Below are 144,179 nucleotides of genomic sequence, written 5' to 3'. Positions count from 1 at the left end.
ACTGCTCTTTGCACACAACAAAATCATTCCCACTGCTTGGAACTTTGCATTTCCTGCTCCCTTTGCTTGGAATGCCCTTCCCTCAGATCTTTGCAGTCCTCTTAAGCATCACCTCCCTGAGAGACATCCCTCATCGGAAGGCCTCCGAGAGGCCTGGGTCCTGGGCCTGCTCCTGAAACAGTCAATCACAAGAGGCTGGAATGATTAGGAGTGGCTACGTCTCACTATCTGAGCTAAACCTACGTTGTATCCCCTTGTTTCCTTTTCTCTTTTGCACCTATCAGTAGCTGAGGTTATGATATATACTTACATGTTCACTTGCTTATTACTTGTCTGCCCTGTGGAGAATGTAAGTGTCACAAGAGCAGGAACTGTATCCGTTTTCTTCACCCCTGTAGCTCCAACATCCAGAACAGGGCCTGACGTACAGCATGTGCTCAATAAACACTTGTTGAACGAACCACTGAGAAATAGAGATAACACCACCCTTTGGACTTACCTCTGTTATTTCATTTATTATATAACACTAGAGGCCTGGTGCATGAGATTCGTGCACTCGAGGGGGAGGGTCTCTCAGCCCGGCCTGCATCCTCTCGCAGTCCAGGAGCCCTTGGGGGATGTCCCACTGACTGTAAGCTGGCAGTTGAACATCCTTAGTGCTGCCGCGGAGGCGGGAGCTGCGCTTGCCAGCCCTGAGCCGGGCTTCTGGCTGAGCAGCGCTCCACCTGTGGGAGCACACTGACCACCAGGGGGCAGCTCCTGCGTTGAGCGCATGCCCCCTGGTGGCCAGTGCACATTATAGCGAACGGTCATTCTGCTGTTCAGTTGATTTGCATATTAACCTTTTATTATATAGGATTGTAATCACTCCCCCACAAACCCCCTTCTTGATTCAAGGCCAAGACCACACCCTTTTTTAAATTTTAATTTTTTTTAAATATATTTTTATTGATTTCAGAAAGAAAGGGAGAGGGAGAGAGGAACATCAATGATGAGAGAGAATCATTGATTGGCTGCCTCCTACATGCCTCCTACTGGGGATTGAACCCACAACCCAGGCACATGCCCTGACCAGGAATCGAACTGTGACCTCCTGGTTCATAGGTTGATGCTCAACTGCTGACCCGCGCCAGCCAGGCCACATCCTGTTTTTATTTTTGCCTCACTTATTAGCATACTAATCAGCAAATAGTTGACAAACCACACATTTTGATAAATATAGGAAAGAAGGCATGAATGCACGTGTTTAGGAAGCATAGGTGTGTTTCGGGATTTCAGAGGAGGGAAAGGAAGATGATTATTGTACAAACACAATCAAATGCTAAATAAAATCATCTCAATCTGGCCAGAAAATGCAAGGTCCTTGGCTGGGGGGTGGGCCGGCGGGTGGGCCGAGGTCAGGTGCTGGCGCAGGCTCAGCCTGAGCAGAGGAAGGCGCAGAAGCTGGGAACTCTGAGAAGGAGCTGCCAAGTGTCTGTCTGCAGAACTGATAGGGTCTCTAGTTGACTGGGCACTTTTTTTAAAAAAAAAATTGATTTCAGAGAGGAAGGGAGAGGAAGAGAGAGATAGAAACATCAATGATGAGAGAGAATCAACGATCAGCTGCCTCGTGCACACCCCCCACTGGGAACCAACCCACTACCTGGGCATTTGCCCTTGACAGGAATCGAACCCAGGACCTTTCAGTCTGCAGGCCGATGTTCTATCCGCTGAGCCAAACCAGGTAGGGTGCCTGGGCACTTCTTACAAGTACTTCCTCCCAATCCCTCTGAAAGGCAGCCTCTATCCCTCTAATATCTGTTTGGAAAGGAAGAGGGCCTCAAGTCCCATTCTCCAGTTCATTCATAAACTACATCTTGTCAGTGTCACGCTGCTGGGCCCAGAGAAGCACCAAACACCCCCTTTTATAAGACGCACTCTAGTGCTGCCCCTCAGGGAACCTATTTCTGAAGGGAAAGGCAGCCCTGGTAGGAGGCAAAAGGAGATTTGATAAAAATGTTGACCTTTTAATATCTTTAATATATGTTATTTCTGATAATCATCAAATAATCGCTTAACTCAGCCTTTTACATGTACACAGACATGCAAGCACACACACACACAAGAACACACAAACACAATGTACGCAAATAGAAACATCAATATACACAAATAAACACGCACCGCCATGTGCACACACACTCACACATGAAGCCCTTGTTTAGGAAACAAAATGGGTAGTCAGAGGGCATTTGCAAAGCCTATTCCCCAGGGAAGACGAGCATAACCCACTGATGGAAAAGACACTTACGCATTTAAACAAGTTTCTGTTTACTGGCAGCTGGTGAGGAAGAGGCAGGAGGAAGGAAGCCGGGAGGTTGCACAAGCAGCTGCCACGGGAAGGCCGTCTGGCCGGCCACAGGCTCTCGGGGGCCTCGGGCAACCGCTTGCTGGGTGGGCACAGTGGGAAAAAGGAGCCAGGCCGCAGTCCATAGGTACAGACCAATAGTCAGACCAGACCAAAGCAAGGAAAAAGAGGGCTTCGAAGGCCAAGAATAGTAGCAATCGACGGATGGGGAGTTCTGGGGAAAGGAAGAGGGAACATGGAATAAAACGGACAAACATTTGTTTTGAAACCAGTGGGAGAGAGAGGTCCACACGGAATGAAGTGTCCCCTGAGGGACACGCTGCCAGGAGGCCGGGAGCCCCAGGGGGTAGCAGTGAGGTGCCTCCTGCCGCAGCCGTGGGAAAGGGGGACCCGCTTCTTGACACCGCCCCCCCTGAACTGGGCCCCTCCCTTCACCCTGAGGTGGCGATGACAGCTAAGAGCTCACAGCAGCGTGGCTATCCCAGGGGCTCCCACCTCTCCATTTCCTCCCTTCCCTCCCGGGCTAACTCACTCTCTCTCCTAGGACCCAGCCTACAGGTGTTCTCCTCCAGGAGACTTCCCTGACTGCTCACCGCCAAGGGCGGAGACTTGTCTGCGGCCCCAGCACCCCGCACACTGGGTGGAAATGGCCCGAGTGACCCAGCGCCGCAGTCAGCTGGGCGCCCTGGGTATGTGGCTGTGTCCTGCTCTGCAGGGGATTCCACCTTCCTAGCTCAGGGCCTGCAAACCTAGCGAGGCGAGGGGGGCTGAGAGCTGGGGCTGCACAGCACGGTGACTGCCCTCCGAGATGCCCTCCCAGGGGCACCTGCGCTCTCCTACAGGCTTGTCTTAGGCGTGGGTAGGTGGGGCTGGGCGGTGAGGTGTTCCTGTGTCGGCAGCTGATGCCAGGGAAAGGGACTGGGAAGGAGTGCAGGGACAAGAACGCTGAAGTCAGGCCCCGGGGCATTTTCCCAGGGAGGCTCCAGAAATGAGTGAGAGGAAAAGGGAGCAGGAAGGGGGGCGGGGCTAAAGAGCAGCAGGAATTTGCCTCCCACTGTAACCACTATTTGGAAAACAAGGCACAACAGGCCGTTCGATTCTGCTGAGGGTCTGTGTCCATTCGTTCCACGAGTATTTGTTGAGCACCTGTTACGTGCTGGGTGTTGTTCCAGGTGCTGGGGAAGCGGCAATGAAGAGTTATGGTGCCCCCTGGCCGGGGAGCGCAGTGGGTTAGAGCGTTGTCCCGCTACGCCAGGGTTGTGGGTTCCATCCCTGGCCCGGGCACATACAAGAAGCAACCAGTGAATGCATCAATAAGTGGAACAACTAATCAATGTTTTCCTCTCCCTTCCTCCCCTCTCTCTAACATCAATATATAAAAACTAAAAAGAGAAATATGGTGCTTATATTGGGGTTGGGGGGTGGGGAATAAGTCAGGTGACAGTCCCTGTTATGAAAAAGTAAAGCAGAATCGGTGGCCTAGAGAAGGGTGAGGTGGGAAGGGCTGCTTCATATAGGTTGGTGGGAAGGCCTCTCTGATGACTTTTTTTTTTTTTTTTACAGAGAGGAAGCGAGAGAGATAGTTAGAAACATCGATGAGAGAGAAACATCGACCAGCTGCCTCCTGCACATCTCCCACTGGGGATGTGCCCGCAACCCAGGTACATGCCCTTGACCGGAATCAAACCTGGGACCCTTCAGTCCGCAGGCCGACGCTCTATCCACTGAGCCAAACCGGTTTCGGCTCTGATGACTTTTGAGCAGGCGTCTGAAAGGAGCAACAGAGGGAGCCAGTGGTCACCCAGAGTAAGTACATTCCAGGCTAAAGGAACAGCATGTGCAAAGGCCCTGAGGCTGGGGTGTGCTGGGTGTGTAAGAGGAACTGCAAGGAGGTCAGTGTGGCTGGAGCAGAGGGCGGGAGGACAGAGTGGCTAGAAAGGAGAGTGGAGGGATGACAGGGAACTGGATCACGTAGCACGCCATGGCCCACACTCAGGGTTGTTACTGCCAGGGCGGTGGAGAGCCCTGGGTGGACATGGCAGCACAGTAGAGGAGACGTGATCTGACAGGGTTTTCAGCGGGACCCCTGCGGCCGTTGGGTGGAGAACTGACGTAGAGGGAACAAGGGTGCGCTGGGAGACCAGCAGGCACGCTGCTGCTGCCAGAGCCTGGGTGGAAGGTGGTGTTGGCCTGGGCTTGGGTGGCGGCAGCGAGGCTGTGGGAGGTGGTGGATCTGGATCTGCACTGAAGATGAAGCTGATAGGTTTGTTGGGGTCCAGCCACATCCCGGGGGAGGTGACGAGTGTGCAGGGACCGTTGGAAATCGTGTTAGAGGGGCCGCTTCAGCAAGGAAGCAATTGGATCAAGTGCACAGTTCAGGGGAGAGGTCCAGCTGCAGACGCCAGCTGGGGCTTCTCACAGGGGCCTGGGCAAGGGCTGGAAGTGGCCGAGACAGAGGAGAGAAGGGACCCGGGACTGAGTGGGGCACTACCATGTTTGGAGGTCAGGGAGATGCGGAGGAGCCTGCGAAGGGGAGGGAGCACAAAGGCAGCCCTGATCTCCGCAGGCCAAGAGGGGAAAGTGTTTGCAAAACAGGGCGGGATCCGCGGGCAGCAGCCACGGAGAGGTCCCGCGGGAGAAGGGGAGCACGGAACCTGGGATTGGCAGGTGGGGATCACCTTACAAGAGCAGTGTGAGCGGAGGGAAGGGGGTTCTAGACCGAACGGGAGGCCAGGAAGTGGAGGCAGAGGCAAACAACTTCGGAGAAGAACGGTGTGCAGGGGCACCAGCCTTGTTTCTGAGTCGTCAGCTGTTCTGCGTCAGGCAGCTCGTAGTTCTGCTCCCCCTCTGCCTGGTCTCTGCACAGGTCTCCCGTCTCCCGATCTCCCACCGCTTCCCCGGTGGGACCAGCAAGTTACAATCAGTCAAGGGCACAGCTTGTGAAACTGGGGACGAACCCATACTATTAGCCCTCAGCTCTCAGCTGGAGGCTCCCTAAATCCCAGGATCTGGCCACCCCACAAATAGCAAAAGCTTACTGCTGACTGCCATCTGGTGGTCATGTTGGGAACTGGCCAGCTCTCACAGGCGATGGGAGGAACTGAGTGAGTGTTAGAATGGCACCCAGCGCTCGGTGAAAGTGGGCTACTACCATTTGGCCCATGGTTCGGGGGCGTGTGGTTAAAACAGTGTCCCTTGGCTTCACTCCCAATATTTGTTGAAGGAAAAGGAAATATCCTAAAAGGAGGTAGCCCCTTTTAAATCTTGGTAAAAGTAAGAGTGCTTCAGGGAACCAAATAGGACACTCGTGTATGAAGTCAGAGGATCTATATTCAAATCCTGCTTTTGCTGCTGTGTGACCTTGGTCACATCATTGAAGCGTCTTGGGTCTGTTTCATCAACCATAACCTGGAAACATTAGGGTTAAAACTACGCAAGGTGGTGAATGGAAGGAGAGCTCTCAGTAAAAGATGCTCTTCGTTAGTTCATAGAAGTGACACCCCAGTTTCCAACGCTTTAAAAAAACGGTTCTCAACTGGGGGGTATCTGGCAATGAGATATTTTTGTTGTCACAAAGGTGGGGGGATCTAGTGGCATCTCGTGGGCAGAACGTCCTACAATGCATAGGACAGCCCTTTGCCAGACAGAAGTCAGTAGTGCTTCACCTGAGAAATTCTGGAGCTTTCTAAAAGGGGGGGGCGGGGTTCCTGCTAGGCTGCAAGCCAACATGAGGAGCTGTTTTCTGAAAAGTCCGAGGGAAGCAGATGCTGACGCTGAAAGGGGCTCTCTCCATGGCCACTGGCAACAGTAAGGCGAAGCCCCGTGTTACTGTGCTCGCCAACGCGGGAGCTACGAGCCAGCCACATGCGGCCACTGAAACCAAAATGAAATGAAATGCTGAAAACCCTGGTTGTAACAGCCACAGCCCCAGGGCTCAGCAGCCACATGTAGCTAGTGGACAGACAGAGACAGACATGTCTAGCAGCACAGCAAGCTCTAGCAGACAGCGCTGCTCTCAGAGGCCTCGGCAGCACCAGGCCTGGGGGCCATCCACAGAGAAAAACTGGAGACGGAGGACACGCAGAGAGGATAAGCGAGCACACGGGCAGGATATAATTTAATGTTAAAACAAGTCACAAACACCTACACTATCATTGACCTATGCCACCCCCCCCCCCCCGCCCCCAAGAATCACTCTTAAATGAGTAAAACTCAAGAACCCCCCAAAGGCAAACAGAATCAACAGGAAGCAGGCAGGGATGGGGACTCCATTGGTGGGGAGCATGGGCCCTCTCTCCCTGGCACCGTTCAGTTTAACTTGCGGTACATCATCCCCGGCCCGACGGGGGACCACGAGTCGAGGGTAGTGATGGAGGAGAGCCTGCGGCGGCTTATCTTGCTGAAACTCTTGGGGTCCCTATAAAGGACGTAGGTGTGCTTGAGAATAAAGGGCAGGCAGAAGAAGTGCAGGAGCATGCGGGAGATCTGGAAGACCAAGTGCACGTAGCCCAGCTCCTTGAACTGCTCTTTGATGATTCCGTTGAGGAGCAGGACCGTGGAGAAGTTGGTGATCTCGTAGGTGACGATCCAGAGGGCATAGCAGAGCAGCCCCTGGTAGACGTTCAGGTGGATGCAGTAGATGAGGAAGGCGCTGACCAGGACGGTGATGGTGGATAGGCTGATGCAGATGTTCTTTTTGTTGGTCAAGACCCAAGTGGCTACCACAGACCCGTTCGTGTAGACGCTAAACTTGTCCTCGAAGCCGATAAACATACGCTCGTTCAAGTCAAAGATGAGGAACTGAATGGTGCTGAGGATAGAGAAGATGCCCACCAAAACGGAGAACGTCTTGTCATTCATTTTATGCTTGTCTTGCCAGAGGCTCTCCTGCAGGGGAAAAAGTAAAATCATGGGGATACACAACAATGTGGCAGAGCCAGCCCTAAACCAATTCCCCAAACCACTAGGGGTAAATGCGGGTGCTCAGAGCAGTGATGGTATGTGGACAGGCCGTGGGCTGGAGGGGCACAGGGGTGTGGTCCTTGCTCTGACCTACAGCCGTAGGCAACCACATCACCGGGCAAGGGGGCATCCCTGGCCTGGGATACTCCCCAGGGAGCTCCCAGCCCTGCTCCCAGCTCCTGTGTCTGCAACAATGGTCAAGTCCTCTCTGGCCTCCTCTCTGGGATGTTTGCTTCTCTGAGGTCAGAGACGCATGGCTCCTCGAGGGCCCGAGGTCATCCCTGACCCTCCCCCAGACGCCTGTCTCTCCTCCCAGCCCTCGGAATGGAATGCCCCTGCTTTGCTGTCGGTGTCTGACCCAGATTTGTCCCAAGGCAGGGCTGAGCCAGCAGTGAGTGGAGGGGGGAAGGCTTATGGGTCTGACTTACTATCTTCTCTGCCCAGGGTGAAGGTGTCTCATCATAGAGGTAAAGGCCAGCAGGCAGACCCCCAGCTGCAACCTAGGCTGGACCTGAACCCTAGAGGCCGCTCCAGCCTTTGGGAGAGGCCCAGAGCCCCAGCGGACCGCTGAGGGCACACTGATTAGGGAGGACCCCAAGCAGGGCAGGCCGGCCAGTGCCACTCCCTCCCAACCCAGATCACCTTCAGAGAATTCCAGAGCGCAGCTCCCTCCTCTTCTCTCCCCACTGGTGAGCCGCCACTGTGGGGGGGAGGGAAGGGGACCGGTCACACGTGAGGGGGCCGCGTGCAGTCCCTGGGCTGAGCGTGTCCGATGGCTTGGCCTCTTTCTGAGGCGAGTGGGACAGGCCGCCTGCTCAGTCCTGTCGAGCAAAGACAGGCCACCGTAAACCTCCCTCCAGCCTTCTCACTCTATCAATTTCAAATTTTCTCTTTTTCGTCAGTAGCAATTTTTTTGGTATGCTAAAATATATATAACAAATTTTACCATCTCACCCTTTCTGTGTGTGCAATCCGATGGCATTCAGTACATTCACACTGTTGTGCAACCATTGCCACCGCCATGTCCAGACCCTTTCATGTTTCCCGAGAAAAACCTTGTCCTCATCAAACACAGACTCCCACTGCCCCTCCCCTCCCCTCCCCACTCCCCTCCCCCCCCCCCGCCTGTTAACCCCCTTTTCCCTGTCTCCATGAATATACTATGCCAAGTACCTCACAGTGGACTCACACAGTCTTTGTCCTTTTGTGTTTGGCTTATTTCACTTCACATAATGTTTTCAAGGCTCATCCCAAATATGCTCACACTGTGTCCCCACTATCCTCCCGCTCTGCGTGACTCCAGAGTGTAGTCCAGGATGCACGAGCCGCTTGCTGCACCGCAGGCCCTGAGGGGTCCCCGTGGGGTGGGAGAGACCATGCCCCACCCCACCCCCAGCCCATAGCTGCACTGATTCTTCCCTGTCCCCAACAGTTAAACCGCACCCCATCCCTGCCCCCAGAGCCGCTTCCAGAGCAGCCGCTACCTGCAGGGTGTCTCCTGCACCAACCCAGATAGGGCCCCAAACCACACAGGCGCATTCCTGTGGTTTCAGCCTGGGTTGCAGAGTTCAAGGCAGCGTCTCTATCAATCCCATTGTTTTCTCATCGCTGCTGCTCTAGCCTCGGTTTTGACCCTGTCACCTCCCTCCTGAGTCACCACTCTAATAACCACCGCACTTCTCTTCTGTCCTGTTGGGCTCCTCTACATCCACTCATCAAGCAGCTCCGAGCATCTGCTCTGTGCCGGGCACTGAGCTTGGTACTGGAGATACGCAGGCAAACATTCCAGTGAGAAGCAAGACAGAGAAGTGAAATGTTAAAAAGCAAACTTACAATGCAGTGTGGGAAGTGCTGTGGAGGAGGTGGTCCATGCCTGAGATGTACCAAGATCTAACCCGGAGTGAGAACCAGGAGGCTTTTCTGGAGGAGGCAGTCAGTGAGCTTAAAGGATGTGGGTAGAACTGGGCAGAAAGGCAGGAACTGCACCCCCAGCAACATGGACTACACCCAGGTGGGCCCAGACACAGGAGAAAGCCATTTTGGAAAGAGCAAGTTTGGTGTGGCTTGAGCAGAGGGGGTAGGCCGCTTGCGTGGGCAGAGGACAGAGAAAGGGGCCTTACCTGCCACCTGCCCTGTGGAGGTTTCTCTGGAAGGCACTGGGGAGGCCTGGAAGGGTCTTAAGGGGGTGTGTGTATGAGAGACAGGATCTGATTTGCATTTTAGAAAAGCATTTCTTGCTGGGACCATGGGTCAGAAAAGGGGCAAGAGTGGAGGCAGGCAGAACAGGTGAGAGCAGTTAGCAGAGGGATGCCGGGGGAGTGACTTTGCATTTGGGGCTGGAGCTGTGGGAAAGGGAGTCTGGAATGAACACCTGGGTGGAGGGGGGCCCCTTCCCTGAGGTGGGGAGCCTGGTGGCAGGAGCACACTGAGGATGCAGGTGGGGAAGAGGAGGAGGAGCACAGCTTTGGAAATGCTGGGTCTGGGTTCCTCAGGGACATCTAAATAGGCACGTCTACTGTGAAGTCACCTCCGCCAACTCAGACAGAATCTGAGCATTTGCTGGATGTAGGATTCTTGGTTAACAATGTGGGTGTTTTACATGACCCACACATCTGCTGTCTACAAGAGACCCACCTCATTAGAAGGGACTCACACAGACTGAAAGTGAAAGGATGGAAAAATATCTTTCAAGCAAATGGAAAGGAAAAGAAAGCTGGGGTAGCAATACTTATATCGGACAAAATAGACCTCAAAGTGAAGGCCATAACAAGAGATAAGGAAGGCCACTTCATAATACTAAAGGGTTCAATACAACAAGAAGATATAACCCTGGTAAACATATATGCACCCAATGCAGGAGCACCCAAATTCATAAAAAAACTCCTGGAAGATATCAAAGGAGAGATCGACAACAATACAATCATAGTAGGGGACTTTAATACACCATTGACAGCACTGGATAAGTCCTATAGACAAACAATCAGCAAAGATACAGCAATCCTAAATGACTCACTAGATCAGATGGACTTAGTCGACATCTTCAGAACACTTCACCCCAAAGCCAGGGAATATACGTTCTTCTCAGGTGCTCATGGGACATCTTCAAAAATAGACCACATATTGGGTCACAAGCAAAGTATCCCCAAATTCAAGAAGATTGAAATCATAAAAAGCATCTTCGCAGACCACGATGGCATAATACTAGAAATAAACTACAATAAAAACAACCCAAAATACTCAAACACCTGGAAGCTGAATAGCATGCTATTAAATATTGACTGGATTACCAATGAGATCAAAGAAGAAATTAAAAACATCCTGGAAACTAATGACAATGAAAACACAATAATCCAAAACCTATGGGACACAACGAAAGCAGTCCTGAGAGGGAAGTTTATAGCGCTACAGGCCTATCTCAAAAAACAAGAAAAAATGGCAGTAAATCACCTAACTCAACAACTCAAAGAATTAGAAAGAGAGCAACAAGAAAACCCCAGAGTGAGCAGAAGGAAGGAGATAATAAAGCTTAGAGCAGAAATAAATGACATAGAGACCAAAAAAACAATACAGAAAATCAATGAAACCAAGAGCTGGTTCTTTGAAAGGATAAACAAGATTGACAAACCTCTAACCAGACTCACCAAGAAGCAGAGAGAGAGGACCCAAATAAACAAAATCAGAAACGATAGAGGCGAAATAACAACAGACCCCACAGAAATACAAATGATTGTTAAAAAATACTATCGACAGCTCTACTCCAACAAACTAGACAACCTGGAGGAAATGGACAAATTCCTAGAAAAATACAACATTCCAAAACTCAATCAGGAAGAATCTAAAAATCTCAACAGGCCAATAACCATGGAAGAAATTGAAGCAGTCATCAAAAAGCTTCCATCAAACAAAAGCCCAGGACCAGACGGCTTCACAGGGGAGTTTTACCAAACATTCAAGGAAGAACTAAAACCTATCCTCCTCAGACTACTACAGAAAATTCAAGAGGAAGGAACACTTCCAAGCTCATTCTATGAAGCCAGCATCACCCTAATACCAAAACCTGGTAAAGACAACACAATGAAAGAGAATTACAGGCCAATATCCCTCATGAACATAGATGCCAAAATCCTCAACAAAATCCTAGCAAATCGGATCCAGCAGTACATCAGAAAGATCATACACCATGACCAAGTAGGATTTATCCCAGGGATGCAAGGATGGTACAATATCCGAAAATCAATAAACGTGATACATCACATAAACAAATTGAAAGAAAAAAACCACATGGTCTTATCAATTGATGCAGAAAAAGCATTTGACAAAATTCAACACCCATTTTTGATAAAAACTCTCAGCAAGGTGGGAGTAGAAGGATCATACCTCAACATAATAAAAGCCATATATGACAGGCCCACAGCCAACATCATACTCAATGGACAAAAACTAACACCATTTCCCCTAAGAACAGGAACAAGACAGGGATGCCCCCTCTCACCACTCCTGTTCAACATAGTACTGGAAGTGTTAGCCATTGCAATTCGGCAAGAAGAAGAAATAAAAGGCATCCAAATTGGAAAAGAGGAAGTAAAACTGTCCTTATTTGCAGACGACATGATATTATACATACAAAACCCTAGAGATTCCATCAAAAAGCTACTAGACTTAATACATGAATTTGGCAATGTAGCAGGATACAAAATTAACCCCAAGAAATCTGAGGCATTTCTATACACCAATAGTGAACTTTCAGAAAGAGAGATTATAAAAACAATCCCGTTTACCATTGCACCAAAAAAATTAAGCTACCTAGGAATAAACTTAACTAAAGAGGTAAAAGACCTCTACTCAGAAAACTACAGGACGTTGAAAAAAGATATAGAGGAAGACATAAACAGATGGAAGAACATACCGTGTTCATGGATTGGTAGAATCAACATCATTAAAATGTCCATACTACCCAAAGCAATCTATAAATTCAATGCACTTCCCATTAAAATACCAACAGCATACTTCAGAGATCTAGAACGAACTTTCCAAAAATTCATCTGGAATAAAAAAAGACCCCGAATAGCTGCAGCAATCCTGAAAAAGAACAAAGTAGGTGGGATCTCAATACCAAATATCAAGTTGTATTACAAAGCCACTGTTCTCAAAACTGCCTGGTACTGGCACAAGAATAGGCATATAGATCAATGGAATAGAATAGAGAGCCCAGAAATCGGCCCGAACCAATATGCTCAATTAATATTTGACAAAGGAGGCAAGAACATACAATGGAGCCAAGATAGTCTCTTCAACAAATGGTGTTGGGAAAATTGGACAGATATATGCAAGAAAATGAAACTAGACCACCAACTTACACCATACACAAAAATAAACTCAAAATGGATAAAGGACTTAAATGTACGACAGGAAACCATAAAAATTCTAGAAGAATCGAAAGGCAACAAAATCTCAGACATATGCCGAAGCAATTTCTTCACTGATACAGCTCCTAGGGCACTTGAAACTAAAGGAAAAATGAACAAATGGGATTACATCAAAATAAAAAGCTTCTGCACAGCAAAAGAAACCATCAACAAAACAACGAGAAAACCCACTGTGTGGGAAAACATATTTGCCAATGTCATATCTGATAAGGGCCTAATCTCCAAAATTTATAGGGAACTCATACAACTTAACAAAAGGAAGATAAACAATCCAATCAAAAAATGGGCAAAGGACCTAAATAGACACCTTTCAAAAGAGGACATTCAGAAAGCCAAGAAACATATGAAAACATGCTCAAAGTCACTAATCATCCGAGAGATGCAAATCAAAACAACAATGAGGTACCATCTCACACCTGTCAGACTGGCTATCATCAACAAATCAACAAACGACAAGTGCTGGAGAGGATGTGGAGAAAAAGGAACACTCGTGCACTGCTGGTGGGAATGCAGACTGGTGCAGCCACTATGGAAGACAGTATGGAGTTTCCTCAAAAAACTACAAATGGAACTCCCATTTGACCCTGTGATCCCACTTCTAGGAAAATATCCCAAGAAACCGGAAACACCAATCAGAAAGGATATATGCACCCCTATGTTCATAGCAGCACAATTCACCATAGCTAAGATCTGGAAACAGCCTAAGTGCCCATCAGTAGATGAATGGATTAGAAAACTGTGGTACATCTACACGATGGAATACTATGCTGCTGTAAAAAGGAAGGAACTCATACCATTTGCAACGTCATGGTTGGAACTGGAGAGCATTATGCTAAGTGAAATAAGCCAGTCAATAAAGGAAAAATACCACATGATCTCACTCATTCATGGACAATAGAGACCATTATAAACTTTTGAACAATAATAGATACAGAGGCAGAGCTGCCTCAAACAGATTGTCAAACTGCAGCGGGAAGGCCGGGGAGGGTTGGGGGGCAGGAGGTAGGGGGGTAAGAGATCAACTAAAGGACTTGTATGCATGCATATAAGCATAACCAATGGACATAAGACACTGGGGAATAAGGGAGGCTAGGGGACTGTCTAGGGCGGGGGGATAAAATGGACACATATGTAATATCCTTTGTAATACTTTAAGCAATAATAATAAAAAAAAGACATATGAAAAAAAAACAAACAATGTGGGTGTTTTAGTTTGTTAATCCTCACTGGAGGATATTTTTTCCATTGATTTTTAGGAAGGAAGAGAGAGATGATATAGAGATAGAGATAGAGATAGAGATAGAGATAGAGATAGAGATAGAGAGATAGAGAGATAGAGATAGAGAGATAGAGAGATTGGTTGCTTCCCACAGGTGCCCTGACCAGGGCTGGGGATCAAACCTGCAACCCAGATACATGCCCTTGACAGGGAATCATACTGGTGACCCTTTGGTGCATGGGCTGATACTCTAACTATTGAGCAACACCAGCCAGGACAATAATGGGTTTTTGAAAGAACTTTATTTTTTTTAAATATATATTTTGAATTTTATTTACTGATTTGAGAGAGAGAGAGAGAGAGAGAGAGAGAGAGAGAGAGAGATCAGTTTGTTGTTCCACTTATTTATGCATTCATTGGTTGATTCTTTTTTTTTAAATTTATTTTATTGATTTTTTACAGAGAGGAAGGGAGAGAGATAGAGAGTCAGAAACATCGATGAGAGAGAAACATCGATCAGCTGCCTCCTGCACATCTCCCACTGGGGATATGCCTGCAACCCAGGTACACGCCCTTGACCGGAATCGAACCTGGGACCTTTCAGTCCGCAGGCCGACGCTCTATCCACTGAGCCAAACCGGTCTCGGCCATTGGTTGATTCTTTATGTGCTCTGACTGGGTATCAAACCTACAACCTTGGCTATCAGAATGGCCATCGGCATTCTAGCCAAATGAGCCACCCGGCCAGAGCTGAAACACCTAATATAGGTTATCCTGCCATCTGGCTTGCATTGTTTTTGCTGAGAAATCAGTTGTTAATCTTACTGGGATTCCCTGGTAAGTGACTAGTCATTTTTCTCTTGCTGCTTTCAACATTCATTTTTCTTCCTCTTTGACTTGAGCGCCTTTACTGTGTAGGGTTGTTTGTGGAGCCGTTGCATTTATTCTACTTGGAGTTTGTTAAGCTTACTGGATGTAGGTTAGAGTTTTTCAATAAATTTGGGAAGTTTTAAGCCATTATTTCTTCAAATATTTTTTTCTGTTCCTTTCTTTCTTCTCCTTCCAATACTAACATATTTTGGGTGGTACTTAATAATGTCCCACATTTCTCTGAGGCTCTACTTATTTTGCTTCATCTTCATTCTCTGTTCTTTAGATGCATAATCTCTGTCATCTACCTTCAAGTTTACTAATGCTTTCTTCTGCCAGTTTAAATCTACTGTTGAGCCTCTCTAGTGCATTCTTCATTTCAGTTATTTTACTTTTCAACTAAAGAATTTCCACTTGGTTCTTTTTATATAATTTGTACCCCTTAATTGATATTCTCTACTTGATGTGGCATTGCCATTATATTTGTCTTTACTTTTTAAAATCATGGTTTCCTTTAACTGCTTACTTTTATATATTTTTAAAAAATATTTTTATTGATTTCGGAGAGAGACAGACAGACAGAAACATCAATGATGAGAGAGGATCATTAATTGGCTGCCTTCTGTATGCCCCCCACTGGGGACCAACCCCACAGCCTGGGCATGTGCCCTGACCTGGAATTGAACCGTAATATCCTGGTTTCATAGGTTGACACTCAACCAATGATTGATCTCCTTTAGTTCTTTAAACATATTTGTAATGGCTATTTTATTATTATTTTTTTTAACCCTCATCTGAGGATATTTTTTCCATTGCTTTCCAGAGAGAGTGGAAGGGAGAGAGAAAGAGAAAAAAATCAATATGAGAGACATTGATTGGTTGTGTCTCAACTGGGGTTAGGGAACCTGCAACAAAGGTACATGCTCTTGACCAGGAATCCAATCCACCACTGTTTTGTCCATGGGCTGACATTCTAAGCAGTGAGCCAAACTGGCCAGGGCTGTAATGGTTATTTTATTTTATTTAATTTATTTATTTATTTATTTATTTATTTATTTATTTATTTATTTTAATTAAATCTTTATTGTTCAGATTATTACATTTGTTCCTCTTTTTTCCCCCCCATAACTCCCCTCCTCCCAGTTCCCGCCCCACCCTCCGCCCTCACTCCCCACCCACTGTCCTCATCCATAGGTGCACGATTTTTGTCCAGTCTCTTCCCACATCTCCCACACCCCTTTCCCCCCCAAGAATAGTCAGTCCATTCCCTTTCTAGGTCCCTGATTCTATTATAATCAACAGTTCATTCTGTTCATCAGATTATTTATTCACTTGATTCTTAGATTCACTTGTTGATAGATGCATATTTGTTGTTCATAATTTGTATCTTTACCTTTTTCTTCCTCTTCCTCTTCTTAAAGGATACCTTTCAGCATTTCATATAATCCTGGTTTGGTGGTGATGAACTCCTTTAGTTTTTCCTTATCTGTGAAGCTCTTTATCTGACCTTCAATTTTGAATGATAGCTTTGCTGGATAAAGTAATCTTGGTTGTAGGTTCTTGGTATTCATCACTTTGAATATTTCTTGCCACTCCCTTCTGGCCTGCAAAGTTTCTGTTGAGAAATCAGCTGACAGTCGTATGGGTATTCCCTTATAGGTAACTGAGTTTCTTTCTCTTGCTGTTTTTAAGATTCTCTCTTTATCTTTTGCTCTTGGCATTTTAATTATGATGTGTCTTGGTGTGGTCCTCTTTGGATTCCTTTTGTTTGGGGTTCTCCGCGCTTCTTGGACCTGTAAGTCCATTTCTTTCACCAGGTGGGGGAAGTTTTCTGTCATTATTTCTTCAAATAGGTTTTCAATATCTTGCTCTCTCTCATCTTCTGGCACCCCTATAATTCTGATGTTGGTACGCTTGAAGCTGTCCCAGAGGCTCCTTACACTATCCTCGCATTTTTGGATTCTTTTTTCATTTTGCTTTTCCGGTTGGATGTTTTTTGCTTCCTCGCATTTCAAATCATTGACTTGATTCTTGCGCTCCTCTGGTCTGCTGTCGGGCGTCTGTATAATATTCGTTATTTCAGTCCGTGTGTGCTTAATTTCTAGTTGGTTCCCCAATATAAGATCGAGGGTCTTATTAGTTTTCGTGTAGATCTCATTAAGTTTATCGGCAGCTTCTAAACAGTTCTTGAGAGACCTTAAAAGTGTGGTTCTGAACTCTATATCTTCCATTGACAATTTTGTCCTGTTTCTTTGTCTCCGCATTTTGTTATGCTTCCTTGGTGCACCCCCTAGTGGTCGGTTATTTTATTTTTAATTTTTTAAATATTTTAAATCTTTATTGTTGCTGTCCCCCTTCTCCAGTTCCTGCTCCACTCCAAGCATTCACCACCTTATTGTCTGTGTCCATAAGTAATGCATATAAGTTCTTTGCTTAATCTCTTCTTCCCCTCCCCCCTTCCCTCTGAGATTTGTCAGTCTGTTCCATGTTTCCATGCCTCTGGTTCTATTGTATTCATCAGTTTATTTTGTTTATTAGAATCCTTATTTGTTTAATTTTTAGATTCAATTGTTAATAGATATGTATTTATTGTCATTTTATTGTTCTTTTTTTATTTCTTCTTCTTCTTCTTCTTCTTCTTCTTCTTCTTCTTCTTCTTCTTCTTCTTCTTCTCCTTCAACTGATTTTAAGATTCTCTTTGTCTTTAGCCCTTGGCATTTTAATTATGATGTGTCTTGGTGCGGGCCTCTTTGGGTTCCTCTTGTTTGGGACTCTTTGTGCTTCCTGGGCTTGTAAGTCTATTTCTTTCACAAGTAATGGAAGTTTTCTGTCATTATTTCTTCAAATATATTTTCAATATCTTGCTCTCTCTCTCTTCTCCTTCTGGCATCACCATCATGCAAATGTTGTACATTTGAAGTTGTCCCAGAGGCTCCTTATACTATCTTCATATTTTTTTATTCTTTTTCCTTTTGCTCTTCTGATTAGGTATTTTTTGCTTCCTCATATTCCAAATTGTTGATTTGATTCTCAGAACACTCTACTCTACTATTGAGTCCCTGTAAATTATTCTTTATTTCAGTTAGTGCATACTTAATCTCTGACTGGTCCTTTTTCATGTCTTTGAAATTCTCACTAAGATCTTTGAAAGTCTCACTAAGTCCCTTGATGCTCTCATTAAGATCCTTGAGCAACCTTATAACCATTGTTTTGAACTCTGTATCTAGTAGTTTGCTTACTTCTATTTCAGTTAGTTCTTTTTTTGGAGATCTCTTCTGTTCTTTCATTTGTGACATGTTTCTTTGTCTCTGCATTTTGGCTGCTTCCCTGTGTCTGTTTCTATGTGTTAGGTAGAGTTGCTATGTCTCCTGGAATTGGTAGAGCGGCCTTGAGCAGTAGGTGTCCTGTGGGGCCCTGTGGGGCCTCCCCAGTCACCTGGGCTGGGCCCTCTAGGTGTGCCCTTGTGTGGGCTGTATGCACAGTCTTGTTGTAGTTGAGCCTTGATTGCTGTTGGTGTCACTGAGAGGAATATACCTCTAGGCCAATTGGCTGTTAGGACCAGCTGTGACTACAGTGGAAGAGTTGCTGTGCAGGAGACACCCTATGGAGCAGGACTTGCTTTAGTGGGGCTTTAGTGCTCACTGAGTCTGCCCCTTGGGTGTGTTGCTTGTAGATATTTAGATTGTAATCTCGTATGGCCTGAAGCTGCCGCCAGGTGCACTGGCTCTGGGGCCTCCTTGGGGGTGCAAAGTCAGTCACTCCCTGGGGCCACCCACAGGAGCTACAGAATTATCTGCAGGTGGTTGCTACTGTGTTGGGCTTGGAAGTTCCCTGGATGAGGCCAAGCTATCTTGGGCCTCTTTTTGATAGGTATGGGGCACGCTGGCACCAGCTGCTGCTTATTTGAGAGATTTTATGAAAGTCTGAAACCTGAGCTAGGATAGGCCATTCATATGGAAAAGCTGCTGCAAACAGCTTGTGTGGGGCTGCAAATTGGATTGAGTGGGGTCTCAGGGAATCACCAGGGTGGAATGAACAGTGTGAGCCAGGCTGATGGAGGCACAGATATGGCTTCCAGTAAGCTCTGCAACAGGGGCGGTCTCAGCATAGAAATAATGAACCCTGTGAGCACCCCTTTCTGGGAGAAAGCCACCCCCAAGTTCTTGTTCCAATGCCAGACAATCCAATCCCTCCTCCTTCCCCCACCCTCCCATATGTCCCTGGATCCCCCTGAGCCAGTGGTTCTCAAACTTCAGGCCCTTTAAATACAGTTCCTCATGTTGTGATCCAACCATAAAATTATTTTCATTGCTACTTCATAACTGTAATGTTGCTACTGTTATGAATTGTAATGTAAATATCTGATATGCAGGATGGTCTTTGGCGACCCCTGTGAAAGGGTCGTTCGACCGCCAAAGGGATCGCGACCCACAGGTTGAGAACCGATGCCCTGAGCCATTGCCCCAGTGCTGGAGCTCAGAGGGAGTGAGTCTGTGTAAGTTCCTGCAAGGGCCCTTTAAGCGGGACACCTGGGATTCCAGCAGCCTTCAAGTCACTCAGCCACATCCTGCTGGTTTTTACAGCCCGAAGTTATGGGGACTTCTCTTCCAAGCTCTGGAACCCTGGGCTGGGGGGCTGGTGTGGGGCTAGGACTCCTTGCTCCTCACAGGAGGCCTCCACAACCAAGATATCCCTCCTGCTTAGAAAGTGCCACACGTGGGTGTTGGACCAGCCCGTCCTGCACCTTCGCCCCTCCTATCGGTCTCGATGTGTTTTCTTCTTTACTTCTCTCATTGAGGACTTCTATTCAGCTAGCTTTCAGGAGGTTCTGAACGATGGTTGTTCTGTATGTTAGTTGTAATTCTGATGTGGATGTGGGAAGCAGCGAGTACTGCTGTTTATCTACGCTGCCATTTTGGTTCTCCTCCTGTAATGGCTACTTTAAGCCTTTTTCTGTCAAAGCTGCTATCTTGTCACTCCCACAGGCAGTTTCTGTTACCTGCTTTTTTTCTGGTGTATGGGTCATACTTACTTCGCTGTTCTTTGCATGTCTTTTAATATTTTATTGTTGTTGTTGGAAACTGGGCATTTTAGATGACATATTGTAGCAGCTCTGGGTACTGAGACATCCCAAACATCCACCAGGTTTATTATTGCTACTTGCTTATTTACTTGTTTAGTAAATGGCTGGATTATTTTAGTAAATTAAACCTCTCCATGCCTGGCTAGTGTGGCTCAGCGGTTGAGCATTGACCTATGAATCAGAAGGTAATGGTTCGATTCCCGGTCAGGGCACATTCTTGAGTTGTGGGCTCGGTCCCCAGTAGGGGGCATGCAGGAAGCAGCTGATCAATAATTCTCTCTCATCATTGATGTTTCTATCTCTCTCTTCCTCTCCCTTACCCTCTGAAATCAATAAAAATATATTTAAATCTCTCCCCTCTCCGACCTCACACCACAGGGTGTGAAACCTCTGATAGTGCTTCTCAGGAAGGTGCAGCTTGGGTATGCCCACGCCCTAGGCCAGTGATGGCGAACCTATGACACGCGTGTCAGAGGTGACACGCGAACTCATTTTTTTGGTTGATTTTTCTTTGTTAAATGGCATTTAAATATATAAAATAAATATCAAAAATATAAATCTTTGTTTTACTATGGTTGCAAAGATCAAAACATTTCTATATGTGACACGGCACCAGAGTTAAGTTAGGGATTTTCAAAATGCTGACACGCCAAGCTCAAAAGGTTCGCCATCACTGGCATATAGGGACAATACTCTAACCAATTGAGCTACCTGGCCAGGGCAATGAGGATCTTTTGATACTTCTAAACTTTTGTGTGCACAATTAGAAGAAGCCAGCTATAGAATTAGGCAGATTGCATGGAAAACATATTTGTCTTTTGAAGATTCAAAAAGAGGATTTAGATACATGGATCAACCTATAATGTCATTTAGGTGTCAACTCAATTCTTTTTTAAAAAATATATTTTTATTGATTTTTAGAGAGAGAGGAAGGGAGAGGGATAGAGAGAAAGCAACATCAATAATAAGAGGGGAAATCATCCATCAGCTGCTTCCTGCACGGCCTCCACTGGGGTAGAGCCTGCCACCTGGACATGTGCCTGATTGGGAATCAAACCATGACCTCCTGGTTTATAGGTTGATGTTTAACCACTGAGCAATACTGGCTGACTACTTCTTAGTTTTCATTAGACATTGTGGGGTTGTTTTGGTTTGTTTGTTTTAATATATTTTATTGGTTTCAGAGAGGAAGGAAAAGGGAGAGAGAGAGAGAGAGAGAAACATCAATGATGAGAGAAAATCACTGATGAACTGCCTCCTGCATGTCCCTCACTGGGGATTGAGCCCACAATCTGGGCATGTGTCCCTGACCGGAATTGAACCCAGGACCCTTCAGTCCACAGGCTGATGCTCTATCCACTGAGCCAAACCACTTAGGCTGTGGTTTTAAGCCTTAAAATCTCAGTTTATATGTACAAAAACTTCTAGTGTACATTGTATAGGTAAACAATGGTCGTAAATTAAACAAATAGGGCTATGGAAACCTAAGAGTCCGCTTGGTTCTTCCCTGCTCCCTGACTCCCTATCTTTTGGTTTTTCCTTTTTTTTTTTCTTCTTTCTTTCTTGGTTTATTCATCACAGTGCATTTAAGTTGGACTTAGGTGAAGGAACTTATGAGCTGACACTATTGAAAGAAGACATCTTACACCATTGCCAAGGTTTAATGGAATGACTTCAAGACAATGCCAAGTTGGTAACTATTTCCCTTAACAGAGAGCTCCCAGAAGACAAAGACTTTAAAGATCATTGACTGCCACCTGGAGATTATGTTTATTGGAAAGAACATAAATAAAAGATATTTTCCACCCTCATTGGAAGGGACCTTCTTGTGTGCCTAACAATGAGTGGACATCTACCCTTGTCTATGAAGATAAAACGCTTGAGGATGAGACACCAGAGGTAGACAGCTATCCTAAGCCATTGACAAGTCCATAACCTATGTACTCACATTGAACTCAGAATTCATGTTGTTTGTCTTTACCTTTCTGTTAATGATATTAGTCATAGTAATAGTTATACTTGTTCTTTGAACTTTACTATGTGGTCCAACTGTTTATGATTTCTAAAACTTTCTAAGATAACTGTTAATACTCTTTTCATGGTTTATGTAAATGTAATACTAGATGCCAAATACAGAAAATTGAGACAGAAGGCAAACACCCAAATCGTGATAGTTCACAGGATAGAAATCATCAAGAGTGTTTTTTCACAATGAAGATTCTAAGACCTGACTGCCTTCCATTTACCTGCCCTTCCCTTTTTGGGGAAAAAATCCGGCCTCATCTCAGATCCCATGGTTACAGTATTGTCCCATCCCTAGTGGTCAAGAAGACAATGTTGATATTGAGACTTCCTAGGAATGAGCCTTCCTAGCACTGAGACAACACTACCTGTTAGTCATCAATGTATCCCTCAGATTGGTATATGGCAAGGGAGAACTGTGGAACTGTGGACATAAAAAGAGATTCTATGGAAAGTAACCTCACAGTGTAATTTGATCATAAATTCCTAACTGGGCATGTCATGGCTGGTAGTCACGCCCCAGGCATATAACTTTTTAGTAAAACATTTATCTTTGCCCTAAGCAAGCCCTGTCCATTGTTTTGCTGTTAGGTTAACAAACCTTTGAAACAAGCACCTGAAAGAGTACATAATCTTGTTAAATACACTGTAATCCAATCCCACCTTGCTTTCTCTCATCCTCATGTAACCTTCTTCTTCTTCTTTTTTTTTTTTTTAAATCTTCACCTGAATGTTTTATTGATTTTTAAAGAAAGGAGGAAAGGTGGAGTGGGGGGAGAGAGAGAGAGAGAGAGAGAGAGAGAGAGAGAGAGAGAGAGATCAGTTGGCTGCCTCCCTTACTTGCCCCTACTGGGGATTGAACCCAAAACCTAGGTATGTGCCCTGACTGAAAATCAAACCCTAAACCTTTTGGGGTACGGGATGATACTCAACCAAATGAACCACACAGCCAGGTTTCCATGTAATCTTTATGATCCCTTCTTAATTTCAAATACATAAAAGAGCTGTAAAACTGTTATGGTTGGGAATATTTGAGACCTTGCTTGTCAGCATATGTTATCAGCTTGGCTCAAATAAACTCATAAAATGTTACTTACTTATTTTTTATGTTTCTGTGAATCCTCACCTGAGGATATGTTTCCATTGACGTTTAGAGAGAGCGGAAGGGTGGGGGAGAGACAGAGAAACATCGATGTGATAGAGACACATTGATTGGTTGCCTCCCCCATGTTCCCCGACAAGGGCCAGGGATGGAGCCTACAACTGAGTTGCATGCCCTTGACTGGAATCAAACCTGGGACCTATCAGTCCATGGGCTGAAGCTCTATCCATTGAGTCAATAAATTTTTTAAAAAAATAATAAAATACTTAGGAATAAATTTAACCCAAGTTGTTGAAAGACTTGTACACTGCAAAATAGAAAATGTTGCTGAAAGCAATTTTAAGAGACACAAATAAATCTGTACATGGACTGGAAGACATCTTGTTAAGATAGCAATACTACCTAAAGTGACCTTTAAATTCAATGTAATCCCTATAAAAACCCAACAGCATTTTTTTTTTAAGAAATAGAAAAATTAACCCTAAAATTTACATAGGCTCTCAAGGGACCTCATATAGCCAAAACAATCTCAAAAAAAGATGACCAAGTTGAAGGCCTCAGAGTTCTTGGTTTCAAACTTATAACAAAACTATAGTAATCAAACAATATAAATGGCATAAAGGCAGGCATATAGAAGAACCATGGAATAGAACAGAGAGCTCAGATATAAATTCTTACATATATGGTATCAAGGATGAAATTGTATCCCAAAAATGCATATGCTGATGTCTTAATCCCCAATGTGACTATTTGGAGATAGGGCCTGTAGGGAGGCCATAACAGTTAAATGAGGTTATAAGGATGAGATTCTAATACAATGGAATTTATGTCCTCATAAGAAGAGGAAGAGACACCAGGAAAGCTCTTTCTCTCTTCACATGCACACAGGAGAAGAGCCATGCGAGGACACAGAGAGAAGGCGGCCATTTGCAACCTGGGATGAGAGCTCTCACCAGAAACTGAATTTTTCTGGCACCTTGATCCTGGTTCTAGCCTTCAGAACCATGAGAAAATAAATGTCTCTTGTTTAAACCACCCAGCCTGGTATTTTGGTATAGTAGCTTGCATAGACTAAGACATGATCAAACAATTTTCAACAAGGGTGATAAGACCATTCAATGGGGGAAAACGACAGACAGTCTTTTCAACCAACAGTGCTAGGAAAACTGGATATCCACATGCAAAAGAATGAAGTTAGACACTTACTTTACACTACGTACAAAAATAAACTAAAAATGAGTCAAAGACCTTTAGTAAGAGTTAAAACTACAAAACTCTTAGAAGAAAAAATAGAGGAAAAGCTTCATGGCATTGAATTTAGAAATGATATTCTTGGATAAGACACCAAAAACAACAATAACAACAAATATTTAAATTGGACTACATCAAAATTAAAAATTTCTGTGCATCAAAGAGCACAATCAATAGAGCGAAAAGGCAACCCATAGAACAGGAGAAAATATTTCCAAACCAAATATATGATAAGGGTTAATATTCAGAATATATGAAGAACTCCTACAATGCAGCAACAACAAAGCAACCTGATTTAAAAATGGGCAAAGGACTTGAATAGACATTTCTTGAAAGAAGATGTAAGCATTAGGGAAATCAAATAAAAAAACACAATCAGTACCACCTCACACCTACTAGGATGACTACTATAAAAATAATAATGCTAGGGAGGATGTGGAGAAATGGGAAATTTTGAGAATGTAAAATAGTACTGCTGTAGTTGAAAACAGTATGGCAGTTCCTCAAAAACTTAAAAAGAGAATTATCATATGATCCAGCAACTCCACTTCTGGCTATATACCCAAAAGAATTGAAAGCAGAGTCTCCAAGAGGTATTTGTACAACCACATTCATAGCCAAAAGGTGAAAGCAACCCAAGTGTTCATCAACAGGTAAATGGATAAACAAAATGTGTTATATACATAATGGAATCTTACTCAGCCTTAAAAAGGAAAAAAACTCTGAGCCATGCTACAACATGGATGAACCTTTAGGACATTATGCTAAGTGAGAGAAACCAGAAAAAAGACAGATGCTGTTTGATTCCACATTTATGAGGCTCCTAGAGTAGTCAATTCATAGACACAGAAAGTAGAGTGCTGGTTGCCTGCCGAGGTCCAGCCCCGGCGGTCCAGGGGTGCCCAAAGGTGTGGATGGAGTCGGTGAAGAATGAAGGACATGGAGACAGCCTTCAGATGATCAGCATAGCCAGGTTCTCTCTTTATTCTCCTGTTACATCTGTATTTATACCATTTGATCCTATAAGCATGCCTCTATAGTCACATCATGGTATGTTTTGGGTCCTCCCTTGATATTCTACAGTTTCTTGTTTCATGTCCGTAGTTTCTTATCTGACCTTTGCCAAAAATCCCATCTCCATCTAGTTCTGTTGATTTTAATCCTATCCATTCTATTCCAAAGGTTAGGGCTAGTTTGTTATCTCCATTCCAAGGTCACTACTCTACTGTTAAGCTACAAGGAAGTAACTGAAGGAGATTATCCTATTCTATGGCTCAAGTAAAGATTATGTAGCTTAAGCATGATTGTTCATAGTTAAGGTGATTGACTACCTGCTTGGCACTTAGTTAAGGGGTTTTACTGATTTATTCCCTTCCTTAATCCTGTTAATCCCTAACTCCAGGGAAACATCCCCACCTGGGGAAACAACATTTCTCAGGGAGGTGGCCCTGGTTAGAACATATAGCACTAAGAAGGGGAGCAAACATAGTAAGAACAGTATGCCAGGTCCCTTGAAACATATGCTGTGCAGATGTTTCTTCCCTGCAGCGACTGTGTCAAGCAGCAAGGATGGACCGGCTTCCGGAAGTTGCCAAGAACCAGGGAGAGAAGAATATGGGGAGCTGCTGTTTAGTGGGTATAGAGCAGTGGTTCCCAATGTGGGGCACATGCCCCACAGGGGAGCAATTTGATTTTTGAGTGGGGCAATTCGAGAATGAGTTATTAACAGTGAATTTTTTGCTATTTTTTCATGTCACTTCATATTATTGTTTTTTTAATTAAATCTTTATTGTTCAGATTATTACAGTTGTTCCTCTTTTTTCCCCCCATAGCTCTCCTCCACCCAGTTCCCACCCCACCCTCTGTCCTTACCCCTCCAACTGTCCTCATCCATACGTGTACGATTTTTGTCCAGTCTCTTCCTGCACACCCACACCCCCTTCCCCCAAGAATTGTCAGTCCACTCCCTTTCTATGCCCCTGGTTCTATTATATTCACCAGTTTACTCTGTTCATCAGATTTTTTATTCACATGTGTTTTTGGATTCACTTGTAGATAGATATGTATTTGCTGTTCATAATTTTTGTCTTTACCTTTTTCTTCTTCCTCTTCTTAAAGAATACCTTTCAGCATTTCATATAATACTGGTTTGGTGGTGGTGAACTCCTTTAGCTTTTTCTTATCTGTGAAGCTCTTTTCTTTTTTTAAATATATTTTATTGATTTTTTACAGAGAGGAAGGGAAAGAGATAGTCAGAAACATCGATGAGAGAGAAACATCGATCAGCCGCCTCCTGCACATCTCCCACTGGGGATGTGCCCGCAACCCAGGTACATGCCCTTGACCGGAATCGAACCTAGGACCTTTCAGTCCGCAGGCCGATGCTCTATCCACTGAGCCAAACCGGTTTCGGCATCTGTGAAGCTCTCTATCTGACCTTCAATTCTGAATGATAGCTTTGCTGGATAAAGTAATCTTGGTTGCAGGTTCTTGCTATTCATCACTTTGAATATTTCTTGCCACTCCCTTCTGGCCTGCAAAGTTTCTGTTGAGAAATCAGCTGACAGTCGTATTGGTACTCCCTTGTAGGTAACTGATTGTTTTTCTCTTGCTGCTTTTAAGATTCTCTCTTTGTCTTTTGCTCTTGGCATTTTAATTATGTGTCTTGGTGTGGTCCTCTTTGGATTCCTTTTGTTTGGGGTTCTCTGTGCTTCCTGGACTTGTAAGTCTATTTCTTTCACCAGGTAGGGGAAGTTTTCTGTCATTATTTCTTCAAATAGGTTTTCAATATCTTGCTCTCTCTCTCTTCTTCTGGCACCCCTATAATTCGGACGTTGGTCCGCTTGAAGTTGTCCCAGAGGCTCCTTACACTATCTTCATATTTTTGGATTCTTTTTCTTTTTGCTTTTCTGGTTGAGTATTTTTTGCTTCTTCACATTTCAAATCTTTGACTTGATTCTTGTGATCCTCTTGTCTACTGTTGGATCTCTGTATATTATTCTTTATTTCAGTCAGTGTATGCTCAATTTCTAGTTGGTCTTTTTTCATATCCTCCAGGGTCTCACTAAATTTATTGGCGGTTTCTAGAAAATTCTTGAAAAACCTTATAACCATGGCTTTGAACTCTATATTCACTCATTTGCTTTCCTCCATTTTGGTCATTTGTGACCTGTTTCTTTGTCTCCGCATTTTTTATGCTTCCCTGCATTGGTAGAGTGGCTTGGTGTGCTAGGTGTCCTACAGGGCCCAGTGGCTCAGCTTCCCCAGTCACCTGAGGTGGACACTCTTGGTGCACCCCCTTGTGGTGTTTGTGCACAGTCTTGTTGTAGTTAAGCCTTGGTTGTTGTAGGTATCACTGGGAGGAATTGACCTCCGGGGCAATTGGCTGTGAGAATCAGCTGTGTCTACGGTGGGAGAACTTCTGTGCTGAAGACACCCTTCTGGGGCAAGACTTGCTTCAGTGGGGCTTTGGTGCTCACTGAGTCTGCCCCCTGAGTATGTCCCGTATGGATCTGAGGAGTTGTAATCTGGATGGTCCCACTCTGACCACTGGGTACACAGGCTCTTGGATCTCTAAGGAAGTGCTAATCTAGCCTCTGCCTGAGGCTACCCAGCAGGAGCTACGAAGAGATTGCAGATTCCCCTTCCTTGTTTGGGGTTTGGAGGTGCCTAGATGAGGCCCAGCTGTGGAGCAATGCAAGCTGCTTTGGGGCCTTGGGCCTTCCCTTGGAAGTTCTGGGTCTGTCTGGCCCAGCTGCAGTTTGTTAGGTAATCCTCAGACTGCAAAGGGCCAGGACATTCATATGCAAAAGCCTCTGCCGCAGCTGGGTTGGGGCGGGGTCTCAGGGAATCAACAGGGCGGAGCAAGCAGCTATGGCTGATCCTCAGCCCTGCCCTAACGGGTCCTGCGTCTCAGTGTCCCGGTAATCGCTGCAAGCACCTCTGAGAGAAAGCCGCCCTCGAGTTCTGCCCGCTGCCAGACAGTCCAGTGTCTCCCCATATGAGTCTGGGTCCCCAGAGACACACCCAGAACCGGAGTTCAGAGCAGTCTGAGGCTTGTGACTCCCTCCCAATTCAGAAAGACAGCCACGTCCTCAGTTGCCAGCCCTTGCCGAGTCCACCTCCGTACCTCTGCACTTTACTTCTGCAGCTCCTCTGAGTCTCAGTGTGCTTTTCTCTTTCTTTCTAGTTGTAGAATTTCCATTCAGCCAGCCTTCCTGTAGTTCTGGATGATGTCCGTTTTGTCTTTTAGTTGTATTTTTGAATTTGTTGTGGGAGGCAGCAATTTCTGGTGTTTACCTATGCCGCCATCTTGGTTTCTCCCTTATTGTTTTGTAAACAATTTCTTAGTGATTTCTTCCTCAGTACTTCAACTGTCCTTTCAGTCTTTTATTTCTCTCTCTCTCTCTTTTTTTTTTGGTTTCAAATAACTCTTTATATATAATTTTATATTTATATATAGTTATATCAAAACTGATAGTACATAGTATAACTGGAAGAAAGAAATAAACTTAGAAGGATATGCTGAGAGGATGGAGCTTGTGAACACAATAAATAAAAGTTCCCTCCCCCTCCCAACCCACCCCCAACAAAACAAAAACAAAAACCAGTTGTAATGTACATGGAAAATTGTGCACAGCAGATTTTCTTTTCTTTTCTTTTCTTTTTTTTTTTTTTTATAAAAAGTAGATTCAGGAGCACATCCAATTATAAATGATTGTTAGGAAAATCATATAAAACAATGGAATACATAAAAGTGTCAAGAGTAATCATCAGGGTGCGAAATTCCTTGGTGGCCAAATGCCCATGGCAAGCAGAAATGATCCTGGCAGCATCACTCACAGGTCGATGTCCACAGAAGGTTCTCCAGGTGCAGCAGCATGGGCAGGTGGAGATTTGAATTTCAGACCCTGATTCATAGTTTTCACAATTCCATGTGCAATTTCAGAAAGACTCGTTGTTCACTGCAGACGACCCTTTGGAGTGGAGGAGCGGGAAGAGCCCTTGTCTGTGCTCTCCGACCCCGAGCTGCTCTGGTGCTGCTGTTCTGACCCTGCACTGGAGGTCACTGTGGAGGAGGACCTGGAGGAGGAGCGAGTCTTTTCCTTAAAAAATGATAGTGTGATAATGACGGTGACGTTGCCCACAGTCACTGCCAACCGCTGTGCAGTGCTCCTGTCCACATTTTCAGTCGGGGCCTTGAGGTGTGATTCGACTCGCTGGTCTTGGTTGTCGCATTGGCGGACTGTATGCTGTTTGCCTCACTAGGAGGGTCTTTCAGAATATCGGACTTTGGTTTTGTTTTCTTGTTGGTGTTTTTCTTGGTGACACTGGGACTGATTTCCTTATCTTTCTCGGGTTTCTCTTTGTCTTGCTTTTCAACACTCTCCTTCTCCTCCTTCTTTGGGGGTGGTGGGGTGGCATCCTGCTGTGCCACCAGCTGAGAATTGAGTCGAGGTTTTCCGGTGGAGGTGCCTTTCCTCACATCACAGATGCTGCATTTAAAGGCTTCGACGCTGTTTCTAAGGTGCAGACGCTACAATCCCAAAGGCCTTCGTCTGCGGCAGGTTTCGCTCGACTCTTCTGCCTGCAGAGGAGCGGGGAGCGGGGCGAGGGGCGAGCAGGGAAGGGACGGGGCAGGAAGTGGAGACAGCACATCACAGGCGCTGGTGAGCCGTGGTAATTTCGCAGGAATCCCGGGCTGGAAACTTCGCTCTGGCGACCACCCACCCATCCTTTTCCGGAACCATCCTTTTCCGGAACCAGAAGAGGGACCAGGCCCCCACCGTCGCCCTGCCACCTCCAGGCCGCAGGGCTTCCCATGGTGGGCGGCTCCGGAGCTGGGCTCCCAGCCGGCTGCGCAGGAAGCGGGCAGACTCTGCGACCCCGAGCGCAGGCCAGGGCCGGAGGCCAGAAGAAGTGGCGGCTGGCTTGTTTTTCTCTTTCATGGACACCATGTTCTTTGGAAGCTTGTTTAGACCAAGTTAATGGCCTTTTAGGCTTCCTCCACGTGAATAGGAGTTCACTTTTTGAATAATAAGAATTATATGTGGGGGCGGGGGGAGCATCAGGATTTTAGAGATGCTTAAGTGGGGCATGGCCACAAAGGGTTGGGAACCACTGGTATAGAGTTTCAGTTTTGCCAGATGAAAATAGTTCTGGAGAGCTATTGCATAACACTACTAAACTCCACACGTAAAAATGGATATGATGGTAAGTTTTGTTATGTTATGTACACTTTACCATAATTAAAAAGTTAAAAACATTATAATTTTATAAATTAAAATGAAATAATCTTTTCATACATAGGAAAGCCAAAAGAATTCATCATCAGTAGACTCACACTACAAGAAATGTTAAAGGAAGTCCTTCAGGCAAAAGAAAAATGATTAGTTAAAAATCTGCAATTATACAAAGGATTGTACAGCATGGAAATGGTAAAATACAGGCAAATATTTGATATTTTTCTTGTCATTTAAAGCTCTTTAAAAGATAATTTAAGCAAAAACAACAATGTAGGTTAAGGTTTATAACATACTAGAGGCCCGGTGCACAAAAATTTGTGCACTCGGGGGGTGGGGGTGGGAGGGAGGGAGTCCCTAAGCCTGGCCTGTGCCCTTTCGAATTCTGGGACCCCTAGGGGGTGACCACTTGCTGGCTTAGGCCTGCTCCCCAGGGGATTGGGCCCAAGATGGCAATCAGACATCTCTCTGGCAGCACAGCAGCCCTCAGGGGATGTCCACTTGCCAGCGGGGAGCAGACCTAAGCTGCAGTCGGACATCCTTAGCGCTCCTGAGGAGGCAGGAGAGGCTCCCACCACCACTGCTATACTGGCAGCCATCAGCCTGGCTTGTGGCTGAGCAGAGCTCCCCCCTGTGAGAGCACCCTGACCACCAGAGGGCAGCTCCTGCATTGAGCGTCTGCCCCCTGGTGGTCAGTGTGTGTCATAGTGACAAGTCATTCCCAGTTCTTCTGCTGTTAGGGTCAGTTTGCATATTACCCTTTTACTATATAGGATAGAGGCCTGGTGCACGGGTGGAGGCCAGCTGGTTTGCCCTGAAGGGTGTCCCGGATCAGGGTGGGGGTCCCGCTTGGGTGCCTGGCCAGTCTGGGTGAGGGGCTGATGGCTGTTTTCAGCTGGTCACACCCCCTTCAGGGTGGGGGTCCCCACTGGGGTGCCTGGCCAGCCTGGGTGAGGGGCTGAGGGCTGTTTTCAGGCTGGCGGGCGACTGAAGCTCCCAGCCTCTTTTTTTTTCCTTTCTTTTTTTTTTTTTTTATTCTGGGATTTATTTACCTTCTATAGCTGTCACTGGAGCTGAGAGCTGGCTCCAGCTCTGAGGCCGTGGCTGGCTGAAAGCAGGTATCTGGGGTTTGTTTAGCTTCTATAATTGAAACTCTGTTGCCATCACTGGCCCTCTAAGCTCTGAGCCCGCTGTGGCTGACAGCAGGTATCTGGGGTTTGTTTAGCTTCTATAATTGCAACATTGTTGCATCCGGAGCTCAGAGCTGGGCCACGGCAGGCGGGGAACCTTGGCTTCTTCCATCACTGGAGCAAGCAAGCCTCATGTTCACTTTAGCTGCGTGGCTGCTGGCCGCCATCTTTGTTGGCAGTTAATTTGCATATCCTGCTGATTAGCCAGTGGGAAGCGTAGCGGAGGTATGGTTAATTACCATGTTTGTCTATTATTAGATAGGATAAAAGCAAAATATGATAGCAATAGCACAAATATGTGAGGAATATTGGAAGTTTACTATTGTAAGGTTCTTATACTATACTAGAGGCCCGGTGCATGAAATTTGTGCACTCTACGGGGGGAGGGGAAGGTGGTCCCTCAGCCTGGCCTGTGCCCTCTCACAGTCTGGAAGCCCTCAGGGGGTGTCAGATATCCTTAGCACTTCCGCGGAGGTGGGAGAGGCTTCTGCCACCACCAGTGCGCTTGCCAGCCATGAGCCCAGCTTCTGGCTGAACAGCGCTCCCCCCATGGGAGCGCACTGACCACCAGGGGGCAGATCGTGTGTTGAGTGTCTGCTCCCTGGTGATCAGTCCATGTCATAGTGACCAGTCTTTCCGCTGTCGAGCCACAACCGTCTCTCCAACATTCCATGAGGTGTCCCAGATTGTGAGAGGGTGAAGGCCAGGCTGAGGGACCCCACCAGTGCACAACTGGTGCCGGGGAGGGACGTGGGGGTGTTGACCAGCCTGGGAGGGACCACGGGAGGGCTCCAGAGTATGTTCAGCCCGTTTCGCTCAGTCCTGATTGGCAGGACCCCAGCAGCAAGCTAACCTACTAGTCGGAGCATCTTCCCCCTGGTGGTCAGTGCATGACATAGCAAGCAGTTGAATGACCTTAGCATATTATGCTCTGATTGGTTGAATGGCCAACTGGATGACCGGACACTTAGCATATTAGGCTTTTATTTTTAAAAATGCCTCTATTATTCTGTTAGCAACAAACCAAACAGGATATGAAGTGGCATAATATCATCTGAAGGTAGAGTCTGATAAGTTAAAGATGCATACTATCAACTCTAAAACAATCACTAGGAATCCTATATTATAAAAGAGAAACATGTAAATTGATCGTCCACTGCACTCACCAGCCAATCAGGCGTGAGTATGCAAATTAACCCAACAAAGATGGCAGGTTAATTTGCATACACAGGCACCCAGCAGAGAGCAGAGCAGGAGAGATGGCTGCTTGGGGAGATGTGGCTCCTTCAGTTGCTCCCCCAAGCTGCTGGGTGGAGAGCAGAGCAGGAGAGCCGGCGGAGAGTGGAGCAGCTTGAAGAACTTGGCTCCCCAAGCTGCCAGACGGAGAGCAGAGAGGGAGAGATGGCGGCTTGGAAGACTTAGCAGAGTGGGAGGCCGTGGGACAGAGACAGAGCAGGAAGGGAAAACCAAGAGCTTGGGGAGCACCAGGAATTCTGGGAATAGTAGTCCTGGTGGTAGCCCCAGGACCAGAAGCAGAAGCCCAGAGTACGGGGAGCATCAGGAATGCTGGGAATCGTAGTTCTGTGACAGACGGATCTCCTAGACCAGGGGTGGGCAAACTTTTTGACTTGAGGGCCACAATGGGTTCTTAAACTGGACCGGAGGGCCGGAACAAAAGCATGGATGGAGTGTTTGTGTGAACTAATATAAATTCAAAGTAAACATCATTACATAAAAGGGTACGGTCTTTTTTTTTTTTTAGTTTTATTTATTTCAAACGGGCCGGATCCAGCCCGCGGGCCGTAGTTTGCCCACGGCTGTCCTAGACACTAGAGCAAAGTGAGCCTGGAGCAAGTTACTGTTGCAGTGGGGGATGAAGGGAAAGCAAAGTTGAGAGACATAAGTAAAATTAGAGTGTCTAGGAAAAATTAAACGGAAGATATCCTAAAACTTCCAGGAAATCTCCACCAATGAAGCAAAGAAAAAAAACACACCCCTATTATTCTGTGAGCAACAAACCAAACTGAGTTGGGGTCTCAGACAATTCGTTCATATGATTGCAAAGACAAAAACCCCTGGATTGGAGAGGGCTCCCCTGAAGGCTCCCAGATTGGAGAGAGTGCAGGTCGGGCTGAAGGACCCCCACACTCCCCAGTGCATGAATATCGTGCACCAGGTCTCTAGTTATATATAATAAGGTCACAAAGGAGGTAAAATGAAACCATAAGAAATATTAAATTAGAGAAAATGAAGATGGCAGCATAGGTAAACACTGGAGATTGCTGCCTCACACAACCACTTCAAAAATACAACTAAAAGACGTAACGGGCATCATCCAGAACTACAGGAAGGCTGGCTGAGTGGAAGTTCTACAACTAGAAGGAAAGAGAAAAGCATACTGAGACTCAGAGGAGGTGCGGTGCAGAAGTAAAATACAAAAGTGTGGAGGTGCATGCGGAGAGGGCGGCTGAGGACACAATTGTCTTTTTCAATCGGGAGGGAGTCTCAAGCTCTGAGCTCCAGTTCCGGGCGAGTCTCTGGGGACCCAGACTCATACGGGAGAAACGGGACTGTCTGGCATCAGTTGGAACTCGAGGGCAGCTTTTCTCGGAGGCGCTGGCAGCGATTGCTGGGGCCTCTAAGGGCAGGACTGAGAGCAGCCATACTGCTCACTCCGCCTGCCCTGTTGATCCCCTGAGGCCCCGCCCCACCCAAACTGTGCATGGTGGCTTTTGCATATGAAAGGCCTGGCCCTTTGTAATCTGAAAATTACTTAATAAACTGCAGCTGGCCCAAGTCCCCATGGCAACTTGCATTGCTTTACAGCTGGCTTCTGCTGGGTAGCCTCAGGCAGAGGCTAGATTAGCACCTCCTTAGAGATCCAAGAGCCTGTGTACCCAGTGGTCAGAGTGGGACCATCCAATTACAACACCTCAGATCCATAAGGGACACACTCAGGGGTCAGACTCAGTGAGCACCAAAGCCACATTGAAACAAGTCTTGCCCCAGAAGGGTGTCTTCAGCACAGAAGTTCTCCCACCGTAGACACAGCTGATTCTCACAGCCAATTGCCCCGGAGGTCAATTCCTCCCAGTGATACCTACAACAACCAAGGCTTAACTACAACAAGACTGTGCACAAACACCACAAGGGGGTGCACCAAGAGTGTCTACCTCAGGTAATTGGGGAGGCTGAGCCACTGGGCCCTATAGGACACTTAGCACAGAAAGCCACTCTATCAACACAGCGAAGCATAAAAAATGCGGAGACAAAGAAACAGGTCACAAGTGACAGAAATGGAGGAAAGCAAACTACTAGATATAGAGTTCAAAACCACGGTTATAAGGTTTTTCAAGAATTTTCTAGAAACGGCCCATAAACTTAATGAGACCCTCAAGAAATCTAGTGAGACCCTCCATGTTGTGATAAAGGACCAACTAGAAATTAAGCATACACTTGACTGAAATAAAGAATATTATACAGACTCCCAACAGCAGACCAGAGGATCGCAAGAATCAAGTCAAAGATTTGAAATACGAAGAAGCAAAAAACACCCAACCAGAAAAGCAAAATGAAAAAAGAATCCAAAAATACGAAGATAGTGTAAGGAGCCTCTGGGACAACTTCAAGCATACCAACATCCGAATTATAGGGGTGCCAGAAGAAGAGAGAGAGCAAGATATTGAAAACCTATTTGAAGAAATAATGACAGAAAACTTCCCCTACCTGGTGAAAGAAATAGACTTATAAGTCCAAGAAGCGCAGAGAACCCCAAACAAAAGGAATCCAAAGAGGACCACACCAAGACACATCATAATTAAAATGCCAAGAGCAAAAGACAAAGAGAGAATCTTAAAAGCAGCAAGAGAAAGACAGTCAATTACCTACAAGGGAATACCCATACGACTGTCAGCTGATTTCTCAACAGAAACTATGCAGGCCAGAAGGGAGTGGCAAGAAATATTCAAAGTGGTGAATAGCAAGGACCTACAACCAAGATTACTTTATCCAGCAAAGCTATCATTCAGAACTGAAGGTCAGATAAAGAGTTTCACAGATAAGGAAAAGCTAAAGGGGTTCATCACCACCAAACCAGTATTATATGAAATGCTGAAAGGTATCTTTTAAGAAGAGGAAGAAGAAGAAAAAGGTAAAGATACAAATTATGAACAACAAATACACATCCATCAACAAGTGAATCCATAAATCAAGTCAATAAATAATCTGATGATCAGAATAAACTGGTGATTATAATAGAATCAGGGGCATAGAAAGGGAGTGGACTGACTATTCTTGGGGAAAAGGGGTGTGGGGGATGCGGAAAGAGACTGGACAAAAATCATGCACCTATGAATGAGGACACTGGTGTCAGGGGTGAGGGCAGAGGGTTGGAGAGGAACCGGGTGGAGGGGGGCTATGGGGAGGAAATAGAGGAACAACTTTAATAATCTGAACAATAAAGATTTAATTTAAAAAAATATTAAATTAATTCAAAAGAAAGTGGAAAAAGAGAGGGGGGGAAAAAACAAAGAAGAGATGGAACAAATAGAAAACAAATAACAAAAGGACCACTAGCCCTAGCCAGTTTGGTTCAGTGGATAGAGTGTCGGCCTGGGGACTACAAGGTCTGGAGTTTGATTCTGTTTAGGACACATGCCTGGGTTGCAGGCTCAATCTCCAGTAGGAAGTGTGCAGGAGGCAGCCAATCCATAATTCTCTCTCATCATTGATGTTTCTATCTCTCCCTCTCTCTTCCTCTCAGAAATCAATAAAAATGTATCCTATATAATAATAGCTTAATATGCTAAGTGTTCGGTTGTCCAGTCAGCCGTTCAACCAATCAAAACATAATATGCTAATGATATGCTAAGGCCACTCAACTGCTCACTATGACGTGCACTGACCACCAGGGGGCAGACACTTCGACCGGTGGGTTAGCTTGCTGCTGGGGTCTGTCCGATTGGGACTGAGCAGGATGACTGGACATGCCCTGGAGCCCTCCCGCATCCCTCTCCGGCCCAGATAGTGCACCAGTGGGGCCCCTCAGCCTGGCCTGTGCCCTCTCACAATCTGGGACCCCACAGGCGATGTCGGAGAGCCGCTTTCAGCCCGATCCCGCAGGCCAGGCTGAGGGACTCCACTGGTGCACGAACTCATGCACTGGGCCTCTAGTATATATATAAAGGACCACTAAATGTAAATTATCAAAATACTCCAATTAAGAGATTGTTAGATTGAATAAAAAAAGCAAGCCCTAACTTTATACTGCCTAGAAAAAAACATTTTAAATATCAAAATATAAATTGGCTAAAGATAAAAAGATGGGAAAACATATATCATGTCAACACAAATCAAAAGAATTATGGAGTGGCTGCATTGATATCAGACAAAGAAAATTTCAGAGCAAAGAATAATCTCAGAAGCTCATTTCATCAGAAATGGGTTAATTCATCAGAAAGGTGTTACAATCTGAAACATTTAAGCACCCATTATAAAGTTTCAAAATACATGAAGCAAAAAGGGATATAATTACAAAGAGAAGCAGAAAAATCCATAATTATAGTCAGAGATTTCAATACCTCTCTTTCAGTAGTTAATAGAGTAAGTGGAAAGAAAATTAGAAAAGATATTAGATCTGAAGGATCAATTAACTTAATCTAGTTGACATTGATAGAACACTGCACCCAACAATAGCAGAATAAATATTCTTTCTAGATGCATGTGGAAGATTTATCAAGATAGAACATATTCTGAACCATAAAAATATTTTTTAAAATACATTTTTTATTGATTTCAGAGAGAAAGGGAGAGGGAGAGAGAGAGAGAAACATCAATGATGAGATAGAATCAAGGATCAGCTGCCTCCTGCATGCCCCCTACTGGGGATCAAGCCCACAACCTGGGCATGTTCCCTTGACCGGAATTGACCTTGGGACCCTTCAGTTTGCAGGGCTCCGCTCTATCCACTGAGCCAAACCAGCTAGGGCCATAAAACTATTTTTAATAAATTTAAAGTTATTTAAATCATGGAAAGTCTGATCATACTAAAATTAAGTTAGAAATCAATAACAGAAAGATTTTGGGAAAATCTTCAATATTGGAACAAAGTAGCACATTCATAAATGACTCATAGATCAAAGAAGAATTCAAGAGGAAATTAGAAAGTACTTTTAATTGCCTAAGAATTGAAAAACCAACATATCAAAATGTGTGTGATGACATTAAAGCAGCACTTAAGAGGAAATTTTATAGCACTAAGTACCCATATTAGAAATAAGAGGTGATTGTGGTGGGGAGGGGGGTGAGTGGAGGTGGAAGAGGGTATATGGGGAATAAATGATGATGGGAAAAAATAAAATTATAAAAAATCTTAAATCAATGACCTTAGCTTCTACCATAAGAAAGTATTTTAAAAAAGAGCAAATTTAACTCAAAGTAAGAAGAAGAAAATAATAAAGACTAGAGTAGAAATCAATGGAGACATAAAATAGAAAAAGAATAGATAAAATCAATGAAACAAAAAAATTGGTTTCATTAAAGCATCATAAACCTCTAGTCAGGCTTATCAGAAAAAATGAGAGAAACACAAATGAATATCAGGAATGAGAGCAGTGATTTCTCTACATGTTCTATAGATATTAAAAAGATAAGAGAATATTTTGAACAGCTTTATGGCAATAAATTCGACAACTTAGATAAAATGGACGATACAAACTATTAAAGCTTACCAAGAAGAAATAGATAACCTCAATAATCCCATATCTTTTTAAAATTTAATTTGTAGCCCTGGCTGGTGTGTACAGTGGTTAGAGCACTCACCTATGCACCAAAGGGTCCTGGGTTTGATCCCCATCCCCAGTCAGGGGTGCGTTTGGGAGGTAACTTATCAATGTCCCTCTCTCACATTGATGTTCCCTGTTTCCCTTCCTCCCTCCCTTCCACTCTCTAAAAATCAATGGAAAAAATATCCTCAGGTGACGATTAACAAAACAAAAAAATAATTTGTAGTTTAAAACGTCCCACAAAGAAATTCCAGGTCCAGATGGCTTCAGTGCTGAAAATCCTACCAAACATTTATGGAAGAAATAAATACCAATTAAACATAAACTCTTACAAAAATTGAAAAGGAAGAAATACACCTTTCTATGAAGTAAGCATTACTGTGATACCAAAAACAAATGAAGACATTACAAGGGAAGAAAACTACAAATACCCGCTATGAACATAGATGCAAGATTTTTAGCCCTAGCTAGTTTGTCTCAGTGGGTAGGGCATCGGCCTGGGGACTGAAAGGTCCCGGGCTCGATTCTGGTCAAGGGCACATGCTGGGGTGTGGGCTCAATCCCCAGTAGGGGACGTGCAAGAAGCAGCCAATCAATGATTCTCATCATTGATGTTTCTCTTTCTCTCTCCCTCTCCCTTCCTCTCTGAAATCAATAAAAAATATATTTTAAAAAGGATAATCTTTTTTAAGAATTAGTGTTGGAACAATAAGATATCCAGGAGCAAAAAAATAATCTCTGATCTACATCTCTCACTATATATAAAAAAATAACTCAAAAGGGATTATATATCCAAGTTTAAAACTTAAAGCTATGACTTCTGGAGGAAACATAAGAGAAAACCTTCTTGACCCTGGGCAAAGATTTCCTAAATATGATAACCAAAAGTGTGACCCATAAAAGAACAAATTGATAAATTGGACTTCATTGAAATTAAAACTCTCTGTTCCTCAAAAGATACTGTTACATGAATGAAGAGACAAGGCACAACATGAAAAAAAATTTACAAATCATATATCTGATAAAGGACTTGTATTCAGAAAATACAAAAAACTCCCCAGTGGGGTATGGGCTTAGGTGGAGGGGGGCAAAGGGAGGGAAAATGTGAAATACTGTCAGTAATAAAAAATATACATATATATTTAAAACCACTCCCCAAACTTAAGAAAAACAACCTAATTTTTAAAAATGGGCATAAGAAGAAATAAAAAATGGTCAAAAAAATTGAATACTTAAATAAAAAAGACATAAGAATGCCAGAAAAGTACATAAAAAGATGTTCAACATCATTTATCATTAGAGAAATACAAGTTAAAGCCATAATGAAATACCACCATATACTTATTAAAATGGCTAAAATAAAAAACTTATTGTGCAAGGATGTGGAAGAACTGGAATTCTCATATACTGCCATTGGGAATATAAAAATGATACAGCTGCTCTAGAAAAAAATTCCCGTTTTGAGATAAATGAAATCATAAGTCCATACAAAGGCTTGTGTACAAATGTTTATAGGGTTCTTATTCATAATTGCCCCAAACTTCAAACCAATAGATGTCCTTCAATGGGCAAATGGATACGCAGTGATACATCCATGCCATGGCATCTTACTCAGCAATAAAGGATGAACTATTAATACACATGCTATGGATGAACCTTAAAGGCATGAAGCTGAGTGAAGGAAGCCAGACCAAAAAAAAAAAAAAAAAAAAAAAAAGAGCAATACTCTATGAATCTGCTTATGTAAAATTCTAGAAAATGCAAACTGATGTATAGCAGCAAATCAGTGCTGTGTGGTGGGAATGGGGAGTATAGATGGGGGAGGCAGAGATTATGAGGAAACTTCTGGAGGCAATACCTATGTTCATGAACTCAATTGCAGTGACAGTTTCACTGGGATATACTTATGTCAATTATATACTTTAAACATTGTGTTATTATATGTCAACCAGAGTTCCAGCACAAAATTCATGCACGGTACAGTTCCTAGTGACTGCTGGCAGACTGCTGGGACGTCCCTTCCCCTGGCTGCCTGCTGCCGCTGCAGTTCAGGGCCTCCATTCCCTCCAGCTGGCCAGGGCCTCCCTTCCTGCAGTTGGCCAGCCAGCCCCGCCCCCTGGTGGAACTCCCAGTCAAACTTTCAGTCAAACTCCTGGTCCAAGGAATAATTTGCATATTAGGCTTTTATTATATAGGACTAGAGGCCTGGTGCACAAAAATTCGTGCACTGGGGGGTGTCCCTAAGCCCAGCCTGCCCCCTCTCATAGTCTGGGAGCCCTTAGGGGATGCCCTACTGCGGGAGCGGGCCTAAGCTGCAGTTTGGCCTCCCTCTGCGGGAGGCAACCGAGCCCATCAGGGGAAGGTGTCGCCCCATCACCCCGCCGCTGCTGCCACTGCCGGCCACCATGGCTGCCTGCCCTCAGCCCTTGCAGCCACCGTGGCTTTGTCCGGAAGGACGTTCAGCTGTCCAGTCTAATTAGCATATTACATTTTTATTATTGTAGATTCTGCTTCAAGAAAGCTATTAAGTAAAACAAACACAACATAATGTCTAATGTTTGAAGTAGAAGTTTGCTCAATTTGTCTTCTATCCTGGCTTAAGCTGCTTCTGACAGTTTTTGAACTTAAATACAAAGTGAAGTTTGTTCATCCATGATAATGTGTAATCTTGTACTGTCTTATACTGTTGGCTAATTGATTCATAAACAGTAATTTAGTTTCTCTCACTAACCTGCAAAATCCTCAAAGTTAGGCCTCTTATCTTACTTTGCATCCTCCTACAGTATCCAGACACAGTAGGAGGCACAGAAAAGTTTAACAATTACCTTTTAAGTAATTGTCTTTTGTGTTATTTGACCAATTTGACTCAGAAAAGGAAAAGCAATTTTCTATTTTTATTCTTCTACTTATCTAAATAACATAGGGAGAAAAACCATGGCACAAAGCCACCCTAAGACAACAACAGTATCCTTTGTGCTCCAACAATCTGAGGTATAAATACAGATTTGCCTGTCCTGGGGTTAGATTAGAGAGCTATGGGTTGAAGGTTGATGAAGACATACCAAGATGAACGGATTGACAGACTGCAATTCAGCTCTGTTTCATTCCCTTGCCCTCTTCATGTTGCCCAATAAGATGGTAAGAAAAAGGAGGAGCCACTCAAGGATGCTTGATAAATAACAATGGCCTTTAACTAAACATCCTCAATGAACAGGATGTTCCAGGTGTGACCCTAGTCACATTTCTCTGCACATTCCCCAGAAAGAGTGGCAGTAGGGTCTCTACTTTCTGAATAGATGAAAAGTGAAGAGAAGAAAAGAGAACTACCATGAGAACCTGGGAGACCTGCCTCTCAAGAGAGAACAGGGACAAGGGTATTCATTCATTCTAGTGGCGGATATGGCTGATTATCTTTGATTTCCGCCTTGGGGAGTCTCGGCTGCTTGTAGAAATCCGTCTTCTGTGGGAAATGATAGTGCCCTGGCTATTACTTTTGTAGATTATCTGGGCATAAGTCATGACAAAGAAGATCCAGAAACAGTGCATGAATATACGGGACACCAAGCCAAACCAGCGCATGACTCTAACCTCTACAATGCCAGTGTTATTGGTGGTGAGGATTTGTATTACAATGTTCAGGGCTTCATAGAAAAAGATCCAGATGATGTAGATCACCATGCCCTTGTACTTCTGGGCATATACTGAGTATATGAGCAAGCAGCTGATGATGATGGTGATGCAAGACAGGAAGATAATGATATTGAAACCCCAACAGGCGACGAAGTGACTTATTAGGGAATGTATCCTCATGTCCCCTGGGTCAATCTCGGTGCAATTGCTGCTCCTTATGTACTTCTGTTCGAAGATGAGGTACATGTCGGTGGCTATGATGGTAAAGACCCCTGATAACACGGTGCCCATTTTGGCGGTCATCCCACACCAGTGTTTCGGTTTCATGTTGAGACTTCCTGTGAAGACAAACAATATAAGAGAGAATTCTGGTTCTTGCCAGTGTGGCAAGTTATCAGGGTTTCTGCCTCTTTTCCCAAAGGAAAAACAACAAAGAGAAGTATGGAAACCAGGAAGTAACAACTTTGGGAAGACTGGAGATGGTTTAAAATTGACTGGCATCTGAGTGGGGAGGAGGGAGGATGCAGTCTGGCAGCAATGAGCAGGTAAATTTGAGAAGTGCTTCTCAACCTTAGAATCATCAAAAGTACCCAGGACCAGGTGCTACCCCGAACCAATTAGAACATTCTCTGGTGAAACCCAAATACCAGCATTTTTCAAAACTTCCTAGTGATTTTCATATGTAGCCAGGATTGGAAAACACAGAGCCAAAAAGATAGTTTTGACTTGGGCGAACATTGCTGTTCCCTGATGGGGAAAATTGGCTGCACTTGTCCAGACCTTTCCCCTCAGGAGAAAAATCAGGACAGACTAGTATCCTTGCTGGGGTGAGACATTGATGAAAACAGGTGGCTTTGAGCAATTACTCCTCCACTACATAGCAAAACTTAAGGAATACAATGTAAGGTGTACTTTTAGGGAAATTCAGAGCCTTAGGATAGAATAGACCTAGAAAAGAAAGAGCAATAATTAGCTAAGTGTCTAACTCAAGACATTAGGGAGAAAACCAACAATAAGAACAACAAAAAACACGACAACGAAAACAAATAGAACAGAAATCAATGAAAAATTAGAGGGATTTCAGATTGGTTAGATTATTGGGGACAATTTACTGCTAAAAACAACTAAAAATGCTGGATAAAATAGTCTCAGAAGCACAGAAATGCTGTCAGGGCAGGAGGTAAGAGATTGGAGGCCAAAGTCTATCAGATTTTAAGAACTGGGCCCGGCCAGTATGGCTCAATGGTTTATCATTGACCTATGAACCAGGAGGTTACAGTTTGATTCCTGGTCAGGGTTCATGCCCAGATTGTGGGCTCGATCCCTAGTAAGGGGCGTGCAGGAGGCAGCTTATTAATGATGCTCTCTCATCATTGATTTTCTATCTCTCTCTGCCTCTCCCTTCCTCTCTGAAACCAATAAAAATATAAACAACAACAAAAAAAGAGCTGGGATAGGTAAACAAGTATGAAAATTAATTTTGCCAATTGGGCAAAACTTGAATTTCATTTATGAGAAAGTTTTGTAGAGTAAGAAGAAACGAAATCATAGCTCAGGGTCCACACCAAGAAGGGGAGTCAATTAGAAGGCCTTCCCTTTTTAGTCAAAGGCCTATGACTAAAGGTGAATCAGAAGTAAACTTGCCTCCACAACTTTCAATAGATTTCATGGAAAGTTAACTTAGTATACTGAATGTATGGGGGAGGAAAACTCTTCTCAAGACATTGTTACCATAGCTAGTCTTTTGGCAGATTTGCAGCCCAAATTACATAAAAAACAACACTTTTAAGTCATAAATTTAAAGTAGTCCTGAACTAGAAGCATCTCTAAGTGCCTGGTAGAAGCAAACTCAAATCCTTTCTAGAAGAATGCACCTTTGTGTTGGTCCTAAGAATCTTCATCAGTCATTTTTCAGAGACAATGACTAATATGCAGTAAAAAATAACCAAGCACCCAAGGAACAAAGTGCTGTAAGTGAGAACCAGAAGAAATAACAGACAGTAGAAGCAGAACTGCAAGAATAGCAGATTATGAAACAACTAGAGGCCCGATGCACAAAATTCGTGTAAGAGTAGGCTTTCCTTACTCCAGCTGCCGGCACCACCTTCCCTCTGGCAATACTTCCCAGGTTAGAAGTAGCCTTCTAACCTGGCAGTATCAGGCCAATTTAATTTGTTGTTTTTAACTGGTCCCCTGGGAAGCCCAGGACCCGGGCTTCCCTCACAGCCCCGGCTTCATCTGGAAGATCGTCTGGAAAAACATCCAGTCTAATTAGCATATTACACTTTTATTATTATAGACTAGAGGCCCGGTGCACAAAAATTTGTGCACTCAGGGTGGGGGGGAGGGGAGGTCCCTCGGCCCGGCCTGTGCCCTCTTGCAGTCTGGGACCCCTCAGGGGATGACCACCTGCTGGCTTAGGCCCGCTCCCTGGGGGGATTGGGCCTAAGATGGCAATCAGACATCCCTCTGGCAGCCCGGCAGCCCTCGGGGGATGTTCACTTGCCAGCGGGGAGCAGGCCTAAACTGCAGTCGGACATCCTTAGCGCTGCTGAGGAGGCAGGAGAGGCTCCCACCACCACTGCTGTACTGGCAGCCATCAGTCTGGCTTGTGGCTGAGCAGAGCTCCTCCCATGTGAAAGCGCCCTGACCACCGGAGGGCAGCTCCTGCATTGAGCGTCTGCCCCCTGGTGGTCAGTGTGTGTCATAGTGACCAGTCATTCCCAGTCCTTCTGCTATTAGGGTCAGTTTGCATATTACCCTTTTACTATATAGGATAGAGGCCTGGTGCACAGGTGGGGGCCGGCTGGTTTGCCATGAAGGGAGTCCTGGATCAGGGTGGGGGTCCCGCTTGGGTGCCTGGCCAGTCTGGGTGAGGGGCTGATGGCTGTTTTCAGCTGGTCACACCCCTTTCAGGGTGGGGGTCCCCACTGGGGTGCCTAGCCAGTCTGGGTGAGGGGCTGAGGGCCGTTTTCAGGCTGGCGGGTGACTGAAACTCCCAACCTCTCCTTTTTTTCTTTTTCTTTTTTTTATTCTGGGATTTATTTACCTTCTATGGCTGTCACTGGAGCTGAGAGCTGGCTTTAGCTCTGAGGCTCAGCTCCAACTCTGAGACCTCGGTTTGTTTGGCTTCTATAATTGAAACACTGTTGCTACTACAGCTCTGAGGCTCAGCTGGCTGAAAGCAGATTTCTGGGGTTTGTTTAGCTTCTATAATTGCAACATTGTTTCTTAGACTGCAGCTCAAGGGCCAGCAGCGGCAGGCAGGGAACCTTGGCTTCCTTCATCACTGGAGCAAGCAAGCCTCCTGTTCGCTTCAGCTGCCTGGCTGCCGGCCGCCATCTTGGTTGGCAGTTAATTTGTTGCTTATCGCCCTGATTAGCCAATGGGAAGCATGTCAGAGGTATGGTTAATTACCATGTTTGTCTATTATTAGATAGGACTAGAAGCCCGTTGCAGGAACATTCCTGCAAGAATAGGGCTTCCTGCGGCTGGAGCAAAGCAGAGAAGGGAGCAAAACCCGCTGAGGCAATCTTTGCTCCCACCCCCAGCCACTGCGGCTGAGTTTGCCCAATCGGCCCAAGCCACTGTGGCTAGGTTTGCCCAACCTGCCCCCAGCCACTGTGGCTTCGTGGGTTTTCCCAACCCACCCCCAGGCACTCCGGCTGGGTGGGTTTCCCCTCCCGCCTCCTGCCTCCCGCCTCCCACCTCCGCAGCCTTGGCTCCTTTACTGTGTCCGCGCGGCCTCTACTTTGCTCCCTTCGGTAGCGCTTGGCTTCCATGTTGTCTTCAGTCTTCGCTCAAAGCCGGTATATGCAAATTAACTGCCAGCTTTTACCTTCTATAATTGAAACATTGTATCTTTTGGAGATGTTGCTTCAGGAGCTCAGAACCGGGAGGTGGCAGGCGGGAAACCTTGGCTTCCTCCATGGCCGGGGCAACCAAGCCTCCTGTTCACTTCAGCTGCCTGGCTGCCGGCCGCCATCTTGGTTGGCAGTTAATTTGCATATTGCCCTGATTAGCCAATGGGAAGCATGTCGGAGGTATGGTTAATTACCATGTTTGTCTATTATTAGATAGGATTATTATTATAGACTAGATGCCCGGTGCATGAAATTTGTGCACAGGGGGAGAGGTCCCTCAGCCCGGCCTGCACCCTCTCCAATCCGGGACCCCTTAGGGGATGTCTGACTGCCGGTTTAGGCCCGATCCCTATGGGACAGTCAGACATCTCTCTTGCAATCCAGGACTACTGGCTCCTAACCGCTTGCCTGCCTGCCTGATCACCCCTAACTGCCTCTGCTTTCCAGCCTGATTGCCAACTAACTGGTCCCCTGCTGACCTGGTTGCCCCCTAACTGCCACACTGCTGGCCTGATTGCCCGTTAACTGGTCCCCTGCTGGCCTGCCTGATAGCCCCTAACCACTCTACCTGCCTGCCTAATTGCCCTAACTGCCTCTGCTTGCCAGCCTGATCACTCCCTAACTGGTCCCCTGCTGGCCTGGTCACCCCTACCTGGTCCCCTGCCGGCCTGGTCGCCCCTAACTGCCCCCCTGCCCTCTTGGTCACCCCTAATTGCCCCCCTGCTGGCCTGGTCTCCCCATAATTGGTCCTCTGCCAGCCTGGTCACCCCCTAACTGGTCCCCTGCCAGCCTGGTCGACCCCTAACTCATCCCCTGCCGACCTGGTCACCACCTTTACTGCCCCTCTGTCTGCCTGGTTGCCCCCTAACTGCTCCTCTGCTGGCCTGATCGCCCCTAACCACCTCTGCCTTGGCCCCTGCCACCGTGGCTTTGTCCAGAAGGAAGTCAGATGTCCGGTTGACCTGGTCTAATTAGCATATTATCTTTTTATTAGTATAGATGATAACTGATACTGCCCTGGCTGGTATGGCTCAGTTGGTTGAGAATCATCCTGTGCACCAAAAGGTCATGTCTGTCAGCACCCCCATGATGGCCACGAAAGAGTGGCTGGTCCTGTTCCTGACACTAGGTTCTACATCTGGATTCTGAGGCACCCCTGAGAGCCAGAGGAGCCTCAGGAAAAACAGAGGTTGGATCCTTCTAACCTGGCAGTATCAGACCAATTTTAATTAGTTGTTGTTGTTGTTTTTAATGAAAATGGATACTCTGTATATATACAAGCTTGAGTTCTTAGAGACATAACTTCTACATTTTCTTATAAAACATCCATCAACTTAAAAGAAAGCTACTATGCTCGCCCCAGTTTGGCTCAGTGGATAGACCATCAGTCTGCGGTCTCAAGGGTCCCAGGTTAGATTCCGGTCAAGGGCATGTACCTTGGTTGCAGGCACATACCCAGTAGGGAGTGTGCAGGAGGCAGCTGATCAATGTTTCTCTCTCATCAATGTTTCTAACTCTCTATTCCTCTCCCTTCCTCTCTGTAAAAAAAAATCAATAAAAAAATATATGTAAATAAAAAGAATGCTACTAAGATAATTTATGATGTCTTCTCACACCCTTTTCCTTGACATGTTTTTTTTTTTTTTTTTAAAGTAAGACCTGACTCAGTCCGCTTCCTTAAGGAGTTAGAGAGAAATTCTATCCCTTGCTGGAGTCACATAGAACTCCCAAGTTCAGCAAATCTTGGAATCCCAGGGAAGGGTTTGAACTTCGGGTTAGTGTTATCACTGTGAGAAGCTTCATGTCCAAGCCTCAGTTGTCCTACAGCTTAGCTCCAAAGGCAATGGTTCATAGCTCAGTTAACCCATGCAGCTAACCCATTACACACCCTGTCCCTCCAGGGTCTGGGAGGGAGTCAAACACAGGTCCCAACGTGGGCAGAACCAGACACCTCTCCATTCCCTCAAGAGCAGGAAAATCCCACTTGCTGTAGGGGTTGGTATCCATTTCCTTCTCCCTCAACTTTTCAAGTCAATACCCCCCACTCACCCACATAATCTAGACCTTTCTGTCTTTAAGAGCATAAATTGTCCAAAACTCAAAATGGATAAACCACTTAAATGTAATCGGAAAACCATAAAGGGGAAGAGATGGGCAGTCCTATTAAATCTACAAAGAGAAAATGCCTGTCATGCTTTGGTAGTGAATCAAGAAGCAGGGAAACCAGCTCCAATTCTGAATGAGGTCATCGTAACAGTAAATCACATGCGTACAAAGTCCTCATGATCAGACTCCGATCCAGCTCTCCTGGGGCGTCTCTCAGCATTGCTTCTCATGTCTACAATGTTCTCACTTGCTCAAACTTTTTTTCTCCCCTTCTCCAGCTAGCTCACCCCTACTTATCCCTCACTGTCATTTGAATCCTCAAAAAGGTATCCGGACTCTAGGTTGGCATCTGTAATTCTCTTGGCCTCACACCAGTATTCCAAGTGGGAGTGTGCCAGGAAGCTCTCCTCCATGTTAGTCTCTTTCACAGGAAGGAAACCATTTTTCCAGAACCCCCAGCAGTCTTCCCCTCAGGATTCATTGGTTAGAGCTGGGCCATGTGGCTACCCAGAGCAGCAGGGGAGGCTGGGGAAGCAAGTTCCCAGCAAAGCAGAGTAGATTGCCATATGGTTTAGACAAATCATGATTTATGCCCAGACTGGGAACACAGTTGCCTCACCTCTCTAAAAAACGAGGCCCCTTAACAAGGAAGGATGAAGGAAATGGCTACTGAAGTCTACCATAGAGATTGTGTTCCGTTAACTGTCCTTTCTGCTTCATTAACATGGCAGGAACTCCTATTATCTGTTTGCCCTTTCTTCCACAGACGCAGAACTGTGAGATATACACGTGGTTCGCCAGAATGTTTGCCTTTCCCAGACTCCTTGGAACTGAGTGTGGCCATGTGACCAATTTTTTTGTTGTTGTTGTTAATATATTTTATTGATTTTTTACAGAGAGGAAGGGAGAGAGATAGAGAGTCAGAAACATCGATGAGAGAGAAACATCGATCAGCTGCCTCCTGCACATCTCCCACTGGGGATGTGCCCGCAACCCAGGTACATGCCCTTGACCGGAATCGAACCTGGGACGCTTCAGTCCGCAGGCCGACGCTCTATCCACCGAGCCAAACCGGTTTCGGCCATGTGACCAATTTTTAAGGATGAGTTGAAAAGGGAAGAAATAAATATAACCACCAAGGATTATGGAGAAAGTCATACCTTCCCTTGCCCTCATCCCGATGGCTAAACTGTGGATGTGGTGGGGGGCCATGTTGGACCACCTGGGTAAGGACATCATGGGGCAGAGAGACAAGGAGCCCAGGCCCCTGAAAATTTCACAGAGCAGAGCTGCTACTCCAGCTTCAGCTTCTACATGAGAAAAACTGTAAGCTTCTATTATGTTTAAAACACTGTTGTTTTACAGCCACGCTTATATCCTAACAAACAGAACTCCCTCCAGTGCTCTGACTATACGCATGCTAAAGTCTCTCCCACCTCAAACAATCCCTTCCATGACCCTGTTTTCTTCCAATTTCCAGTCCATCTTTCTCTGTTAGAGCAAGCAACAGATACCAACTCCTGCCTGACTTAAGCAGAAAAGGCAGTTCATAGGCTTGTGGAAAGAGCTAGAGACATATTAGTTATTGATTGCCACAATAATGCCACATAAACAACCACAAAAAAACCTCAGTGGCATCTAACATGAACAGTATTTAGTTCACAAGTCTGGGGGTTCAGCTTATGTAGGGCTGCGTTGAGCTGGGCTGATCTCAGCTGGACTTACTCGAGTGTCTGGGGTCAACTCCTGGTTGGCTAGAGAGCTCTGTTGATTTTGGCTGAGCTCATCCATATATCTGAAGCTCATCTGGCGGTTGGCTGACTAGGATGGCCTCTGCTGGGATAACTCTGCCACATGACTCTCATCATTCAACAGGCTAGCCAAGACATGTTCTAAAGGCAATGGCAGAGGACAGCAGTGAGAGTGCTACAGATTGAATTCGTGTTTCGCCAAAATTCAGATGTTGAAAACTTAATACCAAAGGTGATGGTATTAGGGGGTGGGGCCTTTGGGAAGGTCATGAGGGTGGAGCTCTCCTGAATGAAATTAGTGTCGTTATCAAAGAGGTCCCAGAGAGATCTCCTGCTCCCTCCACTATGTGAGAATACAGTGAGAAGTCAGCAGTCTGCAACATGGAAGAAAGCCTTTATCTTATTTATTTTTTAAAATATATTTTTATTGATTTCAGAGAGGAAGGGAGAGGGAGAGATAGAAACATCAATGATGAGAGAAAATCATTGATCAGGTGCCTCCTGCATGCCCTCTACTGGGGATTGAGCCCGAAACCCGGGCATGTGCCCTTGACCAGAATTGAACCCGGATCTTTCAGTCTGCAGGCTGATGCTCTATCCACTGAACCAAACCAGCTAGGGCTGGAAGAGAGGCTTAATGAGAACCTAACCATGCTGACATCCTGATCTTGGGCTTCCAGCCTCCAGAACTATGAGAAATAAATTTCTGTTGTTTATAAGCCACCCAGTCAGTAGTATTTTGCTGTGACAGCCCAAAGGGACTAAGACAAAGAGCAAGTCCAATCACACAAGTGCTTTCCATACCTTCCCTTGTGTAAATAAATGGATATTTGCTAACATCCATTGACTAGAACAAGTCACAGGGTGAGTTCAGAGTCAATATGGGAAGGTCTGACAAGATAACATGGACGTAGGGAGAAGTGAAGAATTGAGGCCATCAATGCACTCAATCCTACCACACCACATTCAGAGGTTTTGCTTATAGGATAGTAGCCAACGTCACACCACAGAGCTAGGCTACTGCAGACATTGTTACTGCCACTGATGGGCATTTGATGCCATGGTTACGGAGAGATCTTTTACTACCAGACCCTGGGTGTTGCTGCCACGACTGGCACTGTCCACCAAAAGAATGGATTTTTTTCTTCTTCTGCTTCTTTGCATTACAAGCTCCTCCTGATTCCGATTTTGGGCAGATTTTATTAGCAGAGCCTATGACACATGCACATGACTTAGTTCACAAGGGAGGGTGGGAAAGTGGGGAAGCAGCTGGTATATTTAACTAGAATACTGGGAGGTGGGCTCTGCTTCCCACAGTTTCATACAGTGGAAACGTGTCCACACATGGGAAAGGGACTTACGTCATGAGCTGCTACAAAAACAAAACAGAACAAGGAGGAAGAGGAAGAGGGGGAGGAGGGAGAGGAATATGCTAGTCTCTCATTCTCTTCACAGCTAAGCTTCTTAAATACTCCTAGCTCATTTTTCTCCTCTGTTTCACTTCTGTAATAATTATTGCCACACCAATGATGTAAAATTCAGTGGTTTACAACCACAAGCATCTGTTTTTCTTGCTCGTGCTTCAGGATGGCTGGGCTTGTTTCTAGGCTTCTATTGGGCATTCGTCTGCTCCACTCTTTCCTTTTCTTTTTTAAAAAAAATATATATATTTATTCATTTCAGATAGGAAGGGAGAGAGAGAGATAGAAACATCCATGATGAGAGAGAATCATGGATCGGCTGCCTCCTTGCACGCCCCCCACCAGGGATGGAGCCCGAAACCCAGACATGTGCCCTTGACCGGAATCGAACCCGGGACCCTTCAGTCCGCAGGCCGATGCTCTATCTGCTGAGCCAAACCGGTTAGGGCTGCTCCCCTCTTTTCTTGTCCTCCTTGGACCAGCAGCCTCCCTTCCTCCTGCCCCCTCCTTCCCGCCAGAGTATGTTCTTCTCATGGTGAATAATAGGAGTACAAGAGAATGAGTGGAAATGTGATACCCCTTAAGGAACATCACTTTTGCTCACATTCCATTGGCCAGACGTCTAACAGGGAAATATAATCCGTCCCCCTTCATGTACTGCAAGGTCATGTGGCGAGAAGGAGTGAAAATGTGAGAATAATCCAGTCTACCGCAACTCTTCATCAGCTTCTGACTCCACCGAGCCATTTGGGTCAACAATAACCCAATTGCCAAATCAAACAGACAGTTTTCTGTTTGGGGTGTCTGTTAAAGCTGAAATTCCATTATATAGTACAGTAGGTGTTAAAAATTTGACAAATTAAGTTTACCTGGTTTTACTTATGTGGACACATTTGTGTAATTCAAATTAAGTATGTATGAAAAGTTTAATTTCACAGAAAAGTTTTCCATATGTATTTACTGTAATATTGAATTTTTGTTGAGTAGGTCTAGTAAGTGGATGCATTCACCAGTCACGGAGAGTAAACAAGTGCACACAGCAGGGGTGGCTTAGCATATATCGCAACATTGAGGACACATATTAAAACTGCTGCAGAGAGTCACTCCACAAGACAACAGAACCAATTACTGTGCGATTCGGTGTTATCACGTGCTAATCATTCACTAAACACTGTTTACAAGCAGTGACTCCTCAATAAAGATGTATACTATAGTTGTAGATATGTAATATTTATGTATGCTGGTGAAATTACTACACTGCTTTTTCCAACATATGGCCTATTCACTAAAGTTTGTTAAAAATAACAGTGAATGAATAACAAGAAAACCCTGTTAATTTAATTGTAAGCAAATCTTGTTAAAAGCATTTAAAAATTAACAGGGTATTAATTTTCACATATGAAATACGGACCAGAAATTTTGTCCATTAAATCCAAAGTTTGTGAAATCAAGGTCTGCAAAATCAAGGGTGTGTACCTGGATTACAAAAATCTCAATAAAAGCTAGTTGGATGGAAGCATTCATTTCTACTGATAGTCTGTCAATGACCTGGAGAAGTGCTTTACTGAACTGAGGCCAACCTGGAGTGAAATCATAACACTTTTTATACCCCTATATCATCTCCAGGTGTTTCCCTTCTTTCATTTGCCCAGTATCCTCCTCTTCTCTTTGCCTATCCTAATATCAAAATCTGCTCCTAGAGACTTCTTTTATCTCAAAGGAGCACATAACAAGAGATGGGAAACCTGTGTTCCTGGTCATCTTTATTGTTGACTCGCCTGACGGTCCTTGGGCAATTTCTTCCTCTCTGAGCTTTAGACTCCTCATTTGTAAAATCACCTGAGTGTCCCTGCCAATTATTAAGGGCTCTGTAAGAATTTCTCTAGAAGGATGACACACAAGGAATTGCAACAGAGCAGGAAACATGGGTGGCTATGGGTCAGGGATGGAGGGAGACCAACTTTCTCTTTATATCTTATATTAGTTTCCTAGAACGGCTACGACAAATTGCCACAAATTTGGTGGCATAAAACAACAGAAATTTGATCTCTCACAGTTCCAGAAGTAGGAATACCAAAATGAAAGTGTTGGCAGGGTTATGGGTCCTGGTGGCGTCAGGCATTCCTTGGCTTGTGGCTTCATCACTCCCTCTGTCCTCACGGTCACATTGCCTCCTCCTCTTCTGTCTGTGTCTGCTCTCTTATAAGGACACTTATTATTGGATTTATGGTCCACTAAGTAAACCAGGATGAACTCTTATCAAAATTCTTAACTACCAGTATATCCGCAAAACCCCTTTTTCCAAATAAGGCAATATTCACATGTTTCAGGGATTTCAATGTGGACATATCTTATTTTGGGTGATCACCATTCAACCTACTATATAGTTATTTGTACGTTTTGAATTAGTATCATGTACAAAGTTATGAAAGAAAGGAAGGAAAGTAGGAAGGAAAAAAGAAAGACTTATATGTGACTGAACAGGTACTAAAGTTTCTACTTTCTTGCCTCATGTTCAACCTGACTTTGAAACAACTCCCCAATTTTTTATTTACTGTTGAAACCACGTTCTAGGAAATGAAAATGGAACTCTCATCCCAAGCAGGTGGAAGAAGGAAGTAATAAAACCATTTTGAAAAACAAGTGGGTTCTATTTTGCAAAGTTTAATATATGTATGCATTCCAGACCAGCAATTCCACTCCTAACACATCAATATCCTAGAGAAACCTTTCTACTTGTCCACTTAGCCAGAGACATGGGTACAAATGTTCATAGCAGCAGAGTTCACAGTAGCACAAAATGTGAAACAACTAAATGCCAATCAATAATAACATGGATAAACTGTGCTATTTGGAAAATGGAGTATTATACAGCAGTGAAAATGAGTGAACTATAGCTACACTCATTGACATGGATAAATCTCAACACCATAATGTTGGCTAAAAGAAACAAGCAACAGAAGAATAGATACAATATAATATCATTAATATAAACAATATATTATGTACGGTTACAAACATAGCTGAAAAAGCATTAAAAAAAAAAAACAAGAGGATGAGGACATCCAAGATATTGGCAAAGTAGGTGGAAGATACACTCACCTCCTCCCAGGACAAATCTGAAATTACAACTAAATTATAGAACAATCATTCTGAATAACCAACTGAAGATTAACTGAAGAGAGGTCTTATAATCAAGGATTTACAGAAGAAGCCACATTGAGACTGGTAAGAAGGGCAAAAAGGGCTGGCCCTGCTCCCACAGGCAGTGGCTGAGGTTCCAAAGTGACTGCATAGCCTGAAAAGCTGCAGGGGGTTCCCCCTGAGAAGTATGGGAGTCTCAAGGTAGGCTCCCCAGCCCAGAGCACCAGAGTTAAGAAGAAGCACCCACTTAACATCTGGCTGTGAAAATCAGCAAGGATTCTATCTGTCAGGGAGACAGAGGTTTGCTAGAGAAATAGGCACCTTTCTAAAGAGCCAACACACAAAATTTTGTTCAAAGCCTCCAGCAGATTGATTAGGGTTAAAACTTGGGGGATTGAGCCTGCAACTGAGGCATGTGCCCTTTGACCAGAATCGAACCCAGGGTCCTTCAGTCCGCAGGCTAATGCTCTATCCACTGAACCAAACCAACCAGGGCACCTTAAAGCAAAACCTCTTATTAAGAAATATACTTTAATTACAACCAAGTACACACAGAAACACATACACACAAATGTATGTGTATATAAAGTTGAAACAAACATTTTACAGAACTATTCCTATTCACATGCATGCAACAACACTCTGATCTTTTCTATTCCTGTCTATTCTATTTCATTGAAGGTACCAGCCTTTAAATTTCATACGATTCTCCAATAGTTGACAAATTGCATTTTGAAAAAGGCTGCATTAGAGGAGATTTTGTGCATGGTAATTGGAAAAGAATGTTAACTGAGCACTGTTTGAAATAAAAATAACTGGGCACAACAATTGAAGAATATCCACATACTGGAAAACTATATTGCATTTAAGTTGAGTAAACTAAAGCTTCATGCATCAACAGAATGCTGAGTGAAGAAAGCCAGTTGCTTGAGCATATGTACAGTGTGATGCTATTTTAAAGTTTCAAAACATGAAAAACATGTTGTTTATGGATATGCACATATGTCGTGAAAGTCTACAACATGCATGAGAATGTTAAGCACACAACTCAGGATCGTGGTTTCCACCAGAGAGAGGAGGGGAAGGGGATCAAGGAGAGGCAAAAAGGGACTTTCATTGTACCATAAGATTTTTTTGTTTCTTAACCTTGTTTTTATATGTTATTTATTCTTTATTCTTTAGGGGTTGGCAAACTGCCACCTATGAGCCAAATCTGTTTTTGTATGGCCTGTCAGCTAAGAGTGGTTTTTACATTTTTTAAAAAATTATTGATTTTAAAGACAGAGGACGGGAGGAGGGAGAGAGAGATTGATTGATTTGTTGTTCCACTTATTTATGCATTCACTAGAGACCTGGTGCATGAATTTGTGCATGAATTCGTGCATGGGTGGGGTCCAGCTGGCCCGCCCCCGATAGATCAGAGCCTATGCAGGAGGTTGGCCTGCCAGCCCCGCCCCCTGGTCGAATTCCAAGCAGAGGAAGACATGGCTAATGCAAAGGTCTTGAGGTAGGAAAATGCTTGGAGTGTTTAAGGAAAAGCAAAAAGACCAATAAGTGCAGTTGGAGCAGACAGATTAAACAAGGAAGAGAGTGGAACCTAATCACATAGGGTCTTTACGGAGCTTGGATTTTATGCTAAGTGTGATTTTATGTCATTTCAAGGTGTTGCACCTAGAGGAGTGATGTGATCTGACTGAGAATTTAAAAGGCTCTCTCTGGCTGCTGTGTGGGGAATAGACTAAGTGGGCAGGAGTGGAAGCAGGGAGGCCTATAGGAGGCTGCTCTCAGGGTATTGGTTGGTTTAGATTTGGGTGGTCATAGTGGTGGTGAGAGAAGTCACAACAATCTCAACTTCCCTGATAAAGTCTATTAACTAAGTTACTGCTAGATGACTGGAGTGATTTTTTAAAATCTTGGATGGGAAACTGGCTTAGATGTCGAAAACAATGAAGAGGAATAATAGGGCTTCTTTGGGTTGAACACTGTTAACAGTATCCCCAGGGAATCTGCGTTATTTAACATTTCATAAAACATTAAGAAAAGGGAATACTGTGAGGCATTTTTTGGTACACAAATTATACTCTGCTTTCCACATGTGAAATAGCAAGTCAACGGGGAGCTCTTCTGGAACATTTGCAAAGCTGTGTGAGGAGGCAGGAAGTGACGGGTGACTTGCCACACGGACAAGTGTAGGACAGCTCACGTGGCGGGAGACAGTTCTGACGACACCTTTGAGATAATGAACTCTGAACTGCCAGGTGCAACGGAAGAAAGGAATCTAGAAGTCGCTATAGATTATTCCTTCAAGACATCATCAGCTTTTGTAAAGCCCAAAATGCCAGGAATAAAGACAAAACACCTGCTTCAACAAAACCTCAGAAAACCCATCTTGGAGTTCAGGGTGTAGTGCTGGTCACTGCATTGCAAGAAAAAGAACAGCTCAAGAAAGACAGCTAAAATGATGAAACGGTAAGATTAAAAGGATAAGAGAGTGTGTGTGTGTGTGTGTGTGTGTGTGTGTGTGTTTTAAAGGATTAAATGCCCATAAAAGGTAACTATCTGAGATGAGATGAGATGAGATGAGATGAGATGAGATGAGATGAGATGAGATGAGATGAGATGAAAGTCTATAAAAACATGTAAGGTCCAGAAGAAGTAAAACTAAAACAAAAAACCCCTTTTCATACAATCCCATGATGGTGAAATTAGGGGGCAAAAGAAGCTGGAAGAGGGGGGTAATGCCTATGTAGAAAGAGGTTATTGGAGGGCATATAAGAGAAGGTCCTTTTTAGACAGGGGTCCTTAAGATCCTCCAACATATGACGGACACGTGGTAGCTGTCAGCAGCTGGAGGACAAGCCCCTCCGCAGTCCTTCGTTGGGACAGAAACTGCGCTGGATGGCCTGCGCTTCCTGCCCCCCATCCCTGGCCTATAACCACAGAAACGGGAAAGAGCAAAAAACACAGTCACGGCATTCAAAGGACCCAAAATGCTAATATTAAATCTCATTCTGAGTCAAAACTGGACTGAAATTCAAGAGTGGAAGATTTATAACAGGTTAATAAGAGAAATTAAGTGTGTTTGGGGGAACACAGCCTTAATCTTTGTGATGCATGACATGGAGACAGACAGATATACGACGTCCTCGCGAGAAACGTCACTTGGTGGCCTGAATCGGCTGAATAAACGAAGAACATTTCCCGAGTATTGATTGTCGGCATCTGGTTCTCACAGTCGGAGAGCGACCGTTACTGGTTGAAACAGGCAGTAGGTCGTTCGAATGCCACTCAGGGCACAAGGCCTTCAAGAGCGTCCAACGAACAGAGACGCTCACGGTCCCACCGTCACTCACGTGAACCGTTGCCAACCTCGGGCTATCGATCCTTATGGGTCTTCCGTCACAGATTTCAAACAAACAAGCAAGCAAGCAAGCAAACAAACAAACACACACCCCATCCAACCAACCAACCAAACAAACAAACAAAAAATCCCGGGTACAAAGGAAAAGGCAAAGCGGAGGCTAATAACCAGAGGTGTCGTTACGTTTTAGGTCAAGACTTATGTCTATAATACATGTGCTCTCTCTTTCCAAACATACTAGATGCAAGGACCCCATTCCCCTCAAAAGAAAGCAGTACCCCATCCTCCTTCCCTGGGTCCTTTACCTGCTTCTTCCCCGCTCCAGGGGTGAGAACTTTCAGCCCCGCCTCCCTGCTGGCCAAGCACCGCCTTCGCGTCCACCTGTGTGCCCAGCCCCTGACGTCACCCCCCGGCTTCAGCGGCCTACAGGATTCTGGCTCCTGATTGGTTCGTCCGACCACGGCCCGGAAGCCCACCAATGGCAGCGGCGCTGGGTCGGGGGGTGCCCACATCCAAGATGGCGCCCCCAGGAGCAGGGAGCCGTTGACCGGCGGCGGGGAAGCGGCCTGGGTTGGCCCTCCGATTGCGGGATCCTGGGGGCATCTCGCTGGGGACCCCCCTGGCCCGCCTCGAAGGCCTTCCCTGGGCCCGAGCAATGGCTGCCGAGAATAGCAAGCAGTTTTGGAAGAGGAGCGCCAAGCTGCCGGGGAGGTGAGCCCAGGACGCTGAGTGGAAGAGGGGGTCGGACAAACCCTTCCAGATCCCAAGCCCTCAATCCCGCGGGCCTGGGGCGCCTCCGACCCCGGGAGGCTGTTTTGGCCACCGGGGCGCGGGGAGCTGGAGCTGCTTGGTGGTGGCAGGGCAGCTGTCAGGCACCGGAGCCGGCCGCGGACTTTGGGGGTGGCTGGGGGCGGGAGCAGACCGGGTCTGGGGGCGGAGGGCGCGGGACGGGCTGCCCTCAGCCCGGAGGGGGCTGATCCGGGCGTGAAGGACGGTGGAGTTGGGTGAGTAGCCAGTGTCCGTCCTGGGTCCGGAGGGCCATCCCCAGAGCCGCTTCTTACTTTAAACACAGCTCCCTCTTGGGGGTCTCCGCACGCACAGGTGGTTGTTAGCAGGAGGATGGCCCCTTCCCGACTCCCCCAATTCAGCTGGACTCCCACAAGGTTCTGCTGGGAGCTTGGGGCCGGCGGGGGGCGCGGGGGGGGGGGGGAGCGGGGGTAGAAAAGTGAGGAAAATGGTCAAGCTTGACCTTATTTCATCTTGAGTTGGCCCTTTCCCATTAGGAATTATTGCAGGGTGACCCAAGAATCGAGGTTATTTCTTTGGCATTTTCTAAGGATTCGTTCAACCCCATGTGAGTCCTTACCCCCATGCATTCACGTGTGATGTTATTTTTGTGCAAAAAAATATTTTTTCATGCACTGAGTTTTTTCATTCTTCAGTTGTTTAGCTACTTCCTCCCCCCCACACCCCCCCCCACACCCCCACACCCCCCCCCCACCTCCCTTTGGTGTGTGTTGAAATGCTTAGCAATTGTACATCCATCAATCTGCAGTTGGTTTACAGTTCCAGTTTGCTTTGGGCAGAGTCCTGAGAAGTGTAAGGACAAGTGTATGTTTCAATTGTGAATGCAAGATTTCTGCCAGCTACAGTCTACTTGGTGATGAAATTCATGTTGTGCCCCACCTGCTACCTTCCCTAATTGATTCTGGGATAATCCTTTGAACTGTGGTCTTTTTTTTTTAATATAGCAAAAGAGTAAAAAAGGTCAGTGGTGCCTATATAGCAGTCTTATTTTATTTAGGATCCTATTAGACATATGGAGAATGGAATGGGAATCAGCTTTTAGTAATACAGTATTAAAATAATACAAAGGAATGAAGAGACAGCTTCAAATTAAAGTGCTGTGGAATTACAGTGTTCATATTACTAGTAATGCTAAAGACTTTTATGTGTTTTTTTAAAATATATTTTATTGATTTTTTACAGAGAGGAAGGGAGAAAGATAGAGAGTTAGAAACATCAATGAGAGAGAAACATCGATCAGCTGCCTCCTGCACATCTCCTACTGGGGATGTGCCCGCAACCCAGGTACATGCCCTTGACCAGAATCGAACCTGGGACCTTTCAGTCCCCAGGCCAAGGCTCTATCCACTGAGCCAAACCGGTTTCTGTGACTTTTATGTTTTTAGATAAACACCACTTCCTGCCAACTGATTCCTTTTCCTTCCTGATCTAGTGAGCTCTCCAGCCTCACTAACTGTTGTTCTCTGGGGTTTTCCATAGTGAGATCATTAAATTGTGACATCCTAAGGCTATCAGCAGAATCAATGGGAAAACTGTTAAATCAGGAAGTAGTATATGAGATGTGGGACATGGCATGCTATTTTGTGCCGATTGACTGCTAGTTGTTATTAACAGTCTTTTGTTTTCTATATTTCCTCCTTTGGACTATACCAACAGTCACCTTTTTCAAAGCACTACTTTTATAAGCTAGAAGGGGGGTGTCTCTTCAGTTTCTACAAGTTTCTGGCTTCCTTTTCATTTTGAAGAGGAATATAGAGGGAGAGAAGAGACCATTTGAGTTCAGAAAGACTTGGGGTATTATTTGGACTCTCTTACCTGTACAATCAGGGACAGATGATTTGCTCAATCTCTCTAGGCCTCAGTTCCTTATCTTTGAAAAGAGGATAAAAATACTTTCCTCAGTGTTACTGTGAGGACTAAATTAAACATCCTATTTGTAAAGAGTAGGGACAGTGTGTATTTAGCACATTATAGTTGCTCAGTAAATACTAGTTATTACTATTACTGTTATTATCAGAGCAAGTAAACATTTAAAAGAATGTTTCCCAGATCCTTACCCCAGTACTAGGTAGTTATATTCATTGTATATCTTAAGGCATTAAAATGTTGCCACGATTCATAATAGTTTTTAGTACTTGCTTGTTGAAGGGGAATTTTATTTAGTTGTGTGCTTTTAGCAAGGAAGCCCCATGAGCCCCTGGTTGTGGGAGAAAACTACTTTGAGATAGTAAGTGCTTTGATTTAAGGAAAATATGAGGGCATTTTCTCAAGAATAGGATTTTTGCATTTGTACCCTTTCGGTCTGCGTGAAGAAAAACTTTCTCCTCGGTGGTGAGATGACATGGGTCGAGGTCCGTCCTAGAAGTGAAACTAGTTTACTCCTCTTTGCAAATTGAAAGGTAAAAATTCAGTGAAGGTAGGTTACTTTCAGTTTCATTGATTAAGATCTGGCAACTTTAATGATAATAAATAGGAATTTTATTTAGTAAAATAGCCCAAGTTCACAATGAATTAAGCATCCTTTTTCAAAACAGATTTACTGAGATATAATTCACATACCATAAAAATTCATGGATGGTTTTGTAAAACCATCATCACTAATTTCAGAATATTTTTACCACCCCAAAAGAAACCCCATATCTATTAGTAGTCATTCTTCATACCCTTCCCACACCCCAACCCCCCAAACCCCTGCCCCTGGCAACCACGAATCTTTCTGTTTGATTTATCTATTCTGGACATTTCATATAAATGGAATAATGTAATAGACCTTTCTTGATTTATATAGCATGTTTATTAAGCATGTTTCCAAGGCTCATCCTTTTTATGGCTAAATAATATTCCATTGTATGGATATATCTCTTTTTGTTTATCCATTCATCAGTTAATGGACATTTGGGTTGTTTTCACTTTTTGGCTATTATGAATAATGCTATGAAATTCATGTGTACGTTTTTGTGTGGATGTATGTTTCTCTTTTAACACATTGAGGACCAGTAGTTTTTTTTGTTTTTTGTAAATATATTTTTTATTGATTTTTTACAGAGAGGAAGGGAGAGAGATAGAGAGTTAGAAACATGGATGAGAGAGAAACATTGATCAGCTGCCTCCTGCACACCCCCTACAGAGGATGTGCCCGCAACCCAGGTACATGCCCTTGACCGGAATCGAACCAGGGACCTTTCAGTCCGCAGGCCGACGCTCTATCCACTGAGCCAAACCGGTTTCGACAGGACCAGCAGTTTTATTGCTAGCTTTACCCAGTGGCCAGGTAAGTTTCTTTAAAAAAAAAAAAAAAATATATATATATATATATATATATATATATATATATATATATATATATAATTGATTTTTTACAGAGAAGAAGGGAAAGGGATAGAGAGTTGGGAACATCGATGAGAGAGAAACATCGAATAGCTGCCTCCTGCACACTCCCCACCGGGGATGTGCCCGCAACCTCAGGTACATGTCCTTTACCGGAATCAAACCTGGGACCTTTCAGTTCGCAGGCCGACGCTCTATCCACTGAGCCAAACCGGTTAGGGCCAGATAAGTTTCTATTGAATGAGTACAAAACGTTTTACATAAATGTTAAAGGCACACTTTAAAATTAAGTACCCATTGCATTTTGAAGTTATTTATTACATGTTCTTACGAGCTAATATTTTTTTAAAGTATGATTGGCCACAAGCCTTAGAAGAGAAAACACGAGAGTTCTCGTGATCCATCCACAATGTGTTAAGTATATGTAGGTGTTGAATTGCTGGGTCTTATGGTAACTTGATAGAATTAAACTTCTCTTTGTTTTATTTTAAATATATATATATTTGTTTCAGAGAGGAAGGGAGTGGGAGAGAGAGAGAAAAACATCAATGATGAGAGAGAATCATTGATCGGCTGCCTCCTGCACACCCCCCCTACTGGGGATCAAGCTTGCAAACCAGTCATGTGCCCTTGACCGGAATTGAACTCGGGACCCTTCAGTCCGCAGGCCAACTCTCTATCTACTGAGCCAAACCAGCTAGGGCCCACTTCATTTTTTTATTTTTTTAATCCTCACCCGAGATTATGCCTTTATTGATATGCCTTTATATGCCCTGACCAGGTATTGAACCTGGGTATGTGCCCTGACCTGGAAATGGGAGACATCTGTAAAACTATCAAGAATAATAATAAAAAAAAAAGTTCACTGGGCTCTTATGAATAACTCAGAGAACTTAAAAAAGTGGCCAGGTGATTCAGTTAACTCAGTTAGTTGGAGATTGGTCCCCCTCTTCCCAGCCCTTACCCCACCCCCCAGGTCTTTACCACCCTATTGTCGTGTCCTTGGAGCCCAGTGTTCTAAATATATCAAGTAGTCCTGGGAAGATAGGAGGCAGCATGTACTATGTGGAAGCTTGCAGTTAGTAGATATATAAATCCTGGAGATCTAACACACACCATAGTGATTATAGTCAACAAAACTTTGAAGTTGCTAAGAGACTAGATCTTAATCGTTCTTGGCACAAAAAAGAAATGATCATTATGTGACATGGTAGAGGTGTTAGCTAACATTTTAGTGGTAATCAATTACAATATATAAATGTATCAAGCCAATGACATGTACATCTTAAACTCCCACAACGTTTATGTCAAAAAAAAAAAGAAAGAAAGAAAGAAATTACTGCCCAAGTTCAAATCCCAGCTCTGCTACTTTCTACCTGTGTGACTTTGGTTAAGTTACTTAATCTCTCTGTGTCTAGTCTTCTCATCCGTAAAATGGGGATAAAGTATTTAACCCATAAGGCTATTATGAGGGTTAGATGAGGTAATGCATAGAAAGTACATAGGAAGTACTCAATAATATTAGCTGTTATGAAAATGACTAGAGGCCCGGTGCATGAAATTCATGCATGGGGAGGGACGGGGGGGGGGGTGTCCCTCAGCCCTGCCTGCACCCTCTCACAATCCAGTACCCCTCGGGTAGGGTCCCTAGGCCTGGCTGGCGATCAGGGCCTATTGGGGCTTTTCTTCCCCAGCCCTGCCCCTGCCGCTGCCACTGCTTGCCATCTATGCAGCGCTGCCCCTCTCCCACCCCCCACCCTCACCCCCGCCACCTGTTGCTTCCTCTGCGGGTGATAGGCGTGTGGTGTGATTGCTTGGCTGGCCTGGGCCTCCCTCTGCAGGGTGATTGCTAGCCGGCCTGCATATGGCCACAGTGTCACTGGCCAGTGGCCTGGGCCTCCCGCTGTGGGCCAATCATTTGCGGGGCTCCACAATTGATTGCCCAGCAGAGGAAGGCCCCGCCCACCGGGCCCGGGCTCTGTGATCCATCGCTGTGCAGAGGGTGGCCTGGGCCTCCTTCTGTGGGGCGATCGTGGAGCGATGGCAGGGCCCCCTGACTAATCGCATCGCACCTGCCTTGGCTGGCCTGGCGCCAGTGTGTGTCACAGCGTGGTCGTCCGGATGGTTGTTCTGCTGTTCGGTCGTTTGGTCAGTTTGCATATTACGCTTTTTTTATTATAGGTAGTTGTAATCACAGTATGTCCTGTTTTTATTTGTTTTCCCCCTTGCTCTAGTTTCTGAAACTGGAATTGAAAAACTTTGATCAGTAGTGTATCCGGAGCACCCAGTGAATCCCAGGTGGAAACCCCCAACCTCTTGTTAGGTAGGTAGAGGGTTCATAGAGGCACCGAGAAGCCTGTTGTGGGACAGTTGTGGTGTCAGGTGTTCTCAGCAGAGGTTCTCGAACTGTAGTGAGTCCCCAGGAGAGCTCATTAAAACACAGATTGCCGGGCCTCACTTCCAGAGTTTCAGATTCAGAGGTTGTAAGGGGGGACCTGAGAAGTTGAGCTTCCCAAGTGAGACTGCTGCTGCTGATCTGGGAGCTGCACTTAAGAACCCCTGAGAAAAGAGTCCTGAATTGAGTGAAAGAAACCTGAGTTCTTGTGCTGAAAGCTTTCGCCATATGGATCTAGAACAGTTAACGCATCTCACACTTAACATGCCCAAACAGAACTCGATTTCCACATGTGCCCACAAAGCTATTCTCCCCCCGGCCCCCAACTATTCTTTCCATCTCACTTAATGGTCCCAACATTCACCAAGTTCCTCAGGCCAAAAATCCTAATGTCTTTATTCTTCTCTTTCCCTTTCTGCCACATCCAACTAATCAGCAAACCCTGTTGGCTCTTCAGATATATTCCGAATCTGAGTAGTTCTCACCACTTCTACCCCTGCTGCCATGGATCAATCTGAGTCCTCTCTTGCCTGGACTATTGCTGTAGCCTCCTAGTTGGTTTTCCTGATTCTCTTCTGGCTCTCTACACACCTCTCATTTATAGTTAGAATAAAATCCAAATTCTCTGAGTCTTCCAGGAACTTCATAGTTGGAAAAGTAGGCCAAGTTATGGACTTGGATCTTTATCCCAAGAGCAGTGGGATGCCATTAGAAGGTTGATGGGGGCTGAGACACGATCAGATTTGCGTTTATAAAAATATCATTCCGGGTGCCCTGAGAAAAATGGCTTGGACCAGTTTTTCAACAGGTAGGGGTGGGGACACACGGCTGCTGTTTTGGGTGGGTTAAGTCTGTGTTGTATTGAAATACAGGATGCTTAGCATCTCTGGCCCTTGTCCACTAAACTCAGGAAGGCCCAGCAGTTATTAGGACAATTACCCTTCCCACATGCGCTTACACATTTCCAAACACGTGAGTCCCCGCCCCCGCCCCCCGACTCTTCCACCCACTACTGCACCTCTGCTGGGAATCAGAGTGAATATAGTTAGGGGGCTACTGCAGTCAGTAAAGGGAGAGGCTTCGACTAGGGCAGTGGTCGGAAAACTGCGGCTTGCGAGCCACACGCGGCTCTTTGGCCCCTTGAGTGTGGCTCTTCCACAAAATACCGACTTCTGCGCATGGGCCACGAAGTTTCAATCGCACTGTACATGCGCGCGATTGAACACGTGGTATTTTGTGGAAGAGCCACACTCAAGGGGCCAAAGAGCCGCATGTGGCTTGCGAGCCGCAGTTTGCTGACCACTGGACTAGGGCAATGGTGAGTAGAGGTCAAAATTGAAAATACCTACTTGTAGCCTTGGTAAATCGCTGGATTTGGGGAGTGAAGGAAAAGGAGGGACCAAGGAGGTGTCACTCCCAGGTTTCTGGCTTAGGTAATCTGGTAAGATTTGGCTTAGAGAAAAAGCCAAATTTTAGGGCAAATTTAAATTTAAAACTTCATGCTTTTAATTTTCTTCTTTATGAAATGAAAGGTTTGGATTAAGTGAGCTCTAAGGCCCTTACCAGTTCTGAAGTTGAGTGGTAAGTTTTAACTTACCAATTCCAACTCATGTCACTCCACTCACACCCAGCACGATTCATAGGTAAGAGCGGGTGAAGTGCGGGGTGCTGGTGGTGGGCTTTTGTCTTTGAAAGTAGTGATTTGCTGGTGCTGCTGAACATCTGAGTGTCATGAAATTTTAGCATTGACTCTGAAGACCACAGCCGGTGAGGAAGCTGAGGCCAGAGAGGGGTGGTAGCTTGCCACAAATCACACTGCAGATTTCTTGACACCTGGTTCATGCTCTCTTTACTAGTGTTTCCCCTTCCGCCTCCCTCCATCTCGGCTAAGATTAAGACACCCTCTGTCAAAGCACCTCAACCAATCCAAGGGTGTGGACTTCCAGTGAAAAGATTCGGATGAGACTTGGAACAAGTGTGAGCCAGAGCCTGGCTCATATCCCATATTCTTATTTCTAATCTTTCTGGGAAGGGCTTCTCCCTCTTTTTAAGCAAAAGTGTTTGTTGCGGAGCATTGTCCCATACACCAAAAGGTTGCAAGTTCGATTCTTGGTCGGGGCACATACCTAGGTTTCGGGTTTGATCCCTGGTTGGTGTGTGCCCTCTCTAGTTCCTCCTTCCTCTCTGTTGGTTTTTAATCAATTAAAAAACTACAACATACCCTTAGGTGAGGATTTTTAAAAATGTGTTTGGCCCTGGCCAGTGTTTCTCAGTGAATAGAGCATCGAAGGGTTGCAGGTTCAATTCCCGGTCAAGGGCACGTACCTGGATTACAGGTTCAGTCCCGGGCCTCACATCAATGTCTGTCTCTTTCCCCCTCCCTCGCCCCCCCACCACACACACCACCCTCCTTCCCTTTCACTCTCTAAAAAAAAAAGTGTTTGTTAAAGTCAAAGAACTCTTTTTAGCGTTAAATGAAGTTGAGAAAAGTATCTAGTCACTTGAATTATGTAGGAGCCTTCTCTATCATTTGGTCATTTTTTCATAATCTGATAGTAGACTCGGTTAATGGTCTAAGCCTGTTTGGGCAGGCACATTACAACCTGTCCTTAGCCTGGGTATGTTTTACTAATAAAGTAAGTGAAGATACTAAATTATCACTGAAACAGCGTAGATTCCCCTTTCTGGAAGACTTGGATCAAGTGAGTGTGTGAACCTGAATCAGGTGCCAACTCTTGGTTTCAAATTGGATAGTTCTATTCCCATACTTGCTTTAACTCATTTGTTAGTGCTAGCAAACACCTGTTGATTTTTCCTACCAAGTTTTTGCACTGTTCCAACTACCTAAACCAGGTAGGCCAGTACATTCTGTGGTGTTGGTTTTATTAAAGGGATTGACGGAGTTTTGACAGGGATTTTTGCTCTTTTGTCTCCGTTGCAGCATATCCTGTGGCGTTCTTTGCTCTGCCTAGCCAGTGTGGTTTCTCTGAGATGTGACGCGTTTGCCTCTAGTTTTTAGGTCTAGCTTAAAACAGAGGCCTGAGTTTTGTCGAGTTCCAACCTTCACTCATTAAGTTTTGTTAAGTGCCTGCTTGTGTGTCGCCCTCTGCCCAATGATGAGGGAGGACAGACAAAGACATGCACCACCACTGCTCTTTAGAAGCTGAAAATCGGCTTGGCACATGGCTTCCCCTGTGAGGATGCTGTGTATTAGTGCCTTTCCGGTTTTCCCACTAAGCATGTGTTACTTTTGGAATCAGAAAAACTTAAAAGTGGGGCTGGGTGAAAACGCATTGCTGAGTGAGAAAAGCAAGCTATAGAACAATACATACAGTGTGCAATCTTATGTGAAGTTTTAAAGCATAAGAAGTGTTGTATGTTGTTTATGGACACATGAATATATGTCAGAGTGTAAAAACAGGTGGGAAGGATTTCATACCCACTTTAGGATAGCGGTTATCTCATGGGGAGAAAGGGAAATGGGACTGGGACTGCCATTGGGACTTTAGTAGTATCTCTCTAATGCTTTAATTTAAAAATAAAAAAATAAAAAGTGCCCTAACCGGTTTGGCTCAGTGGATAGAGCATTGGCCTGCAGACTCAAGGGTCCCGGGTTTGATTCCGGTCAAGGGCATGTACCTTGGTTGCGGGCACATCCCCAGTTGGGGGTTTGCAGGAGGCAGCTGATCGATGTTTCTCTCTCATCGATGTTTCTAACTCTCTATCCCTCTCCCTTCCTCTCTGTAAAAAATCAATAAAATATATAGATTTTTTAAAAAAGTAAGAAAGAAAGAAATGTGGCCCTGGCCAGTGTTGCTCAGTTGGTTGAGCATTGTCCCATGCACCGAGAGGTTGTAGGTTCAATTCCTGTCAGGGCACATGCCTGGGTTGCAGGCTTGATTCCTAGTAGGGGGTGTGCAGGAGGCAGCCAGTTGATGTTTCTCTCTCGCCCTCTCCCTTCTTATCTCTCTAAAATCAATAAAAAAAATTTTTTTAATTGTATTGATTTTTAGAGAGAGAGGAAGGAAGAGGAAAAGAGAGAAACATGAAACAAATATCACATTATCTCACTTATATGTGATGAGAGTAAAACATCCCTCAGCCGCCTCCTGCACACCCCCTACTGGGGATCGAGCCCACCACCGAGGCATGTGCCCTTACGGAGTCAAACCAGAACAATGCACAGGCCAACACCCAAACAACTGAGCCACATCGGCCAGGGCTAAAAACATATTTAAAAATAAATAAATAAATAAATAAATAAATAAATAAATGTGTATTTCTTCTCCTGAAAGATGAGATGAACACTAAAAAGAAATGTGACAAATGTTAACCTTTGTTTAAATCACAGTAATGGGTTCATAGATGTGTGTTATAGTTTTTTCTGTATTTTTATTTGTGTTTGAAAATGTGAATTATATGGTTTTTATACTTTTTGGAGCATTTTTTTTTTAAGTTTGTGTTGGGGAGATCAGACAGCTAGTGATGAAATTAAGTAATATTTAAAGTAGGGCCCTAACCGGTTTGGCTCAGTGGATAGAGCGTCGGCCTGCGGACTCAAGGGTCCCAGGTTCGATTCTGGTCGAGGGCATGTACCTTGGTTGCGGACACATCCCCAGTAGGGAGTGAGCAGGAGGCAGCTGATTGACGTTTCTCTCTCATCAATGTTTCTAACTCTCTATCCCCTTCCCTTACTCTCTGTAAAAAATCAATAAAATATATTTTAAAAAAATAAATAAATAAAGTAGGATTTATGATTGAGAGTCAAGATAAGTCATATATACAGTGTGCTGCCATTTGTATAGTTTTTTCTTTTTAAAAAAATATTTTTATTGATTTCAGAGAGGAAGGGAGAGGGAAAGATAGAAAATGAACAATAATACACACACACACACACACACACACACACACACACACACACACACACTGCCCTGGCTTGTTTGGCTCAGTAGATAGAGTGTCAGCCCACGGACTGAAGGGTCCTGGGTTAGATTCTGGTCAAGGGCATGTACCTCGGTTTCAGGCTTGATCCCTGTCCCCAGTCAGGATGTGTGCAGGAGGCAATCAATCAGTGTGTCTCTCCTACATTGATTCTTCTCTCTCTCCCTTCCCTTTCACTCTCTCTAAAAATCAATGGAAAAATACCCTCTGGTGAGGATTAACCAAAAAAAAGAAACAAATGATGAGAGAGAATCATCGATTGGCTGCCTCCTGCATGCCCCCTACTGGGGATCAAGCCCGCAACCTGGACATATGCCCTGACTGGGAATCGAACAGTGACCTCCTGGTTCATAGATTAACATTCAACCACTGAGCCATGCCAGCCAGGCTCATTTATCTAGTTTTTATTTTATTTTATTATTTTTTAAATTAAATCTTTATTGTTCAGATTATTACATTTGTTCCTATTTTTTCCCCCCATAACTCCCCTCCCAGTTCCCGCCCCACCCTCCGCCCTCACTCCCCACCCACTGTCCTCATCCATAGGTGCACAATTTTGTCCAGTCTCTTCCCGCATCTCCCACACCCCTTCCCCCCCCCCCCCAAGAATAATCAGTCCATTCCCTTTCTATGTCCCTGATTCTATTATGATCACCAAATTATTTATTCACTTGATTCTTAGATTCACTTGTTGATCGATGCGTATTTGTTGTTCATAATTTGTATTTTTACCTTTTTCTTCCTCTTCCTCTTCTTTTTTTTTTAAATTAAATCTTTATTGTTCAGATTATTACATTTGTTCCTCTTTTTTCCCCCCCATAACTCCCCTCCTCCCAGTTCCCGCCCCACCCTCCGCCCTCATCCCCACCCACTGTCCTCATCCATAGGTGCACGATTTTTGTCCAGTCTCTTCCCGAATCTCCCACACCCCTTTCCCCCCCAAGAATAGTCAGTCCATTCCCTTTCTATGTCCCTGATTCTATTATAATCACCAGTTCATTCTGTTCATCAGATTATTTATTCACTTGATTTTTAGATTCACTTGTTGATAGATGCATATTTGTTGTTCATAATTTGTATCTTTACCTTTTTCTTCCTCTTCCTCTTCTTAAAGGATACCTTTCAGCATTTCATATAATGCTGGTTTGGTGGTGATGAACTCCTTTAGGTTTCCTTATCTGTGAAGCTCTTTATCTGACCTTCCGTTCTGAATGATAGCTTTGCTGGATAAAGTAATCTTGGTTGTAGGTTCTTGGTATTCATCACTTTGAATATTTCTTGCCACTCCCTTCTGGCCTGCAAAGTTTCTGTTGAGAAATCAGCTGACAGTCGTATGGGTATTCCCTTGTAGGTAACTGAGTTACTTTCTCTTGCTGTTTTTAAGATTCTCTCTTTATCTTTTGCTCTTGGCATTTTAATTATGATGTGTCTTGGTGTGGTCCTCTTTGGATTCCTTTTGTTTGGGGTTCTCCGTGCTTCTTGGACCTGTAAGTCCATTTCTTTCACCAGGTGGGGGAAGTTTTCTGTCATTATTTCTTCAAATAGGTTTTCAATATCTTGCTCTCTCTCATCTTCTGGCACCCCTATAATTCTGATGTTGGTACGCTTGAAGCTGTCCCAGAGGCTCCTTACACTATCCTCGCATTTTTGGATTCTTTTTTCATTTTGCTTTTCCGGGTGGGTGTTTTTTGCTTCCTCGCATTTCAAATCATTGACTTGATTCTTGCGCTCCTCTGGTCTGCTGTCGGGAGTCTGTATAATATTCGTTTTTTCAGTCCGTGTATGCTTAATTTCTAGTTGGTTCCCCAATATAACATCGAGGGTCTCATTAGTTTTCTTGAAGATCTCATTAAGTTTATCGGCGGCTTCTAAACAGTTCTTGAGAGACCTTAAAAGTGTGGTTCTGAACTCTATATCTTCCATTGACAATTTTGTCCTGTTTCTTTGTCTCCGCATTTTGTTATGCTTCCTTGGTGCACCCCCTAGTGGTCTTTGTTCGCAGTCTTATAGTTAAACCTTGATTGTTGTAGCTAATACCAGGGAGGGTTTGACCTCCAGGCCAAGTGGCTATGAGAATCAGCTGTGTCAGCAGTGAGAGAACTTCTGTCCTCTAGGGAGGTGCTAATCTAGCCTTTGCCTGAGGCTATCCGGCAAATGCCTCTGTGCAGGGCTTGGGCAGGGCGGGTCGCACAGCATCAACAGGGTGGGCCGGAGAGAGCAGTTATGGCTGCTCTCAGTTCCGTCCCTAGGGGCTCTGCCTCTCTGAGTCCCAGCACCCGCTGCAAAGCTCGGAGAGAAAGCTGCACTCGCTCTGACCGAAGCCAGACAGTCCCGCTTCTCCCGTTTGAGTCTGGGTCCCTAAAGACTCGCCTGTATCTGGAGCTCAGAGTCTGCGACTCCCTCCCGATTGAAAACACCAACCGCGCCCTCCGCCGCCAGCCTGCTCCACGCACTCCGCATCTCAGAATTTGACTTCAGCACTGCACCTCCTCTGAGTGTCCGTATGCGTTTCTCTTTCCTCCTAGTTGTAGGACTTCCACTCAGCCAGCGTTCCTGTGGTTCTGGGTGATGTCCGTTCAGTCTTTTAGTTTCACTTTTGAAGTAGTTGTTCAAAGCAGCAAACTCCGGCGTTAACCTATGCCGCCATCTTGGTTCTCCTCATCGGTCTTATCTAGTTTTTAAAACATGCAAAAGATACTATACATAGAATATAAAAGTGTAAAAACAAAAACTGAGGCTGAAAAAAGCCAGATTCAATAAAATGGCTTCCTAGGAAGGAATGGAAAGGCTTACTGGTGCTTTAAGTCTATAATGCCTTATTTCTTATGTAGGTGTTGAACATAAAGAGCCTTGTATTATGATCTAAATCTAGTTTCTTTTTAAAATAGTTTATTTTTCCCATTAATCTATATATGCCTGCTCTTGTGCATTTACAATAGCTAAGATCTGGAAACAGCCCAAGTAAAAATGAATGGATAAAAAACGGTGGTACATTTACATAGTGGAATACTATGCAGCTCTAAAAAAGAAGGATCTATTACTCTTTGAAACAGCATGGAGAGACCTGGAGAGTATTACGCTAAGTAAAAAAAAGCCAGTCAGAAAAAGACAAATATCACATGATCTCACTTATATGTGGAATCTAATGAACACAGTAAATGGACGAATAAAATAGAACCAGAGGCATGGAAACATGGAACAGACTGACGAATCTCAGAGGGAAGAGTGGTGGGGGGACAGGAGAAGATTAACCATAGAACTTATGTGCATATATGCATTGCCCATGAACACAGACAATAAGGTGGTAAAAGGCCTGGGGCGGGGCAGGAACCAGGTGGTGGGAGATAAAGGGGAGAAAAAAAGGGGGGGGACATTTGTAATACTCTCAACAATAACATTTTTATTTTTAAAAAGCAGTATAAGCCCTGATTTATGTATTGAGGGAACCAGAGAAGGCATGGGTTATTGGATGCTGGTGTAGGGTCAGAGAACGTCTCCTGGTCAGGGGAGTTGGAGGCGCTGTGGAATTTGAAGGGAATGTTTCAGTATGGATACAATTTTGAAAAGGGAGTAGGGAGAAGAGCCTGATTTAGTAACTTAGGTATGTTTGGAAGGCAGAGTGGAGACCAGCCTGCTCTAGAGTTGAGTTTGGATTTGGGAGAAGAAGGGATGGTACAGGTGAATTATAAATGCCAGGCTTTTAGTCTGTCTTAATTTAATCTCTGTGATCACCTCAGTTTCTTTTTCTTTTCTAACTTCTTGCCTGTCCTTTTTGAGATTAAATAAACGAGTTAATTATACAAAATGTTTGAGGTATAACACTGTTTGGTTCAAGAATATGTTAACAGATTTCGTTTGGGCTCTGATACCTTTGCTGATAAAGTTTGTCATCAATCATGGCCTTTCTGGCTGTGCCAGCACATTGGGCTGACATGTTTAAAAAACAGCCCACTATGATTTTAAATTCCTTTTCAGGATAGTAATTGATGGTCTTTGGCCCGTAAACCTGTGCAATAGGGATTGCTTTTTCTGCATAGATTACTGGCAACTGGTAGTACTCTTTTTAGGAGAGGACCTAAGGGTCTGAAAATAAGGGGTCTTCTTTTTCTACCCAGTCACCTAACCTAACTGGCCTGTTGACATCTTCTTGAAATTTATCCTCCAATCTTTATATTGTACTTCCAAGAGGCTCGTGAACTTGGAGAGTTCAAGTGTACTCCTCTTAGAGTATTTGCAAATGTTAAAATACAAATCAATGGCTCTTATAGTGTTTTTGTTTGTTTTAATTTTTGTTTTGTCTAAGCCTTTTCTCTGTAAGCCAAACTTTCACATTATTCTTTGATCCCTCCTATTTTCTCTCTCCTTTTGCTCTGCCTAAGAAACTGTAAACACATTAAAGTTGCATTGTTTATATTTCTGTAGTAGTATATGAAATGGTTGTTTATAGACTACTTAATAACTGTCCAGAAAAGTTTAGGAGAAGAGATTTATATAGCTAAAAAGGTAGGGAATCCTATCTAATAATAGACAAACATGGTAATTGACCATACCTTTGCTACGCCTCCCATTGGTTAATCAGTGCAATATGCAAATTAACAGCCAACAAAGATGGTGGCTAATTTGCATACTGCGGGCAAGGCGACCCCCGGGACCCAGTAGCCGCCTGGCCTGTGGCCGTGATCGTGATCAGAAAGCCGGGCCACAGGCAAGGCGGCACCCTGGGACCCAGGAGCCGCCTTGCCTGCGGCCCGTGATTGTGATCGTGATCAGAAAGCCGACTGCAGGCAAGGCGGCCCTGTGGAACCCAGGAGCCCGTCGGTGAGGTCTGCAGGTGAAGCAGCGATCAAGCTATGAGGGGGAGGGTGGAGGGAGGAAGGAGCTACAGGAGCAGCTCTGGCCAGAGACTGAAGACTCCCACTGGAGCAAGGAGCAAAGACTGAAGGCTCCAGCCGCAGCAAAGACTGTGTCCAGCGTGAAGATGGAAGGCGGTGGCCAGAGTGAAGGTCTGGGTCCCGGGTGCCAGAGGAAAACTGGTGCTGGCAGCCAGGGGAAAGAAGGCCTATTGCACGAATCTTTGTGCAACAGGCCTCTAGTCCTATATAATAAAAGCCTAATATGCTAAGTGTCTGGTCATCCAGTTGGCCATTCAACCAATCAAAGCATAATATGCTAAGGTCGCTCAACCACTCACTATGACGTGCACTGACCACCAGGGGGTAGACAGTTGACCAGTCATTATTACCTGCACTGACCATCAGGGGGCAGATGCTCCGACTGGTAGATTAGCTTGCTGCTCTAGTCTGGTGATCAGGACTGAGCAAGACCGGCAGACACGCCCTGGAGCCCTCCTGCGGTCCTTCCCCGGCTGGCCAACCTCCCGTGTCCCTCCCCTGCCCTGATCGTGCACCTGTGGGTTCCCTTGGCCTGGTTGCACCCTCTTGCAATCCGGGCTGAGGGACTCCCCTCCCCTACCTCCTACCCCCAGTGAGTGAATTTTGTGCATCGGGCCTCCAGTGTATTCATAACTAAAGATTTGTACACAAGAACATTCCCTCTGGAATCTTAGTAGAAATCAATATGAAAATGATTGAGTTGGCTACATTTTTATGTAAAAGCAATTAGGGTCACATCAGTGATGTCAAATAAGGTACCTGGTAAACTTGTTCTATTTTCTAAATGTTGGGTAAGGAATAAATTACAAAAATGGGAGGTAGATAGAAAACCATTTCTTGGGCCCTGATTGTGTGCTGGGTAGCATTTTAACATTTGCAAATCAACCTCACTACCTGCTAGTATTATCACCCGCCAGGAATTGTGTTAAAAGGGCTTTTTGCACATTGTCCCATTTAAATCTCCCAATCCTCTTAAGATTGCTTAATTTATTTCTTAAAAAGGTGATACATGTAAATGATACTAACTCAGAAAGGTACAAAAAGGTTTGCAGTAAAAACTAAATCTCTTTGCCGCTGGGTCCTCCAGTCATCCAGTTCCTTTCCAAACTACTTGCAACTGCTGTCTTGTGTATTCTTTCAGAGATACGTTATAAGTACATAGACCTAATTCTATGTGAATATGTGGATATGCTTTATGTTAAAGTTTTTTTACAAAAACGGTGACATGGCCTGGCGGTGTGGCTCAGTGGTTGAACAGTGACCTATAACCAGGAGGTCATGGTTGGATTTCCAGTCAGGGCACATGCCCGGGTTGTGGGCTTGATCCCCAGTAGAGAATATGCAAGAAGCAGCTGATTAATGATTCTCTCCCTCTCCCTGACGCTCTAAAAATCAATTAAAAAATATTCAAATAAACAAACAAAAATGGTGGCATGTCCTGGCCTGCTGGTTCAGTAGTCCTGTACACCAAAAGGTTCCAGGTTCGATTCCAGGTTGGGGTGAGTACGGGAGGCAGCCAACCAATGTTTCTCTCTCATATTGATGTTTCCTTCTCTCTCCCTCTCTCTCCCTCTCTCTCCCCACCCTCTAAAAGTCAATAAAATCATATTCTTGGGTGAGGATTTAAAAAACAAACAGTGGCATATTATGCATACAGTTCTGCATCTTTTTTCAATGAATGTTTTAGAGCAGCGGTTCTTAACCTGTGGGTTGTGACCCTTTTGGGGGTCGAATGACCCTTTCACAGGGGTCGCCTAAGACCATCCTGCATATCAGATATTTACATTACGATTCATAACAGTAGCAAAATTACAGTTATGAAGTAGCAACGAAAATAATTTTATGGTTGCGGGTCACCACAACATGAGGAACTGTATTAAAGGGTCGCGGCATTAGGAAGGTTGAAAACCACTGCTCTAGATCCATCCATGCTGTTGCAAATGGTAAGATTTCATTTGTTTTTTATGGCAGAGTAATATTCCATTGTATATGTGTACCATAACTTTTTTATCCACTCATCTATTGATGGGCACTTGGGTTGCTTTCATATCTTGTCTATTGTAAATAACGCTGCAATGCATATATCTTTTGTATATATTTTTTCCATTGATTTTTAGAGAGAGTAGAAGGGAGGGGGGAGAGAGAGAGAGAAGAGAGAGAGAGAAACATTGATGTGAAAGAGACACATCAATTGGTTGCCTCCTGCACATGCCCCAACCAGGGCCAGGGATTGAACTTGCAATCCAAGTACATGCCCTTGACCGGGAATCGAACCCAAGACCCTTTGGTGGCCAGCACTCTACCACTGAGCCACACTGGTAATCTTTTTGAATTAGTGTTTTGGGTTTCTTTATATATATACCCAGAAGTGGAATCACTGGGTCATAAGGCAGTTCCATTTTTATTTTTTATTTTATTTTATTTTTTAATATATTTTATTGATTTTTTACAGAGAGGAAGGGGGAGGGACAGAGAGCCAAAAACATCGATGAGAGAGATCGATCAGCTGCCTCCTGCACGCCCCCCACTGGGGATGCGCCCGCAACCAAGGCACATGCCCCTGACCGGAATCGAACCCGGGACCCCTCAGTCCACAGGCCGACGCTCTATCCACTGAGCCAAACCAGTTCGGCTCCATTTTTAATTTATTGAGGAAACTCATACTGTTTCCCACAGTGGCTGCACCAATCTACATTCCCACCAACAGTGCCTGAGGGTTCCCTTTTCTCCACATCTTCGGCAACACTTGTTTGTTGATTTATTGGTGTCAGCCATTCTGACAGGTGTGAGGTGATATCTGATTATGATTTTGATTTGCATTTCTCTGATGATTAGTAACATTGAGCATCTTTCCTGTCTATTGGACATCTGTATGTCCTCTTTGGAGAAGTACCTGTTCAGGTCCTCTGCCCATTTTTTTGTTGTTAAAATATTTTTATTGATTTCAGAGAAGAAGGGAGAGGGAGAGAGAGATAGAAACATCAATGATGAGAATCATTAATTAGCTGCCTCCTGCATGCCCCCCACTGAGAATTGAGCCCACAACCCATGCATGTGCCCTGACTGGCAGTCGAAACGTGACCTCCTGGTTCACAGGTCGACATTCAACCACTGACCCATACCGGCTGGAACTCTGCCCATTTTTTAAAAATATATGTTTTATTGATTTTAGAGAGGAAGGGAGAGGGAGAGAGCGATAGAAACATCAATGATGAGAGAGAATCATTGATTGGCTGCCTCCTGCATTCCCCCTACTGGGGATCAAGCCCACAACCCAGGCATGTGCCCTTGGCTGGAATCAAACCTGGGACCCTTCAGTGTGCAGGCCGACGCTTTATCCATTGAGCCAAACCAGCTAGGGCTGCCCATTTTTTAATTGGGTTGTTTGGTATTTTTGTTACATTCTCTTCTGCAACCATAAAACCTCAAATTTAAGATTTAGTCTTAAGGTTAAATTAATTAAATGCTTTCCACTAGTCGTTTTGCCATAGTTTCTACATTTATCTCATTAATTGAAGTTTTTCCTCTAATAGTTTCTTCAGTAAGAAGTCAAGGAAACCATATTCCCTGAGTTCTTACATGTGGAAACATGTTTTGTCACCTTTGTGGTTAAACGGCAGTTTGGCTTTGATATAGAATTATTCTTGGGTCGCTTTTTTGTGTGTGAACTATTACAGAAAAGTACGTGAAACAGTGTGTGGTATTATAACTTGATGAAGACCCCAGAAGTGAGCTCCACAAGCCCTCTTGTGTCTGTTCTCTATCACACCTCCCTACTTCCCCCAAGACAACCACATTCTTTTATGTTAGCCACTCTTTGTTTTCTTTATGGTGTTACCACCATTGATGCACCCCTAAACAAGTGAAATCATTTTTGCCAATTTTTGAACTGTTTATAAACAGAATCATACACTGTTTACTCTTTTATCTTTTGCTTCTTTTTTGCTCAACATGTCATTTGTAAGATCATTCATATTGTTACTTTGCAGCCCTATTTATATTTATGTTGCTGTATAGTATTTTATTATCCTATCTAATAAAAGAGAAACATGGTAATTAGCGTACGACCGCTACCCTTCCCATTGGCTAATCAGGGAGATATGCAAATTAACTGTCAGCCAAGATGGTGGCCGGCAGCCAGGCAGCTTGAAACTAACATGAGGCTTGCTTGCTTCAGTGACGGAGGACTCCAATGTTCCCCACCTGCCTTGCCAGCCTCTGAGCTTGCAGTTTAAGAAACATTGTAACGAATATAGAAGATAAACAAAACCCCAGAAACTTGCTTTCAGCGAGCCGGGATCTCAGAGCTGGAGTTGATACAGTGTTTCGATTATAGAACTGAAACAAACCAGATACCTGCTTTCAGCAGCGGAGGCCTCAGAGCTGGAGCCTCAGAACTAAAGCTGACCCAGAATAAAAAAAGAAAAGAAAAAAAGGAGCAGTTGGGAGCTTCCGTCACCCGCCAGCCTGAAAACAGCCCTCAGCCCCTCACCCAGACTGGCCAGGCACCCCATTGGGGACCCCCACCCTGAAGGGTGTGTGACCAGCTGCAAGCAGCCATCATCCCCTCACCCAGGCTGGCCAGGCACCCCAGTGGGGACCCCCACCCTGATCCAGGACACCCTTCAGGGCAAACAGCCGGCCCCCACACGTGCACCAGGCCTGTATCCTATATAGTAAAAGGGTAATATGCCTCCCAGCACTGCGATCAGCGGAGCCGCGAGGCCTCCCGGCACCGGGATCAGCGTGACAGGGGGCAGCGCCCAAACTCCCTGATCACCCTGCGGCTCTGTGTGTGACAGGGGGTGGGGCCACAACCTCCCTATCCGCCCTGCTCTGTTCGTGACAGGGTGCGGCGCCCCAAACCACCACCCCCACGGGCCCTGCTTTGTGTGTGATGGGGTAGAGCCATAACCTCCCCATTGGCCCTGCCCTGAGTGTGAGAGTGGCAGCGCCCCAACCCCCTGATCGGCCCTGCTCTGTGGGTGATAGAGGGCAGCGCCCCAACCGCCCCCCACGGGCCCTGCTCTGTGTGTGACGGGGTAGAGACATAACCTCCCCATCGGCCCTGCCCTGAGTGTGACAGGGTGCGGCACCCCAACTCCCTGATCCGCCCTGCTCTGTGAGTGACAGGGGGCAGCACCCCAACCCCCTGATTGTCCCTGCTCTGTGCGTGACAGGGGGTGGCGCCGCAACCTCCCCATCGACCCTGCCTTGAGTGTGACAGGAGGCGGTGCCCCAACCCCCCAATCGGCCCTACCCTGAGCGTGACTGAGGGTGGCATTGCAACCTCCCGATCCGCCCTGCTCTGTGCATGACAGGGAGCGGCACCCCATCTCCCCAATCAGCCCTGCTCTGAGCCCAACCAGGGGTTGCACCTAGGGATTGGGCCTGCCCTCTGCCACCCGGGAGCAGGCCTAAGCCAGCAGGTCGTTATCTACCAATGGGTCCCAGACTGCGAGAGGGCACAGGCCAGGCTAAGGGGCCCCCCCTCCCCCCCCAAGTGCACAAATTTTTGTGCACTGGGCCTCTAGTCCTATATAATAAAAGGCTAATATGCAAATTGTCCCCTCAACCAGGAGTTCGACCAGGAGTTTGACCAGGGGCTGGGGCCAGCCAGACAACCACCCACGTCCCCTCCCCCTGGCCGGCCCACCCTGATCGGCTGCAATCGGGGTGGGCCAGCCGGACCCCACTTTTGCACAAATTCGTGCACTGGGCCTCTAGTATGAACATACTACAGGTTACTTCTCTGTTGATGGACTCTTGGGTTATTCTAGTTTGGACTAAAAGGAGCCATAATGCTATGAATAGTTTTATATATGTCTCCCGATACACATATGTGTATATTTCTTTTAAGATACAGATTTGGACGTGAAAATATGGTCTTAGGGTATGCACATTACATGCTTCCTAGATATGGCCAAATTGTCTTTTGAAGTGGGTTGTATTACTTTATACCCCCTCCAGCAATGTATGCAAGAGTTCCTTGGGTCATCTTCCCTTGACATCTAGTGTTGCTTCATTGTCTTTGAGCCCAAGTGATCCTTTGGGGTAGGTGATATTTCCATTTTACAGATGAGAAAACATGTTCAAAGTGGTCAAGTAATTGAGTGCAAGTTTATAGAGAGAGTGAATGCTAGAACTGGCACGTGAACGCTGGTCTCTCTAACACCAAAGCCCACTATCTTTCTATGCTGCCTTTTTTACAGATAGGACTTCCTGACATCAGATATGTAAGGCACTGAAACCTCACCAGGGAAGATGAACATTTTCAAAGACTTTTTTAAAAAAATAATTCTTTATTGTTGAAAGTATTATGTGTCCCTTTTTTCCCCACCATTGACCCCCACCAGCCCGCCCCTGCCCCAGGCCTTCACCACCCTTTGCCTGTGCCCATGGATTATGCATATATGTGTACAAGGTCTTTGGATGATTACCTGCCACCCACCTACCCTCCCCTGCCTTCTCTCCGAGATTCCACACTCTGTTCCATGCTTCCATGTCTCTGGATCCACTCTGTTCATCAATTGATTTTGTTACTTTGATTCCACATATGAGTGCGATCATGTGATACTTGTCTTTCTCTGATGACTTATTTCACTTAGCATGATACTCTCCAGGTTCCTCCATGCTGTCACAAAGGGTAAGAGATTCTTCTTTTTTACTGCTGCATAGTCTTCCATGGTATAAATGTACCACAGTTTTTTATCCACTCATCTACTGATGGGCACTTAGGCTGTTTCCAGATCTTAGCTATTGTAAATTGTGCTGCTATGAACATAGGGGTGTATACATTCTTTCTGATTGGTGTTTCAGGTTTCTTAGGATATATTCCTAGAAGTGGGGTCACTGGGTCAAAAGGCAGTTCCATATTTAATTTTTTGAGAAAACTCCATACTGTTTTCCATAACAGCTGCACCAGTCTTCATTCCTGCCAGCAGTATACTAGGGCTCCCTTTTCTCCACATCCTCGCCATCACTTGTCATTTGTTGATTTGTTGATGGTAGCCATTCTGACAGGTGTGAGGTGATACCTCATTATTGTTTTAATTTGCATCTCTCTGATGATCAGCGACTTTGAGCATTTTTTCATGTCTCTTGGTCATCTGTATGTCCTCTTTGGAGAAGTGTTTATTTAGGTCCTTTGCCCATTTTTTAATTGGATTGTTTGTCTTCCTTTTGTTAAGTTGTAAGGACTTTTTTTTTTTTTAAGAGTAGGCTACTATCTTTTGGGACTGGATTGGATATAGTTATTGGAGGTGACCTGTTTCTCAAAGTCCCTTCCAATTTGGTGATGCAGATGACACTCACCCAACATTTTTAGTGTCCTGACAGCCTCTTCCTTTTTCTTGCTTTTAGCATCCAGCCTGTGTATGGAGCACAGCACCCTCCTCTGGACCCTCGACTCACCAAAAAGTAAGTCGAGTTGTTTTTCCTTTCATTTGAGTACTTCTTTCATCACGCCCCAGCACTCCTCTACTTTGTTGAAATGACAGTTTTCACTTTGACCTTTTCTAGCTTCTCTTCTGCTCTCTTTTGGATCAGAAGATGAATAATTTTACCTCTAAACAGTCCATTATTAAATGGGAAATTAACGCACTTAAAAGAAGATTTCTTTTCTACATTGGTAGTAGACATCTAGGATATCCCAAAAAAATGTATATACACACTTTGAATAATGATAAAGGAAGTTTATTAAAATACATTTATGAGCATAACCAATGGACACATATGGGGGGTGGGGTGGGATGAGGGCATATGCTGAGGGTTGGGTGCGGCCGGGGAGAGGTCAATGGGGGAGAAGGAGATTTATGTAATACATTAAACAATAGAGAATTTAAATTAAAAAAATAAATAAAATACATTTCATTTTCAAAATTGAGCTATCAGCTATTGAAGTGTGTATACATTTCTTTGAGACACCCTGTGTAGGATTTGATGTTGGATTCTCTGTTCTGGTGAAAAAGTCTTTATTGATTAAATATTGTCCTGAAATTGAATGATTGAGGACCTCCTTCAAGCAAGAGATCTGGTTTCTGGGGCTCCTGGCTTCTGAACATAGAGAGGTCTACCACCTTTTGTGCACTTGTACCCTGAGAATTAGGGCACAAAGAATATAACTGTAGGGCTGGCTTTCTTCTCATCCTCTTTCTGTTTGACACATTCAATGAAACCCAACCATACAATAGAATTAAAAGCTCCCTAGAGACTATTTCTGTAGTGAAATTCTAATAAATAATATTCAAACACAATAGAGATCCTAGCTAAATCCAAGATGTATGGATGTGTATCCATACCCCTAAATATCACTTTATCACACCTTTCTCTAATGGGCAACTCAGCCACAATGAGGAGATGGGTCATCTTCTCAGATTTTCTAAGAACTTTGGCCTCCATCTTTGAGTATAAATGTGGTACTTTATACTTAAATATGAGTATAAATATTATTTCCATTAAGTATAAATATTAGTTTGTAGTAAAAGCTGAGAGCTGCAGGAGACCTAGGTTCTCATCCTCCAGGGCCTGGGTAATAATATCCACCCTTTTCTTCCTTCACAGTCAATGGGGAAGTAAAGATAATGTACATTAAAGTATTTTGAATACCTAAAAATAGTGCTATATCAACTATACATTACTAATATTTTATTTTTTTATTGATTTTCTAGAGAGAGGAAGGGAGAGTGAGAGAGAGAGAGAGAAACATCAATGTGAGAGAGAAACATCGTAGGTTCCGCAACCTGGCTGTGTGCTCTTATCGGGAATAGAACCCGTCACCTTTTGGTGTACGGGATGATGCGCTAACCAACCAAACCACAGTGTCCAGGGCTACATTACCAATATTTTAATGTTTTAAAAATAACTTAGTGTAATGTATGGTGAACTTTCCATAATTCAACCTAGTTATGTTTTGTCTTTGTTGTTTTGCAATTTGGCCAGTATGTAGAAGTACAGTCTTACTTTGGAAGTATGACTGCTGTTCTTTTCTGTAAGACAAACAGCTTTATATCAGAAGCCACTAGACTGTAAGCTCTTTGAGGGCAGGGGCTTTGTTTTGTTCACCACTTCACTCTTCGGACCAGGAGCAGCATGTGGCTCATAGTAGGCACTGAGTAAACATTTATGGAATGAAAGAATGTAATCCTTCACTTAGACAGCGGACTTTTCTTTCATGTTTCTTAGTGTGTACCTTGTAGTAGCTCTTAAGGAGAGCATGTTTTCTGTGATATTTCCATTAAAGTAGAATGAATTCTATTTCCTGGTTTTACCAACGACAGACTACCTGGTCTTTGGCTAGTAAAGCAGGCCCTGTGGATTACCTACCCAACAGTCTCTCCTGGCCCTGCTTCTTTAAGAACCATACTTTTATTCAGCTATTAATAAGGTGACAGTATACTTAGAGCAGGTATCTGGATTAGTTTAAGTCTTTTACAGTAATTTCTGGTAATCCCAATAACTGGTCTATGGTGACCTCATCTCGTGGACTCTGGCCAATGAGACATAAGAAAGTCTCCTGAGTGAGAGTTCTTGGAAAGATTTCTTTTGATCAGAGAGAGATAATTTTGTGAAGAAAGCCTCTGCTCACATTTCCTGCTTTTGACTGTGGTAGTGTGAAACTAAGATGCAGAAACTATTTGTAACCGGAGGGAAAGAGCAAGAGAATTGTGGAGACACCAACCAGCCCTGACATTGTGGTCTTTATCACTTAAGCATCATAGTTGAGAATTTAGTTCCTTGCAGCCAGTTTTGTTCACAGCCAGGATTTGTTGATTAGTAATAGATCCATTCCAGTATATTTTATTTTATTATTTTATTTTTTAAAATATAATTTTATTGATTTCAGAGAAGAAGGGAGAGGGAGAGAGATAGAAACATCAGTGATGACAGAGAATCATTGATTGGTTGCCTCCTGCGTGCTCCACACTGGGGATCGAGCCCACAGCCCCAGGCATGTGCCCTGGCCGTGAATCGAATTGTAATCTCCTGGTTCGTAGTTCGACACTCAACCACTGAGCCACATTGGCCAGGCCCAGCATATTTTATAATGATAAGCACATGGTCCACATGTGAATCTGTCTGTCTGCCCATACATAAGGCAATGGAGTCTACTATCCCACTTTATGCTTGGATTTAAGTCACCATACCTTGTCTGCACCAGTCATCAACTGTGTTTTCTCTGATTCTGTACTTAAGATAGGTCTTGAGTAATATCACCATATCCCAAACTGCCAAGACCAGCTTTATATACTCTTGTCTCCACCGGTTAGTGATATAAAACCATGAGTGTTTTAACGGATCAGCAGAGTTGCATTCATACTTTCAATAGAGGTAATCACCTAGCTCTGCAATTTGGAAGGAATATAATTGTCACTGAATAAATCATGTCCCCTTTTCATACACGTGGTGGTTTGATATTAATAGTCTACAGCATGGAACAACATCTAGGTTTGGATCATTTTACAATTCCAGATTATTATAAAACATTTATTGCCCTTATTTTAGTATCTTTGTTGGGACATTTTTATTACTTTTCCCACTATATGACTATCGTTCCACTTCAGACTGCCGTTAATTGCTGGGTGGTTAATCGCCATCACAGCAGAAAACCTTTACATTGAGTCTTCAATCATCCAAACTGCATGAGCAAGTAACATTTCCGTCTGTATTGACTTCAGTTTGCCAAATTATTACCATTAGGGATAATATTGCCTGCAATAATTTTCATAGCTCATATAAAACTAGTGTTATTGCAGAGTGGCCCCATTGGCCACTTGATGGCATGACAAGCTTCTAAATTTATTGTTTTCTGACTCGATATCATTGTTCCAAGTATAAGGCTGGTTCACACGGAGCCGCACTAGCTATTGTGATGACTGGATTCATTTGGTTGTTAGTAAATTCCCCACTTGCTTCACATCCCTTACCAATATCAAACATTATTTTTTTGAACAAACTTGTATCATATTTCTCTTGAGTGAACAGCCATATCAGTAGAACAGTGTAGTATTAATCAAATTACAGAATGGTTGAACTTTTGTTTCCTAACCGGTATAACCTATGGCCAGTCCTTTTCAAAATATCTGTAGGTGTTTGTGTTACCATTGAGGAAGTTGTTCTTCACCAGACGACTACATTTCTCTCAGATGTGCCATTTATGATGTTTTTGTGTGTTTTTAGTTTCACCCGCACTACTTGAATTGCTTTTTCTTTACCACTTACTAGCTCCATGATCTGTGGGTCGTGACCCCTTTGGGGGTCGAATGACCCTTTCACAGGGGTCCCCTAAGACCATCGGAAAACACATATATAATTACATATTGTTTTTGTGACTAATCACTATGCTTTAATTATGTTCAATTTGTAACAATGAAATTGGGGGTCACCACAACATGAGGAACTGTATTAAAAGGTCGCGGCATTAGGAAGGTTGAGAACCACTGATCTTGGGCAAATAACTTGGAGACTTAGTTTCCTCATCCATACAACAGAAATAATAAGACTCAGCTCACAGAGTTCTGAGGATTAAATGAGTATCTGTGAAAATGCTTTTTAAACTGTAGTTTGGTACAGTTGTGAGGCAGTATGATGAAGATGTCTACCTGAGGCCAGTTCGGTTGTAACTTTGATGTAGTTCTGTTTAAATAACCTTGGTTAAACTTCAAGACACACTGTGGCATTATTATACCTTGGGCTAGGTATAACTTAGTTGGGAACATGTTAAAATGAGACCTCTAAGCTAGAACTACCTGGATTGATTTCTTACTGGGACTGCTGGAGTTAAAGGGAAGAGAGACATTTCTCCTCTAATGACCACACCCCTAGAAGTGACTTCTATCCATTCTGGCTACCGACATGCACAGTCTGTGTAGTTATTCCTACCAGACGAGAGCTAGGGCTGTCAGCTGTGCACACTCGGAGATATGATAGCTATGCTGTTACGTGCTCAGTTTGCGTGGCAACTCCTCTTCCCAGGCTGCAGATCCCACGAGGCCTCAACTCTCCCCTCCCGTTTTTCTAGGTGGAGTAGTTCAAGAGCATGCAGGCTCTGCAGTGAGGTGGGCCTGGATTTGAGCCCAAACTTTGCTGCCTGCCCAGGACCTCAGTCAGCCTCAGTTCTCAGTTTCCTTATCTGTAACCTAGAGGCCCGGTGCATGACAGTCGTGCACTTGATGGTGGTGGGGGGCGTCCCTTAGCTTGGCCTGCAGCCTGCTCCCTCTAAGCCAGCAGGCAGACATCCCCCGAGGGGTCCTTAGTGCTGCCACAGAGGCAGGAGAGGCTCCTGCCACTGCCGCTGCACTCACCAGCCATGAGCCCGGCTTCTGGCTGAGTGACGCTCCCACTGTGGGAGCGCACTGACTACCAGAGGGCAGCTTCTGCATTGAGCATTTGCCCCCTGGTGGTCAGTGCGCATCATAGCAACCAATCGGTCCACCTTTTGGCCGATTTGCATATTATCTTTTTATTATATAGGAGGATGGGAATAATAATACTTATAGGCTGATGGATGAGACTTAATAAGAAAATGAGTATATGTAAATATTAGCCCAGAACCTAGCACCTAGTAAATAGCCCATAAATGTTAACCATTATGTATGCATGAATTTATCCCCTCCGGAGAGAACAAAATTAATAAATATGGGAAATCTTCAAAACCTTAAATGTTCCCATCATTATTCCTGGTCTGCAGAGTTTTCTGCTTCTCTCAGTGGTACACCTGGCACCTTCACTCTCGCTCTCCTCTTTCGTTCTGTCCTCAGACTCCCACCGCTCTAGCTGATACCAACCCCTTCCTCCACAAAGGCTGCTGTTCTCAGGACAGAGCTGAGTGTTTTAACTGGTTAGTTGAGTTTTGGGTTTTGTGGGGTAGGTATACCTAAAATAATTTCTAGCAGCCTCAAATGGTCTGCATTGACTCTCTCATGTCTTTCTCACAGGGAATGACAGCCTTTCCTCTTTGTTGTGTGTGAATAGGTCCTTCCTGTTTCGATTTGCAAAGCCTTTATTTCCATAAATTCCAATTTTTAATCTAGTTCACTTGTATTGAATCTTCACCTGCTTCAAAAAATATAATGAAATACTTTCAATGTATAAAAAGGTATAAAGGAAAATATAGGAAACATGCATGTTCCCAGCACTCAGCTAATTGACCTCCTTGGTTTGTAGAGGAAGCTCAGTGTCTGTGAGAGCCTGACCCTCAGCACGGCCCATCTCTGGGTGCAGATGGTAATCTAGTCCAAGTGTGCATCTGCTTCACCCAAGGTTAGACTATTAGCATCCAGACAATTGTTTGACCTGAGTTAAAATTCAGCTTCTTAAATCAATGATTTATTTAAAGAATTCTCAAAATATCAAGAGGTATTTCAGAAATATCAAACAGAAAGAAAAGCAGTAGTTAGTTAACTTTCGATCCAGAGTGCTCCATATCACGCTGTTGGATTTGTTATGTGCAATCCTGAGGTACACTTAGCCTCCAAGGAGGAAAGCAGCAATAATAGCCACGTACTCCTATACAGTACTTTATTGATGACAGAACTTTCTTACACATCTGCCCATCTGTTCCTGACAGTGGAGCCTCTGCGGTGTGTACTGCACGTGGCTCTTGGATCCTTGCACAGAGGAGAAGCAGCCATAATGATGAGGCTGGAGTAGGCAGCCTCAGAAGGTCTGCAGAGGAGTCATTTGCCTTCTGGCTCAGGTAGATTTTTTTTTTTTAATTTGTTTTTTGTAGTCCTCCCTCGAGGATATGTTTTCATTGATTTGAGAGAGACACATCAATGTGAGAGGAAAACATGGATATGAGAGAGAAACATCAATCGGTTGCCTCCCAAACCAGAAATCGAACCCGAAACCTAGGTACGTGCACTGACTGGGAATAGAACCTGCAACCTTTTGGTGTATGGGACAACACTCCAAACAACTGAGCCACCCGGCCAGGGCTCCTATGGATTGTTGATATGCAGATATTTGCGCTGCATTGCCTCAGTTTCTTTGATTTGGACTCTCATTCATTTCCACTTATTTATTTAGTAGGTTTATAAGTATTATTACTTTGGGGATTGACGAAAGCCAACAAAACATTTATTTCCCACTGAATAATAAAAATTATATGCTCAGTTTAGAAAACATGAATAATTCAGAGGAGTATAAAAATAAAATTAAATATCACCTATAATTCCATAACCCAAGAGATAAGCACTCACTGTTAGCATTTTGATGTTTTCTTCCTGGTTTTTTCTATGCATATACTTTTTTTTTTTAATAAAGAGACCATTAAAAATATATAATTTTGGTTCCAATTTTTACTTTCTTTAGATTGTTTTCAAGATATGATTTTCACTGGCAGTATACATTCCATCTGGTAGCTGAATCATAATTTATTTCATCATTTCCAATTTCTAGACATTTATCTTACTTGCAGTTTTTAACCAAAATAAATAATACCACCCTGGCCAGGTGGCTCAGTTGGTTGGATAGTAGTCCCATACACCAAAAAGGTTGTGGGTTCGATCCCTCATTGGAAGCAACCTATCGATGTTACTCTATCACATCAATGTTTCTCTCTCTCTCCCTCTCCCCCCTTCCTCTCTCTCTAAAATCAATAAACATTTCCTTAGGTAAGGATTAAATAAATAACACCATTATAAGCTGTTTTAGGTCACTTTTGTTTGACTTTCTGATTATATTCTTATTGTTAGAGATGAACCATTTTAAGGCTCATGATGTATATGTTCCCAGATTGTTTTCCAAAAGGTTGTACAACATATACCTCCACCTGCAGTGTTAGAGAGCTGGCCTCACTGCACTCTCGTCAGCTGAAGAGAACACATTTTTAAATATTTGCTAAGTTAGTGGGTGGAACATGGTATCTTGTTTTTATCACATTTGAGCTGTTACCGCTTGTAATGTGTTCTCTCTTGTATTCGTGTGATGTATTTTCCTTTACTCCGTGTGAGACTAATATTTGCAGATAATGCCTCAGTGATATCTTACTCCTTCCTTGGTGTTAGTAATAGGGACATTCCTATGGACTGTCTGTGTTACCCGTCTTATTTATCAATGTTAATAGCAGTTATCTTTCAGAATAAATATTGGACTCATCTAGGGAGATGGGGTGGGTTATGAGACCACCCACCTCTACCCAAAGGAAGAAACACCTCCTGGAAGTGGGGGACGTCTGCTCCTCTGGCACAGAGTTTCACTCTAGTTTCCCTGCCTGCCTGGGGGAAGCAGGGAGACTTTTTAATGTTTCTACCCATTGCATTCCAGTCCCCCAGTGTAAACGCACAGAAGACCTACTCTGCTTCCCTGTTTGGGGTATGAGGGATGCTAGGTAAGACAGAGTTAGAAATGTCCCAACCACAGTCCCCTGGATCTGGAATAAGGGCACCCAGACCTTAAGCAGGAGACAGACAGAGGAAAAGTCCAGGGAAGTAGGGATGTCCCACATGACTCTTAGGGCTAGGCTCTCCTTTCTCAGTGAGGTAATCTAGTGTTCCCCAAATCACGATTTCTTTTTACCATTTTCTATATTACTATTTACATTAAAAAACTCATTTTATTTACATGATTAGATTTTTTAAAAAATCTTATCATTTCTATAAATGGAAAACCAATACCGTTTTCCAAAAAAAAGAAAGTAACCTTAAAAATAAACAGTGAAAAACTAGCCCAGCCAGGTGTGACTTAGTGGTTGAGTGTCAACCTATGAACCAGGAGGTCACGGCTCGATTCCTGTCAGGGAACATGCCTGGGTTGCAGGCTCGATCCCCCGTGGGGGTGTGTGTGCAGGAGGCAGACAATCAATGATTCTCTCTCATCATTGATGTTTCTGTCTCTTTCTCCCTCTCCCTTCCTTTCTGAAATCAATAAAAATATATTTGTTAAAAAAAACTAAAACAATCTTATTAATTAAATTCTACACTAGGTCCTATTGCTTACAAATATGTCAGTTCTGAAACTGCCCTCACTTTGTTAAAAAAGAAAAAGTCTTATAGACAGACTAGCACCAAACTGAGACCATCTTCTCACGGCCAGCAGATGGACTTTAACAGAATAAAAAAGGACCACATGTTCATTTTGGAACTCAGTGTTTACTGCTAGTTATGGTCTACCTAAAGTTGTCTCACTTATTCTACCAGTAGTTTATGTCCTACTCTAAGGAGTAGTTTAGGTTATGTTGCCATAACAGGTTAAGTCTAATATTTCGGTGGATTGACACACAAAGTTTAGTGGATTAGGGTGGGAGTGGAGGGCAGGCTGTGCTGCAGTACTCACGCTGCTGTCTAGGCTGAGGGAGGCGCCACCATCTGGAGTCTCCTCAGTTACTGTGGTAGAAGAAAGTTTATGGAGAACTCACACCTGTTTTTTTATGCTTGGGCTTAGAAATGATCTGCTCACTTCTCTCCTGAGCCCATTGGCCAGAGCTAGTCATGTGGCCTCACCTAAGTGGCAAGGGACTGGAGAGTATAGAGGAGCACATGGAATAGCTGGTGAGCGTTGCTGTCTTGCTACATCTGCTGCAACACTGGACTCGTCTAGATGCATCTAGATGAGGAATGGATTTGGGTGTTTTTTTGTTTGAAGAAGGTAATGATTGTATATGAGATCGCTTGTAAAACAATTAATAGTACCTTAAGCAAGTGGTGAGATGTGCCAGACCTTTCCTTGGTAATAGTGTCTCCTTTCTTAAAGCTTCATTAAAGAACGGTCAAAAGTCAATGCAGTTCCCCTGAAGAATAAGAAGGCCTCCAGTTTCCATGAGTTTGCCCGGAACACCAGTGATGCTTGGGACATTGGCGATGATGAGGAAGAGGACGTTTCCCCCCCTTCTTTCCAAACTCTGAACTCAAAGGTTGCTTTGGCAACTGCAGCTCAAGTCCTAGAAAACCACAGCAAGCTGAGGGTGAAACCAGAACGGTCCCAGTCAACAACATCCGACATTCCTGCCAACTACGTCATAAAGTCCAGCAGTGATGCCCAGCTGTCCAGAAATTCCAGTAAGTCCATCCTGCTCACCTCCATAGCCTCGACTTTTTTAGCAGAGTGCATTTTAAATAAAAACATTTTTTCTTTAGGAAATCATTCAGATTTTCCATTGGATGGTAAATAAGCAAGCTCAAGCCTAAGGTATGACATCAGTGAGCCTGGTCCTCCCACCTGGGTGGCTGCCTGGCCCTGTGACCTGGGCTTCACTTCCTGACACCCAGGTGTTGCCTGCCAGTCTCTTCTTTCTTTCCTGTGCTGGGGTCCGAAACTTTGATTGCTTCGCATTGCTTTAGGCCTGGTTAGGTTGAAGAATATTGACTAATGTATTTAAGGCTGTTCACTGAATTCCACAAAGGTTTGTTGCTATTGGTTGGCCTCCTCAGCGGTGGGGAGCAGCTACTAGCATAGGTTGTCTCTCCTGTTCCTGAAGGCCCTGTGCCCCAGCTCCCTGCCCATCAGTTTGGGGAGCAGGAGGAGATGCCCCTCTGTGTCTCTTCAGGAGGCTTCAGTAGCTGGTTGAGATGATGTGGCTTTATCAGATATTGGGAGACTCTCAGTGTGCACTTTTTTTGTTAATCGTCACCCTAGGATATTTTCCCATTGATTTTTAGAGAATGGAAGGGAGGGGAAAGACAGAGAGAGAGAAACATTGATGTGAGAGAGACACATCAATTGGTTGCCTCCCACACTCCCCCCAACCAGGGATCGAGCCTGCAACCGAGGTTCATGCCCTTGACTGGAATCGAACCCGAGACCCTTCAATCCTCTGGGCGACACTCTATCCACTGAGCCAAACTGGATATACAGCAATGTGCATTGCTGTATTTAATGTATCCCTAATGGGTTTTATGGGCACCAGTTATTCTGAGCTGGAGAGGGAAGTGCTGTCATTTTAGTGAAAGTTAAAACAGCTGACTGGTAAAGGGTGGAAAGGAAGTAGAAGAATGCAGAGCCCTGGAGCATGTCCTGGCTCAGGTCCTAAGAGAACTTCTTTCACAGTTTCTGATTAAGCATGTGTTCATGAAATTAGGGTGGAAGGCCTTTAAAATCATTCCCCAAACACTTTCCGTAGCTGATCCGGGCCCCAGCTTGAACCTTCGGTGCCAGGTGCAGGCGGGCATTTAGTGTTGGTTGACCAGGGGCCACAGCTACAGACAGTATCTGTGCACCGTGATTGAAGGTCTCCAGTGTGAGGAAGAGCCCTCCAGGATCCCTAATGAGCTACCTTTGTGCAGCCAGGACCACCTAGAGCAGTGGTTCTCAACCTGTGGGTCGCGACCCCTTTGGCGGTCGAACGACCCTTTCACAGGGGTCACCTAAGGCCATCCTGCATATCAGATATTTACATTACGATTCATAACAGTAGCAACATGACAATTATGAAGTAGCAACAAAAATAATTTTATGGTTGGGTCACAACAGAAGGTTGAAAACCACTGACCTAGAGCCTTCCCTTTATGAGGTTCCTTCCTACTGTCATCTGTCAGTCACTGCTGCCAGACGTGCACATGGCCTCAGTGCTGCGCTGTGAGCCAAGTACCCTGCAGCACTTGTTTCTGTAAACCTGATAGTTGTGCTGGTTGTCACTCTTTACTAGTAATTCTTATTGTGACTTATGCTTATAAGGCCCTGATGTAGAAAGAATGTGAACCAGTCATGAAAGCTCAGTCAGAGTTTAAAACGAAGTTTTGTTTGGGGCAGTAAAATAAATAACGGTTTTGGAGTCAGAAAAATCGAGGCGGCCTTTCAGCTCTCCCTTGTAAGTTACTTAACCTCTCTGAGCTGCAGTTTCTTCATATGTAGATTAGTAATAAATGAGTAAGTTCCCGCTGTATGCTGTAAGGGTCAAAGGAGAGAGATGTAAATGTGACCAGCATGAAGCCTTATGCATAGTAAGCACTCAGTAATGTTATTCCTATACTGCTTGTTTCTCCCACTTACCATCTGGTGTAGAAATGTCTAGAACCAGACAAAGAGTTCAGCTAGAGCTGTGCTCTTGCCACTTTAGTCATATCACAGCAGAATTAAATGCTGGTTCATTTGGGGAGACGTGGAGCACAGAGGAACTGCAGCCGCCGGAAGTGGGGTTGCTTCAGGCCAGAGCATCTCACCCATGCAGGGCACATGGTGCGCCAAGAAAGGTTAGAGTTGGGCCAGGGACACCGACCCTCCCAGCCCTTGGGGCAGCGGCATGGGGCTGGGCTTCAGGAGAGCCACCTCCTTGCATTGCAGTGTGCTTTATAGTGTGGTCGTTTCTTGTGTGCTCTGTGCTGTGGAAACAGAAGGTGAACACGTGTTGCCCCCAAACTCATCATTAGGCACCAAGAAGAGTTCCAGGTTGGGGAAGAAAGAAAACATTAGTTTGCCGTCAGGGGTTGCCAAAAAAGTTCTTGAAGTTGCTGCAGCATCCGCGTCTCCATTAGCATATAAGATGCCTTGTACACATGATAAAAAACACAGCCATCCTCTGGGCGGAAGAGTTGAGCACAGCTGGGTTTCCATCCCGGCTGCCCCTCAGCTGGGCACCCCGCACGCACAAACTGTGCTGCTGAGGCTCGTGGAGGAGACCATACTGAGCAGCTAGGTTCCTCAGAGTCCATGCTCTTCACACAGCTCGTCTCTTTCTCTTTCGAATTATCTCAGGTGATTCATGCCTGAGGAATGCACTCCACAAACAGCAGTCACTCCCTCTCCGACCCATCATCCCCCTTGTTGCCCGGATCTCAGACCAGAACGCATCTGGGGCACCCCCGATGACTGTCCGGGAGAAAACCCGCCTAGAAAAGTTCCGTCAGCTTCTCTCCAGCCACAACACTGACTTAGGTGAGTCCTCGTGAGCCCTGGGCAAGATAGGGCCTCTTGGTGACTGGGATTCTCAGAGCCCTGGAAGCTATTGCTCTTTATTCTTCCTTCTTTTACTTTTCCAGCATCTCCTGATCTGGTGCCCATTGCAGTGACATGCAGGTATTAAGTCAGAAGTATGTTACTAGAAATTAGGGACCAAATGAGGTGGGACTGGATTCTGTGGCCTGTAGACCATAGTGCAATTATTCTGGCTTCGGTCTCTCCCACCTCAAGGCAATTCTATGGAAATCCACACTGGTCTTTCTCTTCCCCTCTAACCTCTGAGCCTGGACTGGATCCCTGCCATAGAGCGTGTCCTTGGCACTTTGCTGCTCAGGGCTGTTGTTTTGGGCTTCCCCCTGGTGCTTGTCAGTAGCTGGTGGTGGTGGTGATCATCTTACCTGAATGGTGGGAGGCATCAGGCCGTACTGGCTGAGGTTTGTTTTAGAGCATTTGTGGGAAGAGCTCAATCTAGGAGCTGTTATCTGTTTGCAGATGAACTGAGGAAGTGTAGCTGGCCAGGTGTTCCCAGGGAGGTTCGGCCTGTAACCTGGAGACTCCTGTCGGTGAGTTCTACCCACTGTGTAGAGAAGTGTGAGCCTCACACGGCCCTTCTTACCTGATGAGGTTAGTGTGGGCACATCCGTCTTACTCCCTAGACTTCTCTGGTCCTGCTGGAGATGACAGAACGTGGGCTGCAGTCCTGCGTCTGTGCACGCAGACACACATTCTGGAGAGTTCATTTTAACACACAGAGAAGACCACACATTGGTTACCACAGTCGCAGTCTCATGTTCTCAGCGTGAGGGAGGAAGAAGAGAGTGAGGCATGGTCGTCCCAGCACTGGTCCCTGTGCTTCACCCCTCCGGAGGAATAGCCGCAGTGGTTGACACCCACTGTGCGATGAGAAGAGCTGGTGAAAGGGCCTCCCTGCCAAGCCTGCGTCGTCCCACTTTCTCTGAGGGCAGAACACTGGCCAGCACTGTTGCAGAAGCACTTGGATTTCCTGAGCCCGTAAAATTCACTCATTCTTCTAGCAAGGATTTATTGAGGGCCTGCTGTTCACCAGGCACGGTGCCAGATGCCGGGAGGGTATACATAAATGAGTCGGCCACAGTCCCTGCCTGCCAGGCATTCACCGTGGAATGTATTGCATGAGTGTCTGGGATAGGAAGGGTCTCCCTCCTGGCTGCTCCCCACCCCTTGCAACCATGAATCATTGAATCATTGCCTCTGCCATTTCTAATTAAGTTCAAGAGTTGTGAAGAATAGATTGGTGAGAACGGAAGGAGAGCAGGAGGTGTAAGAATTGGGAGTGGGATCTAGACCAGAGACAAGAATGGAAGCTGGCCTGGAGCTTGGGCTAGGAGGGGGCTGCTGCCACCATAAGTCCTGTGTCTGGACATTGCAGCTGCTATGTCACAGATTCCATTCAGCTTCCCAAGCTGGTAATTCCGAATGTTACATGGAAAAGAATGGGTAACGGGCACATACTTACATGGCACGTCGCTGAGATTTGCTGTAGACACGACCGTCTCCATGTGATCCTCAGAGGTGTTGCCTTGTACACACACAGCCCTCGAGGTCCTGGTTTGGGTCCAGTTCCCCCCCCTGACCTACATGCACTGTCTCTGTGCTGGCTCTGGGAGTCCTGGGTGCTCACCAGCAGAGCACAGGCTACAAGAGTAAATAGTCCTGGGAGCGTTGGCCGTGGCTCATCTGCCCACATGTGGGTCTCACTGGATGAGGGAAGGCGGACACGTTGGCCGAAACAAAAAAGGGATCCACCCTTGTTCTCGTGCCAGTTTTTCTTCCATTTCTCTGATAGTTTCCAAGTCACTGCTCAGACTAAAATAAAAATTAAGGATTCATCCAACCAGCATCTGTCCCCATCTGACTAGCCGTCCTGTCTGCAGGGCTATCTCCCAGCCAACACCGAGAGGAGGAAGCCAACGCTGCAGAGGAAGCGGGAGGAATATTTTGGCTTCATTGAGCAGTATTATGACTCTCGAAATGAGGAACATCACCAGGATACCTACAGACAGGTACAGTTATCACCGGCTGTCTTTGCTAACTAGTCATAATCTTAAGGTGTGTCTTCTGGGAGTGCTATCAGGGTACAGATTTTCCAAGTCTTCAGGCTATGGTGTGCTGCTTAGGAATGACATTTATTCCTGGTATGCAGAGTAGGTATGGGGGGTGGGGGGGGTCTGGGAAAAATTATTCCCAGAGCTGCTTTCCCTTTTTCTAATTCAGTAGCTCTGGTTTTAATCATTTTAAATAGGTCTCCCCCCGCCACCACTACTCCCTCACCCCACCCCAGGCTAATGGCAGTGCTTCTCAAACTTTAATGTGCATACAAATAACCTAGGATTTTGGTGAAATCCTACTTAGGGATTATGATAAAATGCAGATTCTAATTCAGTAGGTCTGGGGTGAGACCTTCACTTCTAATGAGCTCCCAGGTGAGGCCAGCACTGCTGTTCCACAGACCTCACGCCAGTAGTAAGGATTATGGGGCAAAGATGAAAGATGGGTTCACTCAGGAGTGGTCCAGTGCCCCTGGACAGTGATATCAGTGCCTGTTTAGCACCCATGTCTCTCTGTTTGTCTGTAGGAGTTGTTGCCATCAGCAGCCTTGGCAGGGAGCGTTCCATCATTGCTCACAGTGGTCCTCATGCTTATGGGAAGGTGGAGGGGGAGAAGAGCAGTCTGGTGGTTGCAGAAGAGGGAAAAGACGGGGGAGGCAGCTGTCTACAGCAAGTCCTAAGAGCTGAAGTACCTTCTGCCGCTGCCAACACAGTCCTTACAGTTGTTAGACTGGGCACTGGGAAACTGAGGCCAAAACCCACTGTAGTGCCCTCTTTGGAAACAGAAGTCAGAACTTGTAGTGCCAGTTACTGAAGGGCAGCTCCCCCACTTCCCCCTCTTCTGCATTGTAACTTCAGGAGCAGGTCCTTCTTGGTCCCCTATCCTGGCACATTTTTGCAGCTGTCAGAGCTCTTACTTAGTTCCTGGAAACTGTTGATGACTAAGATTTGGAAAGAAGGGTCCACATTTTGATCATAACTACTAAAGAAGTGAAACAGACTTCAGAGCAATAGGAAAAAGCAGGGGGTTCTCTCAGGTGTGAAGCCTATTGCTATTTGTGGTAAGTGGTGTTGGGGGGAGTTTTCCTCACTGTTCAGTAAGCTATTGCTATCATGGAAACGTATTTGAGATGGACAGGTTGGTTTAAGTAGACTTTTTTTGTATGTCAATTCTTTCTAAAGATAAATTGTGCTCTCACTCATACTCCCTTGATACTAGTTCTTATAAGAAAATAGCATCTCAGAAGAATAAGGTAGCATTTGTGTTTGGCCATGGCTTCTCTTTTTCAGATCCACATTGACATTCCAAGGACGAATCCTCTCATTCCATTGTTCCAGCAACCACTTGTACAGGAGGTGAGGGAAGCACTTAACGTTCTCAACCCTTCTCCCCTCATATCTCTGCGGCCCCAGTTCTGTGTGGATGGGTGCTGGAGCCTTCTCCTAACCGTGGCAGGTGTACAGCTAACGTGGTGTACCTGTGTGCAGATGTGGAGCGCTTCAGAGCACTTTCTTGTGCATTCTCATGTTCTCTTCCTAACACACTTGTGGGCTGAGTAGTGCTGAGAGTTTAAGGGGCTTGCCTCCAGTCTTGAAGCTACCTGGTGACAGAATGAAAAAGCAGGGGGTTCTCTCAGGTGTGAAGCCTGAGAGAGTTCCTAGTCTGGTGTTTGTTCTGCTTTATCAAGCTGAGATAATGATTTTAATTTTTCTTATTATTGTAAATATACGTAACAAAACAACCACTACCACCATCCATCTCTAGAACTTTTTATTTTCCCAAACTGAAACTGTCCCCATCTATCCTATAAAATGAAGAGGTAATATGCAAATTGACCATCATGCCCTCGCACAAGATGGCTGCGCCCATGTGGTCAAAGATGGCTACCACAAGATGGCCGGCAGGGGAGGGCAGTGGTGGGCGATCAGGCCAGCAGGAGAGGGCAGTTGTGGGCGATCAGGCCAGCAGGGGAGGGTAGTTGGCAGGGACCAGGCCTGAAGGGGAGGGCAGTTGTGGGCGACCAGGCCTGCAGGGGAGGGCAGTTGGGGGCGATCAAGCCTGCAGGGGAGGGCAGTTGGGGGTGACCAGGCCGGCAGGGGAGGGCAATTGGGGGCAATCAGGCTGGCAGGGGAACAGTTAGGCATCGATCAGGCTGGCAGGGGAGTTGTTAGGGGGCAATCAGGCAGGCAGGCAGGTGAGCAGTTGGGGAGCCAGCAGTCCCGGATTGTGAGAGGGATGTCTGACTGCCAGTTTTTATTTTCCCAAACCGGCAGTCGGACATCCCCCAAGGGGTCCCAGATTGGAGAGGGTGCAGGCTGGGCTAAGGGATACTCCCCCTACCCCCAGTGCACGAATTTCATGCACCAGGCCTCTAGTCCTATATAATAAAAGGCTAATATGCAAATCGACTGAAAGGTGTAAGGACCGGTCACTATGATGCGCACTGACCACCAGGGGGCAGACACTCAACGCAGAAGCTGCCCCCTGGTGGTCAGTGTGCTCCCACAGGGGGAGCGCTGCTCAGCCAGAAGCCCTGAGCTGAGCTCACGGCTGGAGAGCACAGCGTGGTGGGAGCCTCTCCCGCCTCCATGGCAGCGCTAAGGGTGTCCGACTGCCCGCTTAGGCCCACTCCCCATGGGCCTAGCTTACAGGTATTGGGCCGAAAGTGGCAGTCTGACATCCCCCAAGGGGTCCCAGATTGCGAGAGGATGCAGGCCAGGCTGAGGGACCCCACTGGTGCCTGAATCCATGCACCGGGCCTCTAGTTAAACAATAACTAACTCTCTATTCCCCAGCAGCCACCATTCTACTTTCTTTCTTCATGAATTTGACTATTCTCAGTACATGTAATAAGTGAGATCATGCAATATTTGTTCTTTGGTGTCTAGCTTACTTCACTTTGTATGATATCTTCAAGGTTCATCCATATTATAGCATGTGCCAGAACTTCCTTCCTTTTTAAGGATGAATATTTCATTATACTAGTACTAGGGGCCCGGTGCACGAAATTCGTGCACTGGGTGTGTGTGGGGGGGAGTGTCCCTCAGCCCAGCCTGCCCCCTCTCACATACTGGGAGCCCTCAGGCGTTGACCCCCATCACCCTCCAATCGCAGGACCGGCCCCTTGCCCAGGCCTGACGCCTCTGACAGAGGTGTCAGGCTTGGACAGGGGACCCCCATCTCCCCCTGATCACTGGCTCTGGCCCCCGCCCAGGCCTGAGGCCTCTGGCCCAGGAATCATGCCTGGGCAGGGGACCCCCATCTCCCTCTGATCGATTGCTCCACCCCCCGCCCAAGCCTGACGCTTCTGACCCAGGCTTCAGGCCTGGGCAAGGGGACCATCATATCCCCCCAATCCCTGGCTCCGCCCCCCACCCAGGCCTGATGCCTCGGCCAGAGGAGTTGACCCTCATCACCCTCCGATCACCAATCACCGGATCGGCCCCTTGACCAGGCCTGAGGCCTCTGGCCTAGGTGTCTGGCCCGGGCAGCGGGGACCCGCAGCTGCAGCGGCCCCGCGATCGTGGGCTCCACTTTAGGCCCAGGCAAGGGACCCCTACCTCCCGGGACTGCCAGCTTTGACCGTGTCCAGCTCCCATTGCTGGCTCCACCCCTACTTCCTGCTATCACTGGCCAGGGCGGCAAAGGCGCCTGATTCTCCGATCGTGACTGGGGGGCAGGGCAAAGGCGGCCCCAGGGCCGCCTTTGCCCTGCCCCCCAGCTCTTAGCTCCCCCCTGGGTTTCCGATCACTGTCAGTGGCAGGGGGCTTCTTCCTGCTTTCCCTTTCGCCTCCCTGCATTGTGCCTACATATGCAAATTAACCGCCATCTTGTTGGCAGTTAACTGCCAATCTTAGTTGGCAGTTAATTTGCATATAGCCCTGATTAGCCAATGAAAAGGGTATCGTCGTACGCCAATTACCATTTTTCTCTTTTATTAGATAGGATTTATATAACATATATTATTGATCCATTCATCTACAGTGGACAGTTCATAATGCTGCTATGAACATGGGCAGGCAAATATCTGGCTGAGTCCCTGTTTTAAATATATTTTTTTAATCCTCACCCCAGGATATTTTTCCCATTAGTTTTTTTTAGAGAGTGGAGGAAAGGGGGAAAGAGACAGAGAAACATTGATGTGAGAGAGACACATCAATTGGTTTCCTCCCACACGCGCCCCAACCAGGGCCAAGGATTGAATCTGCAACTGAGGTACGTGCCCTTGACCAGGAATCGAACCCACAACCTTTTTGGTCTGTGGGTCAACACTCTAACCACTGAGCTAAATCAGCCAGGACCTGTTTTATACTCTTTTGGGTATGTACTGGGGGAACCCTCATGACTTACCAATAGCATCAAGAAGATTTTGAGGTTGATACCATTATTTTACCCGTAAGAGCTAAGAGGAAGCTAAAAACCCATTCAGGATCCCTCTGTGTCTCCCGTACAGTTTCCTACAAATCAGCTCTGCTTATTCCCCGTTTTGACTTGGGGACGTTCAGATACTTCTACCTGTGCATGTTTACTCTAAACTTGGAGACAGGGAAAGTAGCTTGTATAAAAGGCTTCTCCTAATAGTGGAACCTGAATTCAAAGAAAGAAAATCAAACTGTAGTCTTTTCAACTTTTCTCAAATCACCTTTCTGTCTAGCAGACTTTAGACCTCTTTTTATTTTCTTTTTAATATATTTTTATTGATTTCAGAAAGAGGAAGGGAGAGAGAAACATTAATGATGAGAGAGAATCATTTATTGACTGCCTTCCACACACTTCTTACTGGGATGGAGCCTGCAACCCGGGCATGTGCCCTGACTAGGAATCAAACTGTGACCTCCTGGTTTATGGGTTGACCTCAACCACTGAGCCACACCAGCCGACAAGTCCTCTTAAATAGAGTAAACTGCTAACTAGGGAGCAGAGAACTGAGTAACCCTGAATACTGAAAGACTTGCTTTGCAAACTTACTAGTAAAAGGCATATCAGCATTAACTAGAATAAGTCAGAATTACCCACACTGGTAGAAGAGGTGAAGAAAAACCTTCAGGGATTAGCCTCTCCTCTCCTCCCTGCAAAACCAGATCATCCCAGAATTGTTTCATAGTGAAAATGCCATGGTCTCCTGTGGTAACCAGAATACTGTTCAGTTTCCACCTCTGACATCTTCACTGGTACAGGGTGAGTGTGTCTGCATCGTCCCGTCCTTACTATAGGATTGGCCAGTGTTAAAGCCATTCACCAGGATTTGTGTATTCACAAGGTGCTGGAAGTGTGGAGTCCAGGCCTGGTTAGTCCTTCAGAAGGACTGACCTGGAGGAGCTGTTAACAGAGACATCCAGACAGACACAGGCCACAGGAGGTGTGAGGAGTCAGAGTGGGGTAGACAATCCTTGGCATCTTCCTGTACATGGTGGGTAGCTTGGCCTACAGTGTCTAGGGTCATTTAGCAGCAGAGGGGAAAGAATGTAGGTTGGCGCCCACTAGAGTATTGGGTCCAACACAGAGGAGGACACTATGCCCTTCCCCCAGCCCCAGAGAGCAAGTGGGCAAGTAGAGCAGAGGCAGAGGCCAGCGCCTCCCACACCGGGCTCTGTTCTCACCCCTGGGAGTGCAGGAGTGTTGACAGTGGGAGTGTCTCAGCTCGGCCAGCTGCGGAGTGGGCTCAGCACGTACCTACAGATGCTCTACCTCTCTCCTCCACTAGCTAACCCACTACAAACCACACAACCGTTTCCTTTTTACCGTTCTCCCTCGGAGCTATCTGTCCCTCTGCCTGACCTCTGAGAGGGCCTCTTCAATTTGCCCCCAGAGCCGACTGTTTAGGGCTCCGCAAGCCCATGTGCTATGGAGGCCCTGTAGTGTCCTGTCCTTCTGTACGTCACCGACACCTCTGTCACCCTCCATGTGATTCGTAGAGACATGGACAGTCCATGTCGAGCCTAGGAGTTGTGGTCAGTGGGATGAAGCCAGGGAGTATTAGCAGGCTGAAAGAAGACGGGGAAAGCTCAGGGGGCCTAATGGAAGCAGAGGGGAGTGTAGCTGAGTGAGTGGGATAGGGCCAGACTCTGTGACGGAACCATAAAGATCTCTTCTTTCTCCCCATCCTAAGCCTCTGGCCTCTTGTGGCTAATATGCTTACCCCCAGAGGCTTTTCCATGGAGGCTGTGGCTGATTTCTCTGTTCTCAGATTCCCAGCTGTAGGAATCCATAGAATTTGGTTTATTTAACTCCCTATCCCTAGCAAATGTCTGGGTTGCATCCTGATATATGAAGTGACTTCCTGCATTTATCATCTATCACTAGATCTTTTTCTGTCTCAGCGGGGAGAAAGGAGAGGGCGGTAGAGAAGGTATTTCCTATCTACATCCTGTAATGACAAAAAGGGTTTACCAGAAGCATCAGAACTTAGACGTTCTGAATAACAGCATCCTGAATCAATGACATCATTGCGAACCTTTTTCTAAGCCGTTGGGTCACCATCCTTTTTTTTGCCCAATTTAATATCACAGTAACTAGATACTGAGAAGACAAAGGGCAAGAAGTATCCACCTCTACTTAAAAACAATTAGTGTCTTAGAAACCTTGTATATTTCTATACTTCGTCTTGTGGTATTTAAAAAAGTTTCCTAAAAATTCTGCAGCAACTGTAGGATGAATTGTGAGGTAGGTAAATGGAGGGACGGAGTGTATCCCCATGGTTTAACAGTCATGTCTCTTTCTTTCCTAGATCTTCGAAAGAATTCTATTTATTTGGGCCATCCGACACCCTGCCAGTGGGTATGTCCAGGGAATTAATGACCTGGTCACTCCGTTCTTTGTCGTCTTCCTCTCAGAACATGTGGGTAAGAAGCATGAGTACCAAGTTGAACAAGCTATTGTTCTTTCTCATCTTTGGTGTGTTTGTTTTCCCGAGTGCAGCCAGTAGGCATGTCTTGCTGAGAAAGGACAGTGACTTTAGAGTACACAGCTAAGCCTGTTTTTTGTTGTTGTTTAATCCTCACCCAAGTGTATTTTTTTCCATTGATTTTCAGAGAGTGGAAAGGAGAGGGAGAGACAGAGAGAAACATCAGTGTGAGAGAGAGACACATCGATTGGTTACCTCCCATACACACCCCAACTGGAGTGTGAGGCCGGGGCTGGAGCCTGCAACCGAGGTATGTGCCCTTGACAAGAATCGAACCCAGGACCCTTCAGTTCGTGGGCTGATGCTCTAACCATTGAGAAAACTGGCTAGGGCCACAGCTAAGCCTATTTTAATGGCAATAGCAGCCTGAAATTTCTCTCTTGAAATGGTTGCAAATCTCACCTAAAAAGACCTGCTTTGTCACAAGAATGACCAAATTGGTATGTTCTGTCATAAACAGATGGTTTGATGATTCAATTGGAATCATTTTAGGGTTATTTTGAAGTTGTTTGAAGCACAGGCCCTCATCCATGAAAGCTAGAATTTTAGATTGTATATAGGACTTCCCACTTTGGTTCATATGCTTTTTTTTTTTTTCATCCTCACCTGAGGATATTTTTCCCATTGATTTTTCGAGAGAGTGGAAGAGAGAGGGACAGAGAGAAACACGGATGTGAGAGGAACACATCAATTGGTTGCTTCTGGCATACCCCGGACCAGGGCCAGGAACCTGCAACTGAGGCACGTGCCCTTGACCGGAATCGAACCCAGGACCCTTCAGTTCACAGGCCGACACTCTATCCACTGAGCCAAACTAGGGCCACATGCTATTTTTCAGTAGCGGGATGTGGACACGTAGGGTCCACATAGAGGGGAAAGGTTGTAGCACCAGAATCCAGCTCACGCTGAGGTAATGGAATGGACTGAGGAGAGCACCACACCTTGATTTCTTCCCTTCCTTCTCCACCTCTGGCCCCACTGGACTCCTGTCACTTTGGGTAGAGTGATTAGATGTCACGGTGGCAGTCAGGTTTACTTGCAGCCCAAGCCTCCCCCCTGGCCAGGCCTAAATCAGGCACAGTCTTGAAAGGATTTGAAGATGCTCCTCTCTTTTTGGTTCCTTAGTCACTTGTGCTTAGAGGTTCAAAGGAAAACCCATCTGTCATGGCCTGATGCTTTGTTCTTTTAGTTAAAGAGAAGCTCATTGGGGATCAGAACATTGAAAAGGTTCTTAGAAAACCATCCATCCAATCTGCTCACCTCACAGATGGGTTGTAAGATTCCCTGCTTTCTTATTTGTGGCAGAGCTAGGACTAGGACTTTGTTTTTTTAGACTTGGAATAAGGGGAAAGGGGGTGGGTAATTGTGGGTTTTGGAGGAGACCATTGTAGGGGCCAGGAGGGTAATGAGAAGTGGACTAGAGTGGAGACCCTTGACATGGGAGGGGCTAAGAAATGTCTCACTTGATTTGTCCTATTCAGGTTTTCTGAAGGGACTTAGAGGGATGGTGTTTTGTAAGGCAACATGAGTGAAAAAGGTCAGACAGGAAAAGCTAAGAACCATATGATTTCACTCATACGTGGAATATAAACTGAAACTTCAAGGGAAAAAACAAACAAAACTGAAAGTTATGAACACAAACAGCAGAATGGTGGTTGCCAGAAGGAAGGGGGTATGGGGTAAAGGGAGTCCTAATATGAGGTGACAGGAGAAGATTTGACTTTGGGTGGTGGCACATGGTACAATATACAGATCTTGTAACATAGAAATCCACACATGAAACCTATGTGTTTATGTTGACCATTGTCACCCCAGTCAATTTAATAAATAGTTTTTTAAAAAGTATGACAACAGAATGACATCATTCTGGTTCCCCTGAATTAGAAGCAACCAGAACTGGAGTCAGAGTGGAAGGTCACTCTTGCCCACTCTGTCAGGTGATCCTAAGCAGAAACGTGACTAGTAAAATTTAGCCACCAGAAGCGTTTCAATAAAGCTTTTGCTAGAGGACTTTTCATTTTCCCTTCACATTAATAGGTCAGCTATTGGAAGTATCTTAATTCTGCGTGTTTAATTTTTTAAGAGCAATGCAACTGATGGGATTTTTTTGGTTGCTGCTTGCAATTCTTTGCTAGGACTGCATTCTGATCTTGGTATTTGGCTTGTCAGCGCCCCCTGCTGACCCACCGTGTTTATGCAGTGCAGCATGGGCTTCTGTGGCAAGCCTTCCTTAGCTGTTTCGCCTCTGCAGCACACTTCCAATTCGCTTCTCCTAGACCTAGGAAGGCGGGGCCCATTCATTTTTTATGAACATTTTAGCTATGTTATTTTTTAAGCATATGTAAAAGTAGGTAAAATAATGTGCAAATCCCCATGTAATTGTTACCCAACTTCAACAGCCCGTCTTGTATCATCTGTACCTCTGTTCATTCTCCATCCCCTCAGCTTTGTGAATTATTTGGGAGCTGATCTCAATATCAAGCATCATATTTCATCCATAAATATTTTCATATGTATCTCTAGAACATAATAATGAAAAAAACCCACAGCCATAATGCAATTATTACATCTAAAAAGTAATAATAACTCCTTAATATAATCTCATAGACAACAGTATTTAAATTTTCCTGATTCTCATAAATATATTTAACAGTTTGAATTAGAGTCCAGATCTGGTCCACACATTCTAGTTGGTTGATACATCTCATCTGTTCCCATCTGTATCTCTTTCCCTTAGGATTCTGTAGTGTTAGCCCTTGTTTTTCCAGTTTCCATACCTAGGTAGGGGCTTTGCTATTACCAACCAGGAATGTCACCCTGATTTTTAAAGCACTTTACCATTTGCAAAGTACTTTGACATACCTGATTTCATCTACTAGGCCCCAGTCTCTCTCTTTTTAAAAATCAATATCTTCCTTTTGTTGTTGTTGTTATTTCTTATTGATTTTTAGAGAGAAAGGGACGGGGGGAGAGAGTAGGACATTGATGTAAAAGGGAAACATTGATCAGTTGCCTCCCATATGTGCCCCAAGTGGTATCAAACCCATAACATTTTGGTGTACAGGACAATATTCCAACCCAGCCAGGATCCAATATATCTTTAAGGTAGGTGTATCAGCCCATTTTACAGGTGGGAAATCCAAAGTTCAGAGATTTAATGAGCTTTTAGAACTCAAACCCAGGTCTTTTGACCTCAATACCTGTGCTCTTTATATGACTCGGTGGTATCTCATTTCAGATACTTGTCCTTGGACCTCTAATGGCTCCCTCTACTCCATTCTCTGCTTGAAAGCAGGTAGCAAGCACATTTCTTATTGCTCTCTGCCTTAAAAAAAAAATTGTAGTAGAAGTACATGCTCATACACATATGTAATACCTTAATAAAAAAAGAAAAAAAGAAGTATATGCTCATTAAAAAATCAAAACAATTAGAAGTGTTATTACCCTCCCCCCACCAGAGATAACTACTACTAGTGATCATTGGTGTGCATTCTTCCAGAACTTTTCCTGCGTGTGGATAAACTGCTTGTACTATTTTCTTTGTTGTTGCATTTGGAAAAATGGGATCAACCTATCCATATTTTTCTGTCTTCCTTATTTTCATTCACAAACCTGGCTTCCTTTCCAAGTCTGTACATATAGATCTGCCCCACCTCATCATTTTTAGCAGTTATATTTATTTTCATAATAAGGCTTTACTGTAGTTTATTTAACAATTCTTCTATAGAAGGACATTTAAATTATCTACACTTTTTAGCTGTTATAAATAACATTGCAATGAATATCCTTGTACATATTTCCCTGTGTTTTTGAGTTAAAATCTATATTTATCTGAAGGAGAGTCCCTAGAAGTGAAATTGCTAGTCCCAAGAGCATCCCAAATAGGTACTACTAAATTTCACTCCAAAAAGGTTGACACCAGTTTATATTCCAACCACTGATGTTTGAGTGCACTTTTCTTTATTTTTCTTTTGATAGGACTTTTTTTTTCTTTTTTTGTTAATCCTCACCTGAGGATATTTTCCCATTGATTTTTATTTTTTTAAATATACTTTTTATTTTTAAAAATATATTTTTATTGAGTTTATTTATTTCAGAGAGGAAGGGAGAGGGAGAGAGAGATAGAAACATCAATGATGAGAGAGAATCATTGATAGCTGCCTCCTACACACCTCACACTGGGGATCGAGCCCACAACCCAGGCATATGCCCTGACCGGGAATCGAACCATGAGCTCCTGGTTCATAGGTTGATGCTCAACCACAGAGCCAGGCTATCTGGGTTTCCCATTGATTTTTAGAGCGAGTGGAAGGGAGGGAGAGACAGAGAGAAACATCAATGTGTGAAAGACTCATTAATTGGTTGCCTCCATCATGCACCGTCGGGATCGAGCCTGCAACCAAGGTATATGCTCTTGACCAGAATCAAACCCAGGACCCTTCAGTCTGCAGGCCGATGCTCTATCCACTGAGCCAAACTGGCTAGGGCTGAGTGCACTTTTCTTCACATCTTTAGCAAAACTGAGCCTCTTAGTTGAATTGTGTTACACAAATCTGGAACGTATATCGTGGTTTATGTTTCAGATTTATTTCTACTTACTCATCAGCGAGGTTGTTTATCTTATGTGTATTAGTGTGTGTTTCTTTGTGAACTGATTGTTGAAATCTTTTAGCAATTTTTTCTATTAGATTTTTAGTCTTCTTTTATAACAGGTTTTTGTAGATTAGATATATTTATTCTGGTGTGCTTTAAAAATATTAGATTGAACCACACAAAATTACTAATATTCAACCATTTTTTTATCTGTTCTGCACAGGAATTTTATATGGTTCAACCTAATATTGTTTTCCTCCCAGATCATCATTTGTTTTTTAACTTTGTGTATTGTATCTCCTTATATAGAACTTCCTAATTTTTATATAGTCCTTTTGACAGGTATTTCTTGAGCTCCTACTCTGTGCCAGGGGATAGGAGTGACTAAGATGGCAGACTTAGGCCCTGCCCTGTGGTGCCTTCCTTCCAAAAGGGGGTAAGGGTGGGGCCACCAACAAGTAAACCTGTCATTGCAGAGCGTGAGGAGGACGAGGAGGAAATGTCTCCTCCTTTATGGCTTTTGGATTTGGTATCTTACTTAGGAAGTCCTTTCTTCCCCACCCCAATATTCTAAAAATACTCTTCTATGTTTTAACACTCTTGTGGGTTTGGATTTACATTTAGCGTTTTAAATTTCATTAATAATTTATTTTTCTGTGTGGTGGGAATTGAGATTTAAAGTTATTGTTCCAACTGGATAGTTCATTTTTTCAGCACCATTTATAAATAGTGCATCCTTCCCTTCACTAATGTGAAATCCCTCTTTATAATATAATATAAATTCCTTTATTACATAGTTCTACTTATTTCTTTCCCATTTATCTCCATTTCTATGCAAGTACTTCGTGGCTTGGATTTTCAAGCTTTATAATATATTTTATTATTATTCTAGGGCCAGTCTCTTTCATCACCCTTTCTAAAAAATTGTCTTGGCTCTTCTTCAAGGTGGACTTTAAAACCAACTTGCCAAATTCAGGAGATAGGGAACTCTTTAGAATTTTTATGGGTGTTGTGGTGAATTTATAAATTAAGTTTTGTGGTGGTTTTTGGTAGCATCTTTATTGAGATGCTAATTCATATATCATACAACTCACTCACTTAAAATATACAATTCAATAGTTTTTAGTATACATATAGAGTTGTGTAACCATCACCACATTCAATTTTAGCATATCACCTGAGATATCAGCCCCAAGCCCCCATCTCCCTCTACCCCTAGGCAACTGCTATCTGGATTTGCCATTATGGACATTTCATAAAAATGGAATGATATTGTATGTGGTCTTTGTGTCTGGCTTCTTTCACTTAGCATTTTTTTTAATGTTTAGTTTACTTTTATTATCAGACTGTGTCTTCTAAACATAATCATTACACAGCAGTTCCAACAGGAAAACCTAAGGGGAAGCTCTGAGTTAGTCTTTAAAGGATAAGTTAGGGATTTAGTATCCTAGTAGATAAAAGTTCAGCTCTTGGCATTATCCTTAAAACCGAGTACATGTGCCCTGGTTGGTGTGGCTCAGTTGGTTGGTTCCCATGCACCAAAAGGTTCCTGGATCAATTCCCAGGTGAGGACATATGCCTGGGTTGCAGGCTTGATCTCTAGTAGGGGGTGTGCAGGAGGCAGCCAATGTATGTTTCTCTCTCTCCCTCTCTTTCTCCTTTCCCCTCTCTTTCTGAAGAGCAATAAAAACATACTTCAGTCTTTACTGGAGTTTCTCAGTGGTTAGAGCACCAACCCATGCAGTGAAGGATCACAGGTTCGATACCCAGTCAAGGGCACATACCTTGGGTGCCGGTTCAATCCCCAACTCCAATTGGGGCTCGTACAGGAGGTAACCAATCGAAGAATCTCTCTCATATCAATATTTATCTCTCTCTTTCTTCCTCCCACTTTCCCTTCCTCCCTCCCTTCCACTCTCTCTAAAAATCAGTGAAAAAAATATTTTCTGGTGAGGATTAACAACAACAAAAAAGCAATTCAAGAAAAGAGAGTACGTAGTATTTACTCTCTTTTGTAAGGTACAGACAGACAAATCCCAAAAGGCCTTGGCATTTCGGGCAGTGTTAATGCTTTATCTATTAACTAGGGACCTGTGCACAAATTTGTGCACCTTGAAAGGAACTGTGGGCCACGAGGCTGCAGTGGGCACAGGGGCGGGTCTTGGCGCATCCTCCTTGCGCCTGCCCAGCCCCTCCCACTGCAGCCCCCTGGTCCTCTGTCTGCTGGCAGCCCTGCTCCCACCAACACCATTCCCACGTGCTGACAGCGCCAGCCCCACTCACACCCACTGACGGTGCAGAGCAATTGGGGCCAGCGCCAGCAGCGGGTTGTTCCACCCTACATGTTCCGCACTCTGCCGCCTGCTGCCGACGCCTGCCATGTTCCGTGTGCACCCCCTGGTGGTCAGCACACGTCATAGTGACTGGTTGATTGGTTGTTCCGCCGTTCGGTCTATTTGCATGCTCGGGTCTTATATATATAGACTAGTGACCCAGTGCACAGATTCATGCACATTGAAAGGAAATTAATTAGAAGGTGGCTGGACACACCCTGAAGCCAACCTCCCATGGCCCCTCCCCAGTGTCTGGTGTCTGCAGAGTGAGCGGGATCCCTCTGACAAGTGGAGTCCCTTGGGCTGGCCTGTGGCGATCGGACCAAAACCGGCTCTCCGTCATCCCGCGAGGGGTCCCGAAGTACAAGAGGGCACTCTGCAAAGTTGCTGTCGTACAGGGTGTGGAACGCAAACACAAGTGTTCAGTAAGCCAGATTTGGGGCCCACAGTGCCCTAGCAACAACATAACCCACAGCTGAAGGTGGAATCGTGCAGCCCTGCGAAGAATCAGGCTCCCTCCTCTTCGATTTTGGGGTACATCACCTGAGAACCGCCGTTGCCAAGTCACTGCAGCTCAGCAGCTCCTGTGTTGAGCATCTGTCCCCTGGTGGTCAGTGTGCATCATAGTGACCAGTCAGATGGTCGGACACTTAGCATATTAGTCTTTTATATACATATAGATTTGCTCCTTGAGCTCTGTGATTCTTTGCATCTAGTGAGACACTCTGCTGAGCAGCAGCCACCTCTTAAACACACAGTCTTCCAGAGCACGCAAGGGGGATCAAACATCAGGAACGGACACTTAGAAGTCTTAGCATGGCTGGCGCAGCCATCTCCAGATGTCTAAGCTCCGAGTGTCAGTACAGTTAGTACATGGAGAACACCTCTGAGCCTTTCCCGTCGGTACCCATCTTTACTTGGAGGGGGGACAACAAAACTATAATAGCTGCTGTTTATTTACATGTGAATGCTTACCATGTGTGGGCTAAAGCCTTGTTAATAATTTTATTTAGTCCTCACAATAATCCTGTGAAGGAGGTACTATTATCCCCACTTTATAGATAAGCCAGCTAAGGATTAGAGAGGTTAAATACTTGCCCAGAGTCAGATGACCAGAAGGTTCCGGAGCCTTTATTTAAATATAGTTCACTTAGCATATTTTTGTTTCATCCATACTGTAGCATTGTCAGTACTTCATTCCTTTTTAGTATTCAATAATATTTCATTGTGTGGCTATACCACGCTTTATCTGCTCATCAGTTGATGGATATAAATTATGTTTCAAAGAAACAAAGCATATAGATTTTTCTATAGCCTCAAGGCTTTTCTTGGAGTAGATACAACATTGTGGCCTTCAAGAATAATTCTCTTCTCTGAGTAATAATCCTTCTCTTATCCCCTTCTCTAATGGTGCCGGATCCTCATGAGGCAGCTGCTGGAAAGGTTTTGCTGTGACCTCTCTGATATGATGCTCCCTAATTCAGGAGGCCTGGGTATGCTGGGCTCAGGGATCAGGCCAGGCAGCTGCCCTCGGCTTCCTGTGCAGCCTGGCAGCCTCAGCCCACTGCCCATCTCCCTGAGTTGTAGCGTGGAGGATCTGCCCTGGTAGGGCTGTGGGACCCACTTGCCTCCTGGACATTATTTGGCCTCTCTCCTACGTCCTCCCCCATCTGTTCCCTGTCACTTTCATAAATTAGTACCTGAACTTGCTTCATGCTTTGTGTCATGTTTTCTGTAAAATAGTTGAGACATCCTCTGAGTCGATAGAGAAGTTGTCCATACCAGCCTCGCCCTCAGGCAGCTTCCTTCTCAGACAGAAGGGGCCTCTATGGATAAGCCCGTGTCAGGGTCCAGGGTGACCGTGCTAGAGGGTCACCCCGGGGAGATACCGTCTCTGGACTATGATCCCTGAGACTGCAGAGTACCTCTAGTCTGTAATCTATAAGCCTTTGGACTTAGACGATATTTTTGATCTAGCTCTGAACATAGTAAGTTAACATGTAATTGATAGTGAGGTCATCACCAAAATAAGCTGCTTAACAGCAACTAAAGTGACACATATGAGGAAATCACACAGGGGCTCAGGGCATGTCCTGTTTTCAAAGGAAGAGACAAGCCCGGTGATTTCTTTCGGTGCAAATGGACCGGCGTGGAGCAACGCCTCTCCTCTGCCTGACGCCGCACAGGAGCATTTGCATTTCAGGGTGCTGAGAAGCACAACGCACCGGAACTCCGAGGGCAGGCTTTCCCCTACTGGTCACATGCACCCGGTTCCCTGCATGACAGTCCCCCTTGTCATGGATGCCCACCTAGGAAGGGCTACCTTCAGCAGGAGAGAAAAGCTGCTTTCTCTCACATTATAAGCTAAGAGGTTAGTACAGGGCTTGCACGCTGCTCGCAGACATCAGGGGTCCAGGCTCCCTTCTCTTGTTCTATGTTCTCAGCGCATGGCTTCCTTCTCGTGACCCAGCGTAGCCGTGAGTTCTGGCCTGTGTGGAGGAGGAAAGGGAGGAAGGCTTGCTCCTTCCCTTTAAGGACACTTCCGATGTACGTGATGCTTGGGCTCAAGTCTCTTTCATCCGAACTTAATCTCATGTCTGTAACTGTCTGCAGTGCTGCTGGAAAACAGTCTGCATCCCAGGTGGCCACTGCCCTTAGGGGTCCTGTCACCAAGGAGGAAGGGGGACAGTTGTGTGTGGACAGCTGGCAGTCCTTGCCTCCCCTTGGCTCCTAGATGCGGTGTTTGACTGACTCCTCTGCTCCCCATACCAGCCACCCCTTCCCCTCAGCAGCATTTCCTGTCTCTTAAGTCAGAAATGCTAAGGAGTGTTGATTATTCCTTTTTCTCACTCTTCATATCCAGTAAGTTACAAAGCTTTGGTGATTTTACGTGCTCAATATTTCTGGAAGCTGTTTCTCTCTCCCTTTATCCTATGACTGGTCTGGGCCAGGCCTGGACTGCTGAAATGGCCAAGTGTGTTTCCTCATCTCCAGTTACATCCCCTTCAAACCCGTCTTCCACACCGTTTACGCACATACTTGCCCATGTAGCCCCTCCGCTTAAAGCAGTGGTTCTCAACCTGTGGGTCGCGACTCCTTTGGCGGTCGAACGACCCTTTCACAGGGGTCGCCTAAGACCATCCTGCATATCAGATATTTACATTACGAGGCTGCAGTTCAGCCTTTGCTTTGGCGGAGTGCTGGGCCTGCAGACAGCTGGCCAGCTTAATAAAGGTTCCTAAATTTTAAAAAAAAAAAGATATTTACATTACGATTCATAACAGTAGCAACATTACAGTGATGAAGTAGCAACGAAAATAATTTTATGGTTGGGTCACAACATGAGGAACTGTATTTAAAGGGCCAGAAGGTTGAGAACCACTGGCTTAAAGCCCCTCAGTAGCATCCTATCACCTACAGGAGAAAATGTCCAGGTTCTCTAGCTGTTGTACTAGGCCCTGGGCGAGCAACGCCCTGCATCACCCTGAAGCTCAGCAATCCTGCGTTGACATTTTAAATCATTCCTTCTTCTGCACCATCCTTTTATCCCCTAGGCCAGTGGTCGGCAAACTGCGGCTCGGCAAACCGCAGCTCACGAGCCACATGCGGCTCTTTGACCCCTTGAGTGTGGCTCTTCCACAAAATACCGGCTCTTCCACAAAATACCGACTTCTGCGCATGGGCCACAAAGTTTCAATCGCACTGTACGTGCGCGCCCGCACGTGGTATTTTGTGGAAGAGCCACACTCACGGGGCCAAAGAGCTGCATGTGGCTCGCGAGCCGCGGTTTGCTGACCATGGTTAGGCTAATCCTTGTGCTCCTTTAAGACTCCCCTTCCTCCTGGAAGCCTGTCCTGAGACTTCCCGCCGGCCCCCACCCCCAGTGGCACTCTCCATAGTAACTCTGTACATTTCACTGTAGCGCTTCCCACAATGCAAGCTACTGTCTGTGTTTCCCTCCTGCCCTCTGCCACCAGACTGTATGATTCTTCGAGGCCAGAGACTGTTTGTAAACATCTCTATATTCCCAGTGTCTTCACTTTGTCTCCCAAATATGCATTCCACACATCTAGAGTAATGAGAGAATGAAAAGATTGTGAGAACTTTGCAAGATATCCAGGAATTGGTATGGCTTTGCTGGGCTTGGCCACTGGAGGGCAGTGAATCACATACAATGCTCCAGTACAGTGTTAGCCAGAAGTTCTCCCAGCTGAGGGATGGCGATGGAGAGCCATCACTCCTCAGCAAGTTTTGTTTTTTGTTTTTTTTAAATATACTTTATTGATTTTTTACAGAGAGGAAGGGAGAGGGATAGAGAGTTAGAAACATCGATGAGAGAGAAACATCGATCAGCTGCCTCCTGCACACTTCCCACTGGGGATGTGCCCGCAACCAAGGTACATGCCCTTGACTGGAATCAAACCTGGGACCCTTGAGTCCGCAGGCCGACGCTCTATCCACAGAGCCAAACCAGTTAGGGCTCCTCAGCAAGTTTTTATTGAGCACCTATCCTGGGCCAGGCACTGTCGGCACTGGGGGTGTGCCCATAAACAAAGTAGGGAAAAATCTGCCGTTTACTTCTAGTTATTTATTCAAGGAAAAGGAAAGCTTATCATCCTTAAAGGCTGTACAACAATATTCACAGCAACTTTATTCATATAGACAAAAATTGTAAACAACCTAAATATCTGTTAACAGGAAAACGGATAATCATACATTGGAAAAGTACTTGGCAATAAGAAAGACAAACTACTGATTAAAGGCAACAACATGGAAGAAACCACATCAAACCATTATGTTGAACAAAGAAAGTACACATTGTATGATTTCACTTAAATAGAGTTTAAAGGATCTGTGGCAACGGAAACCAGAACAGTGCTTGGCGGGTGGAGACTGCCTGGGAGAGGCCCGGGAAACCTGGGGGATGACGGCGTTCTCTCTTTGGATTGGGGCATGTTTGCACTGAAGCCTACATGTGTCAGAACAGAACTGTGCACTTATATGTGGTCAGCTGTGTGTAAATTACATGTGAAAAGAAATCCCTTTCCTACAGAAACACAACAAATAGAAAAATAGGTGTTAGTTGGATTGTGATGGTGCTACGGAGAAAATGAAGCAGGAAAGGACAGAGGTGTGCCATTGGCAAGAGTGGAACGGGAGCAGGTTTTAAACAGAGTGGTGAGCCAGGTCACATTGCGAAGAGGATGTTTGAGCAAAGCCCTAAAGGAGGCAAGGGGGCAAGCCAGTTAATTTTTGATAGTTACCTCCAAATTTCAGAGGAAATAAGTTAATATTAAATGCCCCACATACTGCCATGTCTTGCTCCTGGGCTGTGGATTATCCTGCAGCCCCAGCTCTCAGTCAGTGGGAGGCCTCATTCTCCACTCACATCCGACTCTGCATGTGGTACCCGCCCTGCCAGTCCTGTTCTTCCCTGCCTGATGGGGTGTGGATGCCAAAGATAAAACTGGAAAAACTAATGGTGGGGTTTCATTATTGTCTTACGAGGACATTCCCTTTTCCTTTTTTAAATGTGAACTTTAGCCTGGCCAGTGAGGCTCAGTTGCTTGGAGTGTCATCCTTTGCTCCTGGGGTCGTGGGTTTGATTCCTGCTGGGTGCGTACTCGGGTTGGGGGGGAGGGGACATCCGGTCAGTGTTTCTCTCTTGCATCGATGTTTCTCTCCCTCTTCCTCTCTCTTTGTCTCCTTCTCCCTTCCTCTGTCCCTAAAACCAATTTAAAAAGGCCTGTCCTGGGTTGAGGATTAAAAAAGTTTTTAAATGTAAACTTGACATTGAGATATAACATACATATTTTAAAGTACATGTATCATACATGCACAGCTTGATAAATTTCCAATAAATAACCAGCACCCGTATCAGGACATGGAACATTCCCAGCATGCAGAAGTCACCTTGGGTTCCCACCTAGCCCCCCACCCGCCCCCGCCACCTGCCTCAGCAAGGGTAACTTCCTTAGTCAGTTTTGCCTATCTCTAAATTTGATCAATTGAATCACACAGTGAGGATATGTCATTCTCTATTTTAAAGGTATTGGGGGGATGGAGCTGATGCTGAATTTTTTAGCGCTCACCCTATTTGGGACTCTAACCCTTTCCTCAAGATGCCTGCTGGCCCCGTCTTCACAGCTGAGGCAGCTTCCCATGTGACAGGCAGTTGAGGGCTGTTTGAGGCTCTTCCCAGCCGTGGACGTGTGTCTGGAGACAACCAGTCAGAGTGCGGCACGAGCTGCTTTCAGCTGGCCCTTGAGAGCAGTGGATGCCCAGTGCTGAATTTACTATCAGGGAGGCGGGAAGACTCCGAGGTCAGTTGTGGCTTGTCGTCTCTGGGCTGAGAACTCGCCTGCTCTCCCTGGCGCGTGGCACGAGGGACGTGTGCGTGCTTCCTCACTTGCGCGTTCACTCTCATCCACCCCCAAGAATAAGTGAAAAGCTGACAGAGGAGAAATTGAGGTAGCCAGCACATTCAAGATGGCGGAGCCTAATGACGAGCCTCTGAGCAGCTGACCTTGGCCTCGGGGACCACAGTGACACGCCGCCCATTGGGTGATCTTTGGGCAGGTCCTCGAAGGTTAGGTGTGTGCTGGACCTGCTCTCCTTGCCCCCATGATCTGAATACTCGCAGAGTTTGGGCTCATATAATTTCATATGGACAAAAATTGTAAACAACCTAAATATCTGTTGTAGGACTGGATCCTACAGTCAGCACCAAGAGGCCCAGTTAGCCAGCAGCCACTCACGTTTGCTAAATAAGAGTAAAAGTAATACAGAAATAGAGAAAATTTGGTGGTATTTTGTTTTTTTAATTAATTTCACTCAGGGTGTCATGACACTGGTAGTGTATACCCAGAGCCCGTATGTTAGTCTGAGTTCATGTCCAGCTTTTAGTCACTAACCTGCTTGACAGGCACAGAATCAGGAGGGGATCCAGGGTCAGCTGCTTCTCTGTGTCTTTACAATAGCACATCTCTCACACAGTTTGGCACATGATTTTCGTGAAACAGAGCCGCCTCCCTCTAGTCCAGTGATGGCGAACCTTTTGAGCTCGGCGTGTCAGCATTTTGAAAAACCCTAACTTAATTCTGGTGCCGTGTCACATATAGACATTTTTTGATATTTGCAACCATAGTAAAACAAAGATTTATATTTTTGATATTTATTTTATATATTTAAATGCCATTTAACAAAGAAAAATCGACCAAAAAAATGAGTTTGTGTGTCACCTCTGACACGCGTGTCATAGGTTCGCCACCACTGCTCTAGTCTCTGCTCTGTAGGAACCTCAGAAGTCTTTCCTCTGACCCCCTCCCTGGGAGAGACCAGCTCTGCTCACTCTCCTTCCTCTGCGGTGGCTTGACGTTCCCATCATTAGCTGAGGGCCTCGCCCTCTCCATACTGAGGCTAGTGATGGCACCTTGTCGTGGTCGCTGCCATCACACACCTGCCTGAAAGTACTGAACAGATAACGCCCAGCCCTGCATTGTTACGGCAGTTGAACCACTTCAAAATTATTGCGTACAGGCAACTGCATGAATTCCTTGACACTTTTCTTAACACTTTTTTGGATGAAAAATGTTTCTGTTTTATGAGATTCTTTAGATGGATGGCCAAAAAGATTTACATTTTCCTTTTCTCAATCAGTTTACTTTTGTGATCAGAAAAGATGTGAGATATTCTAATGAGTTTAGCTTAGAAAAAACAAAGACAGGACTCAGGTAGGCCAGAGGCTGGGGAAGAGACCCCGTCTGCAGTCGGCTGCTGGAACCCGGCCTGCGTCAGGCTGCATCTTCTGACCCGGCAGCCACAGTGTGGGCATGGGGGTTGCCCAGTCACCGATGGTTCCTGGGCAATGCCTAGAGCAGTGAGTGCAAAGGTTCCTCTTACCAGTTTAAGCAAAACCAGCTTTTCCCCCAAAGCTATTGAGGAGCTCTTGAGGCGTATGTGAGGCTAATTTTAGGCCAAGACTTGGAGTTCTCAGAAAAATAAACATTTGACAGGAGCCAGAACTCAAGTACACTTTATCAGCTAATAAATGGGCATGTTCTTCGCGAGCCCACAGTAGGCAATTTGATTTTTATAAGGAGCTTTCGGTTTCCTCTATTTGGATGCTTTGCCTCTTAAAATAGCCATAAAATATTCCTTAAAATCTCATTCCCACCAGTTTGAGCCCTGACTGCCGTGTGTCTCTAACAACCGAAGACACCGTCCTCATTCGAGACTGCGTTGCTGGCATGGTTTCCCATTCCAGCTCAATTAGATGCTGAATTTCCTCAAGTGGGACGCTTAATGATCCTTCTGAACAGACTGTTTATGCTGAATGAGGCCCTTCAGAGAGCTGGGCCTCCCTGCCTCTGCTGCTTTTTGCTGGTGCGCTCAGCTCACAGTTTTTGACTGAATGTGTGAATTTTATCCTCCCAGCAGGCAGCACACTAGAACGAAACTCTTCCTGCTCTCGGAAGTGCTGGTGAACTGTCCCACTGCCTGCGAAAGCAAAGGGCTAAAGGGAAGGCCTGCCACAAGGGCGGAACATGGGGAAACAGCAGCCCCGAATCGACACCCCCTAAGAAGGCTCAGCGTCTGTCTGTTGGTCCCTTTGCTCCCTGGACAGACAGCTAAACGTTTGGAATTGGCACAGTTACCAAGTGTGGCATCTTGCCAACGTAAGACCCCATGTTGTTAGAACTTCTCCTTAAGACCAAATGGTGGAAATGGAAACTTTGAAAATTGACTTATTTTTAAGGTACATTTTGGAATTAGGTTAAGTTTGGATGTGACCAACAGGAATCCAAAATAACTGAGGCTCTGAAAGCAACAAATGAATAAACAAAAACTCATAGACACAGACAGCAGTATGGTGGCTACCAGAAGGAAGGGGACGGGGCCAGGGAAGAGGGTTAAATATATGGTGATGGAAGATTTGACTTCAGGCGGTGGACACACTGAGTAATATACAGATAATGTATCAGAATTATACACTTGAAACCTATATAATTTTATTAGCCAGTATCACCCCAATAAATTTAATTTAAAAAAACTGAGGCTGAAACCAGATAGGAATTTATTTATTCCTCATTTAATAACAATAATACAAGCTGACATTAACATAATGCTTATTTATGCTAGGCACTGTTAGCATTTTTATATATTAACTTACTTAATCCTGATAATATCCTATGACACTGGTAGGAAAGACCACCTTAACAGATGAGGAGCTAAGGCTCAGCAGGTAAAGTCGTTTGCCCAGAGCCACATAGACAGTGAGTGCGGGAGTCGGGCTTTGAGCCGCACAGTCTGGCCCCAGAGTCCCTGCTCTTAATCAACGTGCTAGTCTGTCTGACAAAAAGCCACAGGTCGCCGGGGCTGATATGGTGTTAGGTCCCCATCGTTCTCAGGGCCCAGGCCTTTCTACCTGGTCACTGCTACGTGTGACATTTCCGGCTCAGCGCTCTGCAAGTGTAGAAGGCCCGCGGCAGGAAAGACCTTCACATGCCCAGGCAGCACCAATCTTCCTGTGGGCACAGGTGTGAGCAGTGGCAGGGTTTTGCCCTGAGCCCTCCTTGTGGCTTTCACTTTGTCTGACAACGCTCTCATACAGAGGGAGGTCTGGGATGGTTAGCGTGGGCACTGCGCCCGCTAAAAAGAAAGTGGTGCTCTCTTCTGCGCTGCTGTGAGCCTGGTCCTGGACAGAGGTCTGGCAGATCTCATCTGGTGGCAGGGAACAGTTTCCCGGGGCGTGTTTGTGGGAGTGGGAGTTGGAGGCACCTGGATACCTGTCCCTGGGGAACGGACACGTAAAGTGGGGAGGCACACGTGGGACAGTGAAGTAGACTGCCTGCAGCCACACGCCAGGCCTTAGGGATGAAACACAGAGCAGAGGGCAGGAGATTCTGAGCTGGGTCTCAGAGCCCAGGACCATTTAACTAAATTAATAGTGTATAGATGGCTACCCCCAAAAGTATAGTAAGGCTTAAGTTAGGGGAAAAGAAAGATGATCTTTCTTGGAAGGGTTTTTTTTCTCAATGTGATTTCTCAAATGGACCTTTATGTATCATCTGAAGTCTTCTGCAAGCTTTATGTTGTTTTAGAAAACTATCTTTATTCCTTATTTTTTTATGATAAAAGGTAGGTGTAGTCAATTGTTAGGTATTTTTTTCTAAAATAGTATGTATATATATATTTTCTTTCCTGACTATAAAAATTATGCTTATTATAGAAATTTTGAAAAGTCTAATACAACTAAATGAAACTAAAAATCTTTTATCCTTCCCACCTGGGGAATATATCCTGTAAACCTTGTGATGTATTTTGCATTTCCACTGTGCTGTGTCAGCACATGCAAATATTGTATGTACAGTAAGTAGTTGAGAGTATTCCATACATAGTTCTGTACCTTACTTTTTTTCCCCAACACAGTGACATGCTTTCCCAAGTTATTACAAATTCCTATTAAGCTACATCTAAAACTATATCATGCCTACTGTGTGCCACGCCCTGTTGTTAGCATTTTGTATGCATTAACATATAGTTACATGTGTCTGCACTTCAAGTTGGACTTCTATGTTGTTTCCAGGGTCATAGCTTTTCTGATAAAACACTTCCCCTCCCCAAAGGGTTTCTATAGTCTTTAATGTCCATTTAAAAATGCTGTGTATAGCCCAACTGGTGTGGCTCCGTGGTTGAGAGTTGACCCATGGACCAGGAGGTCACAGTTCTATTCCCTGTCAGAGCACATGCCTGGGTTGCAGGCTCCATCCCCAGTAAGAGGCATGCAGGAGGCAGCTGAACGATGATTCTCTCTCATCATTGATGTTTCTATCTCGCTCTCCCTCTCCCTTTCTCTCTGAAATCAATGAAAGCATATGTATTTTTTAAATGCTGTTTACACAGGAGCAGAATCTGAGAGCTGTTACGTGTTGTCTCCAGGAGGTTCAGTTGTAGGTCTGGTAGTAATTCTCATAGGTGGAAGGGCTGGATCCCGATACATTCTGTCAGATGTCTGTGTCTCTGCAGTGCCAGGGCTGCAGTGAACGTCCTACTTCCAGACAGGGCTTGTGGGTCTGAAGAGGGCAGCCATCTTTGGCGGAGATCTCAAGGGCCTCTTTCCCTTCCTTTCTCTCTAAAAATCAATGAAAAGATATTTAAAAACAAACAACCAAACAAAACCAAAAACTAAAGCCCAGCCAGCATGGCTCAGTGATTGAGCATCAACCTATGAACCAGGAGGTCATGGTTTGATTCCCGGTCAGGGCACATGCCCAGGTTGTGGGATCCATCCCCAGTGGAGGTATGCAGGAGGCAGCCAATCAATGATTATCCCTCATCATTGATGTTTCTATGTCTCTTTCTCTCCCCCTTTCTCTCGGAAATCAATAAAAATATATATTTTTAAAATTTATTTTATAAAAAAACTAAAAATAAAAATGAACTATGGGGCTGTCTGATCCCAGCTGCTCTCACTACATATGAGTGAACCAGACAGCTCACCAATTTCTGAAATCAAGTAATTTTTCTAGATCATGTCCAGGGGCTGGGTCCATAGCTCATTGAACATGAGGCCTGAAGTATCTTTTTCTAAAACTGAATGAACAAGTGCAGGGGAAGAGAAAGATACTTGGACCCAGTGGACTTGGTGTGAGAAGTCCTGTTGAGGGCTGTAATGAGGTCCTCGGGAACTCTCCGGGGCCTCGCCCACCCGACCGGGGAGGAGGGCAGGCCCGTCCCTTGGCATCAGGTTCTCCTGGCTCGCCCTGGCCCCAGGTCCTGTTGCAGATACTAGACTCTATCTTTCTCTCTCCATTTTTCAGAGAAGACCTCTGGACTCTCTCCACCTTTTGTTTTACAGAAGAGGATGTGGAGAACTTCGACGTGACCAATCTGTCTCAGGACGTGCTGCGCAGCATTGAAGCCGACAGCTTCTGGTGCATGAGCAAGCTGCTGGACGGCATCCAGGTGGGGGGTCCGGCGGGCCTGTGGGTTCCTTACTGCTCTTCCGCATCAGCCCCCCACTCAGCACGGCGCCTCCTCTTTTTGGTCCACCCATCTCTGCCTCTTTCATTAGCTTTACAGCGTTCAAAAGGCAGTCATCTGGTGTCCCCTGGAGTCTCAGGAAGTCTCTCTGTTGCCCTGGCTTTGTCGTCAGAGCCCGCTCCTGCCTCCTGGGCCATGGTTCGCCTCCACAGAGCAGGGCTCTGTTAGGCTCCCCAGACTGCTGCTCTGTAGACCCCTCTGTCCTCCCAAACACCACACCGGCTTTGGAAACACTGCTTGTGCCTTTACGTGTGTGTCTGTGAACTCAAGGTGGTAGCACAGCTGTGAGTCCTGCTTATCCGGGCTCTGTGTCATTGGCAGGATAACTACACCTTCGCACAACCAGGGATCCAGAAGAAGGTCAAGGCGCTGGAAGAGCTGGTCAGCCGGATTGATGGTAGGTCCAGAGGAGCCCTCTCCAACAGCACAGCCCGCGGCTGACACAGCGCATTATGCGCGAGTTCCCTCCTCAGCCCCTTCCCAAAGTAAACCTTTCCCGTGCGCTCTGTGCTGCTGGCGCCCAGCATCCTCCCGCCTCTCAGCAGCTAGGCGGGGTGGGAACTGCAGTTTCCTCAGATTCTTTTTCTCCTTCGTTCTCTGTCACCAAGTTCTCTCAGTTCTCCCTCCGCATCTCTCCTCAAGTCACCCTTTCTTCTCCATTGTCCTAGCTCTGGGCCAGCCATGCCCCCTCCAAACCTCTCCTCTTACACACCTTCTGTCACACAGCTGCATCTTCGTAAGCGTCTGGTCGCCTCCCTCCTCTGCTCTGGAACCACCGGGCTCTCCCTCGCTTTCAGCAGCAGCTCTGTCGGCTGACCTGCCCTCCACGTGGTGATGGGCCCTCAGGCCTGGCTGCCCCCCAGCAGGCCCTCCCACAGCCCGTGACCTGTTTGGGTGGCTCTTCCTGAAGCAGAATGTCCTTGACTCTGGCTGGGAGTCATGGAATGTGAGGGCTAAAAGGCAATTCGGGGAGCCCTGCTCTGACTGATGAAGAAACTGCGGCCGGGGAGAGGTCAGAGTTAGGGTTCAGAAGCACCTAGAGCCTCACAGAGGCGGCACCAGTCAAGGTGCAGAGCTCTTTAGGGCGCCACCAGTTAGTTACACACCAGCTAATAGAGCGCGCTTCCTGGTTTTCCCAGCGGTGGTTTGCTGCTTCAGCTAAGCATTGCCCTTCCCCCCACATAATAAACAAATAAAATCCCCGGGCGTCCAAGGGCAGAAAGAAACTGTATCTTTCGCTCTTCTTCCCAGGTTCCCGATTTGTTCCACTCCACCTTCTTTTTTTTTTTTTTTTTTTAATAAATGTTATTGATTTTTTATTTATTTGTTTATTATTTTTTTATATATCTTTATTGATCTCAGAGAGGAAGGGAGAGGGAGAGAGAGAGAAACATCAATGATGAGAGAGAATCACTGATCAGCTGCCTCCTGCATATTCCCTACTGGGGATTGAGCCCACAACCTGGGCATGTGCCCTTGACCAGAATCGAACCTGGGACCCTTTAGTCCACAGGTCGATGCTCTATCCACTGAGCCAAACTGGCTAGGGCTATTTTTATTTTTATTTTTTTTAAGAGCGAGTGGAAGAGAGAGGGAGAGAGAGAAAAATCTTCGATTGGCTGCCTCCTGCACTCCCCCTACTGGGGATCAAGCCTGAAACCTGGGCATGTGCCCTGACCAGGAATTCAACCAGTGAGCTCTTGGTGCATGGGTTGATGCTCAACCACTGAGCCACACTAGCCAGGCCTCAGCTTCTTTGTATGACAGCATTCCTATCTTCCCCACTCACATGCTTGTTTACAGTAGTTTCCTCTACGTCATGTGTGGATGCTTTTCCTCTTAGTGCCCAGACCCAGCTGTTAGCCCCATGGTGGGGCCCGCATGAGGGTCTCTTGCATCCCTCACCTGGATTCTGGTGCAGGGCGCGTGTCGCAAGGGTAGGGCACTGAGCCGGCTGACAGAGGACGTGGTTTCTGCCACTGTCTGCCCTGGCCTGTTTTTTTTCTCCTCACACATACATGATAAATAAAAGCATAGTATATTGGGATAGTGGGTGTTTAAGTGCATATATCTTTATTCTTTCAATTATAGAAGTAATATTACAAAAATTTAAATAATTCAGGAAAACACAAAATGAAAAGTAAAAACCTTCCCCCTTCCTTAAATTCTACCCACCAGAAGTAACCATTGTTAATAGTTATTCCTTCAGAAGTTGTATTAAGTATCACATGCCAGGTGCTACTGTAATCACTTTTATTTTCTCATTTTTTTATATATATATATTTTATTGATTTTTTTACAGAGAGGAAGGGAGAGGGATAGAGAGTTAGAAACATCGATGAGAGAGAAACATCGATCAGCCACCTCCTGCACACTCCCCACTGGGGATGTGCTCGCAACCAAGGTACATGCCCTTGACCGGAATCGAACCTGGGACCCTTGAGTCCGCAGGCCGACGCTCTATCCACTGAGCCAAACCGTCCAGGGCTATTTTCTCATTTTATCTTAGAAAGTTTCCCAAACTTTCTGAGGTGTGGGTGAGCATCCCCATTTTATAGGTTAGGAAACTGAGGAGGATAGTGATATAACAAAATTCGATTAAGTACTATTTGAAGGGCTGTCGTGGAAAACAGGGATCAGGATTGTTGTGGGGTTGTTCCAGAACACCACACAGATGCCAAGGGGCGGGAGGGGGGCGCTGGCTTCTGTGCAGTGTGCCGAAGCACTTCCTGGTGAATCACTTAACTCCAGGGGAGTCAGCGGGCCTCTCTCACTGGCAGGGCCAAGTCCCTGCTGCTGCCATCTGTCAGGGAGGCTGAGGAGGAAATCCTCGCTGGCGGGAGGGGCCAAGGTGACCCCGCTCCTTTCCATTCTGCCTCCTCTGCTGAGTGATAAGGTCAAGCAGCCAAGTGAGCCGTGTGTCTCCTGTGGCTCAAGCAGCCGTGGGAGGGAAGAAGGCGCCTGGACTATCACTGTGGGCTGTGCCAGTGGTGCTGTGCGTGAGACGGTGGAACCAAACACAAAGCACAGTCGGACGCCAGCGTGGCCCCTCTGCCTGGCTTCCCGGGGGAGGGATGGAAAGAAATGGAAATTGCCTTCTAGGCTCCTGGACTTTTCCAGGATCTGACCCCCCAGGCTGTGCCCCGGGGCGATGACACTTCCTGTTTCAGAGCAGGTACATAATCACTTCAGGCGGTACGAGGTGGAATACCTACAGTTTGCCTTTCGTTGGATGAACAACCTGCTTATGCGGGAGCTTCCCCTTCGCTGCACCATCCGCCTGTGGGACACGTACCAGGTATGAAGCGATGCCCTCCCTCCACGCCAGACTGTCCCGGGGCGCCCTCTCCGGCCTGGGGTGCAGTGTAGCTGCGCAGGAGTCCCTACTCCTTTCCGCTTCGTGTCTGCCTGAGCCCCACAGGCAGGCCCTCTGCTCAGTCTCTTCAGGCCCGTTTGCCCAGCCACGAGAGGGGTGCTGCGCCGCATTCCCACCTGGCAGGCTGGGCCCGAGAGGATTAGCCGCTCCTGCTCAGGGCTTGGCGACCTAACTCTGTTCTCTGCCTCCCCAGTCTGAGCCAGAGGGGTTCTCCCACTTCCACCTGTACGTGTGTGCAGCTTTCTTGATCAAGTGGAGGAAAGAGATCTTGGATGAGGAGGACTTCCAGGTGAGTGGCCAGGCGCTCGGCCTGGGCTGGGGCTGGGCCGTCAGTGGGGCTGGACAAGCAGAAGGTGCCCCAGCAGGTGCCTGGCTGGGAAGAGGATGCCTCTCCCAGTTGGCAGCAGTCACAGGGGCCCAGCGCCCTTCAGTATGAAAGGGTCTTAGTGCCAGAAAGGCAGCTGCAGACCTGCTGGGCAGGCCTAGGAGACGTCATTCAGGCCCCGTCAGGCATTTGTTCACGGCCTGCCATGTGCTAGGCACTGCTGAAGGCATAGGATACGCTGGAAAGTAAAACAGACAGACATCTCTGTTCTCAGGGAGCTTACATACTAGCTGGGAGAGACAACAAACACAAGCATAGTAAATCAGAAAGAATGTTAAGTGAAATGACAAAATCTCTAATGTAGAGCAGGATAAAGTGGTTATTAGGTAGCAGGGAAGGGGTAGGTTGCCATTTCAAGTGAAGTTGTCAGGATAGGTCACATTTGAGCAAAGGCTTGGGAAGGGGAGGGAGCCAGCCATATGGTCATCTGGGGAGGAGCATCCAGGCAGAGGGAACAGCCAGTGCAAAGGCCTTCAAGCAGTGCATGCCTGCAGTTGAAGGAACTGGGGGAGGGACTGGAGCACAGTGATCCAGGGGAAGAGTCGGCATAGGTGAGGCCAGGGTACTTACAAGGGATCAGATCACAGAGGACTCTGTAGACACTGTAGGACTATGGCTTTTTCTCTGAGCGGAAGGGGAGCCGTAAGAGTGTTTGAGCAGACAAGGGACATGATCACTCAAGGGATTGATCTGGCTTCTATGCGACTGTGGGCATGGGCGAGGGTGAGGGCAGGAGACCACCCAGGAGGCCATGGTGGTCCTCCAGGTGAGACATGAGGATGGTGTGGACCTGGATGGTGGCAGTGAAAGTGTGACAAGTGGCCAGAACTTGGATATATTTCACAAGTAGAGCCAACAGGGATTCCTGATGAATCAGGTGTAAAGCATAACAGAAAGGGTGAGTCAGTTTGACTGCACAGTTTATGAGAAGGCGGCAGGGAGCAGGTGTACGGAGGAAGATCTGGAGTCCAGTTTTGGGCATGTTGAATTTTAACTACCGTTAGACATCCAGATGGAGATGTAGGATAGACAGATCAGTCCACGAGTCTGTACTATGTATGTTTAGCAGCCTTCGGCTAGAAGGCCTGAAAGCCAGGATGGTGGTTGCGAGCCCTAAGGAAGTGAGTGTGGACAGAGGAGAGATGAGGACCAGGTCTTTCGCACACTCTCCTACACCAAGAGGCCAGGGAGAAGGGGTGGGCGGAGCAAGGAGGGAGAGCGATGACCAGTGAGGGCAGCGACCTGGAAGCCTTGGGTGAGGGTGAGGGCAGATGTGAGGTGGTGGGATGCTGGCAGCTGCTCCGAGAGGCTTGGGCATAGGATACATTGAGAGGCTTGGGAACTGATGAGAGATTGCCAGGCTCTGAGGTCTGCGGAGAGAAAGGCCTGGAGGTTCTCATGGTCGTTATCTCTGGGGACAGCAGTGGGCTTTTATTGTTCTGCTTTGTACATCTCTGAACAGAAGGTGATTTTTTTCCAAATGGGCATCTATTTCTTCCAAAAGCAGGGAAGAAAGCCAGAGAGGGCTGAGTGCTTTTCTAAGGTCTAATTACTAACCAAGGTGTTGAGTTCTCAAGAGCAGAGCGTCGCCATGTGCTCCCCGAGCAGGCCCACTCTAATTGGTATTAGGTGGCTAAGAGCAGAAACCTGCCCAGCAGGTAGATGGAAAGACAGGACCTGACTTGCCCAAAAGGACTTTGGAAGAAAAAGGAAAGAGCAGCGTCTGTGAGTAGATGCCAGCCGTGGTGCCAAGGCTGCAGGCAGCTGATAAAGAGCCACAGCTCCTGCCAGCAGGCAGCATATGTGACGTCCGGGATGAATGAGCACCAGGGGCTGCAGTGGCCATGTGCTGGGTGAGCTCTCAATTTTGATAATGTGGTTGAAGTGGAGCAGGGTATCGGGAGCAGGGGATCTAATTGAGTTATCATGAGCCAGGCTCAGAGGGCCTTGTCACATGTGATAAAAGCGCTTCCCAGATTAGCCCGGGGGGTGGAGGGGATTCCTGGAACGGCTGTTAGTGATTCACAGTATCGACAGAGCACAGGATAATAGTCTATGACTTTGAAACTGTGTTAGATGCAGAGATGTTCTTTCCTGGGTAGCCTATTCGATTATCTGATGGATTTGAGGTCTTTCTGCAACAACCCTCAGAATAACAATGGAGCTTTTGTCTGCTGCTGTGTTAACACACAGTTCTACTCGGAGAGGAGTCCCACCTCTTTCTTTTAGACCAAATAGAACAGGCGATGGAACTGGATAATCTGCACAGTTCCTCCCAGCCCCACAATTCTATAATTCTGTGAATAATAAAAGAAAAAAGTGGGTCTGACTGTGCTAGGATAGACAGGAGGTGTCCTTCAGGAGACAAGCATGGCGCAGAGCACACGAGCATTGTGTCAAATAGTGAGACCCTGGCCCGTGACCTCTGCAGAGAATAGGCTGCCAGTAGTGAAATCACTGCCCAGGAAGCTCTGTCGATGAATACAGGCATCCCAGAGAGCCAGCGGGCCCAGCCTGGGAGGGAAGTTTTAGGGCTACAGCTGCAGTGACTCGAAAGAAACCAGATGAAGTCGCTGGGGAGGTAAAAGTTGGAGTTGTGGCGGTTTCAGCAGACCAGCCCTTTGTCACTCTTAGAGAGCAGGGAGGGACCCGGCTGGGAGGGGGGCCAGTGCAGGGCATCGGGAAGCAGCCGCCCTCCTCCAGAAGGTGGGGACTATGTGGAATAGAACAGCACTAAGCCACCTTCTCTGGAGCTGGTCTACTTGGGTCAAATCCTAGCTCTGCTGCTTTTCTAGGTATGCAACCTTAAGAAGTAAATTGGCGTTCGATACCTCAGTTTTCTCACCTATAAAAGATAAGAGTACCCATCTCCTAGGGCTATTATGAGGATTATACAAAGTAATGCACATGACGTGGGTAGAACAGTGTGCTGCGCATATAGCCCTGCAAACAGCTTACTGTCATTATCACTGCTCCCTGCAGTGTTCTCCTGAGTCTGGGAGCAGTGAGGCGAGACAGAGTTTAGCACCCAAGTCTGAGTGCTTTTTAACTTACTTGAGTAAACAGGCTCTGCTAATCCTGGGTGAACAAATAGGGCTGGAGAGGAGGTGCCCGAGGGTGCAGGGAGAGTGGCTCTGACCGTGGGGAAGAGAACAAGCAGGTCCCCGGCAGCATTGGCACATGCGCGAGATCTTCTGTTTGACTCGCTCCATTGATGACGGCCCCACTGACACTGGGAGGACTGAACGTAGTAGAGCAAGTCCACGTTCAGCGAGCAAGCCAGGATCACAGTGGCCAAAGCCTTCATGCCCACCATCCTCACTGCAGCATGGCCACCGTTATTGGCCCGTCCTACAGGTCATCAAGGTCATCACGGCCCATCGAGGGCAGACTTTTGGATCTCTTCCCCGGTGTTTCAAGATGCACATTACCCTGGGACCCATTCCTCTGAGCATGCAGTGGAGAAGGGGCGGGTGGAGCTGCACTCGAGAATGGCCGCTTGTTGGAGGTTGTAAGTTAGTGCCTATTGGTCAGCTCCAGAGCTGGCTTTTAGTCCCCAGCACCCAGGACTCATCACCCTGTTTTCTTGAATCAGTGACGATGAGAAACTAACACTTTGTATTTTGTAATAAATCCCTAATCTATATATTTTTAAAGATTTGTACAGAATAGAGTAACCTCCAGGTAGCCCGGAAATGATTTGGCTGTAACACTGCATCCACTATTCACCCTGCAGTCTAAAAAGCCATCTCGGGACAGTATCTGTGAGAGCCCAGAAGAGCAGGATCCCCCACAGAGATGGCAGGGCAGGTGTCTCAGGACTGATCTCAAGGGGACTCCAAGGACCAATCATCAAAATTCCTCAACTCTGTAAAACGGGAACTGGCAAGGAAGTCACCTTGGCCCAGCTGATGACTGTAAACCAAAGTAGCCGCTGGCCTCAGATCCTTTGCTTTCATCTTATGGAAAGCCTTGGAGAGATTCCCACTCTGAAAATGTCTTTTGGAGGACACTGGTCAGAGTTATTAGATGAAACAGTGCTAAGCCCAAGGGATGTTTCAGGCCTAAATAACAACTAAATGTAAATAAATCTCTCGAACCAGATGGCATCCACCCATTACTTCTGCAGGAACTTCTCTTTGGGATCGTGGAATGTTGCCCAAACAGATATCCAGTAAATTGCCCATTTGAATCCAGCCCAGAAGGTTCAGAGAGAGCCCTGAGGCTAGTGTGAGAAAGGACGGAAACAGAGGAAGCCCTGAGGGGGCTCCATGGCGTTCTCTGAGGGGAAACTTGCCGGATGCACTACCAGGTACTCTGATGCTGGGGAAACCAGTGAATGAGTTTGGCTCTCACAAAGTTTACATAAAGGACACGTTTTTGAAAATTGAAACCAGGGGAATTGTTTTGCTACCTCACTGGTTTTCAAAACAGGAAGGATTTGTTTTAAACTACTTATTTGACTAAGAAAGTATATTTACATGCCTGAATACATTTACATTTGCAAAGTATGTTCCAGTATTGTTAAGTGATTCTTACCACAGAATCTTATTTAACAGTATATATTTTATGTGGCCTTAAGGTCTTTTGCTGTCAATTATTATACATCCTATCTTTGGTGGTGCTTGGCTCTTAACACTGAGTAAAATTAATCAACTACAGATTTCTTTCAAGCAGCCTCTGCTATGACTTATTTTCTTTTTGTTCCTCCTACATTATGCCCCAGTTCCCTCTCACTCCAAAGCAAGCAATATGTAGAATAGTGGTTATGAGCACCAGTTCTCATTCACAGATTACCTGCGTTCAGATCCCAGCCCACCACTACTCTGACCCTGGGCAAGTTCCTTAACCTCTGTGCCTCAATTTCCTCATCTGTAAAATGGACTAATACGTATCTCAGAATGTATGTGATGATGAAATAAGTTAATACAGAGTACAGGTGAAGCATCCAGGCTCTGCCTGGTATGTGGTAAATGCCCGGCATGTAGTACGTGCTACCATTATAACAATTATTATCCTAGATTTCTCCCTCTTCATCTGCAATTCTTCCATCTATTGAGCATTCTCTAATGGGTTTTCCCTGTGCCTTTTCCTTACCAAAGTCTCTTTGCTTATTACCTACTATCCCTTCTTCTCCCTTGGCCCTTCCTTACCTAATTGTCATCCCCGCTCCCCATCACAGCCAAGATACAGCTCTAATTACTCCTCTGCTGTATTTCTTTTCCTTTGTGATCTGTGGGTTTTCAGCAGGTACCTGAGCCATACCCTTTTCTACTTTTCAACCATTTTCAGTTTTTTTTCTGTGAAAGCCGTTGCCCCTTTCCATTAATTTGGAACCGTCTCTGCTGCTTGCCCCACAAGCTGTCTTCTCACAAGCGCAGTGTTTCATCTAAGCATGTCATACTTAGTGCTCCCATGAGCTGGCTTTGTAACAAATCTTCAGTGGTTCCCAGCCCAGGCAGTGCCTCTTCTCTACCTCTAGCTAAAAGCACCTGATTTGTGATTAACACCTTCCCACTGTTACAGCACTACGATGGGGGTGCATTCCTAGGCATGGCCACCAGGTGGCAGAATGGTTCCTCACACCTAAGCCTCACTGCCCTTGGGGGAGGTGAGGAGTGTTAAACGACTCTGGAGGGAGGAATAAGGGGTAGAATTATTTCCAGGTTTCTGGAAGGTTTCTAGCACGGTTAGAAGAATTGGAAATTACTGGTAGCTCTTATCCCAGCAAAGAATAGTCTTTTCTAGAAAGATCATCCCTTTATCGGCTGCTTTTGTTTATCAATTGTATGTGTATGTAACCACTATAAAAAATTAAAAATACCAGTATGTAAAAAGAAAAAAATTAGGTACCTGAAATCTTACCACACAAAGGTGATATATTTCCTTCCAGACATTTCATTATGCAAATCTATATGAGTAAATACATATTGTATGTACATAACTGTTAAGTCATTTTGTATACTTTGTTCTGTAACCTCTATTTACCACTTTACAAAATATAGTGGCGTTCTAGAATGTCAGAAAGTATGGATAAACATCATTTCCCCAAATTTGTATTTTTTACACATTACATGAGTACATGCTTGTGCAAAAATTTTGAAAACATGAATAATGTGGCTGCAGGGTATTTTGTTTTATGGATTTATCTTCATGTATTTAATGAAAGGTCACTCTCTGTGATATCTAGGGTTTCCTTCCTTGGGATCTCAAGTGTGCTTTTATTCCATCAAGAGCTGTTTAGTACCTCTAGTGCAGTGGTTCTCAACTTCTGGCCCTTTAAATACAGTTCCTCATGTTGTGACCCAACCATAAAATTATTTTCATTGCTACTTCATAACTATAATGTTGCTACTGTTATGAATTGTAATGTAAATATCTGATATGCAGGATGGTCTTAGGCGACCCCTGTGAAAGGGTCATTGGACCGCCCAAGGGGTCGCGACCCACAGGTTGAGAACCGCTGCTCTAGTGGAACCCCAGACCTGGTTGCCTGTTGGAATCATTGGAGACGTTTGTGAAAAGTGTGCATTGCCAGGTCCCATCCTAAGTATTGAGAATCCAAAACTCCAGGAATGAGGCTTGGACCCATGTGTTTCTAAGAATTCCTGCATTCGCTTAAGCTCTTACACTGGTTGGATGGCAAGTGCGATGATCACTTGAAGCCCTAAGGGTCTCATTGAGTCTCCAGGCCTCTTGGTGCTTATGTTCTGATGAGGCTAAGCAAATATCGTTTCTTCAGTTCAGGGCTGGTTCGGAGTCAGTGAGGTATGTCCTCAAGAAATAGGATAGCGTCCTAGCCGGTTTGGCTCAGTGGATAGAGCATCGGTCTGCAGACTGAAGGGTTCCAGGTTCAATTCTGGTCAAGGGCATATGCCTGGGTTGCAGGCTCAATCCTCAGTGGGAGGCGTGCAGGAGGCAGCTGATCAATGATTCTCTCATCACTGATGTTTCTATCTCTCTCTCCCTCTCCCTTTCTCTCTGAAATCAATAAAAATTTATTAAAAAATAAAAATGAAATAGAATAGCGACATGGCCTCACCCAGCGAGTTGATTGAAAGTGGGAATGAGATTCTGTGCCAACAAAAATCAATAAAAAACTTTTCCAATGAATTAATTAAGTTAAAAATTAATATTAATGTCCTAGCTGGTTTGTTTCAATGGATAGAGCTTCGGCCTGAGGACTGAAGGGTTCCAGGTTCGATTCCAGTCAAGGACACATGCCCAGGTTGTGGACTTGATCCCCAGTAGGGGTTATGCAGGAGGCAGCCGATCAAAATGATTCTCTCTCATCATTGATGTTTCTCTCTCTCTCTCTTCTCCCTTCCTCTCTCTGAAATCAATGAAAAAATATTTTAAAAAATTAATTTTAGTATTAACCTGAGTGTTAAACTAGACTCTGGAAGGAAGTATAAGAGTTCTTGTTAGCTGTGGTGTGGATCAAGAGAAGGGCAAGAAGAACAAGGACCTTAACATAGGGTCCACATTTAGAAGTCAGGAGATCCCTGGATGTGAATGGAACATAATTAGTTTTCTTTTCAGTGACCCCTAATTCGAAGTTAGTGTTTCCTGCAATAAGTGTGGGCAACGAAGCACAGTGATATTAGTAGTACCTGTCTTTGTCACTGATTAGAACATTGTTTATTACTAGTTTGAAATTATAGTAGTTAACCTGCCATTAGATCTTCTTATAGAATATATTAATGAAGTATATACATTATAATATCACAAATTTGTTTTAAAAATATTTGATAAGCCCGGCCAGTGTGGCTCAATGGTTGGGCATCAACCTATGAATCAGGAGGTCAGGGTTCAATTCCTAGTCAGGCACAAGCCCAGGTTTCAGGCTTGATCCCTTAGGGGGTGAGGCAGGTGGTGTGCAGGAGGCTGCCGATCGATGATTCCCTCTCATTATTAGTCTTTCTATTTCTCTCTGCCTCTTCCTTCCTCTCTGAAATAAAAACGTTTTTTAGTAAAAAAAAACAAAACACATTTTGATAACTATATTTCAATTTAACTGGTCTTCTATGTGATTCTGTGTATTTCATTTTATGTATTTAAAACCATTATTCTGAAAATGGCTTTACCATACAGCTAAAGATAGGCTTCACCAAGTAGCCAGAGTCTGAGGTACAGAAAGGGTTAAGACCTCTGTAATAGAGAGTCTTATAGTAGAATAAAAGTTGACTCCCTGAGGAGTTTGGGTGGGGCCTTTGCGGTAAGGCATAGGAAGCAGAAGAGGGGTCAAAGGGGAGTCAGGGAGTTCATGGGGGAGGGTATTATATTCCAAGGACAACATTTTAAAAAAAGAAGTTTGGCCCTAGCTGGTTTGGCTCAGTGGATAGAGCATTAGCCTGCAGACTAAAGGGTTCCAGGTTCAATTCTGGTCAAGGGCATATGCCTGGGTTGTGGGCTCGATCCCCAGTGGCAGGCGTGCAGGAGGCAGCAGATCAATGATTCTCTCTCATCATTGATGTTTCTATTTCTCTCTCCCCTCTCCCTTCCTCTCTGAAATTAATTTTAAAAATATTTTAAAAAATAAGTTGATGGGAGAGTATGGGCAGATAGAGAAGCAGATAGACTGATTGCTTTCTCTTGTTCTTCCTGTGGATTTACCACCATTTTGACTTAAGTCTTCAAGTTTTATTCTCATGCTTGGAGATCTCAGGGACGGAGTTACAATTAAAAAAGTTTTTTTAATGATAGTATTCAGTGCTGGTGGAGATCTGGGAAATGAGCGTTTTTCTGGAATGCATTTTCTGGATGAGTGTTAAGTACTTTTAAAATATTCATGCCCTCTGACATAGTAATTTCATTCCTAGGACTTTTAGCCCAAGAAAATAGTCTAAAATATGGCTTTATGCATAAGGCTGTTCATTATAATTTCATTATAGTGAAAAACCAGAAATAATCAAGTGCTCAAAACAGGAAGATGTAGAATAAATGATGGTACATCTGCATCATGGAAAATTGTTTGGCCATTGAGAATGTCTACAAGGAGTTCTTAATATTAGAGGAAATGCTTATGATAAACGCTAAATAGATTCAACATTGCATAGAGGAACTATTTCAACTGTGTAAAATGTGCAGAAAAAGGACTGGAAGGAAATATGCCAAAACATTGCAAAATAGCTTCCTTTTGATTATGAAGTTATGGGTATTTTATTGTCTGCTTTTTTCTTTTTACTAAACGAAACTTCCACAAAATGTGTATTAAGACTTTATTGTAAAAATTGAAAACAAAGGGCTTGACAGATAGACAACTATAATGATAAAGTGAAAGTCTCACTTCCCCAAAAGCAACTGCCTAGCCCTCTACAGTTTTTATACACCAATATAGGTTTTTTAAAGTTTTTATACACTCATATACATATATAAATTATAAATATATTATGTTTTCCCATTTACCTAAGTGATTCTATATTATATGTATTTTCCTGCAACTTCCTCTTTTTTCCTCCTAAAAATGTCTTAGCTATTTTTCACCTTAGTGCATGGAGTCCTACTTCATTTGTTACAGGTGCTGCCTGTATTTCATGATATGGATAGCCATGGTCTATCTAACTATTCCCATAAGGAGAACACTTCTCTGGTGTCATTCCCGCTATTGGGAGCGTGATGCAGTGACTACCTTTATACAGGAGTGTGAATATTTCCCGAGGAGAGGGACCCAGACATAGAGTCCTGGATCAAACACCATGGGTGTTTCTGATTTTGTTATACACGGCCTGTATTTGTTAAGATGATTTAAACTGTCCTGTAACCAAAACCATAGAATAACAGTGGCTTAAAACAAGATAGTTGTTTACTTTTCTTTGACTCTTCTGGATGTGTTGCTCTACCATCTTCAGCACGTGGCTCTAAAACCTTAGGGTCTGAGATGACTGCTTCCACTCCTGCATTTATATCCATTTTCTAGGAAGGGGAGAAAGAAGGAAAGTTTAGGGCAGATCCCAGAATTAGTCAGAACTTAGTCATATTGGCCATACATTTCAGTGATGCGTGAACAGTATGATAAAGCCAGCTAAGTTTCTGTTGCTGAAAAAAGAAACCTCATAAAGACAGGCAAGACCTTTACACTACAAAACATTGCTAAGGCACCACAGCCTGTGGGTGGGCCATCAGCATTCTCTGCGTTGCCTGGTCGCTGCGCCCAGCCATTTGTCTATTTGGTTGTTTCCCTTTTTTCTTACTGATATGTAGGCACTCTTTGATTATGGGTATTAACCTTTCATCTCTTACAGGTGTTATGCATATTTCCTTATAGTTAGTTTCTTATACTTTATTTTTATTTTTGGTGCCTTGACACATTAAGGTTTTTATAATCATATGTAATTAAATCTCAGTAAGTTTATGGCTCTGGGGTTTGTGTCTTGCTACAATTACTTGTATAATCAGAAAAATAACAAGAATATCCAGTTCAGAAAGAGAGACAGAGAAAGAACTTGAAGCAGCAGCAATTGCGTAGGTAACTAAATACTGAGAGAACCTAAAATCTCACATTCGTTTTTATTCCAATGTTCTCTTTAATAGCAGTCTCCATGGAGCTGTTTGAGGGACCTGTGCTTTGAAAACTAATAGAGTTTAGATGGGTAGAGTTTTAAAAGAAGAGGTGTTCCAAGTGAACGGAACAACATAAGTTAAACCAGGGAGCACAAGCAGGCGTGGCTGAATGGACCCGGCTGGAGGAGGCCTGTACATGGGAACAGTGAGAATTAAGCAGGAGGTTGAGGATGGTCTTGGAGAACAGGGCGAGGAATAGGGTGATTGCAAGTAACATTGTATTGCGAGAAAAGTGTCCATGCAGAAGGATATGTAGCAGTCGCCAGTACTAGTAAATGTTTTTGTTTTTCTTTTAAAGGAAGCAAATTAAGTTACTAACAAAAGGGAAATGGTTGCATAAATTAGTATAGCCGCACGACAATACTAATATTGAATGTAATCATTTTTGAAGGCTGCATGGAAAAACATGATAATTATAGGTAAAAATTTATCTGAAATCACATGAAATCCTAATTATGATTACAACTATTTAAAGAAATATGCATGTGAAAAGACTGAAAAGGAATACTTCAAAATTAGGGAGATGTTTGGATGATGAGTGATTATTTTTCTTTTTTAAATATCCATATTTACTGTTGTCATTCTCTATTTATAATATTTTTAAAGAGACAGGTGTTAGTGGATTGGGAAATCAGCAGAGGCTTTTCAGTGCTTCCTGGGGACAGAGGGCCGTGTGCTGCTTGGGAGGAGGGAGGCCCTGCCTGTCAGGATGTGGGACAGAGAAAGCGACCCGTCCAGGACCTACGGGTCCATTGCTCTGTGGTCCCGGGATGAGCAAAGTCCTTTCTTGCATTTCAGGGTCTCCTCATGCTGCTACAAAACCTACCTACGATACACTGGGGCAACGAAGAGATCGGGCTGCTGCTCGCCGAGGCGTACAGGCTCAAGTACATGTTCGCCGACGCCCCCAATCACTACCGGCGATAGGTGCTCTCTCCCCATGGGGACCCAGACTGCCCCATCTCTGATGGCAATCTGATCACTGTGGCCACTGTGCGAGCCGTGGACTGGACCAGGAACCACTCCTGCTGTAAAAAGCTCACATCCGCCGCCCAGGTCTTAACTTTTTGGCGTGCCTATCCACCACTCCATGTCTCTGGATGGGTCTCCTGGACCGCTGTCAGTATTCCATGCCACATGCATGGGCCAGCTCTGGGAGAGGACTGAAAAAGAGGTACAGGGTTGTCTGCCCCTTTAAAAGAAACTGGAGAAACGAAGGGGAAGGCTCAGGGTCTTAACTTACATTGCCCATCCATGGACTGGCTGTCTCTTGCCTCCCAGCCCCAACTGATATTGTTGCTTTTTGTGACATAGTTTGATTTGATCACAGGTCAGAAACGCCTTATGTTTTCAGAATACTCCTAGCCCTTCTCCCCTGTCCATGGTTCCTAGCCCTTTGCCTGCTGCCCTGGTCTGAGCCATGAGGGGCAGCTTTTCAAGACCATTGTTCTCAGATGGAGGAGACACGGATGCTTATAACTGGGAAGAGCCTGTACCCAAGGGCTAGGGGTTTTATTTTTCCTTTTCTCACTAGTATGTGAGCGTGTGCTTGTGTTCATGCGTGGAAATGCCCACCCAACATTTAGTTGCCTGTCTGAATTTCTTTGTCCAGACTAGCCCATCACACCAGCTGGGAAAGGCCCAGCGACCAAGTGTGCAAGCGTCCCTTGAGAAGGACAGGGCAGGGGAGGGAGAACGGTCTCCTTACCTCTCCAAAGCCTTTTCCATGATGACCCACTCCAAGATATTATGTGTAAATTGTGTTATTATGTATATGGGTAAAGATGTACAAATATATGTCCTCTTTGTAGCAGATATGATTTTATATTTATAATGCGCATCAACTTGTGAAAGCAATCCGGGTCACCAGCGCAGGTGACGTTGCCAGCAGGTTGGTTTCTGGATGCCCTCCTGGGCGGGAGGGAAGTGAGTGGGGTCTGCTAGGGTGGGCTGTGCTGAGCAGATAGAGCTGCTGTGAAACCAGAGGCAGCCATGCTGAGCCTCAGTGTCTCAGTTGTTTTTCCTCCCTCTGACTCCCCTCCCCGGCCCGGTGGAGCCTCTGCCCTGCTCCTTCCTGCCTTCAGTCAGAGCTCCCCCCTCTTCACCCCTAGCCCTCCAGAGAGAGGACCACAGAGGCAGAAGCCCTTCTGCATGTTTGTAGCCCCTGCCTTTCCCCCCCGGAATGGGGGAGGGCTTTTGTTTTCACATTTGTAAGTCAGCATTGTATTCAGGACAGAAGCTGTGACTGACTGTCAGTGCCAAGGAAAGGGGTTTCCGTGTGTCCCTGGGGTTTGGGGCTCTTCTCAGAGGGAGGCATTGGGTGTCCCCACCATTGTGATCACATCCCATCCAGCTCACGAGATGTGTGACCCCGTTCGATGTTTGGCGTTTGGTAGTGGAGAAGTGGGGGATGGTGGCACGCAGCTGTCATCTTCTTGAGAAGCCAAGCCGTGTCCCACTGGGTGACACCCTGGTGTCTGCCAGCAGAGCCACCCACAGGCGTCTTCTCTCTCATCTGGAGCTGTTTCTCAGGCATCCTTCCTAACCCTGCGCCCTCCCCGCCGTGTGCCTCAGTCTCCTCCGCAGAGCGGGCCCGGGGCCCAGCCTCAGCTGGACTGAAGAAAGACACTTATGTTCCCAAGTGGTGGTTTTATTTTTTTAGTTTTTATGTTTGTATGGGAAATTGTGGGTAAAGTGAAAGAATTGTAAATAAAGAGTGGATTTCCTCCTCCGCTGCTGGTTTTTCTCCCGTGGATTTGTGTAACCTGGAACTAAGGAGTCTCCCTTTTCTAGGTTTTTTTCCTGTTGATACTAGTAAGTGTGGGGATGAGCCTTCTGTAAGGTAGGCAGGGGACATCAGCAGGCCCACTGCGCCCGCCTCGGGGAAGGACACTGGAAGCAGACTGAGTGGTCACGTGGCTCCGAAAGTCTGAGAGAGCACCTCGCCAGGTGCCAAACACGGGGACAAGCACTTTACGTGGATTAACTTGTCCGAAAAGAGTTAACTTGTCCGAAAAGAGTTAACTTGTCCATCAAACTGTTTTCCCACCAAACCATTCAGAACTAAAATGTGTTCCAAGACTGGCCCTCCACTTAGGGTCTTCATTAAGGTTTCTCTTTTTTGGTTGTTGATTGGTTTTCCTCTTAGTAACTTGATTCCAGAAAGGCAGCTGACTGCGTCTTTGTCTGCAGTATAGATTGGAATGGTTTCTTCACCTGGAACTTCTTCCTAGGGCTCATTTGAGAGTGTTTCTTGGTTTCAGTCATTTGGATTAAATTCAGCTATATCTAACAAAAGCCAAAAATAACTGGCTTAGCCCAGCCAATATGGCTCAGTGGTTGAGCGGCGACCTATGAACCAGGAGGTCATAGTTCGATTCCCCATCGGGGCACATGCCCAGGTTGCAGGCTTGATCCCCAGTAGGTGCTGTGCAGGAGGCAGCCAATCGGTGATTCTCTCTCATCTTTGATGTTTCTATCTCTCCCTCTCTCTTCCTCTCTGAAGTCAATAAACATATATTTAAAAAAATAAATAACTGGCTTACACAACATGGAAATTCCTCTCACATAAAAGTCCAAAAATAGGCAACCCAGGGTCATGGGATGAATCTGTTTCACAAAGCCTTTAGGAACCCAGACTTCTCTCGGTCTTCATGGTCAAGATGACCAACCAACACTCTAGCTACTGCATCCACTTTCCAAGCGACAGGATGGAGTAAAGAAGGGACAACGAAAGAAACATAGGAAACGTGCCAGTAGTGTTTATGGAAGGTTCCAGAAGGGTACCCCATAATAACTCCTTTTAAGACTCACAGGTCAAAATTCAACCCCATGATAGGTCACCCCTAGTTGCAAGGGAGGTTGGGGGAATAGTCAGTCAGGCAGCCATGTACCTGGCTCAAAATCAGGATTCTATTACTATGGAGGAAGGGAAGAACAGATACCAGGATCCAGGTAGCAATCTACAATAAGAACTTAAGGAGAGTTGAAAATAGAGACCAGACTTTCCCATGAGCATATAAAGGGTATCTGACTTTGAAATTCAAGTGACTGTTTACAGTTAACCTTGGAATTTAACCATTATCATAAAACATGGACAGTATTTCTACTTGATATTGTTTGGACTTGAAGCCATTAAATGTTCCAGAAAAAATAACTATTCTGAATTAGTCTTCATTCAAAATTCTGATTTTCATTTATGTAGAAAGTCAAGCATTTTTCTGAAATATGTTTGGTCATGATTAGAAAGTTGATGAAAATTTGAAAACTAACTCTTGCATACTCTGACCTACAGTGGACCTAATGTTTCTGTAATCTAAATCTCTACAGTCCTACTTAAATAGGCCCCACCTTGGCTTGTATTCATCTGGGGAGGGATGGTGACAGATTACTCAAATAGTGAACTCATTTGCTCCTGAGGCAAGAGCCTCTTGCTGACAGTATTCAGCTTGTCTTGAGTTGGACTTTGCATGTCCAGCATCTTTGTAAAGCTTTAAGGATTGGAGTCAGAAGCTAAGCTAAACCCCAGTAACTGAGCACTTGATATCTCTTCTTAGGACTTCCGACACTCAGTTCCCAGCTGGAGACTGTCCGAAGGGACGGAGGTACAATGACCACCGGACCGAGAAGGTATCTTGAGACCAGAAAACGAGGCAGGCAAGTCTATCGATTATAACAGGACTTGTAGAGTAAGTTATAGGAAGAGTGGGTCAGCATGAAGGGTGGCCCACAGTCTGTGCAGGTAATCACCGCTGCTGGGCAGTTGTTACAGTAAATATATGTTTATAGTATAGCTGAACTACTATTGAGCCACAAGACTAAGGGAGCATACCTCCTGGTCTTATCATGGTAAACTGCTTCCAATTGACACCAGCACCTACTTTGATATTTATTCTGGCCTTTTACTGACAGGAATCTCTATGGTTATATTGTATAAGCTTATAGGACACAACTAATCATTAACCATAAGGCTTTGGTCCTGGCTGAGACTATCGAGGTCAGGTTCAGAACGTGGAAATTCAAAAGAAAGGGGCATACAAAGATGGAGTCAGCATTGGTTACATCTACATCTATACAGAGACAGTTTTGGAAGCTGCCATAGGTACCAAATGGAGGCTTTTAGACTCATGATGAGAAAGATGAAATTAACACAGAATCAGAACATTTATAGTCATTGTGCAGTTCATCATTTTTAAAAATATATTTTTATTGATTTCAGAGAGGAAGGGAAAGGGAGGGAGAGAGAGAAACATCAATGATTAGAGAGAATCATTGATTGGCTGCCTCCTGCACGCCCCACACTAAGGATCAAGCCCGCAACCCAAACATGTACCCTGACCAGGAATCGAACCTCATAGGTCAACACTCAATCACTGAGCCACACTGACCAGGCTATCCTATATAACAAAAGCCTAATATGCAAATCAACCGAATGGTGGAAAATACATATATTTTTTAAATCAGATGGGTAATAAATATTTGACCTGGACACTGATATTTAGCAAGTTAAAGGATGTGAGTACTTAAAGCAGTGGTTCTCAACCTTCCTAATGCTGTGACCCTTTAATACAGTTCCTCATGTTGTGGTGACCCCCAATTTCATTGTTACAAATTGAACATAATTAAAGCATAGTGATTAATCACAAAAACAATATGTAATTATATATGTGTTTTCCGATGGTCTTAGGCAACCCCTGTGAAAGGGTCATTTGACCCCCAAAGAAGTCGTGACCCACAGGTTGAGAACTGCTGGCTTAAAGAAACAGGGCCCTGATCCAAAGGAACGAGGTTGTTTCATACAGGACTGATTTCAAGTACCTCTAAAACATTCACCTAATTACTGATTACAGATACCTCCAGAATATAATAAACTTGATGACTCATTATAAGTACTTCCAAAATATCATAAACTTGATTAAAGGTGCCAGAAATATCTTCTGACTTTATACTTGAAGTCCTATGTTTACATAAAATATTACTCAGCGCACAATCTGTCCAAAGCAGATGGTCCCTGTTCCCCTCCTCACCTGCTTCTGTTTTTCTAAAACATTTCCCGTTAAATAAAAGACATCTTTCCCTGAATCCTTCAGCAGAAGTCTTACATTTGGGGAAGGGTGGAAAAGAGACAGTGGTGGAGCCATCAGCCTCACCTTCCCCCCCTGCCCCCCCCCACACACACACACACAGTAAGGCTGGGTCTTAGCTCCCCCCAATCACCCTGAGTCTAGGGAAGCCACCTGTGCCCTCGCTGCCCACCCTCCCCCAAGGTGAGACTAAATGCAGTGAGATATGGAAAACTTATCCTGTGATCTCAAGAAAGTCCTTAAGGAGAAACAACAGGGCTTTGCTTGAGATGCTACATCAAGACCCCTTTCTTCTCTGCTCAATCTTTTGAAAACATAATGAAAAAGTTCCTGAATTTGAAAAAAAAAACAGCTCCTCTTTATTGACCCTCACATAGGAAATCACACTTCAAATCAGTTGGCAGAGCTGTGCCCCCAAAGTGGATTCATCCTTGTTCACCAAATGTGTTTGGTTACACATTTTGAAAAACTCATCTTGCTTGGAGATAGGTAATAAAAGAATTTAAAGTTTATTGAAGGGATTTCTACTTTATAACTTTCACCAATTTAAACAAGGGAAACATCCTGTATTGTTGTCTCTTAGACAAGAGAGTAAGAAAAGAGTAGGAAGATAGCCCCAGGAGGAGGCTTCTGCAGAAGCGGACACCCCATTCTACAACAGTAGCTAACAATTACTGGGTACTCCCCATGTACCACGCATGACTATCTTACAGAATTAACCAAATGAATCCTCAAAACAATCCTATAAGGTAAGTGCTATCCTTATCACCCTCATCTTACAAATGGGGAAACAGGCTTGGAGAGGTCAAGTAACTGGCTCAAGGTTTCATATCTAGTAAGTAGCAGAGCTAGGATTTGAACCCAGGCTCCAGACTCCATGCACCTCACTACCACGCTCCAGTGGCCTCCAGTTTACTGTTGACTTGGTTAAGGGCTGGTCTCACACAAAACCACACAGCGAGCAAATGTGATCATTTGTACTCCATCTTTTTCCAAGGAGATAAAGGAAATGGGAGAGAGGGGGAGAAAGGGAAAGCTTTGTCATGATCATCATTTTAATTCTTTAACTTGACTTCTGCCGTCTTCCAGAGACAGCTAACTGACCACCAAAATCCATGCGTCCTTTTCCATGATGTAGAGTTGTCTCTGGGAACTGGCTGACCAGCCAGGGACTACATTCCCTGACCTTCCTTGGATCAAAGTGGGGTTGTGTGACCAGTTCTCTCCAATAAAATGTGAGCAGCAGGAATATATGTCACTTATGGGACAGACAGTTAAAAAGTAGGTGTTCCTTTTCCCGGTTTTGCTTTCTGGATGCAAAGGACTCCGAGCTCTGGACAATAGAGAAGCCACAGATGACAGTAGTTGAGTTCCTGAATGATTTAATGGAAGGCTGTCCACCATCCAGAAACACTGCACTGAATAACTGCGTGAGTAAAAAATAAACTTCTATTGTGTTAAGTCACTGAAATTTGGGGTTTGTATATCGCAGCAGCTAGTATTACCATAGCATTACGGCAGACAACCAGTGACTGTTCAAGGGTCCCCCACCCCACTTTTCCTGTTCCAGTTCTTTTTAGTGCATAACAAACTGTCCCCAGACAATGGCTGAACACAGCTCTGTGGGTCAGGAACTCAAATAGGGCACAAGAGGGATGACTTGGATCTACTCGACAATGTCTGGGGCCTCCGCTGGAAGGTTCAAAGGCTGTGGTGAGTCATGGTCAGGGTGTCATCCAGGGGCCCCTTCATTCCCATGTCTGGCAGTTGATGCTGGATCAAGTTGGGACCTCAGTTGGAGCTGTTGGCCAGAACATCTACCTGTGGCCTCTTCCATGTGGT

General features: G+C 45.2%; 3 protein-coding genes and 1 pseudogene across 5 annotated transcripts; 1 reads left to right on the top strand and 3 right to left on the bottom strand.

Annotated features, from left to right (window-relative positions):
• Positions 1–6,610: 6,610 nt before the first annotated feature.
• On the bottom strand, positions 6,611–7,207 carry TMEM217B (transmembrane protein 217B). The gene has a single exon (XM_059699681.1). The coding sequence runs from the start codon at positions 7,205–7,207 to the stop codon at positions 6,656–6,658; it is 552 nt and encodes a 183-aa protein (XP_059555664.1). The 3' UTR covers positions 6,611–6,655.
• A 21,758-nt stretch (positions 7,208–28,965) lies between these two features.
• On the bottom strand, positions 28,966–30,230 carry LOC132237633 (RING1 and YY1-binding protein-like; annotated as a pseudogene).
• An 11,492-nt stretch (positions 30,231–41,722) lies between these two features.
• TMEM217 (transmembrane protein 217) lies at positions 41,723–42,453 on the bottom strand. The gene has a single exon (XM_059699680.1). The coding sequence runs from the start codon at positions 42,451–42,453 to the stop codon at positions 41,884–41,886; it is 570 nt and encodes a 189-aa protein (XP_059555663.1). The 3' UTR covers positions 41,723–41,883.
• A 15,813-nt stretch (positions 42,454–58,266) lies between these two features.
• On the top strand, positions 58,267–140,958 carry TBC1D22B (TBC1 domain family member 22B). Of its 3 annotated transcripts, none has more exons than XM_059701821.1 (13): positions 58,267–58,483; positions 81,497–81,553; positions 90,827–91,131; positions 93,764–93,943; positions 94,460–94,530; positions 95,881–96,009; positions 97,345–97,410; positions 102,783–102,897; positions 121,746–121,852; positions 122,252–122,327; positions 125,101–125,228; positions 125,500–125,595; positions 140,811–140,958. In XM_059701821.1, exons 1-13 carry the CDS (start codon positions 58,428–58,430, stop codon positions 140,865–140,867), a joined length of 1,443 nt encoding a protein of 480 aa, XP_059557804.1. In that variant the 5' UTR covers positions 58,267–58,427; the 3' UTR covers positions 140,868–140,958. The 3 variants fall into 3 exon arrangements, with proteins under 3 accessions (XP_059557804.1, XP_059557803.1, XP_059557802.1); XM_059701820.1 differs by lacking the exon at positions 140,811–140,958 and adding an exon at positions 137,053–138,986 and having other exon boundaries at positions 102,783–102,832; positions 121,708–121,852; XM_059701819.1 differs by lacking the exon at positions 140,811–140,958 and adding an exon at positions 137,053–138,986 and having other exon boundaries at positions 58,268–58,483.
• Positions 140,959–144,179: the final 3,221 nt, after the last annotated feature.

This window comes from Myotis daubentonii, chromosome 6 (assembly GCF_963259705.1).
Source record: "Myotis daubentonii chromosome 6, mMyoDau2.1, whole genome shotgun sequence".
Classification (NCBI taxonomy): Eukaryota; Metazoa; Chordata; class Mammalia; order Chiroptera; family Vespertilionidae; genus Myotis; species Myotis daubentonii.
Note: the sequence above shows the minus strand (reverse complement) of the source record. Positions and strands in the feature narration are given on the sequence as shown.

Excerpts from the sequence above, each read along its gene's own strand:
- TMEM217B (XM_059699681.1), bottom strand. The coding sequence starts at position 7,207 with ATGAATGACAAGACGTTCTCCGTTTTGGTGGGCATCTTCTCTATCCTC.
- TMEM217 (XM_059699680.1), bottom strand. The coding sequence starts at position 42,453 with ATGAAACCGAAACACTGGTGTGGGATGACCGCCAAAATGGGCACCGTG.
- TBC1D22B (XM_059701819.1), top strand. The coding sequence starts at position 58,428 with ATGGCTGCCGAGAATAGCAAGCAGTTTTGGAAGAGGAGCGCCAAGCTG. Across the intron at positions 58,484-81,496 it reads AGCGCCAAGCTGCCGGGGAG|CATCCAGCCTGTGTATGGAG; the intron begins GTGAGCCCAGGA and ends TCTTGCTTTTAG. Across the intron at positions 102,898-121,745 it reads CTTCCTCTCAGAACATGTGG|AAGAGGATGTGGAGAACTTC; the intron begins GTAAGAAGCATG and ends TTTGTTTTACAG.